The 144179-nt window shown below is 32.7% G+C and overlaps 1 protein-coding gene across 4 annotated transcripts; it reads left to right on the forward strand.

The window, feature by feature from the left end:
• Positions 1-4442: 4442 nt before the first annotated feature.
• On the forward strand, positions 4443-107398 carry LOC129231543 (ectonucleoside triphosphate diphosphohydrolase 1-like). Of its 4 annotated transcripts, none has more exons than XM_054865885.1 (13): positions 4443-4526; positions 9826-9922; positions 42226-42491; positions 48736-48860; positions 53074-53191; positions 57324-57456; positions 62911-63076; positions 63977-64177; positions 65241-65372; positions 69768-69917; positions 80852-80956; positions 88964-89104; positions 106976-107398. In XM_054865885.1, exons 2-13 carry the CDS (start codon positions 9828-9830, stop codon positions 107189-107191), a joined length of 1848 nt encoding a protein of 615 aa, XP_054721860.1. In that variant the 5' UTR covers positions 4443-4526; positions 9826-9827; the 3' UTR covers positions 107192-107398. The 4 variants fall into 4 exon arrangements, with proteins under 4 accessions (XP_054721860.1, XP_054721862.1, XP_054721863.1 ...); XM_054865887.1 differs by lacking the exon at positions 4443-4526 and adding an exon at positions 34068-34170 and having other exon boundaries at positions 9876-9922; XM_054865888.1 differs by lacking the exons at positions 4443-4526; positions 9826-9922 and adding exons at positions 33742-33886; positions 34068-34170.
• Positions 107399-144179: the final 36781 nt, after the last annotated feature.

Genomic DNA, 144179 nt, shown 5'->3' on the forward strand with positions numbered 1-144179 from the left:
AAAGAGGAATAGATGTTTTGTGTTTTTAATTTCATGCATCTGTGTACTTAAAAAGCAATAAAAAAAATACATTTTAGAGTATTTCGTCTGTTTTTTTATGTAGCATTGTGCTTAACACCGTGCCCTGATTTTAACGAATTGAAAGTATTTCTTGAATTTTCTCAACTTTATATGTACAGAAAAGTTCACTGGATCGTCGTACCGAAACAAATACGAAGATAAAAGGTAAACTGGTTCGCAGACAATGCAACTGGGTCACTTAACATCAAACATAAAGTTTGATTCTGCACAAATCATTAAAACATGCTTGCTCAGATGTTATTTTTCGTAAAAATTGCATTATGTAGCTGATCAACATTTTTGAGTAACTTTAATACTGAAAAGAGGAAACGGATCTTGCATCAAAAATAAATTATTCATTTGTTTACTATTATTTTTATTTATTTATTGGAAATATTCGCCTTTCACTTTTCCTATTTCTATGCTCTACAGATGATTATTTCATGCTTCTTAGAGACTTTGTCTAAATGTCAGGCTATCTTTTCAAATTTTTTATTTAAAATAAATATCATACTAAAAGATATAATTTAAATATTTGCTGAAGGAGCGTTATATGGTGAGGAATTGTGTCGATTCTCTTAAATCCTCGAAACAAGTTTATCAATTACATTTATTCATACAAGTTTAATGTAACAAGAAATTAATTTATTTTAACTAAAAACTAAAAAAATATTGAGAAGTATTTTTGTTTTTTACTTTCAGAAAAAGAAGATATTAAAAATTTTAAATTATAACATTGAGACAGCCCTTCACCATGAACGCTCATCAGTGGATATTAAAAGTATAGATTAAGTTAAACGGTATATCTTTCAAGGTTTTAATAATATTGAACTGCACTTATTACATACGTTGCTAAATATAGTTGCGCATTCAATCATCCCTTTTTTTAAATATTTTTTCTAGAGCTATGAAACTATCGCCGTTAGTATTTATTTATTTGAAACTACAGAATGTAATTTTAATCATGTATTCAAATGATTACTGAGAGTTTCATTCATTTTAGCTGAAAACTTTTGAAACTGTTTACAAAAAAGTATGAAAAATATACATATATTTTTTAAAGTATTTATATCCATAGAAATATGTTATATTTTTATGATAATACATAAAAATATCAGACAGAAAAACAAATATTTGAAAAAAAAAATCCATGCTCAAATCTGTATTTTTCGATACAGGGTGACCCTAGGAATGATCACAGGGCAAACCTCCCGCGCGGGAGAACTTCTTAATTAGCAAGTAAGACTTATCTTAAAAAGAGAATTTTTGCTTGTTATTTTTTACTGCCAAAGTTTAAAAGCGTTAGCAGAGTACATAAGTTATTTGATATGTTTTTGTATTGTAAATTGATTTTTAGTACGTTTAGTTAGTGAGCGAGACTTGACTAATGTAGCGCATAGAATTTTACGAAATACTTGCTCAAGATTTAAAAAGAAGAAAGGAAAACTAAAAAAAAAACATAACGAGAGTATGTAGTGTTTAATGACTAATTTTGATTTGAAAAAACTGTAGCTTGAAACACATTCACAGTCATACAAAAAAAAAAAAAAAAAAAAAAAAAACTCTCTCGACCAAGTAAAACTTCTGTGACGAAGTTTATTTTTGATGATAAAATGAGTTATCAACTAACTGTTAAATCCATAAGACTAGAAAATAAATTTTATCGTTAAGAAAGATAATTCCACTGTATCAGCTAATAGATGATAATTTCAATAACAATAACCCTCAATTTCGCATCCGAATCAAGAACATAAAAAGGTAAGAACGCTTGTTTATTTCTTTAATAGGGAAATTAATTTGAATTGATGCTGACTTGTGTTGGAAACTTTAACTATTAAATAAAAACTGATCCATTATTTAAAAAGTTATATTTTAGGAATTGTTTTAGGTTAATTAAGGTAATTGCATAAATAAGTGAAATATTTCTTTATTTATAAAAGAAAGTTTTACTTATTGGAATTACTTGAGATTACTAGAAAAATAATACAATGCATTTGGTTGGTTTTATTTTTTAGCGCGGAATATTTTAAGGAACAAAATTTAAAGCTTTTCATCATAAAACGTGTACCTCAAAACCAAACTAACGTAAGTCACAATATTACTTTCAGGAGAGCGAAAAATCGTGTGTCAAGGTTGGGACTCGAGTTTTTATAACCAGGATAGTCAGAAGAAGGGGCCAAACCGCTCCCGGTGCCAAAATATGAGAGGGCACCTTAAACTGAGCTTTTGCTGTATTTTAATCGTGTTTTTTTTTTCTTCAAGTAGCATTGAAAGCACTTAATTTAGCAAGGCTCTAATTTTCGCAAGCTCGTCGTAATGTGTAAAATTCAAGCCTCGCAAAATATTTTTTCTGTTTTTTCAATTCGATAAATCACCAAAACCTTAATGCTTGCTATAATTACGGCTCTCGAAAATAATTTCGTAATTAACAGATCTGGAGCTCGTCAATGTCAGAATGACAGTATCTCTCATTAATATTTATTTTAAGTTTTCTTTTCGGGAAGTAGCTGTAATTTATTCAAACACATGAGTGTAAATATACCGACAGCTTCAAAAGATAAATTTCATAACGTCTTCATCATTAACTAACAGTTTATTTTATTTTTTACATCTAGAGACATTTATCGTTTATGGAAAGTGTCTAATTGCATAAATGGTTTGTTTGAAACAATTTGCAGCGTAATTTAATTGAAGGAGATATTAAGTTCAGGTTAAAAAAACAAAATAGGTAAACGGGAAAGTAGACTGGTTTAGTGCAAGACAGAATTTCTTGTTTGTTATTTCTACAAGCTCTTAAATTTTAAGAACATAATTAGATTTTCAAATTTCAGAGCATTTTCAGATTCAAATTAGTGCGAAATCTTTAATAGTTTCATATTGCACTAAATCAGTAGATATTTTGATGACTGTAGGAATTTCTTCATTTGCTTAAGTTCAACTGTGTATTAAAAAAATTCTTTTACCTGTATACTAATTGTCGGTATAAGTGTTGTTATTTTCACTTATAACTGCATTTAAATTATTCGAAAGTTACAAAATACTTGCATGAAATATTCAATGCACATTTTACAATATAACTAACTGTTTGGGAATAAAATAAACGAACTATGTTTAAATAAACGTATTTAAACATTAGTCAAGTTAAAAAAGTATGTAGATTAGGGTGCTTTAGAAATATAAAGGAAAAAACGTACTTGATTTTTTTCTTGATCTTACCTTCTCATTTTTTGCCATTATATACAATGATAGTTTGAGTAAAATTTTAATAAAATATATTTATATTTAGAGGTGGCGCAGATCGCGCTTAAATTTCGTAATATAGGCAAAAATGTGAATAAAGGATATGCCTGGCCGTTACAATGCTTCCAGGTTGGATTTGTCCCAACTATATCAAAGTTATGACTTCTGAAATCGTTTCCAAAACAGTACAGTAGGTCTGCTAGACGTTGATGGTTTCGTGCATTGCATGAATACGACAGATAGCATAATTTCTAGACTGAATCTGGCCAACAAAATACAATAGTTGTTTTCCTAGATTTTGATTCATCGTCAAACATATACAGATTTTAGTACTAGTATTACTACGATTATATTTGCTGTATCCAAGCATATACACCGTATGAGCTTAGCAAGTGGCCATTTATTTAACAGTTCTGCAGTGGTATTTGCGATAGCAATTCGTCTTCCTGGACTAATTTAAAAGCACTCAACAGTTGTTCATCAATGTCCAGTCCTATAGCCGCTACTATCAACGTGGCTTTTTTGTCACTCACACTGACCCTATGGTGAGCGGGAAAATCTTATTTTTTTAACTGATTGGACTTTGTTAACCTTGTACAGTCGTTAAAAGTTTAAAATTACACGTTTTTGAATTTATTATTATTTTGAGTAATAGCATTAGAAACTATTCTTCATGTGTCCTACGAGCTAATTTTCCGCAAAATTCGATTCCTTTGCGCCATCTCTAAATATTATTGGATTGAACTGAAATTTCTCACGCATCATATTTATGAACAGTGTAAAAAAATTGCGGGGTAAGAACAAAACAATTCGAAAAAATTTTTTTTTTGAAGCACCCTTTGTGGATGTATGAAAGGTACAACAACCAAGTTTAAAATTTCTTCCCGAAACGCTACTCAAATATTATCCCATATCTGAAATGTTTGTACTGCATTGGACTCTTACTGACATGTATTCAAATATTTTCGGACAAAATAAAGCTTTCTCTGATTTTCGATTCTCCGGATTGAGTTTTAGAAAACATTGAGGGACATGTTTGCTCAGCTTCTTTTGTGCTCGTGTTTCAAATTGATGCCTCGAGAAGCCTGTTACTTGAAAATGGATTTTCACCTGAACAACTAAATGTAGCTCAAACTAACTTTTCCGAATCCAACCTTTCTAAATTAAAAGACAAAAAAAAAAAAAAAGGAACCACCGTGATTCAGATGTAAAGTGGATTTCCAAAAGTAAGTAAAATTATGAATTTGAAACGAATTATTTCTAACTATAATCAAATATTCATAATACATTTATTAACTATTTTTAAATTTACTTTTTAAAAGTACTTTATGTCATCTCAAAGGTAAATTCGTAAAAATTCAAATGACATTCCTGTCTTTAAAAGAGTTTTCTTCCAAGTATTATTGCTTGAACAAGTTTTCTTGGCTAACGAAACAAATTTTTCTGTACTGCCACTAAGTGGCACAATAATGTTTCAATCTCTCAAATAACCACACTAAATACTTGACTGCACCATAGTTGTACTAGAGGAATTGAATCAGCTAAAATAGCTCTACCGATTAACAGTGAAGAATTACAAATGAAAGAGCATTTGCGAGTAGTATTATTGAATTCTGTTTCTTGTTCATTCATCATGATGTACATATGCATGTATAATTTTTGTGCTCCTATTGCTGCGGAATCATAAATAGCCAAACTTAAAACACTTTTACTATCATGGGTATTTCCGTTGGGAGGCTGGCTATTCGATATGATAGCCCGTGTCCCAACGGTTCTCCCCCGGCGAACATTTGCAATTTCGGCTTGGCATTCAGCGTTAATTTAAACCTCATTTTAATCTATTCTCGTTTTATTGCTCATTGAAACTTAAAAGTAAGGTTTTTTTCCAGTTATTTAGCTAAACATCAGGATTTGAGCAGTCTTCTTAACTACAATTATATAACCAGCAAAAATGACACAAAAACTAAGCCTAGCAACTAAACTTGGTTTTTATCTCCATTATAAGGTGGTGAAATTTTAGTTAACACAAAACTGAAGAATTATCATAAACCTATGGAGTATTAAAGCACATTTTTGAACTTGTTGGCTATTTTTGAACTTGTACGTAAAAACGAGAGATTCTTCAAGTTCCGAAGTTAGCAATGAAATGCAAAATTCGATGAAAAGCCTTGTTATGGATATGGATGCTCCCCTCGTATTATTTACTGTTCAGATCGCAGAGTTAGATTTGTTTGCTAAGTTTCTTGACAATGACGTTGCGACGCTTTGAAGAAAAACAGAGTTAGGGGCTGTCCATAAATGATGTTACATTTTTTTAAACATTTCCCCCCCCTTTCCCCTTTATTGCCCTTAATAGCTATATTTATACACGTGGGTTGAATTAACAGATCATACTTCTAAAGTGAAGTTGGGGGAATACAGGGCAAAGTAGAAATACTTTAGATGACTCATCTTTTTCAAAATGAACAAATTGGAAATTTATTTTGAAAATTATAGTTCATAAAGTAAGAACACTGTATTTCATAACAAAACTTGCATTAAAACATTTTTGTTTACTTTTGGAAGTAAATTTGTACATTCAAAAAAAGTGGAAAACTTTCACTTTTTTTTTTTCATGTGGCAAAGTGAAAAATAAGATATTTTTTTCAATGAAGTAATTTCTATTATATTATTAAAAATATTCTTCATCAAATGAATGAATGAATAAAAGAATTAATGAATAGATAATGAAACAATAAACGAATAAGTAAACACGTAAATTAATATATGAGAAAATAAATGAGTAAATGAAATAGAGAGAGAGAGTGAATAAGTTATAAAATTAGTGAATGAATAAATAAATAAGTGAATTATTAAATGGGGAAACATAAATGAATGTGTAAGTGATTTAATAAATAAATTAATAAATATGAAAACGAAGTGCACTATTTCCCTTCGCCTCATCCACTTTGCCCCGCGTGCACTCAACTAATTCTTGCAAAAGATTCAAAATAAAGATAAGCTTAACGTTAAATAAATAAATACTGCACCAAATATTTTAGAAGGCCTCACTTTATATTTAAAATTTTACTAATAAGAACTTTATCATTTTAATAATAGCAAAAATATTTTAGGGCTCGCAACAAAATTAAAATATGAGTATCAATTTTTGAAAAGTTATTGCATTATCACGTGCTTTGATCTTCAGAGGCCATTTTTTTTTTGACTGGAATAGACTACATGTGTTACGACATAGTTAAAATATTACTGGATAGGTGGCTCGAAAAACGGAGTAAATATTTCTCCATTTTACTTTGCCCCACATTCCCTTACTTAACTTTACTACACTTTCACACACTGCGCAGACTTCTATCGCTTTGCTGTCAGCTTACTTCACCTATTTAAAGAAACTGTGACCTAACACACGTTCTCATAGAGTTGAGCTCCAGAATCAAATAAATCTTTGAAGGTTTTTTGCAAAGACGTAATCGGTACTTTTTTTTTTCCAAAGAACCTAAGCATTTTGTAATTTTTTTAAAATGTGTCGAGGCATATAAAATTAAAAAAAATAGGATAGTCTTTGGTTATGAGTTGGGTGAACCAAAAGTCAATAATTTAGAGCGTTCGTGCTCTAAAGAAACCTGAGACATATTAAGCAAAATGTCAGCCAAAAGTATGTAGGGTAGAATACGGGTAAAAAGCTTTAAAAATAGATCTTTCATAGATGCCGTCAGTGAAAGCCTCGAAGTTTTATACAGGGGTTCCCAAACTTTTCCGATTCGCAGCACCCTTGGAACGTTCTGACGGCACCCCTATTGTATCCATTTATACTGATAACATGGACACTTCGCGGCATCCCTCGCATGCATCTTCCTGCGGCACACAGTGGTTCAAAACGACAAAAAAGCGGAAAAAATTCAATAACTTTGAATATTCTCAAAAAATGCTTTGGAAAATTGTTAAAATTGTTGCATGGTAATATTTATCTTCATGCTTGCTGATCGTATTCATTGAAAAACCCCGATTTTACGTCCCTCGAATCTACGTTTTCCCCACATTTTACGTTTTTTATCATCAGGTCCTAGTTTTTCCGCACACAAATAATATTAATTTAACCCGGATGGAAAGTTTGTTATTTATGAATTTCCCGCATTTTACGTTTTCCCTCGGCAGTTAAAAAAAAAAGAGAAAAAATGTTTTAAAATTAAGAAAAGTGTTTCCCTCTGTGCATTTTTAAACATAATCCACTCTGTTGGAAGTTAATCCATGGAAACAGAAACGCTTCTGCTTCATCCGTAGCTGACCTTATGGACTGAAGATGAACAAGAAGAGGAAACACAACTTGTCTCTTCTTTCAATACTGCATTTAAGAGCTTAATAATAGTGAAAGACTATTTTCTTTATCATAAAGACCAGGAAAAAACTTTGCAAATCCTGGAAGATTCTGTATTTACTTTGGATTCAATGACTCATTATTACTGACTATTTTCAACCTAAACGCCCGGATTCGTTACTTAATGTGTTAGAATGATCTAAACTGGTGTGTACAAAAATGTTCTTTTCGTAAAATATCGCATTTTTACATTTTATAAGCGTCATCATAGCAACCGCTATTACTATTTTTGTTTTTTTATCTTATTTTTGCTTTTAATACATTTCTCGTATCTTACGTTTTCCCATATTTTATGTTTTTGGATTTGAATTGACGCTTTCCCACATTTTATGTATTTTATGTTTGATTTAGGCCTCTGAGAAACGTGAAATCGGGGTTTCTCTGTAGTTCAAATTCATTTCTGTTTTTAGTGAAAAATATAAATTAAATCAGTAGTATGCCACACGCAAGGTTTATTTATTGCAATTGATACATTCGAACAATATTTTCTGGCAATGTTAACAAGCTGAGAACAGCTTTATACTAGAATGATTTCGAAATATAAACGTTTCAAACGTTTAATGATTTTCTAATTTCATTGTTTTATGAACAGAATGCTTTTTAACTTTTATATAGAATTCTGTACGAGTTTTAAAAATTTCTTTCTCATATGTATCTTCTTTAAATCCAAACGGTTCCGAAAATTGTTACTTTCATGTTACTACTGCATTGCATGTAGAATAATGCGCCACATTTAAGCCATAACAACGTAAATCTGTTTTTAAAAAATCCTCTGTATTTATTGATGAATGTTTCAAAAGCCCCAAATTTCAGAAACAGTAAACAAACGTTTTTAGGCTCTCCTGCAAAGTAGTGAAACTGTGACATACGTTAGTCTGGAGCATGTCGAATTTGATGACCAATTTCTTTGATAAAAAGCAATTTACCCCCGTCATACCGTTACGAGTTATTTTCTAACTTACTAAATTGGTATTCGTAAATAGCGAAGATCAAACAAAAACATCTGCCACGACTGCAGTCGCAGGTGGTCGCAGCTAAAATGTTGTTGTTTATTTACAGGAAGGATAAAACTATTGATATATGTAAATTTTAGCCCACCGGAAGCCGCCGATAAAAGTATATTCCACAATACTTTTCATTATATTTTAAAGAAAATAATGTTTTTTTATTTTAGGTAGTTTTCAATTTTGATGAATTTTTAATTTTTAACTACGATGTAATATGCATCCTATAAGTGTGAAAAACCAATCAGAAATGACTTTTATTAAATTTTAGTTCTCCATATTGAACGAATGAATTAAAACTGAAGCATAAGTCGTACGTCCGAAAAAAGTAAAAACATAATTGTTCAACAATTTCGGCTTTTTTTTTTTTTTTTTTTTGTAAAAACGATTTTTTTTTTTTCAAAAAACTCTTATGGAGTAAGTTACTACAACTCAAGGGCTAAGTAATTACGGCATGAAATATTTTTTATCTTAAAACTTAAAAATGGCTATTTTTTCCGCCCTTGAACCACTGTGCGGCACTCAGTTTGGGAACCACTAGACTATAATATTCCTATAAGTCGGCTGCATATAAGTAATAAATGCTAAAAATAAGTGAAGTAATTTGAATTCTCGATTTCAAAACACTCATGCAAACAGACACAAGAACCCATAAAGTTACAGTAAAGTCCCGATTATCCGCGGAATAGGGTGGCATGGTAGCCGCGGATAACCGAAAACCGCGGATAATCCGAATAATAGTTACAATACGGTGCTACTGTATACAATAGCTAAAAAACATGAATAACACTTACACATAAATTTGAATTTTTACTAAAAACATTGCTACATTGCATCTACTATCATTGAATGTAAAAAATATACATATGTAATAGCTAAAAGCGAACAAAAACACAATCATAAGTTTAAAAAACATTTAATGACCGTTAAAAAAATTAGTGAAAAGACCCGCGGATAATCCGAGCCGCGGATAAACCGACCGCCGATAATCGGGAGTTTACTGTACTTCTAAAAGAAATGTGTTCTTTACTTTGCATTGAAGCACCAAATACGTTGCATCTATTTTCCACACTGGTATGAAATAGACCGCTAAGGTTGAAGTATAAAATATCACGTACAACTAATTTAATCTTAGGTCCTAAATTTCAGAAATGACAGTTTCATCATCACTAGGCACAAGTGAAGCTATTCATCATAACCTTTTGAGAGTTGTTGAAGATCTATGCCAACAAACATCAAATCAAAAGTAAGCTTTACATCCTATTGCATATTATTTTGAAAATAAATTGCATTTTGCCCCTTTTCAAAACAAACACCAACTGAATTTTGTATGAAGTGGCTGAATTTAACAAAATATTAATCGAAAGTTTTTTTTTTTTAATTCGTGAAATAAATACATAATACTAGTTTATCAAAAGTCATCGCTGTAAGTGGCTAATGAAATTAGACTCTTTAGGGTAAATATGGTCAAGTATTTTAAAGAAATAGATGGTGTTTCAAATAAGAATGCTGAAGGAAATGGAACGGAGGGGGACATCCTTTCAGTGGATATTTTTCAAGTTTCAAATTTTTTAAGCCATAATCGAAGAATATCGGCAACGTCTTAGGTTAATCAGAAGACGTTTCATTGGATTCCTGCGCTGCAAACAATACAATGTAAGTCGCTGAAATTGACAAGAAAGAGATTGTTTTCGCTTGATTGCCTTAAAAAGAATTTTAAAATGGCACACGGTTTGTAACCTTAGAGCAGGAATTAGTAAAAGGAGGGAACCAATTCAATCATTTGCTTAGCAAAAGCTTAGGCAAAGCCCCTCCCCCCCCCCAGTCACATGACTCAACAACGACGAATGGTTCACATGTTTTGCATGAAACTATCGAATAAACCCTTATTTCATCCAATGCTTTACTTTAAAATCTATCACGTGACTTGGAAACATTGCTTCACGAATGCAAGTGGCTTTATCTCGATTAACACTCAAAGATAAAAGGGGTTGTGATTAGAAAAAAGTATTTATTTTTAAATGAGTTGAAATAGTTTAATAAATTAATGATGAAGTAGTATGAGCAACTTCCTTAAACTCATCTCTTAACTGCACATACACTGGAACATTTTGAAGAATATGGGACAAAGTAAAGCAGTTAAGATAGCTTACATTTTTCAAAATTATCGAAATAATATTTTTTTTTTTTTTGAAAATTACAGTTCATAAAGAAAGAACAATGCATATGATAATACAACTAGTACATTATTATATATAGCATATTATTTTTCATTTTTCGCAGCACTGTATACCTTCAAATAAAAAATTGAGAAATTTATTTTTCTTCAAACAAATGAATTAATAAATGAATACATAGTGAAGAAATAAATGAATAATTAAATTAATTACTTAATAATATATGTACGAGGAAACCTATGCATATATATATAAAGTTTTTTTTTTTTTTTTTTTTTACGAATCCACTGTTTTCGTCGGATTTTTGCTAAATATGACACAGAGGTTCTTCGATACCCAAGAATTGTCAAAGGAGACAGGACACTAATATTACTTGCTTTAATATTAAAAGATGTTAATTACAAAACTTTATCATTGTATTTTATCTTTTTATTTTATTTATTCATTCATTCATTTTTTATTTATTTAAAGAAGTGTGTCTAACGTTTAAAATGGCTTGTAATGTTATATACGTTGATCGTTAGAGGTGCCCTTTTTTGGCTTTAATTAGCTATATGTTAAATAACATAGCCAAAATGTTGCTAGTTTGGTGGCGTTGCAAACCGTGCAAAATATTTTACCATTTCGCTTTACCCCGTTATGTCACCTTTCCCCATATTCATCTACAAATATCTATCTATCTATCTATCTATATATATATATATATATATATATATATATATATATATATATATATATATATATATATATATAAGTTTCTTTCTCTCTCTCTCTCTTTACAGAGGGTGTCCAAATTATTATACTCAAACAACTCTGTTTTGTATATTTATTGTTTTTTATTGATGTTACACAGTTTTATTATTTGAGCACATTTTAAAGTTTATTTAGAATAAGAATTAAATATATTAAACGTAAAGTACCTTCTGATCGATTCTATAAATGGGTAGAAAAGTAGTTATTTAATATTTAGTAACTCCGCCTTTTGCTGCTATCACGGCTTGGAAGCGCCGTTGCATGCTTTCAGTGCATGACATGGCTACTTCAGTTTCCTAGTATTATATATAAAATCGTTATTTTTTTCCAAAATTCACATTCACAAGAAGAAGTTTGTAACTTGAAATTTTAAAGGACATTTTGACACTGACGTCTATCGCATTCAAAATATTTTTAAACGAGTTGATGTGTGCATCACATGACTTCCTTTTACTCCAATTTAATGTCATTTTCTCATTATTGGCCGTTTTAATATGATTCAATAGTTTACTCTCTAAATATCACCAACAGTGGACAAATTGAAATCAAATTAAAAAAGAAGAAAAAAAAATCGCCAAATTTGTCGCCAATTTGGCGACCAAAAGACTTTCGGTATATCGCCAAGTGTCCGACAAATTATAACACAACTTGAGTTAACATCGAAATTAACAATGATTTCCCTCCAAAAAGGGGCAAAAGACCCCCCTAAGAACATCCGAATGCAGCCAAAAGGGAAGGTGCACAACTAAACCCCACTAGGAGGCTACGTACCAAATTTCAACTTTCTAGGACATACCGTTTTTGAGTTATGCGAGATACATACACACATACGCACATACATACGTATATACGGACGTCATGAGAAAATTCGTTGTAATTAACTCGGGGGTTATCAAAATGGATATTTCGGATGTCTGTACGTTCCTAGGCATATATCCACGTGCGATCGGGTCGAAAAAAAAACTCAACATTCATTCGGGGGTGAGAAAAATGGAAATTAAGGCCGATTTTTGAGTGAAATTTTTTTCGTGAATACAATACTTCCTTTTTTGTAAAAGGAAGTAAAAATACAAAACATAGTAAAGTGTTGCCAACAAAAAGTAAAGTGTTGCCAAAATAAACTTTAAACTTTTGAACTAACTGTAAAATGTGTTCATAAAACTATGTAACATCAATAAAAAACAATTAAAATACAGAAAAGTTTGAGTATAATAATTTGTTCACCTCTGTATGTATGTTATAAAAAAGGAGAAACAATCATTCAAATTTGGTATTCCATTTTCATAGTTTAGAATGGTGGTCGATAGGCCAAAAAAAAAAAAATCACTTTATTCAAATTTATGAGACTTATCGTTACAGCATTTTTTTAAAGCAATGTTGTAATTTCTGTCTGAAGAAACTTTTTTTTTATGATAATCAATTTGCGATTAAAGTTGCTACCATCTATCACTTACTTGAAAGATTTTTGTTGATTGGCAATCATGTATTTAGTCTGATCTTTGATACCAAGATTTGGCTTCGGCCTCACACGTACATTAGCTATTTTTTTTTTAATCTGCTATTGAGATAATTTGTTTGCGCTCATCTTAAATAATTGTTTTAAGATTTCAGTGTCAAAAGCATTTAACTCTTAAAATGATAAGATTGTACAACAATGTTTCATTTAGATTTGATTTTTTCCTTTGTGGTTTTGTTGTTTGAACTATGTGCAGAGTGATATTTTTTTTAAATGACTTTTGTTGATGAGAAAGGTGAGGATTTTACTATTCTGATATTAATTTTTGCATTGAATTTACGATACATAAAATTATAAAGCTATAAATTTCGATCATTTGATCGAAGGCTAGTTAGGTATATAATGTATTTCAAATCAAAGATACAGATCAAAATTATGATCAAATTATGTAAATTATATTGGAAGACTTAAAAGTGTGATAAAAACTATATTTCTATTCCAATATTATTTGAAGCAGTTTTTTATTTGAATTCAATTTGAAAGCAAATAACTTGATACTGCCACTTTTCATTTATTTTTTTAAATGCTTTAGTATTTTTTACGTCTTAAATTTGTTAATGAAAAGATAACACGTAGATTTCTGCTGCTGGTTATTACATAGTTTAAAAATAAGTTTTAATTAAATTTATATTGAAATTACTTAGTATAATGCATGAAACTAAAAAGGTTGTATCCCATTTATTATCGGTAGGGTCATTCCATACAGATTCAACGGATGAGTTCGCTCGACCATTTTTAATTTTTTTGAAACTCATATCCCAAAATCATGCATACAAATGATGTTTAAAACCACTTTTATTTTTTCTCTAACCTTAACCCATGATTTTTTAGGGGTCATCAAAAGTGATTTTTGCAGTCAAAAATGGGACTTTTAGACCTTTTCATTTTGGCCAAAATCTATTTGAATTACATTTATGGCAGTTAATTTTACGCTTTGATGTTAAAGTGCATAAGATGATAGTCTCACATGCTGAGTAACGTGGGTGTAACTTAGTAATTAAAATAATGGCAACAGGTTAAAGTTCAAGGTCAAATGTAAAATTTTTGCTCATTTCAAAGGGTCATAACTCGCTTAGGGAACGAAAACACAAAATGAAATATGGCAAAAACTAATCACTGGAGTCCCACTAATGAGAAAATATAGCTGTAATTGTGTGTTTGTTTACCCTTTACAAATAACAGCCCCTCAAAGATCAGAAAATTGAGAAAAATGGCATTTTTAGACCCCTGTAAACCAAAAGGGGATGGAATTAAAAATGAAATTTCTTGACCAATTGAATATTCCATTCAAATACTATACATTTTATATATACTGTTTTGTGTATTTGGTTTGTAAAAAAGATACAGGTCTTTGAAATTGAGCAATTTTGGTAGTTAATTTACGCACTAAAACAGAAATAAAAAGTGTGAAAACTTCATTGCACTTTCTTAAATGGCCTATATAATATATTATACTGAAAAAACATATTTTAAGTATTAAAAAAACTATTTTAATTTGATAACTTAGAAATATTTGGACATGAATGAGTAGTTCATACTTGATTGACAGCTTAAGTAGTTAATTTATAGACTATCTACACACACAAATTTTCAATACACACAATTATATGCTCTGTACATTAACATATCTAAATTGCCTTAAACATATGCAAACTTGTTTGAGTGTAGTTTTGAAAAAACGAACTCACTTAGTAGTCCTATAGTTGTAATGGTGACTCTAGTATATGGCGTTTTAAAATGCTTTACCAAGGCACATTCATGATTTGATACTTCGAAAATGTACTAGGAGCAAGACAATGACAGGGGTTCTAAATTTAGTGATCAACACAAGCTATGTAATAACTTTTTTGACAATAATGGGCATTTTCCTTTGATAGTCTTTTTAGTAACACACTATTATTCATACCTATTGCTAGGGGACAATAATTTTACAGTGATAATATTTAAATACGGTGGCATAAAGCAGTGATTAAATGTTGTATTGGGAATTTTATTTGCAGAGTCAAACCTTTCCTGCAGCATTTTTTCAGCTAGTTTAATATACTGAATGCTCACAAGGATACATGCAATGGTTAGAAGCAAAAATGCAGAAGGTATACATTTCTGTAGGAATTAAAATGTGTCTTGTAGTAGTTCTTTGCAAGCTAGTCTTAGTAGTATCAATTCTTTTTACGGTTCTTTTGATTCTGTTACAATGTCCACTACCGTGTGATATTGCATAGAAATGCCATTCAGCTCTCAAGTTGACATCCGTTTCGTGATTACATTAATTAAGAAAGTTCTTTCTATTTTTGTTGTGTATTTGAGTAAAGTATTTCAGTACGCCACATGCTGTGTCACCACCAGAACTATAGTACTACTGTGTGAGTTCATTTTCTTAAAACTACACTGAAGCAAGAAATGAAAAACTCACCTTTTTTTTCCTTTCAACTATGTAGATAATGCTTTTGCACGTGTTTAGGCAAGTTACATAAGTTAATGTACAGAGCGTATGTTTGTATGTATTGAAAATTTGTGTGTGTAGATAGTCTATAAATTAACTACTTAAGCTGTCAATCATGTATGAACTACTCATTTATGTCCAAATATTTCTAAGTTATCAAATTAAAATAGTTTTTTTTTATACTTAAAATATGTTTTTTCAGTATAATATATTATATAGGCCATTTAAGAAAGTGCAATGAAGTTTTCACACTTTTTATTTCTGTTTTAGTGCGTAAATTAACTAGCAAAATTGCTCAATTTCAAAGACCTGTATCTTTTTTACAAACCAAATACACAAAACAATACATAGAACATGTATAGTACTTGAATAGAATATTTAATTGGCCAAGAAATTTTATTTTTAATTTCATCCCCTTTTGGTCTACAGGGGTCTAAAAACGTCATTTTTGTCATTTTTCCGATTTTTGAGGAGCTGTAATCTGTAAAGGGTGAAAAAACACACAGAAAACAGTTACATATTCTTATTAGCATAGTTCCAATGATTATTTATTGCCGTATTTCATTTTATGTTTCCGTCCCCTACGCGAGTTATCCCCCTTTGAAATGAGTAAAATTTTTACATTTGACCTTGAACTTTAACCTGTTGCCATTATTTTAACTATTAAGTTACACCCACGTAACTCAGCATGTGAGACTATCATCTTATGCACTTTAACATCAAAGCGTAAAATTAACTGCCATAAATGTAATTCAAATAGATTTTGGCCAAAATGCAAAGGTCTAAAAGTAACATTTTTGACTGCAAAAATCACTTTTGGTGACCCCTAAAAAATCAAGGGTTAAGGTTAGAGAAAAAATAAAAGTGGTTTTAAACATCATTCATATGCATCATTTTGGGATATGAGTTTCAAAAAAATTAAAAATGGTCGAGCGAACTCATCCGTTGAATCTGTATGGAATGACCCGGTAGTTAACATTTATTATAAAAGCTGAACTGAGCACGGAAAACTGCAAAACGTCAAAAAGCTTCTAATTCTTTTTTCGTTTATTCATTTTTTTAAAATTAATTTTATTATGATAGTAACGTCAATAAAATTTCAGCGTTGTTTCATTTTGAAAAGTTCATATCGTCGTTAAACGCTAGGATTCAGCACATGAAAGTAAAAAAAAAAAGCCCTAATTGATATTCTATATAATTGTTTTTAAAAATTTGTATGAAGTTTTACGGTTTTGTCAGGTTTAGGAGGGGGGGGGGAGATAAAAACAGTACACCAAACCTGTAAATGAACACCCTAAGCCAGCGGGCAGAAATAGCTTTTTCTAGTTGTTTCCTTGCTAGAAATGCATTGAAGGATTCTACTGCCAGCTGAAAAAAACATTTTGAGAGCTTATTAAAAAAAGAAAAAAAGGAAAAAAAATAAATAAGCTGTTCTTTTAATTAAGTGTGTTCATTGGTGACTGGTCGATTTGGCCAATTTATGAGCAATTATGATTGCTTGTTGGTCTCACTTAAACGTAGCCTTGACTGCAGATCTATTCGTTTTGTGATTGATAGATAGCGAGTCACGCGATCCGCTGCAGATTGATCAATGAATTTCACTGAAACTAAATTATTGAGGGAAAGAAGGATCTCATCTAGGGAAACAAAAAAAAAAACTTCTGTTTTTTTTTTTCCTTTTTTTTTCCGATGGAAGAAAAATAGTGTTTATTTCTACTGTGTGTGTGTGTTTTGGAGGGGGTTTAAGGGGAGCGCAATTTCAGACTGAATTTCCTCTGTTTATTAGTATAATTCACAATTATACTGTCCTAGATGCTGTAGTATGAATAATTATTCTTTAAATCTTATGTAACAGTGGAATTTCATGTACCAAAAATATTTGAATGAAATCATTTAGAATACGTTTTTCATTTCCATTTCCTTTGCAGTGAAATTTTTCTTTTATTTTTTTATATTACAATTTTTTAACTAAATTTTTTTAACCTTTTATTTGAAATTATTGAATTTTAAATAAAAGGTTATAACCAATGAATTTCCCGAAAACTAAATTATTGAGGGAAAGAAGGATCTCGTCTTGGGGAACAAATGAAACAAATATATCTTCTGCTTTTTTTTCCTTTTCTTTTTTAATTTTTTTTTTTTTTCGGTTGGAAAAAAATAGTGTTTATTTCTACTGTGTGTGTGGTTTTTTTTGGAGGGGGGGGGGGTAAGGGGAGTACAATTTCAGACTGAATTTTCTCTGTTTATCAGTCTAATTCACAATTATACCGTCCTAGATCGGGACCACCGCGAATCTAAGAAAGAAGGGAAAAAAATCTTGTGGGCCTGGTCCTCGCAAAACGGGCGATTCGTTAAGCGACGGAACTGGACGTTTCGTTGAGCGGCGTTTCCATAAAGTTTCGTTGTTCTATGAATAATTTCTCCAGTTTCATGATAAGTAATCGTTTTTCTTGTAAACTTTATGTTCCTAAAATTAGATAAAAACTTTAATGTGTTATTTTGAATAGAAAACCTGCATTTCTTCGCCCTCTTCAACGTTTCGAATTGCGATTTTTTAATTAGGTTAATATTTGCCAGAGTCATGTTTGTCTACTACAAAAAGAATAATAATAATAGCGTTCCCGAGAGGCTCCAGAAAAGGAATGGTTGGTCTTTATCCCCCCACCCAGGCCCGTGCTGGGCCTCCGAAGAGGGGGTTGGAAAGACTAGTTGGGGGGCACCAATATTTTCAGGTACATGTTCACATATCTTGGGAGGGGGTGGGTACAATTTATTCCGGAAGAAAGATATCGCTTCTGGAAAAGTTCTTTTCACGTTTTTTTTTATATTCAACTCAAAAAAAAAAAATATATATATATATATATATATATATATATATATATAATATATATATATATATAATATATATATATATATAATATATATATATATATATATATATATATATATATATATATATATATATATATATATATATATATATATATATATATATATATATATAATTTTGTTTACCTCTTCAAGTTCTACTAGGGTTGTACTTCAAACTTTTGGGCTGACCTTAATAGGGGTAATGGTATCATGAGAGTGGTAATGGGCTCTTCTGTAGGTTTGGTATAGAATATCCACAAATTTCGGGGGTCCGGGGTTTTTTCCCCCGAACTTGACTTTCCCCTGGACTTGAAAAATAGATATAAAATTATGCATTTTGAAGCCATATAAGAAGTAATTGGAACTACAAAAATATGGGTGGAAAATAGGCAAACAAAACTTTTTTAAAGTTATGGTCGAACCCGCTTAGTAAAAATTCATTTTGCGACGGAAAAATATTCTAAACAAGAAGTTCTGTCTAGAACTAAACGAGCCTACTTTCCCGTATATCCATACTACTTTCTAGTACCTGATCAATATTCTCAAAAATAGCTAAAATCGCAAATTTTTTCAAACATATTTTTAAAATATTTTAAGCTGATTTCTAGGAATAAAATATTCCTTACTCATCTAAAAAAATTAGATGCGTAAAAAAAAAGAAAGAAAAAGAAAACGAACAAATAAAATAGCAGCACCTTTTAAACAAAGCAGCTAATACACTTTTTTCCATTAAAAAAATCTTTAACAGCTTTCAAAACGAAAAAATAATAATTAAAATTAATAAGCTCATTAAAATAAATACATCACATCAAAAAAAAAAAAAAATCGTTCCTTTTTCCTATTGCCAAAAATAATTTTTTAAATGAATTGATGCACGTACCAAAATAAATAAAAACAATAAAATGTCAACTTAAATAACTAATTTTCACTGTCAAAAAAAAAAATCGTCTGCGCATATCTTTATGTAGAAACATAAATGACTTCGAGTTGATTCGCCGAAAACTGAATACCTAAATTAATACTTTAGCGTAAAAATAAAAACAAGTCATATCAACAATAATTATTTCACAGTTAAAACCATAGCTGCGGAGTCGGAGTCAATCTCATTTTGAGATAAAGGAATCGGAATCAGTCATTTGTCCTCCGTGTATAAATTTTTGCCAAAGCTACGGAGTCGAAGTCGGGGAGTCGGAGTCCGATTAATTGTCGGGCACAGGAGTCGGAGTCAAGTGCCCCTAAATTCTCGGAGTCGAAGTTTGGAGTTTGGCTTCAAGTGCTATTTCCAACAATATTTGTTTGAAGTAAATCCGCCTTCAAGTACGGAATCTACATTGACTTTCAGTTTCCCCATAGGCGCTAATGTTAAGGGATTTGAACTGTTAAAAATTGAACGGAAAATTGTTCAAATCAAAAATATATTTTATATACAAGTTTTTCATCAAAAGCTTTTTCCTACAAATATTGTTTGAAGTAAATTCGCCTCACAGTTCGGAATTGCCTTGAATTTCCCCGTAGGCGCTAATGTTAAGTTATTTTGAACTGTTCAAAATTGAACAAAAAATAGTTCAAATAAAAAAGTGAAATATGGGAATGAGGTGTCCTCGCCGAGATCTTTCGAACGAAAAAAAGTTTGTTCAAATCGGACAATTCATTCAAAAGTTATTACGGGGGGGGGGGGGCAACAGACAGACCGACAGACATTTCCCCCCATCTCAATACCCTACTTTCCAATTTTTAATTTTTCGATATTTATTTAATTATTTTATTTATTTTTGACTTTTTTTTTGTTTTTTTTTTTGTTTTTCACGATATTTTTAAGATGCTTTAAGCCTTCTTTCATGCTTTTTTCTTCTTTTTCTGACTTTTACTGGGAAAGTAGGCTAAAAACGGGATATTCCTTTATCCGGGATCAAAATAACACATTACGTTGATTTGGTACATTGAAAATGTATTGTATTAAGCGGGATATTCTTTTAACCGATATTCTAGTAAGCGGGCTTAACTGTATATACTTTTAATACAAATTGAAAATTGTTTTGGTTGGCAAATCAATGGCAGCAGCCGAACGAGAGAAAGAGCGAGGGAGGAGAAAAGTTAATACATTATTACTTACTCACATCGGCTTTCGGTACAACTAGTTTTTGATCTCTGACCCCTGACCCCTCCAACTCCAACCCACCGACAAATACAACAATGAAATAAATATAGAATGATCAATAGTAAAAAATACTTTAAAATAAATGATGCACAGAATTAGAAAATATATAACTCGATACTGACATAATGATACGGCCCATTTGGACAGTTCATAATTTAAACACTTCATTGGAAATAAATTGAAACACTTTGCTTAAGAGCTTCAAAGACTTACCTAATTATTTTGAAGGATTCTAGAGCAATTAAAAGTAATTTAAGGACTTCATTTGCGCTTTCCAGTCTCTGATGTTTTAATACTTAGTCGTATAATTTAAGTTTTACAAACTTTGTAAGAAACAGCTATTTTAAAATTAAATTAAAAAATAAACTATAGATTTCTCATTGCAACATTTTTTTTTTTAAACTACAAGTAGTGCAGGCTGCAAAATTAAAAGGAGTAGAGATTGTGTATTTTTCCCCAGCTAGCTGAACAGATTGACAACACGCAGAAGTGAGATAAAAGTAAGCAAAACACGGAACTGATGCGATATACCCCACCCTTGGCGACTTTTTCCTGTTGGCGCCAAGAAAGCGTCGCCAAGAAAACGATATATGACGACATATGTCATACATCGTTCTTAGCGATGCTTTTTTTAGCGCCAACAGGAAAAAATCAGATAAGAAAACATGATCAAAGCACTGCAGAACATAATATATATAAAAACAACATAAAAGCACAACAAAAAGCATCACGAATATATGCTTCAAAAATGTACAGGGCCGGGGTTTTTTGTAAACATATTAAAATACAATGAAATAAATTATTGTATTAATTACAAGTCGAAATTAATGCATTAATTTTTTTTCATCATTTCTCCGGGATACGAGCCCTCGGTCTCATAGTACTTTCGTAATGAGACCTCGGCTCGCCGGCCCTGTCTCGGTCTCATTACGAAAGTACTATGAGACCTCTGGCTCGCCAGGACCTCGCTCCGCTCGGTCCGTTATCCCTCGACTGTTAATATACATTACAGTCGGAGTATGATCACAGTTATGTATACTACAAGAACCCCTCAAGGATTTGTAAAAACAAAGAATTTTGGAAGTGAGAGGTTTTTTTTTGAATTCTAAAATAAAGAACTTACCTTTTTATATGGTATAAATATTCACACTCAGTCTAAAACAATACATCATATGACAATGGCACGTTACAGATACACACCACGTTGGAGTTAACTTTTAATTAACCTTCAAGTTTGAAGAAACTGGCATTTTCTAATGTTTTTACTTCAAAACACAACTGCTGAATTTAAACTAACACAAAATAAGCATTCCTGTAAGGTATATTGCACGAAACAACACCACGTCGTAAAATCCCCCTAAGAGCGGAACATATGTGCACCTACCTCCACGGACACACGTGCGAAAAGAATTAGTTCACATCTGTACTTCCCAGGTATATTCTGCAGGGTTACTAGGGCTACCGGAAAAAGTTTTATCGCCAACGTTGGCGATTTTCGAAATGAGCTAAAAATTCTATCCTCGCCAAGGGGGGGGGGGGTATATCACATCTGTACCCAATACACAAATAGGACTAAAATTTAAATTTTTAAAAAACCCCGACTGAGTGACAAATGTAGATTCAAGAGGGAAAATTGAAAACTCTTTAAAAAGCCTTGTACTATTAAAAATAAATTACAAGTATACAAGTATATATGTATACTTGTAATTTATTTTATATACAAGTATATACAATGAATTCGGTTACCGATCACGTGAATAAAGCTTAGCCGTATTTAAAATCAGATTTAAAAAGCGTTATAATTCGAATTCTATGTAACATGGAAGTTCCAAACACATTCTATCAGACGCAGAAAAATATACTCGTTATTTCGGCACTAAATTTTTAAATATGTTTTCACTGCAAAAATCGCGAAAAGCCTTTGAGGTTTTTAATTAATGTCTTTGATAGTTAATGTCATCTAAAGATGCAACCTAGCTAAGAACACTCTCCGATATCAACTCTCCTCTCTCTCTCTCTTTCGAACATTTTTTTCCCCCCCAAAATCAATCTGTTTACCCGTTTAGCCGCTAGAGTGCCTCAGACAGATACACAGACACACACACAGACACATCAAACCTATAACCCCCTTCCTTTGTGTATCGGGGGTTAAAAAGAATTTCTAAAATACTGCATTTGCCCATTCTGGATGAAATAAATAGCAAGATAAGAAACACGTGTGTCACAAACTATTTTTCTCAAGTAATATGTAACAGAAACGTAAGAACCATGATTTTTACATTTTTGATGCAATGAGTAGCAATTAGATGAATTTAATATATTTTCTCCTTCGTCCCCTTTCCCCCTCCCATTTGATAGAAATTTTAAAATTTAAGGTTTGTAGTTTCTACTTTTCACTTTTTACCTTTCAATTTTTCGGGAGTTGGGAACCCCCTACAAAGCAAGGACTCTAAACTATAGCTTGTTTAGCTAATAGGTAAATTTGGCCCTGATTCATAGTAAAATAATATTGATGAGCATTTTTATAAGCATGATAATATGCAACTTTAATCACAATGTAATAAGTGGCCGCAAATTGAAAACGTATTTGAAAAATAACTTTTTAAACACTGAGACTTCGAATCTGGACTATACAACAACATAGGTATACCATTTAAAACATGAAAAAAAAAAAATAATAATAATAAAAATAACGAAACTAAGAAAGTTATTAACATCAGCCAAGTACATAAAAAAAAATCAATGAACTGGGAAATAATGACCATAGGTAAAATCCTTATATATTATTTCTGTAGCCTGTTTTTGGTTTCTACGCCAAATTTTCCTCAATTCTTGATCGATTTCTTTGATTTACGCCTTATTTTAAAGCTTATGGTGCTGGCTACTGACGAAAAATAGACCCACGGTCTAAAAATTGTTTTTTTAGCCGAAAAACCTGTTTAAAAGAACCAGAATAAGGTTTTCGGTTAAACTTATAACTTTAATTTGCGCTATGACCGCCAGAGCTGAATAGCTTGATCGACAGAGCGTTCTCTTCGTAACCAGGAGAATGCGTGTTCGGGCCCACGTCCGGACAATCTGCAACAAAAATTAGAGAAATATCCCGCATTACATGAACACTTAAGTAAGTGAATAGCAACTATGAAGAAATAGAATAAATGAGAAGGAAACGCTCCTTGCTGATATGAAAACTTGAAGTAACTTTGCTAAATTACTTCTCAAGTGTACTTTTTTTTTCTTTCTTTTTAAGCTTTGGCTCTGGTAAGAAAATTAAAGCATAATGTAAGCGAAAATATAAGTAACAGGTTTAAGATTTCAGACTACAATAGATGTTTTTTGTTCAGAAAAAAATAATAAATCGTATATTGAAATATATATTCTTCTAATGAGTTTTTGACTCTTTGTACAAATAAAAAAATATTTACCTCAATTTGAAGGGTAAAATATGTATTTTTTCTTCTTTTTGCAAAAAAACAAATAGCTTATCACATTTTTACTACATTCGAAAAGATACGCTTAAAAAAGAGCATAGTTCAATTTATTTTGTATTTTAAACGTGTTGTTACATGATGAACACGTGCTGCCATCTAAGTCATAACGGTTCAAGCAGCCTGCGGTAACAAATTGTAAAAATTTTAAAGAATAAAAAATGTTTCTTCAATATCTTATCTTATATATTATTCCCTTCTCATTTTAAAACTTATCAGGCTGGCTAATGAAGAAAAATAGACTTACGGTCGAAAAATCAAGTTTTCGAAATCGCCCCTTGCTGTTTCAAAATCTTGATGCTGCCTGTAGTTATTATGCATTTTTTAAAAGCAAAGTTCTAACGCACTTTTCCATTTTTTTACGTCGCTTTCGGCAAAAAAAAAAAAAAAAAAACAAAAAAATAGCTTGTGTGTGTGTTCATATTTTAATAAAGCTTAAAAGCACTGGACGTAGTTGTTCGGTTAAATTGATAAGTATTTTTCGGTAGAGCGTTCGGCTATAAACTATCTGAACTTCGGGCAAGTTTGGGCTGTCCGATATAATATCCTTATATATTATTTCTGTAGCCTGTTTTTGGTTTCTACGCGAGATCTTCCTCAATTCTTGATCGATTTCTTTGATTTGCACCTTAATTTAAAGCTTATCGTGCAGGCTACTGACGAAAAATAGACCCACGGTCTAAATTTTTTTTTCCTTAAAAAACCGGTTTTAAAGAACCAGAATGAGGTTTTCGGTTAAATTTATAACTTGAACTTGCAGTGAGACCGACGGAGCTGAATAGCTTGATTGGCAGAGCGTTCGACTGGTAACCAGGAGAGTGCGTGTTCGGGCCCGCGAGCGAACAATCTGCATCAAAAAATTAGATGAATATCGCGCATTACACGAACACTCAATATCAATGAATAACAAATATGAGGGAGTAGAATAAATGTTAGAAACGAGCGTTGCTGTTGTGAAAACTTGATGCCGTGGAGCTAAATCCTTATATATTATTTCTGTAGCCTGTTTTTGTTTTCTACGCGAGATTTTCCTCAATTCTTGATCGATTTCTTTGATTTATACCTTATTTTAAAGCTTATCGTGCAGACTACTGACGAAAAATAGACCCACGGTCTAAAAATTGTTTTTTTCGAGCAAAAAAACCTGTTTTAAAGAACCAGAATGAGGTTTTCGGTCAAATTTATAACTTTAACTTGCACTGTTACCGACAGAGCTGAATAGCTTGATCGGCAGAGCGTTCGACTGGTAACCAGGAGAAAGCAGTGTTCGGGCCCACGTCCGGACAATCTGCATCAAAAAATTAGAAAAATATCGCGCATTACATGAACAATGAATAACAAATATGAGGGAATACATGAGGTACAAACGCTCCTAGCTGTTATGAAAACTCGATGCAACACGGAGCTAAATGGATACTCAATTGCAAGGTTTTTTTTTAAGCTTTGGCTCCAGGAAGAAAAAGCATAATGTAAGCGAAAATATAAGTATCAGGTTTAAGATTTCAGACTACATTGGAATTGTTTTTTGTTCAGTAAAATATAATAAATTGAAATAAAGATTCTTCTAATGAGTTTTTGACTCTTTATACAAATAAAAAAATACTACCTCAATTTAAAGGGTAATATATATATTTTTCTTCTTTTTGCAAAAAAAGACAAATAGCGTATCACATTTTTACTACATTTGAAAAGCTACGCTTAAAAAAGAACTTAGTTCAAATTATTTTGTATTTTAACCGTGCTGTTAAATGATGAACACGTGCTGCCATCTAAGTCATAACGGTTCAAACAGCCTGCGATAACAAATTTTAAAAATTTTCAAAAATAAAAACACTTCTCGGCAAGAAAAAAAATTAAAATTACCTGTGGTTTTATTTTTTTCGGTAGAGTGTTCGGCTATAAACTGTTTGAACTTCGGGCCAGTTCGGGCTGTCCGACATAATAACAAATTTACAGTAATATTACGCATTACATGTACTCATAACATACAACAGATAACACACGTAATGAAATAAATGCAGTGGGAATGCTTTTTGGTGTTTCGACTCCTTTATGCAGGCTACTGTTATCATTCAGATAAGTTGACTGCTAATCGAAGGGTGTTCTTCCCTTTTTTTAAGCTTTGACTCCGTCCAGACCACTGAGCATAATGTAAGCATAAAAAAAAAGTAATAGATATACCTCAAGGGAATTCTTTTTGTGCAGAAAAACATTTTCATTGTATACTGAAATGTAGATTTTTCTAATAGCAATGTTCGAACTTTTGTACAAATGAAAAAATACTACACCAAATTAAAACTACGAGTTTCAACCAGTAAATCTTTAATTATTTATTCCAATACGATATAAAACATCAAAATTATTATCAACTTCATTAGTAAGAAATCATTTTCTATTCCTCTGCTTTCGGCTGAAAAATAAAAAAAAAAACATTTTGTCTACGTTCGAAAAATTACACTTAAAAAACGGACTCAGTTCAACTGGTTTTGGTTTTGAAATTTAAGTGTTTGACTAAAAGAAAAACAAGTGCGGGCTTTTAAGCCTTACAGGTTAAAGAAGCTTGCTATGGGAAATTGTTGAATATTCAAAAATAAAAACACTTATTTTTTCAACCGAATTAATTACTTCTCTAGAATGTTTGTTTCAATCGCTACGTGAGATCTTCCTCATTCTTTAATCAAATTCCATGTTTTGCGAATAATTTTAAATCGTATTATGCTGACTAATGACAAAACATAGACGCATGATCTTATTATATTTTTTTTCGGCGAAAAACTTTTTTACTGTGTTTTATTACGCATTCGTTCAATGAATAGCATTCGAAAAGGAAGGCACAGTTGCTAGGTTTGTTGGAGCGTCGTACTTTTAATCAGAATGGCTCCAGTTTGAATCCGTGTCACTAAATATCTCTTTTATGATTTTTTTTTCCGTCAGATGCTCACATGGGCAGGACTGTATTTGCCACAACCTGTTTTTTCACATGCAAAATTACTGATTTTTCACGTGTCACTCAGCCACACTTTTAATGATATTTATATTTGCATTGAAAATACGTACAAACAAAAGGGGAGCGATGATCAAATTATCACAACGTTGTATTTAACGAGGTTTTGTTTCTGATGTCTTCAAATTACATGCCTTCTCTTGTGCGCTTACTTTTTCCGTTTACTTTTTTCGGTTTTTCTTCATAATATTCTTTCTTTGAAATTTTTAAAGAGCGAAATGCCTTATGAAACGATTCGAAAAACAGTGCGGAGTTCCGCACGGGTCGACTAGTATTGTGTTATTACAAAGATTACTTTCACAAACTTCACAAAAATAAACTTAGTATTCTACCAAAACACTATCAGTAACATACCCGAAACGTTCATGAATCAATCTGTAATTACGTTTGACGTTTCGTTTCCGAGCTGGTTTCACAAATTCATCCTAAAATTTTATTAATTCTCATAATGACAGTATTAATGAACTTTTAAATAACTTAAAATAACTTTTTAACATTGAGACTTCGAAATCTGAAGAGTGTTAATTAAAGCTGAACTATACGATAACACAGGTAAACAATTTAAAACATGGAAATAAATAAATAAATAAATAAACAATTAAGAAAAACTTAGAAAGATATTAACATTAGCTAATTACATAACAAAACATCGACAAAATGGGGGGAAATGACCATATGTCAAATATTTTGTGTTATTTACTATTAAATTACTTCATAAAAACCTCAGAAATGATGGCTTCCTGTGGGTGAATATTTTATGGCGCCCCTTCACCTCACACAGAATAGAGAGAAAAGTACCGAACATTTTTATAAAAATTATTAGATAATTGAACACATGAAAGTCGAAATTTATGTGTACCATGAAAGACAGGAATTAAATCTAATTAATTAAATTGATCAATTTGCATTCTACATGGATGCACCACATGTTAGTTGTTGTTGTACCGAAAAGCTCACGTTTTCGTGGACAGATTTTTATCAAAAATTAAAGTTGGACAAAATGTGACATTGGTTTGCTTCAAGGTACAGATAAAACTCTTAAATAGTATAATAATGGTGTAGCATTCTGTTAATCCTAGACGTGGCTGTGAGATTTGAAAAAGAGGTTTTAAAATTTTAAGGCTTTTTTTTTCTTGAATTTATATTTTCTTGATATAGTGGGACTAGTCGACCCGTGCGGAACTCCGCACTGTGCTTCGAATCGTTTCATAAGGTATTTCGCTCTTTAAGAATTTCAAAGCAAGAACATTATGAAGAAGAACCGAAAAGAAAGTAAGCGCAGAAGAGAAGGCATGTAATTTAAAGACATCAGTAACAAAACTTCGTTAAATACAACGTTGCGATAATTTGATCATCGCTCACCTTTTGGTCGTACATATTTTCAGTTCAAACATAAATATCATTAAAAGTGGCTGAATAGTGACTCGTGAAAAAGCAATAATTGTGCATGTAAAAAATACAGGTTGTGGCAAATACAGTCGTGCCCATGTGAGCATCTGACGTTAAAAAAGAAATATTAAAGAGATATTTATAGGCACGGATTCGAATTGGCGCCATTCTGATTAACAGCCCGACTACCCAACAAACCTAGCAATTGCGCCTTCCTTTTCGAAAGCTATTCATTGAAGGAATGCGTAGTAAAAAACAGTAAAAAAGCTTTTTGCCAAAAGTAATAATAATAATAATAATAATTATAAGATTATGCTTCTATGTTTTGTCATTAACCAGCATGATACGATTTAAAATTATTCGAAAAGCATGGAATTTGATTAAAGAATGACGAAGATCTCACGTAGCGATTGAAACGAACATTCTAAAGAAGTAATAAATTAGATTGAAAATAAGTGTTTTTATCTTTGAATATTGAACTATTTCACATAGAAGGTTGCTTTATGAGTTACGGCTTAAATGCCCTCACATGTTTCTCTTTTAATCGAACATTTAAAATTCAAAACCAAAACCAGTTGAACTGAGTCCGTTCTTAAGTGTAATTTTTCGAACGTAGACAAAATGTTTTTTTTTTTTTTTCAGCAGAAAACAGAGGAGTAGAAAATAATTTCTTGCTAATGAAGTTGATAATACTTTTAATGCTTTATATCGTATTAGCGCGAATAAAAAATTAAAGGTTTACTGAGTGAAACTCGTAGTTTTAATTTGGCCGTAGTATTTTTTCATTTGTACAAAAGGTTGAACACTTTTATTAGATACATCTACATTTCAGCATACAATGAAACTGTTTTTCTGCACAAAAAGAACTTCCTTTAGGTAAATCTAATATTTTTTTATGCTTACATTATGCTGAGTGGTCTGAATGTAGTCAAAGCTTAACAAAAAAGGAAAAACACCCTTCGATTAGCAGTCAACTTATCCGAATTATAACTGTAATCCGCATAAAGGAGTCGAAACACCAAGTAGCATTCCCATTGCATTTATTTTATTACGTGTGTATGTTATGAGTACATGTAATGCGTAATACTAATATACATTTGATATTATGTCGGACAGCCCAAGCTTGCCCGAAGTTCAGATTGTTTATAGACGAAAGCTCTACCGAAAAAAACTTTTCAATTTAACCAAACAAGTAATTCCAGTGCTTTTAAGCTTTATTAAAATATGAACACACACACACACACACAGGCTATTTTTTTTTTTTGTCGAAAGCGACGTAAAAAACTGGAAAACTGAATTAGAACTTTACTTTAAAAAAAAATGCATAAGAACAACAGGCTGCATCAAGGTTTTGAAACAGCAAAGGGCGTTTTCGAAAACTTGATTTTTCTACCGTAAGTCTATTTTTCGTCATTAGCCAGCCTGATAAGTTTTAAAATGGGAGGGGAATAATATATAAGATAAGATATTAAAAAGAAATGTTTTACTTTTTGAAAATTTTTACAATTTGTTACCGCAGGCTGCTTGAACCGTTATGACTTTGATGGCAGCACGTGTTCATCATTTAACAGCACGGTTAAAATACAAAATAAATTGAACTATGCTCTATTTTAAGCGTAGCTTTTCGAATGTAGTAAAAATGTGATAAGCTATTTGTTTTTTAGCAAAAAGAAGAAAAAATATATATTTTACCCTTCAAATTGAGGTAGTATTTTATTTATTTGTACAAAGAGTCAAAAACTCATTAGAAGAATATATATTTCAATATACGATTTATTATTTTTTTTCTGAACAAAAAACAATTTTATTGTAGTCTGAAATCTTAAACCTGTTACTTATATTTTCGCTTACATTATGTTTTAATTTTCTTTCCAGAGCCAAAGCTTCAAAAAAAAAAAAAAAAAAAAAAACACGTGCCATTTCGAAGTAATTTAGCACAAAATCACTGAATGTTTTCAGATCAGCAAGGAGCATTTCCTTCTCATTTATTCTATTCCCTCATAGTTGTTATTCATTTACTTCAGTGTTCATGTAATGCGCGATATTTCTCTAATATTTTCTGTTGCAGATTGTACGGACGTGGGCCCGAACACGTAATCTTCTGGTTACGAAGAGAACGCTCTGCCGATCAAGCTACTCAGCTCTGTCGGTCATAGCGCAAATTAAAGTTTTAAGTTTGACCGAAAACCTTATTCTGGTTCTTTAAAACAGGTTTTTCGGCTAAAAGAAACAATTTTTAGACCTTGGGTCTATTTTTCGTCAGTAGCCAGCACCATAAGCTATAAAATTAGCCGTAAATCAAAGAAATCGATCAAGAATTGAGGGAAATTTGGCGTAGAAACCAAAAACAGGCTACAGAAATAATATATAAGGATTACGTTGAGTGGTCTGGATGTAGTCAAAGAACACAGTTCGATTGACAATTAACTTATCCGAATGATAACTGTAGCCTGCATAAAGGAGTCGAAACACCAAGTAGCATTCCCACTGCATTTATTTTATTAGGTGTGTATGTTATGAGCACATGTAATGCGTAATACTAATATAAATTTGATATTATGTCGGACAGCCCAAGCTTGCCCGAAGTTCAGATAGTTTATAGCCGAACGCTCTACCGAAAAAAACTTATCAATTAAACCAAACAACTAAGTCCAGTGCTGTTAAGCTTTATTAAAATATGAACACACACAAAGGCTATTTTTGTTTTTGCCGAAAGCGACGTAAAAAATGGAAAACTGCATTAGAACTTTGCTTTAAAAAATGCATAAGAACTACAGGCAACATCAAGGTTTTGAAACAGCAAGAGGCGATTTCGAAAACTTGAATTTTCGACCGTAAGTCTTTTTTTCGTCATTGGACAGTATGATAAGTTTTAAAATGAGAGGGGATTAATATATAAGATAAGATATTGAAGAAAAATGTTTTTATTTTTGAAAATTTTTACAATTTGTTATCGCAGGCTGCTTAAACCGTTATAACTTAGATGGCAGCACGTGTTCATCATTTAACAGCACGGTTAAAATACAAAATAAATTGAACTATGCTCTTTTTTAAGCGTAGCTTTTCGAATGTAGTAAAAATGTGATAAGCTATTTGTTTTTTAGCAAAAAGAAGAAAAAATATATATTTTACCCTTTAAATTGAGGTAGTATTTTATTTATTTGTACAAAGAGTCAAAAACTCATTAGAAGAATATACATTTCAATATACGATTTATTATTTTTTTTCTGAACAAAAAACAATTCTATTGTAGTCTGGAATATTAAACCTGTTACTTATATTTTCGCTTACATTATGCTTTAATTTTCTTTCCAGAGCCAAAGCATAAAAAAAAAAAAAAAAAAAAAAACCGTACAATTCCGAAGTAATTTAGCACAAAATCACTGAATGTTTTCATATCAGAAAGGAGCATTTCCTTTTTATTTATTCTATTCCCTCATAGTTGTTATTCATTTAATTCAGTGTTCATGTAATGCGCGATATTTCTCTAAATTTTTTGTTGCAGATTGTCCGGACGTGGGCCCGAACACGTAATCTCCTGGTTGCGAAGAGAACGCTCTGCCGATCAAGCTACTCAGCTCTGTCGGTCAGAGCGCAAATTAAAGTTATAAGTTTGACCGAAAACCTTATTCTGGTTCTTTAAAACAGGTTTTTCGGCTAAAAGAAATAATTTTTAGACCTTGGGTCTATTTTTCGTCAGTAGCCAGCACCATAAGCTATAAAATTAGCCGTTAATCAAAGAAATCGATCAAGAATTGAGGGAAATTTGACGTAGAAACCAAAAACAGGCTACAGAAATAATATATAAGGATGATTTTTTTTCAAACTTTAGATACAAATTTGGTGTTCCCTATTTGTTAATTAAAAGTAAGAGAAGGACAGCAATTCTCACAAACCCCATTAAAAAATAACGTATGCAAAAAGAGATAAAAAAAAAGGTGGAGGGGGGGGGGGAACGAATAGCTCATATTTAGAAATAAGAAAAAAATTGTTCAAGCTTTCTTAACTCTACTTCCCAACAAAATGTTTGCAAATATCGATTCCGAAAAAAAAAAAAAAAAGGAGACTGAATAAGCAATAGATGCGATCTAAAAAATAAATTAAAAAATGAAATAAAACAAATACCAGAATTAATCTATTAAAGATAGACAAAAAAAAAAAAAAAAAAAGAAGAAGAAGAACAGCCAATATGAGGGGAGGGGGATCCTCTGCTAAATAAATTATTAAATATAACGATAAACAAAAGATTCAATAAGTGATGAAAAGATTTAACAACTACAAAAAAGTCAATAATAACATTAATGAATAATTTAGCTTCTACGCATAAATTTATAGTATCAGTAGCTATCCACAACGAGTCAAAGTATGGCAAATCGAAATCAGTTAACAAACTTGATCGCCGAAAAAAGAAAGAAGATTAGAAGAGCAAGGCCGGTCATTTAAAGTCAGGGAGTTAATTACCCCGCCCCCTCAGCTTTCAAAAATTAATATTTCTGCATACAAGAGTGAGTGTTTTTTGTGGTTTTCCGATAAAAATTTGCATTGAGTAAAAACCCTTTGTCACTTCAACGGAAAAATTCGAAACGACACGAGCCTGAAGAAAAGATTCCACATACATACTAATCATATGTATTACCGTATGACTCTATGTTAATCACGTGATAAAAAAAAGAAAGGAAAAATACCCTTTGGTAATAAGTCACACAAAAAAAAAAAAATCCAATCGCTTTTGGGGGTGCATTCGGAAACGCGGATCGGTCGCCTCGGTGCAACCGTAAGCGTTCGGAAACGCTTGCGGTGGAACCGGTGACGTCACTTAACCGCGTTCGGAAACGCTGCGGTTGTTTTCTGGCGGTCGACTTGGTAGCAACCTGTGGCACCGCTGTCTGGAAGCGGTTAGCGAGATCACAAACGTCACAAAGTCTGTGTTGGCCAATCCGGTCGTGTTTCATGTTTTGATCGTAACGCACGTGACTTGCCTATTATGAAATTTACGCTTTGATTGGAGTGGCGTTTGCTGCTGAACTAGAACTACCGCGGTTTAACCACGAGCGTTCGGAAACACAGCTGTTCTACCGGAATTCCTAGAGAAATTTCAAATACGTCATAACCACACCGGACTAACCACGCGGTGTAACCGGTGGATCGTTTCCGAACGCAGCCTGGGAGTTTAGGGACTCGAGGAGTTTCTAATTCATACTCGTGTTCAGGGAAAGTATTTTTAAGAGTTGGCAACCCTGCGGTTAGCCTAGCGATACATTGTAAACAAAACAGCGAGACTGAAGATAGTTCTGCGTTGGTTGGCGGCAGATGTAAATTTGTGCGCATGTTTTAAGAAGGAAAATTATGTTTAATGACAGTACTTAATCGGAGTCCTAATTGTCTCAATACTAAAAACAAATGATTCAGTAGTAAGTATGTTGCAGAACATTATTTTCATTTTGTTCTTTGATGGCTATTTTCCTTTTCTTTTGCAGAAGGGAAATTTATCTAGACGATAATCCCAAAGTAACTGCGATTCTAGGTTATTTAAATAATTATTTTGATGATGTGTGATAAAATTCAATGTTCATGTTTCAATACTTTTTTCAGCATTTGAAGTCGAAACTACCGTTAGTTTATCTTCCTTTTTCATTTCAAAGTTCAAGTGTTAGCAGATCTTAGTTACCGTACATACAACATATAAATCAGTAAGGTAAGCAATGAACACAACCCGAATTTTATTTGGTCATGACAGTCCTAGCATGCAATATATATTAACATACTAGGATTGGCAACAGACCAGACATATGGAGGGCCCCCTCTCTCCCCCCTTTGCTTTTTAACAACATATATGTGTATTGATGTATTTTCCCCATGCAATATCACCTCCCCCCCTCCTGGAAAACTTGCTAAATTTAGGCTTAATTTGCAATATGGCTTAAAATATGGAAAGGAGGAATTGTACCCCTAAAGTCATCTGTAGGGATTGGTTTAGAAATGATGAATGGTTGAGTTTAATTGATCATGTGAGACAGATGCAGTATAAAATTCAACTATAGCACTTGGAAGCATAGTCATAAGCAGCTCATACAGGGGGGCTGCGAGACAAATGCAGTATAAAATTCGATGTGAGATAAATGCAGTATAAAATTCAACTATATCACTCGGAAGCATAGTCATAGGCAGCTCATACAGGGGGCCTGCAAGACAAATGCAGTATAAAATTTGATGTGAGAAAAATGCAGTATAAAATTCAACTGTAGCACTTGGAAGCATAGTCATAGGCAGCTCATACAGGGAGGCAAATGCCCTCACTTTTAAAAGTAAAGGGACTTTGCCTCTCCACTTTCCCAAGTTCAAAATAAACGATCAACCAAAAAATGATAAAATTGATTGATTCATGTGTTTAAAGAATGAAGACCTGACTTAATAAGTGGGTTTTATATTTTTCTCAAGTTATTATTTCATGAAAAGTAAAACTGAGCTTTAAATTAAGAAAAAAGTGTACTGTGGCCGTCCATCCCAATTTTTGAGGTCTCATCCATAATTTTTAGGAGTCATTTACTCAATAATAATTTTAAACTTCAACTCGTAGAAAAAGTCGGCTGTAGGGGCACCACAGACATAACCTGCTCCCCCCCCCCCACACTTCCTCTGATCGTACCCCCCCCCCCTATTTTTTTGATACACCAGAAGCCTATGAGCACAATGTTCACTGGCCAACTACTGTAGCAGTCAACAGTGATGAAAAGGTTAACAAGCTGAGATTGTTTTTCACGGAACTGATGTGATATACCCCACCCTTGGCGACTTTTTCCTGTTGGCGCCAAGAAAACGATGTATGACGACATATGTCATACATCGTTCTTAGCGATGCTTTTTTAGCGCCAACAGGAAAAAATCAGATTAAAAAACATGATCAAAGCACTTCAGAACACAATATAAAAACAACATAAAAGCACAACAAAAAACATCACGAATATATGCTTCAAAAATGTACAGGGCCGGAGTTTTTTGTAAACATATTAAAATACAATGAAATAAATTATTGTATTAATTACAAGTCGAAACTAATGCATTAATTTTTTTTTTCATCATTTCTCCGGGATACGAGCCCTCGGTCTCATAGTACTTTCGTAATGAGAGCTCGGCTCGCCGGCCCTGCTTCGGTCTCATTGCGAAAGTACTATGAGACCTCTGGCTCGCCAGGACCTCGCTCCGCTCGGTCCGTTATCCCTCCGACTGTCAATATACATTACAGTCGGAGTATGGTCACAGTTATGTATATTTTCATGGAGACACCCGAGGGTGGCTCCTTCCGTTCAGTGTACAATAATGACACAGTTTTAAGTGTGAAATATGCACCATTATTGTGCAGATTTATTAATAAAATTCAGCATTTTTAAGAGTACAACCGAGAGAACTTTCAATTGTTAACATAAAATTCAGTACCTAAAGGAGGCACGTTAATGTCTAAATAATTCGTGGCATCGATAAGAATTAACTTTTAGAACAAAATAACCGTACTATTTCTGTAAAATTAATTTACATACAGTAAAAATAAAGTTAAAAACTACAAGAACCCCTCAAGGATTTGTAAAAACAAAGAATTTTGGAAGTGAGAGGTTTTTTTTGAATTCTAAAATAAAAAACTTACCTTTTTATATGGTATAAATATTCACACTCAGTCTAAAACAATACATCATATGACAATGGCACGTTACAGATACACACCACGTTGGAGTTAACTTTTAATTAACCTTCAAGTTTGAAGAAACTGGCATTTTCTAATGTTTTTACTTCAAAACACCACTACTGAATTTAAACTAACACAAAATAAGCATTCCTGTAAGGTATATTGTACGAAACAACACCACGTATCTCTCCTGCGTGAAACCCAAACAACCCAAGTAAACAAGTTTGAACAGATCTGTAAGATTGCCTTCGGGTTGCTAAACACAGGTTAGTTTGGCCAGGGATGCCATGCATAAAAAATTATCGCCTCATTGGCGAGAAAAATATTTTAATTTTGTGCAAAAAAATCGAATGTCGCCAAATGGGGGGGTATATCACATCTGTACCTTTTTCACTTCTTTGTTGTTGCTCTTATAGTGATCACAGGCTTGCTCTAACTGCTATAGCAGCCAACAGCAATGAAAAGTTTAATTAGCATAAGTGCATTTGTTTTTTTCATTTCTATGTTATTTTTCTTATAAAAGTTATTCACTGTATCTGTTAAGTGAAGTGAACATTTAATTTACACTTTGAATTTTCATTACAAAATTAAGTGTATTTGCTTCTCTATTTCCCTGAAACTGTAAGTAATTATGTGTATGTAAGATTATTAGAAATATATTTAGTGTACATAAATTTCAATTTTCATGTGCATTAGAACCTGAGTTTTGTTGATCTGAAATGTCCTCAAGATCAAAGAATGCTTTTAAAAACATATATGGAAATTCTTGGATTTAAGAACTTGTAAATGTAGTTAGATATCTTGTAAATCATCCAGTTATATGTCCTTGTTCCTATATACTCTGATCTGATCATGTTTGGTGACAGAAAACTAGTTTTGTATGTTAATCAACTCCAGATAGGCTAAGTGCATCAGTGCTCAGCTAGTTAAGTCAGTCACAATGACATAAAACTCCTTAGAGTTTATCTAATTAATGAGTAGTTTACTATTTTTTCTAATAGTTAACTTAACTACTAAATATAACTAGTTCCTGAAAAAGTAGTAATCTGTTAGTTGAAACTGTATTATCTTTACTAGTAGATAGTCAACTATTTTTATAGTTGCCAAGCACCTATTTTAGGGAATTCTCAATAGAAAACAATGATAATGCAAGAGAAATCCGCAATCACATGCAGAGCAGGGTACAGAAATGTACCTTACACCTAATCACTTATTCAGGCAAAAGGAATCGCTCAATTACTAAAGCTCTAGAAACTTCTTGTGAAAGTAAGTCAATAGAGTGTTTTTAAAGGTGTTCTGTGCCTATGTGCCCCTGCTCACACACACTCTTCCCATTTTTGGTATTTCAGGCTTCTTTTTGAGCAATCACGAATTGCTTATAACTTTAGCTTGACCATTGAATGACGTCCCCCCTTCTTTGATTTTATTTTTCTGTGCCCATCATGGGTGTAAGACCTTCCGTCTCGGGATAGATTTCCATCTTGACGAAATTTCCATTCGATGACTTTCCTTCAGTTTTTACTTTAAAGAAATAAAAAAAAAATGGGTGTTTGAAAATTTGGTTTAATCATTATACCGTTCCATAACCATGAATTTACATTGATATTCTCTTGATTTTCTGCCATGAACTTGTTTTGTTTGCCACATGGCTGCTGGACTTTTTTTTTTTTTTGGCTTTTAGACTCTTGCCATTTAACTTTTTTTAGGTAGCTCTGTTACTGCCAGCTCACTGCATTGCAGAGACTGGAGTTGCTTGCTATTCTCGAAGATTTTTTAAAATAATTTCTTTTTGTCTCCATTTAAAATATTACACTTTTGTCTCTCCATTTTTGATTATCCTTTCGCTTTTCTTATTAATTTACATTTTGTTATCTGAACTTTACACGCTTAAACGAAAATCATGTGCTCTCTTAAATGTCTAAAGTTGAATCTGAATCACTGGTTGAGAGTGATTGCTGTGGGGACGGAATGTTTATGCTAACGTAATGCCAATACGCGTCCAGAGCAAAGAGTGTTCACATAGCTGGGAAAAACAGGAACTATCAGGGATTTTGAAAAATCAATAAAAATTGGAATTCTGAAATGAATGGGGAAAAATCAAAAGCTGGTTTGAAACACCGATGGGCAACTGTTCCTGCATTTTTGACATGTTACATTTAAATATCGACCAAAACTTGATGAATCGCCGTATTCTAATGTCTTTGAATTTAACACTTGCTAGAATGAAAATAGGGGAGGGGGGAGAGAAAGGAAAGGAGAGAAGAATAACAGCAGTGCGAACTTGTGAAAAAATGCTACTATTGCAAAGGGTGTGAGCCCCTGCAAATTTAACAACGTCTTAAAACGTTTATATCTCTGATAATCTAAAAGAGAAGGGGAAGGGGGGATCGAGGGTTCCAGAATAAAAAATCTAAAAACGCACTTGTAGGCCATTTTTGAAGTTAGGGGGGGGGGGGTTTCCCTCTCGAAACATTATCAATATTGAAGTTTTCAAACTTGGGGTTTTCTTTGGCAATGTGGGAAAGGAAGAGGGGTTGCTCTTTAAAAAGAAAAAATCTTAACTACAAACTTATTGCCTTTTATTAAACACGATGGGGGGGGGGGGGAGTTCCGCTGCCCCATCCTAAAAACTTCCCTTTTTCTGAAGTTTTAAGAACTCTGTTCTTGGCTATCTTTGGATGACTTAAGTAGGAAGTGAGTCGTAAGCTTCTTGCGAAAAGTTTCTGGAATTGAAGTCTTAAAACTTTAGATTCTCATTGGTCATGTATATAAGTAAGGGGTATATTGCTTCTTAAAAAAATTTAGAATTGGGAGCCTTAAAAATTCAAATTTAGGGCATTTGTGGGGAACTTAGGGGATCTCCATAACCTTCCCCCATCTTTCCTTCTTTTCTAGTTTGTTTGTACTACCTTAGTTAGAGCGTTCCGATCAGAACAGATTTATGTTGTAAACCTTATGTCCAAAGATTTATTTTATTGATGGAATAAAAATGTTTATAACCGACAAAAAACTAATAACAGAGAGCCCCAAACATCATCCAACAACGTCTAAAATTGTATTTTTGGAACTTCAATTTCGAAATATTGCCGAAAGGGAGTTCCTGAATTCCTATCCTTTGATAATTCATCCAAAAATGGATAAACATCATGAAAGATGGTGCACTATTTCGTTTTTAAGGAATTAATTGCAAAAAAATTCTGGGGAGAGTCAACAACCCCCCCCCCTCTCTCTGATGGTTTTGAAGATAACGGAATATTGCGATTTTGGAACTCCCAGTTTGAAAAAATTTGTGTAAGAGAGTGTTTGATCCCCATCCTTTCCCCGAATGTTACCAAAATGACTTACCATTGTGTTTTAGTACTTTAATTTAAAAAAAATTCCGTGTGAGAGCACCCAGAACCCCCCTCCCCATTATTGGCGGTTGACTACATTTACCTTTTCGGAACTGCGACACATGGGTGCAAAATATGTCCGATCCCGCGATCTAGGATCGAGGGAAATTTGAACCATCTGAGGAAGTTTTGCAGAGTCGATTTTTTTTTTTTTAAGTTTTAATTTTCCGATTTTTTTTGCAAGTGGCTTTTGAATGCATTTTCTTTTGCATCACCACTCTTAATATTTTCATTAACTATTTGATAGTAAATATTAGGTAGGACATTTGCATTTAATAATAAATATTAGATAGGAGATTTTAATTAAAACTTACATGTATTAATTTAATTTATTTTTTAGATACCTAGTTCTACAAGTTCATTCTATTAGTTTTTAAGATGCATTTTTTTTTCATAATTATCTATACCTATAGTAATAGGAATAAATTGTTATCTGAAACATAAAACATATTGTAAAATTTTGGGGAAATTTTCCTGTAGATTGGGGGAAAAGTTAGCAGTAATAACATTTTCTGCACCCCTGCTGCGACATAAAAAAAGTGGCGAAGAAACACAAGTAGGGACAAAAGAAAAAAAAAACGCTTGAATACTACACTTAAATTTAGTTTCATATTGATAGAAAAGTCAAAAGCTTACTCTTCAAATAGCCCAAATTCCAAAACTGGTGCAGTTAAAATCAACAACATTTACATATGTAGGATTTTCATTAACACTAGAACCGCGAATGGGGTCATTTTGACCCAAAAGCAATTTTGTTTCCGATTTCCTCAAAAAGTTACGGACTAAATTGAAAAAAAATTCGTGACTTTTCCTATTTTTATACCAATAATAATCTGTGAAACTATGATACGTTAAATACTTACCACTTTTTTGTTTTTAATACTTATACCTAAAACCGCGGAATGGGTCATTTTGACCCCATTATAATCACAAGCACCAAAGTTGCAGTTCAACGTTTCCTAGAATAGGAAAAGCTTTTTCAGTCTTCTCTCCATTTCCCAGATGAAGGCAAAACAATACTTCAAGGTCAGTACATTGTTACTGATAACAGAAGTGCGGGTGGGGGGAGGGCGTCTGCAGTAGTAGTAACAAGTGTTGCAGACGCCCCCCCCCCCCCCTCCCCTAACGTTATCGTTCCTTGTGGGAAAAATGCGTCTGGTTAGTGTATTCAAGGAATGTTTTCTTTCTGATGTTTTTTGTTTCGGCCTAGAAGGTAAAGTGGTGAAACTAGCGCACATCCGGTTCTTTATGGTCACAACTGGTTGTTCGCATTGCCTTGGATAGTTTGATTGTTCCAGTCTGTTTGATTTTTGGCGCTTTGTTTACACGGAGATAAAATTGATCTGATGTGGAAATGGCTGGAAGAAATAGGCGTAAATTAACAGTTAGCGAGGCCCTCAAATATATGCGACAATGATCGGAAAATGAATCCGAAAACGTTAATGATGGAGAAATTGTTTTCAACGATAATGAATATGGGCCCCCAGATGAGGAAAATATTTCCTCGGATGTAGATACCATATCTAATTTTTCTGGACAATGTACTAGCAGAAAACCTACTTCTGGGAGGAAAAGACAATAGTATATAAACGAAAAAAGTTGTCAAATTCAAATCCAGATGAAATAAAATCTGGAGCTTTTGTTACAAATGGCGAGGCCCTCGAATATATGCAACAATTATCCGAAAATGAATCCGAAAACGATAATGGTGAAGAAGTTGATTTCAGCGATGACGAATATGTGCCCCCAGATGAAGAAAATATTTCCTCGAATGAAGATACCGTATCTAATTTTTCTGGACAGTGTAATAGCAGAAAAACTACTTCTGGGAGGAAATTTGCACTACAAAGTGAAATGAATAAATGATTAAAGTTAATGGGAGAGAATTTTATATCTTACTATTATATTGTATAATCTTAGTATTACTGTTGTTCATCAAAAAATTTTTTTTACCTCTTTCTAAACATCAAAGAACCCATTTTAAGCTTTGGGTCAAATTGACCCCTGCCCGCTGTTTTAGGTATACGGAAATTTCTGCGGTTCTAGTGTTAAGCAATCATGCGTAAGTAGGGGTGGGGTGATGGGGCTCAAAATATTTTCCGTCATGAACACATCACCAAACTTTCATCTGTGATGCTTATAATGCAGGTGTCCACGTGCCTTGGAATCGAATTATTTATAAGCGACCTTATCAACTTTAGACAATCCTTTTTGCGCAAAAACTATCTATCACACAACATCCGTCATCCCCTGGCATTCATTTGAATTTTGCATCCAAATTTGAGTCTTGCATTCAAATTTGAGTTTTGCATTCAAATTATGGTTGAGATAAAAAGCATTAATAGAAACAAAAAACCGAAGGAGTACGGTCTTATCGCAATTTGTGATCGCAAAAAACATAATTTTGAATTCGAAATTCAAGCTATTTTTTAACTCTTACATGGAATTTGGAAAACTTGGCAAAGCAGATGTAATGTAAATGAAAAAAAATCTTTGGAAGGCAGGTTTCTGTATCTGAATCAAAATTTCAACCATCTATAATGTCTGTCTTAACTTGGCTCGAGTTCATAATGTAAATAATTTTGTTTCTGTAAGAACTTGATCTAAGTGTCTCATTTTGTTTATTTATTTTGTTTTGCTTGAAATTCGGAAATTAATTATATTTTCTCTTGTGTTTCAGTTCTCATTATGAGCAGTTATCCAACATGTATACTGTATTCGTTGAAAGCAATTTAGCAAAGCCATTATCAGGAGCTTTAACACTTGAAGTCAGTCCTACAGAAACCGCTCAAGATGTAGTTAACAATTTTCTACTTTCTTTACAAAGAGAAGATGGTATTCCAGGTTTAGCTATTTTTGATAAAAATCATCGTAAACTGGACTGGGACACAACATTAGAATCTCAAGGCATACTTGAAGGATCAAAATTATACATTAGTTATGATAGTAAGTTTTCATTTTCATCTGATGCCCAAAATCTGAAATTTTTTATCAGTATGATTTTATGTAATTGAAATTATCAATATTAATGTATCTTGTGATTCCACGTTATGTGTGGGACAAAGTGGATCAGATTTTTTAATTCATTTATGCATATACAGTCAAACCTCATTAAGGCGAAATTCGTAGAACCACAACAATTATTTCATGTTAACCGCATTCACCTTATCCAATAAATTAGTAAGTGGTTATTAACTTATAGGACTAAACAAGTAATTTATGTAAAGCTATCTTTCATGATTTGCAATTGCACTTAAATAAGTTTTGATGGTATGTACAAATTATTTCAGGTTAAAAGTTAAAATTTTCTGACCTTGTGAAAGTACTTTACTTGTCTGATTTGTTGAGTGACAAAATGTTTCCCAGCGTGGCTTTTGATTGTTATTTTTTTATATGAAGTTTTCCTGCCATGTGCAGGTCAAACTTGTGGCCATCAGTTTTAGACTTTGCTGTTGTAAGAAAATATCTTCTGAATCAAACTTTTGAAATAAATTAACATAACTCTGTAATAGACAAAATGGAACCCAAAAAGGCATTGCTACAGCTTCTTAAACCTGTAAATCTCTCACTATTGCTTGCTAAAACATCATGATAAAAGAAATGCATGGATTTTTATGTAAAAAACATTTTTTTTTGATAACATTTTTTTTCCTTGCCTTTAAAAAATTTAATAACAAAATAATAAAAAATTTCAAAGCTTTCTGCAAACTTGAAACATGTTCTGTGAATGACGTTGGCTTGTTTGTCTATATTATCTAGGTCTGGTGAGCATATGATTTTACTAAATCAGTTAGTTAAAAAAAATTTGATAAATTGTTAAAATAGAAAAAGTTGTTGAGTATTCTGTACTTGGTATATAATATTATCCATGATGCTTTGAATTTTAACTTTGATTGGAGTCATGCATTTAGATTCAAATTGGTTTATCTATGCTAGTAGATGTATCGTTGCCTCAGAGTAACAGTAGGATATCTTAGTGTTAGTCCTGGGATTAGAGGTCTTTGCGTTGCTCTGAGGCGACGATATTATTGAATAACCCACTGCTCTGAAAAGAGTGTACTGTTTTTGCATATTGTTCAAATATCATACTTTTTTCAATTCGTGAATATCAAGTAAGTAATACTTCAAATCCTCAAAAGTTTGTTTGAAAGAAATTACTCTATCCGATTTAAAAAGGAAAAAAAAGGAACTAATATCATATATCCCACCCTTGGTGACTTTTTCCTGTTGGCGCCAAGAAAGCCTCGCCAAGAAACCGATGTATGATGACATATGTCATACATCGTTCTTAGCGATGCTTTTTTAGCGCCAACAGGAAAAATTCAGATAAAAAACGTAATCAAAGCACTTCAAACCACAATACATACAAAACAGCATAAAACATAGTGAATATTTGTTTCAAAAACACCAGAAACTAGAAAGTTTTTGTACACAAAGAAAAATTACTAGAAGGTATTTAAAATGCTTAAATGAACAAATTACTATCACAGCTCCCCAAGAAATATGTACCAATAGAAAGAAAATCTATTTTCCAACACGCATTCCACATACTTGCCAACTCTACTGTTTTTAACGGGAGACTCCGGTTTTTTGCTTCCATCTCCCGATTTCCTGTTTTTGGAGTTTTTTAGTCATTCAATCAAAAAAGTTCTTAATAGATGGCACCCTTTTCTAGTCTATCAATTTCAGGGAATAAGAATTTTTCCAACTAATAACTAATTTAGTAAAAATTAATTTTTTGGAAGCTTTCCACATTGCATGTTCAACAGAGCCCATGCTTTGCCGAAAATTGCAGCAGATTTCAATCCTTTTGCATCTTGAAAATATTTCAATGATTTTGAAAGTTTGAAGTTATTTCAACATATGCTACCCTATACCTACGTATTTTATATTTTATTTTCATTTTATAATTCTTTTTTTCCGGATTTTAGTAATTAATTTTTTTGTACCTACTTTTTTGGTAGAGACTGGGAAATGTACGAAACTTTAAGCAAATTCTCTTCTTATTATTTGGTTTTTCCTTTGCAGTATATTTTTCTAGCTGCTACCAGTTAGCTTACATCTGCAAAAAATCCCTATTTTACTTTAAATTTAGTATTTAAAAAAAAATTTAAAAGCATAATTTGATTATTCTGTTGGGAAGAAATGTCATTGGTGAATCACCTGTCTATGTATCTCTAGTAGAATCTCCTGTTTTTTTTTCTTCGAAGGTTGGCAAGTATGATTTCATCAAACAAAAACTTTTCTCCATACTCTACTAAAAAAAAGCAAAGCGATTCAATATGCGATGTTGAAAGCGGAAAACATCCCTAAAATATGACTATTTCAGCCAAAAAAATGCTTAGTTATTCAAATTTTGATGTTTGGAAAGTAAAAATGTCTCGACAGAACATCCCAAACATAAACAATACAAAAATACCATACATTAATTTGCTATCCAGAAATGCTTTCAAAATACCTACCAAAAATATCTACTATATTTTACACAAAATAACACTTCATATTTTTATAAAACGCTAGAGTCAACTTATTTTCAGAAATTCAGTATATAAAGGAGGCACGTTTATAGAATATGCCTGAATAAAACTTGACATCGATGAAAATTAATTTTTAGTGTAAAATAACCATACTATTTTTGTAAAATAAATTTACATGCAGTAAAAATAAAGTTAAAAACTAGAAGAAACCCTCAAGATTTTCCAAAAATAAGGAATTTTGGAAGTGAGAGGTTTTTTTGAATTCTAAAAAGAGGAACTTACCTTTTTATTGTATAAATTCTCACACTCAGTCTGAAACACAACAACATATTAAATGATGGCGCCTTACAGAGACACACCCCAAGTTGAATTTTATTTTTAATTAAGTGTCAAGTTTGAAGAAACTGGCATTCCTAATATTTATTCATCAAAACACAACTACTGAATTCAAACCAACACAAAATAAGCTTTCCTATAAGGTATATTGCATGAAAAAACAAGAATTTATCCAATGTGAAAGGGCTACAAGTAAACAAGATTGAACAGATCTAAGATTACCTTCTGGTTGCCAAACACAGGTTAGTTCCTCCAGGGATGCTATGCTTAAAAAATTATCGTCTCATTGGGGAGAAAAATAATTCAATTTTGTGCAAAAAATCGGATGTCGCCAAATGTGGGGGGGGGGGGGATATTACATCATCTCGGGATTAGGAGGATTCGGTACATCTGTACCGAAAAAAATAGAAGTGAAATTTAAAAATAATAATAGTAATACTTTTTAAAAATAAATGAAAAAGTCATGAACTTCGTTATTGACTTTTTTCCCAGTTTTTTTTTTTTTTACAGTAAGTTTCTTTGTTTTGTATTTTTTTACACGCTCAAACATATATTTTTTTTGCATAGTATTAACCAAGTTCTCTTTTCAATGAAGTATTTTGTGTGAATTTCTTTTGAAAGCAATGAATTTGATAGCTATTTAATTTTTCAGCTTCAGTAAAAATAAGTATGCGTTTGCTATTATACAGTCTCTATCCAACACAAAAATGGATTATGCCTGAAAAACTCAAATGAAATTTACAAACCTTTGTCAAAAATACATTTATACTAGTACTATAATAACATAAAAAGCCATGAATTATAGCTAGGTAAGGGACTTTTGTACTGTTATGCATAAATTGTGGGTAAAATCTTTATAAGAACGAAATGTCTTGGCTTAGAAGGAAAAACCGTTTTGTATTTCTACTTTTACTAGTTTTGAATTGTTGTATTTTTCGTACAACTTGTAATATATATGTTACGGCTACAGTAAGAATAACGGGTAAACCTAGCTCTAACTGGTTAAAGCGGGGATTAGAAACGCCTTACGGCTAAAGCCCGAAGAGCTCCTAATGTTTTCCACTTTAACCGGGTAAAACTGGGTCTAACCAACCCCAGTCGGTTAAAGTTCGAAGTTACACTGTAAATTTTTATGAAGCAATTTTTTTATAGGTGTAAGTATAGGTGGTACACAAATAAAAGTAACCGTAAAACCGTAAATAAAGATGTTAAGTTATCAATAAAATATAAATCAAAAGTAATCAATGAATAAGGACATTATATTATTATATTTTAAGTTTTTTATAGGTATAGGTAGTACACAAATAAAAGTAAACCAAGTTACCAATAAAAATGCAAGTTAAAAGTAATCAAGGAATAAGGACATTAAGTTATTAATAAAAATACAAATTAAAATAATCAGAGGTATTTTTAACTTCTATTTGTTATTGCAAGATTAAGTTGAATGACATTTAGAGTTATATAATATATTTGCTGCTTTGCAAAGACATTTTTTTGGTTCCATATTTTGTTTTACAGTGGCATTTTTTGAATCCTTGACCACCAGAAGTTGATTGTAGGTTTGAAAGTTATCGTAAAGACTTGTTCTCATCTGAAACATCCTCAATGTTTACAAATTGAGACTCACATACAGTAAATTGATTTCTTGAGAACACTTCAGGAGTTGTTCCTTTCTCATTACCCAATTTATACAATCCATTCTCATTACATTCAAGAACTGTTAAAATAATATTTCTAAAGTCACCCCTACCTCTATCTATGTCAGGAGTTTTAACTCCTACGTTATCACCAACTTTGCAAGGTAGATACTTAGTATTGGACAAATATATCATTTTTTTAGCCTGTTCTGCTAAGTTTGCTTTCGCTTTGTTTCTATTATTAATTATGTTATCTTTTTCGAGCATAAATCACATAATCCATTTCTGTTTTCGCAACACACACTCAGCACTAAATATCATTTCTTCTCCACTTTCAGTTTCTTTGAGGCATTGTTCTTGCTCTTTTTGGTTCTTAATTAGTTCCTCTAAGTGCTCTTCATTAAGGGCAGTACCAATTATTTCATTCAGGCGACCAGATAACATTAAACCAACTTTCATATCACAGCCGAACATTGCTTTATATGGTGAATGTTTTATGCCAGCAGGTAGGCTCTGTTTTTCATTAGCTGAACAAATCTAAGTCCTTCAGACCATTTTTTACAATTTTCGTCCTTCATCCAGGTCATGAGCATATTCTGAACATCCTGGTTTGCTCTTTCCATGCTACCTTGGCTTTGACTGTGACGTGGTTTCCCATGCATTTTTTTTAATCCTGTCCACAGAGATCTTAAATTTTCAACCACTTTGTTGGAAAACTCCCTCCCATTATCGGACTGCAAAATTGACGGAGATCCAAATATGCAAAAAGTGTCCAACAGCACTTAAGCGACCTCTTCAGCAGTTTTACTGCTCAAGGGTCTAAGCTGCACAAACTTTGTCAGATGATCTTGGTATACGAAAATAAATTTATAATTGCTATCAGGATTAGTCTGCATGTCAATCAAATCTACTTGGCATCCGACTATTCATTTCATTTGATAAAATCGGTTTCATCACTACACCTTTTTTACCAGATTTTAACTTCATTTGGCACTACTTGCATAGCTGAAGGTATAACATCATAGCTTCCTGAGTGATTTTTTTTTTGAGCTTCATTCACCATTCTATTTCTACCACCATGTCCGATGAACACATGTATTTCATGAAGGATGTTGAACATATTTTCATTTCGCACGTAATATTTAATTACAGGGTCCTTTGTAAAAACAGGAGCTATTAGTTTATCAATGCCTCCAACATTATATATGTCGAAGTGCTTCAAACGACGATAATGCGTCATTGTTCTTTTAGCAGATTGTTTAACTTCTTTCATGTCTTCAATAAACTGATCATATTGTACACTATTCATATAAAAAGTATTATTACCTTCCTTAGAAGATAGAATGTTTTCGAACTTTTCATAGAAACTTGATTTAAACATACTTTCGATCTCCATTTTTAACTCCGTCTGCAGAGACAAATACACATATGTATTACGAACGAACTGCGTAGCAAAAATGTTATGAGTTTGCTCACAAATTGGTAAGACCCGGTATTAGCCGGCTAAAAGTGGAAGCATTGAGGACATTTTGAGCTTTAACCAACTCGGGTTGGTTAGACCCAGTTTTAGCCGGTTGAAGGGGGGAAAATTAGGAGCTCTTCATGTTTTAGCCACAAAGCATTGCTAATTCCCACTTTAACCGGTTAAAGCTAGGTTTACCCGCTATTCTTACTTTAGCCGTAATATATATATATATATATATATTTATATATTTACTCAAATATCTATCTTGGAATTAGGTCAGTTGCATATCCGACCAGTTCATATTGCTGTTGTTGGAATCATCACTGTGATAATTTCTTCTATTCTACTGATAGCTGCATCTGTGTTATTTGGAGCAACTGGTGGTGACATTCCATTTGATGTAAGGTACTTTTGATTACGTAGACTAACCTGAATAAGGGACATTTTTTTAAAAATGAACTCTTGGTTAGGCATTTGAGCTCAAAATTAAGTGGTCCGCTGATCCGAAACCACAAAAACCTCCCCTGCACCAGCAGAATACAACTTTTAGTTGAACTTGGGACTGGTGAAATTTTATTAATTTTTTTGAAATTGTTGGCAGAAAATTTTACACCTTTATTTACAATGTTTATATATATATATATATACAGTAAAACCTCTCCTAACGGACACTCCACTTGTGTGGATAATTTGTAATTCCCCGATTCCAAGGAAAATAACATTATTAAACCCTCGTCCTCCTGTACCCCTCTATTGCGGACAAAAAACTTGTCCCATTAGTGTCGGCAGGAGGTTTTACTGTATATATGTGTATACTGTTTGTTTTCTTTTGCTGATACTCCGATGAATTTGTGTATGCTTCAGGTCTGCTCTGATTTTATCAAAATAGGGATAGAGATCCGGAAGTAAAAAAATGCAAAATAACATGTTCAGCAGTTCTTCCAAAGAAATAATATCGAAAAGGACAACAATCACAACCTGTCTCCTCTTTTTAAAATGGAACCTATCCCGAGTGCTAGTCTTCGCTTTTGAGAACATACAGTATATTATATATCATTCTTCAAAAAGTGTAACTTTTTTGTCACACACCTTTTACAGTAAAAACTTTAAGGAACAATTCATTTAACAATGATTTTTAATTTCATCAAAAATATATCTATTTAAACCTGCCAACAATTTTTTAAAAATCATTTTTTTTAGTATATTTTTGGTTCACAACATGTAAATTCTCACCTCCGTGGCATGTCACACACCTTGTGTGACTGTTTATGTTGCTTAATAAGTTGTTTAATTAAAAGTATATACTTATTTATTTATTATTCCTTTCATAAGTGTCTCAAATACTGATTGTTTAAGTACATTTAATTTTTTAATATTGTGTTTTAGTTCGTTTTAGAAGGACATGGAGTCATGTCACACAATAAATTTTCACCTCCGTTACTTAAAAAAAAAAAAAAACGCCATTCCTCATTAACATGTGGCAGTAAAGACATCAAGTTTTATTTTCCATGATACAAGGGAGCCCCCGTATTTATTTTCAACCATAGTTGAAGTTGTGGGATTTTTGTCGAAATACAAAAAGATAGATTTTGCTTTTAAAACTAAGTGTGGTTATTGTGACTTCTCACCTCCGTGAACCTGAATTTCAGGGATTTAAATTAATGTTAAAAAGAAGTGAACATGTTTTCATATGCTTAACATGTGCAGATTGTAGCAACAAAGAAAAAAAAATTTCATCAAAAATGTACAGGGTTGGCAAAAACCCGGGGTTTTTTAAAAAAGCCCATGGACCCAGGGTTTTTTGGGTTTTTTTAAATAAAACCCAAAAAAACCCAACTAAAGCTGGGTTTTTTAAAAGAAATGTGGGTTTTTTTCTTTTTTTTTGTCTTTTTTAGGGAAAATGTGGGTACTTGTAGCATATTGTAGCGTAAGTATATGGACAAAGCGCAAAAATTGTCTTGGGGTAAAAAAACTGGAAAACTAGTTAAAATTCAGCGTTTTCTGAAGAAAAGTATAAAAGACGACAAAACCCAAGAATGGTGAAGTTTCAGATTTTTTAGTTTTCATGATTATCAACAGTTAATGCAAAGTTACTTCTCGAGTGAGAAAATCTATTGTTCGTTTTTAATTGCTACTACTTTTTTTTTTTTGCATTTTATTTTCCTGTATTTTATTTTGTTATGCAAAACTACTGTAGAACCTCAAGTAGTTTTTACTCTCTTTTTACTGAATTCCAGCTTAATCAAGATATTTCTTTCAATTTTATGTTGCCAGTTTTTCTATTTCTGTGTACAAAATAAGAAATATTAAACTTTTTCGTAAGATAATGAAAATACTGTACATCCTGTTCTGTTTTCTGCCCGACCGTTTGAAAAACCTGTTAATTTCTAAAAAATATACCTTGTGTTTATTCGAGATTTGCGAAGTGTTTGTTTGCAGGAAATAATTCACATGAAAGCCTTTTAGCTAGAGTAGTATCCTCTGTACAATCTGCAAATATTGGAAAAATCAGATGTGACAGGACTTAGTCAAAATAATTTGAGTCCATTTATTTATCAGTTAAAGAAAAAAGTTAAATATATTTATTTAAAATCTTTGAAACATTTTTTTAATGCTGTTAAAAGAGTTGAGAAATACTATTTCAAAAAATTCATTTTTTATGTCCAATGTCTGTGGTGAAGAAGAAATGAAAAAGAAGTTTAAATTGTGAAAGTATTTAAATTAATTGTTTTAAAACTTCCCAAAAAATTTAAAAAACCCAAAAGTGGGCTAAATAATGGGTTTTTTTAAATGGTTTTTTCAAAAAAACCCATTGGGTCCGACCCAATTGGGTCCAATCCGGCCAACCCTGAAAATGTATCTATTAGGCCTATATTAATGCTAAGATCCTCACTTCCGTGAATCTCACCTCGGTGACAGTCCTTATCATTATCATTATTTCCGAGGTGAAAATAAATGATGGAGGAGAAATACACCAATAATAGGCATTCTACCAAAATTATAAATTGCCAGTATATCCTCAAATTTACTAAATACTATTTTTTAAAATACATTTGAAACTACTAATTAAGTCGTACTTTAATTAAGAGAGCTTAATATTATATTCCCACTAATCATTAAAATAGCTGATTGTTTGCACAATTAACAAATTACTTCTTTGACATTAAATTGGCCTTAATTTTCAAATACAGTTGGCTCTATGTTTAACGACTTTCAAGGGACCACAAAAATCGTCCTTAAGTAGAAATCGTCCTTAAATAGAATGCTTTTAACACTACAGTGGACCATCTGGGACCGTGAAAAGCCGTCGTTAAACAGAAAGCCAACTGTATTAAAAGTTTTTTTAATTTTTTTTTCCTTTATTTCCTTGAACAAGGCATTATTTTATTTTTTTATTTATGAGTAAAATAATTGGAACTTAGGTGGACCATTGTTTATGGTTACTTCTAGTAGGTAGCACTTTCATGTAAGAATGAAAAAAAGAGAAAACAAAAGATTTCAAAATTGAAAAATATTTGCATTCAAAAGTTACATTTTTCTATATGTATATATATAATACTGCAAGAAAAGGTGGATTAGGAACTTTTTATAGCTTTATAACATTGCTTTTGCCACCCTATTTATTTCCCTCCTCCCAAAACAAACACAGATCAAGTTTTGTTTGCTTAACTCCTTGACTAGTTTTGGTGAACTGAAAGATGCAAGCAGCATTTGGCTTCCAATAACAGAGATGAAACCCCCAGCTATAATGTTTGGTTTAAGTTCCTGTTTATTTTCCCACAGTTTAGCAGTTGGTGCATTGGCCCAATGCAATTCAAAGAAGCTCATACTCAGGATTTAAACATGTTTAATTTCGTCTGTAGTTTTAATTCTTAGATTTTCTTCAACTATAGGATAATTTCCACTGCACAGAAGAGACTAAGTCCATCAGTTTAGTTTTAGATTTTAGTTTACATTTGTATTACGGTCCATCTTGGGTGATACCTTTCTGGAGGATGACATCCAAAATGTATTAATTTGTTTTAAAAAAATGCAAAAATTTCATTTTTTATATTTACTTCAGTGTTTAAAATTATGTATAATCTTTCAAACTCAATAGCGTCCGTTGGAGAGTTGATGCATCGGGGGACATGCTTCTGGGGGTAACATACAAAATGAATTTGCAAGCTAATGAAATATATAAATACTTCAGTTCTAAAACTTTTCCTCAATGTTTTAATTTATATTTAAACTCTCAAAGGCAGTAACATCTCTACGAAGGTTGGGGAGCATTTGCACGGTATTTTTTTCCTTTTTGAGGTCTGCACCAATATGTATCTAAGTGCTTTCCAAAAATACAAATACTTCAGTTTTGAAAATTTACTCCAATAATTCATTTTTATCCCGTAATTTGCAAATTTCTGTCATTTGCTACAAGATGAAGTTTTTATATGGAATAGTAAACCTCTGTTAAGTAGACTTGATGCTTTCTTTATGTATAGTTTTTTTATTTAATTAATGTATTTGTTATTAGCTTAAGATTTTATCACAGGGTACATATTATTAATTTTGTTTTTGAAATATCTAATGTTTCTAAAATTTACTAATCTTCCATTTTCCTTTTTGGATTATAGTATGGAATTGTTATTGATGCTGGATCAACACACACTGAAATTTTTCTATATCAGTGGTCTGGTAGCAAGCAGTTAGGTACTGGTAAGGTTCACCAGAAAAGTTTCTGCAAAAATGATGGTTAGTGTTTTCCTTATTTCTAAACAAAAATTATGAATCTAAATTTTCATTCATATTTGTCTCTCAATCTTTTAAGAATATTTATAGTGTGTTCTATGCTTTGCATAATTGCATTTTAGTTCTTTGTAAATTTTAGTGTTAATATGATTGTTATTATAATTATATGATTTCTCTTATTTATTAATTTATTGGTAATGTTTGTAATTATATAACACTAACACCTGAGCACTAAAGCCATTTTGGCAAAGAAAACAACATAAACTTGTGTATAGTTCGTCGCATAGTGTTATTAAAATATTTTATGTTACTGAGTGTTTTCAATACTCATTGTGTTACTGTACTTCAATGTTATTTTCTTATAAGAATGTTTATTTTGTGGGTGTGTTATGGTAATTGATGAGTAGTTCCTGGCAATGCATAAGATAATGCATGAAGCTGCTCGGTTTCAATTTACATTGCACTGAAAAAAAAATTATCATTTAAAAATATTTTGTTGTGTGACTTAAAATTGAGAATCACTCCAGTAGAAGATAGCACTATCTGTTTTTGTGTAGTTATGAGGTTAAACATTTTAAGACTACATTTAGAATCTTATATAATTAAAAACCGAGGGTATGTACCTATGTATCTATGTTCGAGTTTCTTCTTCCGAACGACAGTGAACTGACCATCAAACCAGGTATTGATGGATTCAAAATCTTCCGGTGTTTATGTTTGGCTACTTTATATAATCCTCCGATAACACAGGGCAACAATGATTTTGGTGCTGGGGTTTTTGGAATGGATTTCATATGAATTTGGTACCCTGAGTTCAAATATGACATCAGTTTTTGCCCAGAAGCTCTAATTTCTAAGATAAAACATATAAATATAGATAAAAACAGGTTTAAGTTACATCTATAGATCAAATGTAACACAAAACAGGGATTTTTTTATTCCTATTTTATTGTACAAATAATAAGAGATTGATTACCAAACAGTCCAATTACGCTCTTGGACATGGGTCCCTAATTTTTAAAACCCTCCAAATGACCAAAATTGTAGCAGTCTTACTTAAGAAAACTTTACCTTATTTTTCTTTCATTTAATTAAGTTTTCTCTTACATTTATTTACCTTTTTTACGTGTACTAAGTATGGGATACTCTGCCTCCCAAGAAATATTTTGACATTAATATATTTTGGTAAAACACCTCAACAACCCTGAAATGGTGGTTCCCCATTAATGTTTATGTTTATAAGGTTTGACTCCAGAGGACAACCCAAAAAATGTTTATTTCGGGTCACCCTCTATAGTAATTAGGCCCAGAGTTATTGTATACACAGATCCAGCTCATCACACATCGGGCGAAGCGAATATATGCAAGCCAAGAACTTACAAATTGACCTTAACTTGTGACGCATTATTACTAAACTTGTCAAACTTTTACTGCATCTGGTGAATTTTTCTTTAAGTTACTAGACTGCAGGCTGACAAGGGAGTAAATAGGCCAGAAGCAATCCTTGTTTAAGAAGCCTACACTTGCTTTAGAAATGCGCAAAATGTAGTTAAAACTCCACATTTTGGGTAAAACAGCAACACTTATCTAAAAAGCTGCTAGAGAAAAACTAATTTCATGTTTCGATTCAGAGCCTCAAACATATCTAAAATCAGTTCTCAAACTCTGGGCACCAAAGAATTTTTTTTTTTTTTTGTTGCTCTGTGTAATAATTACCAGAGACATCAATTAAAAACTATTAATTATGACTCTTATATTCTGTCATAAAATTCTTATTTTTCTCCATTCAAATTATTATTCAGTGCTTCATCTCAACTTTCAGCAAAAATGCTTTTACTAAAATTTACAGCAATGAAGAAAATCATTGAGACGAAAGATCTGTTGTCATTTTTTTTCTCGAATATGAATTTAAAAAATTTTTTTTAAGGCTTTTCCTGTAATCGGGAGGTTTAAAATGCTTCTTTTTTTTGTTATTTTTCCGGAATCTGCGGCAAAAGTTTACTGATTTTTTTTTCTTTTGTCCAGGCGTGATTGTTGAACACGCATCACTTGGCATTACTTTTATTTTTGAGGTAGACCGTGCAAAGCCGGGCGACGCGGCTAGTGTTAGTAATAAATGTTGAAATCAATTTTATCTAATGAATATTAAAGCATTTCATATTTTAGTCTTTTGGTCTGCAAAAAGGTATGTCTTTTATTATAATTACACTGCAATTTTTTAAAATAGTACAAAAAGGGTGTTATGTAGGTTGATTTTATAACATGTTATTTTTATGATTTGTTTGTTCAAAGGAAATTTATAGCTTCATTATTGTTATGCTTGTTCAGTTTTTGAATAAGTCAGGGTACTCACTGGTCATTGAAATCCTGGAAAACCTGGAGTTGTCAGGGAATTTCATTTTTACAAAATAAAATAAAAGTTTGTGAATAGTCTGGGAAAATCATTGTGTGAAAAACCTGGAAAATTTGAAAAATGGATTGTATTTTTTTCTTGTATCGTAAAATTCTGCAGCCTATAGAGTTTGTTCTATTTGCTAATGAACGAATCCAGAATGGACTTGTATATTGGCATGTGAAGGACGTATGTGCTTAAAAACTTTTGGATTTATATAGGAAGCTACAAATTCAAAAATAAAGTCTGGAATTTTATGGATTTTTTGATAAAGCACCCTGATTTGTAAAATGTGTTTTGAGGTTTATTTTGAAAACAACATAAATTGGTTTTGCATGCAGGGCTGCAAAAAAGCCGGCCTTTTTAAAAAAGGCCAGGCCAGCCAGCTTTTATTAAAAAAGCAGGTCTTTTTTTTGGCCTTTTTTCAGAAAAAGCCTTTTTTTTTTGGCTTTTATTAATCATGTACTATATTCTTCATAATGATCTCTATATATTTTGATAATCTAGCAAATGTCAATTTAAGCAATATGTTTGCTGAAAGTAAAATGATAAAAATAATATATACTCAAAAACTGCAAATCCTTGCACTGTTGTTGGATGATCCGCCAACTAAGCTGATGTCTTTAACACTGAAAACAGCATCCTTGTAACCTTAAAACACCTGTATGCAGTAATTTGCCCCTTTTCATGCCTTATTAATTGTTGTTGTTTTTTTTTATCAATCTTGATGTATTTGTAAAACAGAACTAAATTCTACATTCATTAAGCGTCATATTTTAAATTTCTCCTGCTATAGATTAGCATCTTAATGTGAAAACGATAACGGAATGTCATAATAAGTGTTTTAAACCAAACAAATCAGTCTTGTTTTTTTCCTTCAGGTTAAAATCAGACAGACCTGTTTCAAGTACTTTCTTCTTCCCTTAAACAAGTACTGCCAAAACCCAGAAAATATTAAACTACCAGTCCCCGATACTATACTGCCCAGAGTAAAAATTTTTAAGACTTATTGCTGTGATCAGTTGGCTCAGTTTTTAGCAAAGAGGCAACTATTTATGTTATGTACCTATTAACAATTGTATATCTAGATCATTCAGGCAGAATTTAAATTCATTCACCAATATGGTCTTGTTGGTTTTTTTATATAGGAAACTATTTTTTCTAAAAAGTGCTTTACTTTTCTTCAGCAAATAAGAAACGGATTTGGTGATTAAAGGAAAAGGTATAAGTGCATTGTTATTTAAAGTCTGAACCAAATGATTATTAGGACAGCAGCATTGTTGTATGATCTTTTGAACTTAACTAAAATTTATTTATAATCATTTAATTTCTATTGAACTAGACTAATTTCTTTCAATACAGAACAAGTTTTTTTTTTTTATTGAATGACATTATTTAAACTACCAAATTTTTATTCTTGTTTCATGGAATTTAATTTAATACATTAGTAATTGCATTAAAGATACAAAGATAATTTTCATTTTGATTAAACTACAATAAAAACAACCAAAAAAAAATATTTTTCTTAAAAAAGCCTGCCTTTTTTAATCGGCATAAACCAAAAAAAGCCGGCTGGCCTTTTTTGGCCCAGCTAAAACAGAACAGCCCTGTTTGCATGTGACATCATTATATTTTACTGAAATGAAGTTTTTATTAAACTAAGTGGAATAAAAAAAAATCTTACTTTGTAGAAGTAAGATTATTTATTAGAAGTTCTAATAAATGTATATGTTATTATTACAGAGGGCATTGCAGATGTTCCAGATCCTGATACTATTGTAGCCTGTGTGAGGAATGTTACAAATTCTTTACCAAGTGATAAGTCGATTTCACCTGTCCTCTATCTAGGAGCTACAGGAGGCATGAGACTTTTGAAGTAAGTGTAAGCATCCCTTGTATAACATGGTAATTGTACTACACAGTACCAAATTTTCTATTATTTTAACATGGTTTCAATATAACACAGTTCAAAACTTGAATTAAATACTGCACAGTTTGAATATAACACTAATTTGAAAAGATTTAATTATGTGTTTGTTTAATAAATCAAACTCAGTGGCATGACAGCCCATAGGGACCAAAACTTACTGTGTCCATCTAAGTCTTCCTGACCAAGGGCTCTGGGGTGCAAGGCAGATGTTCTGGTAAGGGAGTCAGCCTAACGCGGAACACCCAGGGTTTAGTTCCCAATTACGCTTGGTACTAATTTTATCAACCCACTGAAAGGATGAACGGCCAAGTTTTTTTTTTTTTTTTCGGTTAATACGCTGCTTAAAAAAAAATGTATGATATTAATTATAATAAATATTTACTTTGTTTTTATGAAACTCATATGTCAAAAGTTTTGTTTCTCGATATAACAGTAACATTTAACTTTTAAATACTTTATTTTTCTTATCAGTGTTCTAAAAACGAAAAATGGAAATTATTTTGCTTCCAATACATTGTAAGAAAATAACATTAGGTTTTAGGATTAACATAAGGATTAAGCATAAGCTGAATGATAAATTTAAAAATGTAGCTGAAACAAAACATACAAATAGGGGAGAGTGGTTATGAATGGGCCATGGGGATGAATGAGCCACTAACAAAACATGAAAAAGTATTTGCATGAAATTATTTAAGATGCCACTAATAGATAGAGCTATTTCTTCTATTAAACTCATCAAATTTTCAGTTGTTTGAGAGAAGCCATTTTTCCATTACAGTAGGATGGTCAAGAATCTGATTGAAAAGTTATTTTTTCCCTTTTCAGGAAAATAAATACTTGCTAAAAAGTATCTATTAGTTCACTTCATATATGAGTATTGGCAAGTCTTTCCACATGAGCAAAAGGATTTTAAGATACATTTCGATGTTGTTTGAATTTCGTACATTAAAAAACCCTGAATATATTCCAGAAGTATAGGTGGGGCTGAATGGGCCAGTATATCATGTGGTTATTTATAGGTTACCAAAATATGGGTTTTCTTTCTTTTTTTTTTTTGTGATTTTCTCTTTAATATTAAACAGAACTGAGTGTCATAGGTTTAGATTACTTACTGTCTTGTTAGAAGAGATTTATTGTAGGTTCTAAAATTTGCAAGTTTTACCCTAAGAAATATTAGATATTTATTAGAAAATTATTAAGTAAAATTCTATAAATGATTAAGATGAACTTTCCAGTTATTGACCATGCCTACCAGTATTTCACCAATTGGATTTGATATGAGTGATTCCATCCAGTGTTTATCAAATAGGTTCGAGTGGAATAGTGTGCTTTTGCTTTGTTGATTTTATGATTTTTCGAAAATGTCCTAATCTTTGCTTTTGTAGGCTAGTGTATATTTAAATAATGCTTAAAAATAAAAAATACTTGTCTATTTGAAAACCTAAATAATACTTCTTATTTATTATTAACACTTTGTCAATGATATTATTGAATTTTACCAAAAGGGGGGGGGGATTACATTTTTAATTATTGAAAAAATAAAATTTATAAATAAGTGTAACGAAATTGATAAGCATTTTTTCTTGTATTTTTATTTATTTATTTATGAGACTTTTTTAAAATATCAATTCCACATGTTTTCATTGAATTCATTTAGTGGCCCATTCATTGCCTTCAATGGCCCATTCAACCCCATGATGAGTATGAATGAGCCAAGTTTCTACATTTTTATTTTCTATTATCATTCATTATAGACATTTTCTAATCTAACTTTTATGACTTTTTTTATGTAATCAAATAAGGAAAGTAACTAAAGAGGCAATTTTAAGCTAAAAAAAGTATTAGAAAAAATTACAAAAATTAAAAACCAAAAATTTGGCCATTCATTTCCACTCTCCTCTAAATAGAATAATTCTATTTATTGTATTTTATATTTTGTTTCAATGTTGTTGCTCAAGACGAACTTAATTGCCACAGAAATGCTCATATTTCCTTTCTGATGGAATGTATTTCGCTCTTAGCAATGAAAGTTGATAAAGTTTTTTCACGTTGTGCATAATAGGTTTAATTTGAAGTACGTAAAATAATTAGTTATTAATTTTGGTTCAGTGGGCTGTAGTATGTTTTAATTCAAAGTTTTCATTTGTATGTTTTAATGAACCGAAATTTTTAGGAACACAATACATATTGACATATTTATGTTTTGTACATGATTAATTAGTTTTAAAAATAAGTATAAAGAATTTATAAAAAAGCTTCATATAACGCGATTTTGATACCACAGAGTATGAATTAACCGTGTTATACAAAGGACAACTGTTGTCATGGATTAAAGACCCTTTTTTATGAATGTCTTGAGCTTTTCTAGCAGTTCAACTCTGTTTAGCTGCTGTCACTCTTCATTTTTAGCTTTCTGTTAATGATAATTTTCCCTATGTTGCAAACTGATTTCTAATACACATAAATATTCATTAAATATCGGTTTACAGATATTTTATGGGTTAGGAGAATGCTTTCATTAATTAAGAAATATTTTTAATTTGAATCAAATTGCAATTTTTGCAAATGATTCTTATCTTTCCTTTTAGTAGGCTACAAGTGCTTTTCCTTATTTGAACTAAATACACCTATTTTTGTACTAGTTTCTGTATCACATGGAAGTTGAGAAAAGGAATTTTTTCTTAAATATTTCAAGTTTCTTTCTTTTCCCCTCCTTCTATTAAAGCTTAAGTAATCATTTTATTTTACCTTGTTTAATTCCTATACTGTTGCATAAAATTTCAAAAAATGTTTACCTGAATGTTTACACTAAGCATAGTTCCTTTAGAATTCAAGTAATAAATTCAAAATATTGTGTGCAGAACAAAGTTCTTTGCCACAAAAATAAGTCGAAATTATTATGTGCAAACTTAATTTTCAGATCATCAGGTTATTATCATATATATTATTTCTCAAAAGCGTTTTTTGTAGGAGCACCATAACTTTTTCAATATGTCATCAAATTTCATAAGTAAGGTATCATTTTAAAGATATTCCTTCCTCTACTTTTGGCGAAATTGACAAACAGTCCACAATTTGCCTATTTAATTGTGCTTACAAAAACTGGATGTATTTGTTCAGTTAAAATTGCCAACTTCTGCTTTCATGGTTTAAAAGGTGATCCAGATAGCTCAGTCAATTTAGCATTCAGCTTTCAACCTGTTCAAGTGGTCCACTTTTATAGTATCTTTAACACAAGCATTTTATGTATAACACCTTAGGCATTAAAATTAATGCTGTGGGAATGCTTTTCACTTTTTTTTTAAATTCCTTGGTGCAATCTACACAATTCTTATTCAGTTGAATTCACTGTTAATCAAGCAGTTTTTTAAAGCTTTTTTTTTTTGTCAGTCCTCAAGAACCCATAGCTCAGTTAGTAAAGTGTTAGGCTTTTAACCTAAATGATCCATGGTTTCAGTCTGTCTGTATAGCATTTTTAAAGCAAGCATTTTGTGTGTGACAACTTAAGCATTAAAAATAATGCAGCATTAATATTCTCTACTCAAAGAAGCTATGTGTAATGTAAGCATAAAAAGAAGCATAATCTTTAAAAATTCTTTGTATGTTGTGGTGTAAATTTTCCTAATATGTTTTTGACCTTTACTATAAATAAAAAATAAGTATTCCTAATGGAAATGAAGCTTTTTACTTATTGAACATGTAAGTATGTTTTAGAAAACTGGAAAACATATTTTTAAAAATATTAAGCATTTATTTTTGAAGTAAACATAACTCTTATTTTCTTTTGCTTTTGATTTCCCCCAAAAAAATCAGTATGGATAAGCAACCATTCTACTGCAACTTAATAATGCAGCCTACAGCTCTTATTGTTGTTTAATTCACTAATAATTAAGGCACAATCATTACATTAATTTATGTTTTACATCACAATTGAGGGAGCCCAGATTGCACAGACAGAAGAACGTTATACTTTTATCCTCATGGTCCAGGGTGCGAGTTCTTATTTGGAGTGTGTATTTTCAGGTGATTTTTAAATGTCCTCATTTTATGATTAATATCTAAAAGTTCTATTTAGTATCCAAAATTTACTCTTTTTTCATGAAAAGTTTTCAAATATTATGAATATTTAAAGGTACCTTATTGAATGTTCTCTAACTTGGCCTAATGTATCATGCCTCTTTTAAAGTAAATAAATTGTTTCTTTTTTAAATTTCAATTAGTTCTATTTATTTTTTGGAAGTTTTATTTGTCTATAAAACTTATTCAAAATAAATTTACTAAATTTACATGATATTTTAAACCTGGTGCTACACAACACCATATCTTAAAACCAGTATTATTTTTTCCATTTTGTCTGATATGTATAACTAGTAGTTAAAATAAATTACCAGTTTGCTGGCACTCTTAGCTTCATTGAGATGACATCTGCCTCTAGCTCTGTTATTGTCTGTTTGAAACTGATGAACCTGTAACGTGGTTAAAATTACAGTCTGGATGGAATAACCTGGCTATTGGTATATTGTGTGTAGTTCTTTATACTTTAGCTCTGTCTTAGGGTAGTAATTTACTGCTTAATAACCAAGCTTTGCTGATTAGTTGAACTGCTCGATTGCTGCGGACACCTGCTGGTGTGCTGAACTTAGTTACTCTCAGAATAAATGAGATGACATCTGCCTCCAATTTGATTAATTTTATTCTAGACTGATGAGTCAATAACAAAGAAAAAACTGTCTCTGGATAGCATAACCAGGCTGTTGGTAGTTTACATGTAGTTCTTCCTTAGCCCTCCTGTCTTTAGGGTGGTAACTTACTGCTTAATACTTAAACCTTACCTTCAATTGATGAGATGAACTTCACCATTGCTATGGACTTTTGCTGGTGTGCTGAATTTGTTATCGCTCCCAGTTTGTTGGCGCTCTCGAGATCAATCAGACAACATCTTTTTTCTGCTCGGATGGAGTTTCTATTCCAGACGGATGAGTTCATAACAGAGATGAAACTGCAGTCTCTGGATGACATAAACAAGCTGTCAGTATATTGTATGTTGTACTGCCTTAGTCCTATTTTAAAAACAGTAACTTACTGCTTTTTGTCCAAGCTTTACCTTCAATTGAGGAGTTAAACTGCACCATTTCTGTGAACTCTCACTGGTGAGCTAAATTTATTTTACTTATCAGTTTGCTGCCACTCTCAGCTTCAATGAGATGAAATCTGCCTCCAGCTCTGTTATTGTCTATTCCAGAATGATGAGTCCATAACAAGGACAAAACTGCAATCTCTGTGTGGCATAACTGGACTGTTGATGTATTACATTAATTGTTTGTATTATTTCTTGCTAAGTATTGATTTTGTTTTCAGTTGTAATGATTTAGTAAATGGTTAATTTCATTTATTTCTTAGCATGTCAAGCTCAATGGATTCTGACCTTATTTTAATGGCTTTAAAATATGCTTTAAGCACTACACCTGTTGATGTAAGATCTGTTGGAATTATTCCAGGAAAAATTGAAGGCTTATATTCTTGGATAACTACAAATTTCCTTACCGAAACTATTCAACAGGAAAAGGTAAGATTACTTTTAAGAAAAGTAATAAAGTAACTAATATATTTTATTTAAGCTTGACAAGGCTCTGTGACTTTTCTTACATCACAAGAATGGTATGTGCTGCTGGGGTAGTTACTGAAGAAATTAATGTAAAATAAAAATCAGGAAAAATATCTTGATTATGGTTTAAATTTTCTAACTGTATTAAACTTTGCTATTCATTTAATTGGAAACAATTGAATTATCTGTTTCAATGTAAAACATTCATTAGGATAGTCAATTTAACGATTTTCAATCTAATTTATCATTTGAATACTGTCCTACTAAATTTGATAATAGAATAGATTGTTTTACACTTATCTTGGAAATGAAAATTTTATCTCTGTACAGTCCAAATACTTGCTACAAGCAGGGGTGATTGTGTTCCGGTATTTTAACGAATTTCCGGTATTTTCGGACGTATTTCCGGTATTTTTATGTCCGAAAATACCGGAATTATGTTTTTTTTGTTGTTTTTTTTTTGTTATGCTTTTATCTCCCTACTTCCGCATTTTTTTTTAAATTATATAATACTCATCAAATATACCTGCAAGAGCCTTAAGATGGACACCTATCCCTTAAGATGAACAAATAAATGTCAAGATAATTTGTATAACACCAGCTCAAAAGTAACTTTGTAACCCATTAAAAAATTTAATCACATGTACACACAATATTTTGACTCAGAACTATTTAACACTATGGCAAAGGTGCACTTAAGTAATAAGGGTCAAAGATTACCCCCCCCCCCCCCGGTCTCGCTTTGAAACTTTCAGGTATTTTTTGATGAACTCACAATCACCCCTGTACAAGTAACAACATTAATTTCATTGCATATCCTTGTTGAAATTTATGCATTTTGAGTCAGGTTTATTGTTTCAGATTTTGGATACGTATGGTGCACTTGATCTAGGCGGTGCATCAACACAATATGCATATGCTTTGGATATCAACTCAACAAAGAATTATTCTGATGCTACACTTCTGAAACTTTATGGTCATGAATATTATGTTCGTTCAGAAAGTTTCCTTTGTTTTGGTTTATCCAAAGCCATGGATCGAAATCAAGCATTAATTTTCATGGTAAGGATATTGTTTTTAGTCTGAAATTTGTCTTATGTAATCAAATAATGAACTATGTTTTATAACTTCATTATTGCAATTTTAAAGTAGAATAATATTGTAGATACTTTACAACTAGGGAACAAGTAAGTCTCCAATAGCATAGTAGATAAGCTCCTATAAAACTCTGTATTAGGTGAAACATATGATATACAGAGACAGTACAAAAAATGGGGTTACTGAAAACATACAATTATATTTTTTGATATTCTGCTTAAGGATCACAATTCGTAGTGAAAATATAAAAGTAGATTTTACAGTAAGTGAAAAAGATAATTAATTTAATATTTATTTAATGTGACCTAAATTAAATTATGATTTGATTGCTCATTATAGCAAAACAAGGACACGTTTTTAGTTGAATGGTATTTTCGTAACTTTTTAAGTATTTTCTTCATTTATATATTTTTTAACCTTCTGTCTTTTTTTGGAAGAAATGTTAGCTTTGATTTAGTTGCTGCTGCTTACAGGATCATTGTAGATATCATTATATGTAATACAAGAGGGGATAATTTTAGAGTTGTTTATTATTTTTGACTTCTATGCATTTCAATAGAAGGGTTTGCCCCCAAGAAAAATGACTTTTCACTAAGCTTAGGTTTTCTTGAATTTCTTTCACTATAAAATTGTTTCTTTCTCTTCAACAGCAGGCCCGTCATTTTGAATTTTTCCAGGAAAGGGCAAAGGGTACTTAATGCAAGTTATTTCGAAACCAAAACAAAAACCTCACCCACTTATATATTGGTGCGTTAATTTCTCATAGCCAGGAGAGGGGGCAATTTCCCTTTCCTGAACCCCTGAATGATCATCCTGTTCATCAGTACAGTATATATGCTCATTTGATGGCTTGCATGATGCAAAAAAAAAAAAAAAAAACTGTTACTGCATGTGCATTTTTTTTTACAGTAACACTTAATGACAGAAATTAGTGATAAAATGTTTGAAAAATGTTTATGGTGACATGACTAGCAAATTTAGACTTTACAGAAGTGAAGAAACCTCTTATTATGCTTTTTATTAATAGGATCAAAATGAAATATTGGATCCTTGTTTACCGCTTGGTTATTCTGCTAAGAAAAAAGCTAAGAGCTTCTTTCAGAATCCTTGTGTTTATAATGAATATTTTGCAAAATGGCTTCGTGAACATCCAAAAGAAGTATGTATTAAACTTTTGAATTTTTTTTTCAGTGTAATCATGCTTTTTTTTGGCATGCTATACAGCTATGATTTCCTTTACTCCATGATTTATGTGAAATATGAAATTTCTTGTGCAATGTACAAGGGAAATGTAAATAATTTAAAAAAAGATAAGTGCTACTGAAAATTGAAATTTATGTCTAATTACAAATTTAATGAACATAATGAAGTAGTTTCAATGTAAACAACTATGACTTGCACCGAGCAAGGACACATTTCACGTAACTGGTATTCTTCCGGAAAAAGAATACTGAAAAACCATTCCAATGCATTTGCACACCAATTCGCCTCTGCCGTGAGTGTGTCTTTTATACTCTGATAAAAAGAGGAGTTTTTATCCTCCAAGCAACTGTTTAAACGATTTTTTTTTTTTTTTGTGTGTGTGTGTGCTTTTATTTATATTTTTATTTACATTGCCTCATTTCACTCATACCGGGTAACATATTAATTATAATGCATTTTGTGGCGAACTTTTTTTACATGTTTTTGCCTTTCTGCAGTACCAAACATGAACATTTTGGTACTGAAGAATTATTAAGAAGTGAGAAAATAATCGTAAACTTGCTACATGGGTGTCAATGTTCACATGCTACGTGAAGATTTTGAGGGTTTAAAAAAGTAAAGTAACAAGCTCTGCAGCATAAAAATTCATTCATAAATCACAAAAATGTATAAATTGTAAGGAGGCTAAGGTACTCTTCTCTCTATAGTCACCAGAATTATTGCGTCATTTGTTCTAGTGATACCCCGAACTATCAAAACCAACATGGAAGAAATCATCCTCAATGAAACTTCATCAACACGACTTGCTGGACTGCATCAATTCTAAAATGCTAATATCCCAAATGTTTCTTTAAAGATTCAAAGAGATGGAAATCACTTGGTGCTTGGTCGAAACTATAAGGAGGTTGGTCCAATACCTCCGAGTGCAAAATTTTCATCACACTTATTATTTCAATGTTAGACTATATTTCTCTCATCACAGCTAGCTTCTGACTGACATTTTGACCTGTTAGTGGACACGCATTGATATGGTTTGAGACTCTAATCATCTTCATTATCTTCAGCATGATTTTATTCATACAGCGAATCTGCACACCCTTCAAAGCTCTTGTAATCCAATTTTTTTAAACACCTACGTAATTCAAAGAACCTGCATATAGATTTCATTTCATATTATACTCATCGGTTAAATATTTGATCTTATGTATCGTATTGATATTTCTGTTTGTTTCATACAGCAAATAAACAAGTTGAGTGCATAAAAACAATAAAAACCTGTCCAGCTAGAAAAGAAATGTGCAAATTTCAGATAAATACTGGTGCTTAATGTTAGTTAAATAGTCCTAGGTTACTACAGGGTCTGTATAAAAAGTAATGAGACTCAATTTTTCTTGAAGCAACTGTACCTTCCCAGGACACACAAATTGGTTAAGTCGGTGGTTGGAGTTACTGGTGGGACCCACTTCGGTCTGCAATCGCTTGGGAGACCTCTGTTGCTAACGTCGGTTCCAACTCCAAAATGCAGAGAATATTTGAGCAGCGTTCTGCGATTAAGTTTTGTGTGGAACTTGGTAGATTGGCCTCAGATACTTTAGACCTGTGTAAGCAAGTGTTTGGAGATAATTTTCTGTCGAAGGCGCATGTATTTCGGCGACACAATTCTTTCAAAGATGACTGGCAGAGCGCCGAGGATGAATCTCAAACAGGGTGTCCGTCAACCAGCAGAACAGACGCAAATGTGGAAGATGTGCGTGTTGCATAAATTCGGACCGACTGTTAAGTGTGAGAATGATTGCAGATGAAGTTGGACTTGATAGAATGACAGTTCACTTCATCTTCACTGAAAACTTGAGAAATGCTGAAAATACCTGCTTCATCTTCTAACACTTCCTGGTCCATAATGGTATCTTTACGCTTTCTCAGCTCGCCAACAGCCACTATTTAGTTTAGCCCCAGCAGACTTCTTTCTATTTCCAAAGATGAAAACATCATTAAAATGGCATCACTATGGAACTCTGGATGCCTTGAAAGTGGTAGTCCAAGACTTTTAAAGGACATTCTGAAAGCAGACTACAGAGCAGCCTTCAAAGCTTAGAAGACTCGCTGGGATAAGTGTGTGCTAGGCCAAGGGTCTTATTTTGAAGAATTTTAGGTGTGAGTACTAATATTTACAATATGTTCTTGGAATACAGCTTAGTCTTTTTATACAGACTCTGAATGATTTATAATACTTTGCTGTTACATTTTATAATCTATTTGAGTTTACTAGGAAGGAAAAACTTTAAAAAAAAATATCAGCTCTAAATATTAAGATTTTGTTACTGTGTTTTGCTCTATCAGTTCTATTGAATGAATTTAGAGATATTAAATGAAACAAGCTGAATTTTGTAGCATTTAGGAATTTTGTTTCAAAGCTGAGTGAGTATTTAAAATAACTAAAGCCCTTTTATTATTAAATATGTATCAATTCTCTCTGGAATTTAAGATTTTGAAGCTATTTTAAAATTTTTCTTTCTCGTAATATCAATTTTATTGAAAAAACTAAGATAATGTTATGTGAAACAAGTTACATTTTGTCACATTTGAAAATTTCTGCCTAAAGTTGAATGAGTAGTTATAACTAAAGCCCTTTTATTGATACACCCAAACCTGTTTTTGCACTGTCATTTTTTGTGCGAATTTTTTTGTGTGTGTGGTATATGAAAATTATTTATAAAACAAGCAGAAATTATTTATAAAACGAGTGTGAGGTAGTATCTTCAAGTGGCCACAGGAGCATCCCGATAGGAAGTCATTGTGACCTCCCAAAAATTTCCTTATTCGGGAAATTTTTTGGGAGTCGGCAAAAATATCATCACTTGGTTTATTTTTAAATACAGTCAAACCCCTTTAACACGAACTCCCTTAACGCTAATTTTTGCTTAGGGCGAAAAAACGCCATTTCCTATCAGATAAAGCTACAAATTAGTGTTGAATCAATCGCTTAACACGAAGAGGATTTAGAGGAAATCCTGCATAAGACGAAGAATATTTTAAGGTCTTGAAGAAAAAAGAAAATCCCCATACTTTTACATGAAATTACTTTTAAAAGTTGAAAGATCTACACTTGAACACAAGTGACATGAATGACAGAGAAAAAATTCCTCTCTTTGTGTAGGAAAATCAGGAAATCCACCTTATTCAAGAAAGTATGAACAAGCTGGGAGGAATAGTGAAATCTTCAACAAGTGGACAAACCTAGATGTAAAATTTCATCGTAAAAAGAAGTCTAATTCTGAACACCTGTTCTGCCCATGTAGAGGTTTAAAGTTTAAAAGCGATAAAGTGTTTTTTTACCCGTCAACACTGCAGCAAAAATATAGTCTTGAGATCAAGGAAACATCAGATGTTTGAAAATGTACTGGCATCGCGAAATGGTCCGAATAGCCATTGCCTCTGTTTTGAATTTTTCATCTTTCTTACTTAAATTACAAATATGAATGCTTGGGTGTAAATTTTTGTACTAAGGTACTTTGGTTCCTTTATTTTCTGAGCCACAAAAATAAAAAAAAAATTGTTTGCTTACACGAAATCCAGTAACCCTGGAATTTGGTTAACGCAAAATTTGGATAACACGAAATATTTTGGTCTCCCCATTGAGTTTGTGTTAATGAGGTTTGACTGTATAACATTTTGTGTTATTTTCTACCTGAAACTTTTTTTATGCGGTTCTTATCCACTGCGTAAAAAGATATTTTTTAACTGTGTTGCAAAAACAACTTTTTATAGTTACTCAAGAAGTTTCGTACAATTGTTTTTATGTGGTCCCTATCCACTGCATAAAGACAGGTTTGGATATATTATAAATAAGTTACAAAAGTAGTGGTTTATTATTTTATAAAATCAATGTATAAGAGCATATTTCTTTTTTTCTGCTATTATTGGCTTTTTCTTTCCTTCTATATTTACAATAATTTGTTAAAATATTCAATTTGAATTATATTATAATAATTTTATGCTCCAGTAAACCAAATTTACCATTTCCCCAATGTTTGGTTGAAGTTTAGTTATCCAATTTATTTTTCAAATGTACAAGTGGAAAATTTTGCAAAAGTTCATTTTTTTAAAAATGCAAGAATTCATGTGAAAGAACTTGGTGGTTTTTTTTAAACCACTAAGTGTTGGTGTGGTGTGGAAAGAATTTATTTTTACTGAGTTTCCTCAATGTTGAACAATTGCAAGGTTTTACCTATCAATATAATCCAAAACATCTTACAGGTACAATTTTTGCTGTGCAGTTCATTTGGATTTAAATTATTGCATTTTCACTCATTTAAACTTCAAGATTCAAAAAATTTGCGTTTGTTTCCAGGATGAAAAAATTGTTATTACAGGCGATGGAAACTATCCAAGATGTCAAAAATATGTTCAGAAATTAATTGATGAAGAAAATTGTAAGATTTCAGGTTTTCCTGAGTGTCTACATAAGGCAAACATAACACATCACAATGACAGATACATGGTAAGCTCTTTTTTTCATTGTTAGCATTATTAGTCCAAGCAATATATGGTTGAACCCGGACAAAATTGCAACAGAAGCTTTTTCAATGGTTTTCAGGTTTTTATTCAATACTGAATAACATATCCAAAATTGGACAAAATTCTGTCACGCTGACACCCCCAAAATCAGATTTGAAAATAGGGGTCTAGTGGTAATTATCTTCAAAATAGGTAAAGCTAGTATTCTTAAAAAGCATTGTAAAACATATTTAGCATTCTCAACTGTAATATTTATAGGTTAACAGCCTCGTTGTTTAGGCTTACGTTCCAAAAATTTAGATTGAAACTTCATAACTCCAAACATGGATAGCTTGACCATCCCGGTAACCCAACATATTTTTTCCCCTCTCTAGTACAGTGCTATATTTATATTAATTGAAAAAAAGATTGCTCTGCACATGTTAACAGAAATTCAATTGGTCAACTACTATTTAAACCAGAGTTTACAACTTAAGGCCCTCGATCCATATTTGGCCAACATTGTGATTTCATCTGACCTTCAAAAAGGGATTTATTTCAAAATGATGTAAATTCTTAGCTTGAAATCCGACTAATACAAATCATTTTATGCTTTTCATGGCATAATTATACTTTATTTTCCAAACATAAAAATTTAGATACCATTAAATAGTATTAAATCTTCTATTATTTATAAAACAATTACTGATTGCTAATTTTCATCACCCTCATTCTCATCATACTCATAGAATTTAATGCTTTGATTTTTCAGTCATTGCTTTGAAATGTCCCACAAGTTGTAGAGCAGTGCCATTACGCTTGCATCCACATCGTAATGTAGCACATTGTTTTGCAGGAACAGCGAATTATGTTTAATAGATAGCTTGGAGCTGGTGGTAAGTCGCAAAGTATTGGATAATACGAGTTATTTTTAACATACCGGTCCCAATGTTCTCGTTTGAGCCTGTCTTAAAAGCTTTATCTGTAAGTATGTTTTGTAGCTATGGTATTTTGTGGGCAAATCTGTTGGAGGTAAATGTTCAGGTGTTATAACAGATTTTGCTGTAGCTACCTTCGCTTCCAACATTCTATGACATAGTATCTCTATAGATTCCAAGGCTTGGAATTCATATAGTTGAAGCATTGATTTTCTCCTAGCAACTAATTTTTTTAGTGCGAGCATGAGTCAGTGGAAAAACCTTTGCAAAAGAATGAAGCTCTGCATTTTTCATCAGTTTGACAAGCGCTGAACATTTTTTGATTGGAAAAAAATCTAGATATACTGTTACAGCCTATAAGCATGATAAAAAAATAAATAAGTTGCAGTTTTCGCTACCTATAGTGAAGATGACATGTTCAGAATATCGTAGACAGGATTGGGAGTTGATTCTCTTCTTATATTGCTGCGGTAATATAGTTTAAACCCATTATTTTTCTCTTTATACAGAAGCAAAATCATCAAAACAGTGTCTTCATCTATTTCCCTGGGGGGCACATGTGCAGAGGAGAATACTGGCAGCATGCACGATTTTCCCATCAGCATCACCATCACTGTTTAGAACCCTGGTTTCCGCAATAAATCACTTATAAGGAAAATCATTGCTTGCTTGTTTTTTCCATTAGCGAAAAACTTTTTTTTTCCCGAAGAAATGCATGCATGAGCTAAAATTAATTTCTCAACTGGATTTTGTATAGCGTTGTCTGTGAGAGGCATCTTTGATTGTTGGGGACCCTCTGTAGCCATCAAAAACAGCAGTAGGTTTCCTGTGTGTTTTAAGAACAAAATTTACATAAGAAAGAGCAGTATGCTCATAAGTATTGTTACTGCACCAAGGAAAGTGATGTAAGAGAGATCCTTCATCTCACACATACCTGTCTGCCGGTACCATGTTTTCAGATTCTTCACTACAAAAATTTTTAATGCATTTGACTACTGCTTGAGCCAATCAGATTTTGCTTCCTTTCTCATCATAGCTTCAAATAATGCTGCAGGGTATGCACAAAGTTTAGAATGCCAAACATCTGCAAGAATCATTTCACCACTAAAGACAACAGTTATCCTTCTTTGAAAAAAGATTGCTAGATCTATCTGTATATCTGGATCATCATTCCTATAAATAGCAGCATGTGATCCTAAAGATTTTGCTTTGTCCGATCTTCCAATAATGTACCTTAACACTTCCTATCCTATCATTTTAGAAATTGTTAGTACAAAAATAAGTGGAATTCATCAGTATTGACACCATTTTTGACTGCATGGAGACCTGTAACAATATTGTACAAAATGGGAGATGCAAGAGTGGGACTCTAATAAAGAGGGAAAGAGATCTTGGCCGAATAGGATTTCACGAAAGATTAAAATTATTTTTTCAAAATTTTGTACTTGGCTAACATTGTTTTCCACTTGTATCAACTAAATTATTTAATAAAGCAATTATAATTTTCACATAGTTCATAAATGAAAAGTCTCAAGCCATATACATTTCATTTGAACAAATGAAAAACTGGCATTATAAGTTGTACCTCTTGTTAAATGCAGCCAAAGTTTACATGGAAAACAATGTAATTTATGGAGTAAAAAAGATTTTTTTTTCGAATTAAAAAAGCATTTGAATGTTTCCTTTTTTAAAGCAAATTTCTTTTTTTTTTTTTGTCAGCAGAATGGATCAGCATGCAATATGGGCCATATACGACCCGGAGGCCTCAGTTTTTTTTTTCAACCTTTAGTTTATATAGTAGTCGACTAAGAAGAATTACCTCTTCACATATGTGGCATTTTTTCAACCTATATGAACATAACATTGAACTAGACAGGGAAACAAATGTGTCGAGTTATCGGGATGGTCAAATTATCCAAGTGGCGGGTTATCGAGGTTCTACCTAATTTTTGTGACATAAAACATTAACCAAGACGCTTTGCCTATGATTATTCCAGTTGAGAAGGCTGAATGTGTTTGTTTATGTGTTTTAAAGAAGAATACTTAATTACATATATTGAAGATAATTGCCACTAGCCCCCCATTTTCAAATATGATTTTAGGGGTGTTCCTCTGAATCAATTTTGTCCAAGTTTGGATATGTTATTTTAGTCTAGTTACTGATATAAAAATAATTGAAAAACCTTCTGTTGCAATATTGCCCATGTTAAGGGTATTTTTTCCTTAGTTTGACTGGAACTACACAGTCCAGTCACATTAATGTGACCATCTGTCAAAAGCCAGAATAACCACCTTTTGCAAAGCGGACTGTTGCGAGACGTGCAGGAAGAGAGTCACTTAGGTCCCTGAAGGTGTTCTCTGGGATGTTGAGCCATGCCGATTCTAATGCCGTAGCCAGCTGCGCTAGATTATGCTGTTGAGTATCCATGGCGCGAACAACTCGATCAAGATGGTCCCACAGATGCTCGATTGGGTTTAAGTCAGGTGAGTTTGCAGGCCAGGGGAGGATGGTAAACTCATCCTGGTGCTCTTCGAACCACGCACGTTCACTGGCATCTGTATGGCACCTCACATTTTCCTGCTGGAAGATGCCATCATCCTGAGGAAAAACAATGCGTATGTAGGGATGGACATGGTCCGCAAGGACAGATGCGTACTTGTATTGATCTATCGTGCCTTCCACAATGATCAGTGAGCAAAGAGAAGGCCAGGAAAACATTCCCTAGACCATAATGCTCCTGCCTCCAGCTTGGACCTGTTGGATATAATTAGATGTTATAGAGTTTATAGCCTACAGCTAAGCTGAAAATTAGGCAACTCATTTCCAACTGAATTTTGAGGGAGTGGTCTGCCCGAAGAAAATAAAACATGAATCACTTTTTAACATTGAAAACATTTATTTAACATGTATTATAAAATAGTTACATTACAATAGTTCAGTCCTCAAAAATATTAAATTATGCTAGGTCAAAAAGATCTTACAATAAGTCCGTGCAGATGTCAAAAGTTCCGTCGGCGTTCCACAGTGAATTCCCCACAGGTAGAAGGACGGCATCGCAATTTCCCCATAATTGCACGCAGGTCAGTTCATACCTCAGGAGTCAAATTCACCATATCCAGGAAAATATCGAAGATGGACTCGATCCTTTTCTTTGCATTGAAGACCAAACAACCCACTTAAGTTGGACTATAACTTTTCATTTTTATTAACCTCATTACAGCACTCGCTTCCAAAAACTGGGGCATCTATGACGAATCATTCGGAAAAAATCCGACCTCTCCTAAGAGGCCAGTAGCAAAAACTTAATGAGGACATGGACGAACACATACACAAACAACACAAAACGAGAAGACAAGTGAGAGAGAGAGCATCGAGCTATGGTCGGTCCGAGTATTTATGGCCAGATTCGACCGTGCTCGTAACAATGTGACGTTACCTTATTTGCATATTGCAAGAACAGCTCAACCCCGGAAAACACAGCTTGCAGGTTGCACAACTCTTATTTAATTCGACATTCAGCACCCAACACCTCAACATGGTAATCTTATGTAATCGACATGTGCTTTGTCGGAAGTTTACCGACTTCTGCTGAATGACGGCAACCAATCATAGCGTGCCACAAATTTTCCGAACACTTCCGATTCAAACTCAAACATTTGAGTGTCAGTGGCAGGTGGATGGGATTTCCCGTGCAAGGTTTTTCCCGGAATGGCAAAAGGTAAGTTACAATTTTTTTTTTAAACAATATTGGTGAAATCCTTCAAGAAACAAAAATAAAGGCATTTAGCCCAACAAGTTCCCCCCTCTTGAAGGAATTTCATCAAAAAACCACATTATATACATTAAAAACACTTAACTACATTCACATTATATTTACAAAAGATACATTTGAAAAATAGTTCAAAAATTTGATACGCCCCCCCCCCCCCCTTTTAAGTTAATCCCAATTAAATATAATTTTACAAAGCTTATTTAAACAATTCTTAGATAGGGGTTTAGTGAAAATGTCCGCGATGTTTACATTTGTCCTCACATATTTAATCAAAAAAATCTTTTGCTCAATTAAATTTCTTAAAAAATGGTACCTTACATCAATGTGTTTTGTACGGGAATTCTCAATGGGAGACTTAGAAAAATCAATTGTTGCAGTGTTATCACAATAAATGACTGTATCCCTAAGCTGGAGGTTTTCAATATTTAATTCACTTATTTCTGCAATTATCCTCTTCAGCCAGACCATTTCTTTTGCAGTTTCACCAAGTGAAATATATTCTGCTTCCATTGTGGATAACGCAACACATTTATGTTTAAATGTCCTCCAATTAATTGGGACCCCGATCAATACACAAGATTGATCCCCCATTGAGACTCTATCTTCCCGATTAGCGGCGTAATCGGAGTCGGGAAAATCCCCGTAGATCTACACTACTGATAGAGCTTAAATTTAGTTTGTATGATATTGTATACTTTAAATATCCTAGCAATCTTAATAGAAAATCCCAATGCTTCCTTCCGGGATTTGCTTGAAATTGGGAAAAAATATTCACCGCATAAGAGATGTCAGGCCGGGTCTTTCCCGCTATGTATGCCACACAACCCAACAAATTTCTATATGGGAGCTTTTCTGCTTCCCTTTTTTCTTCCTCAGTTTTCGGGCAGTCGTCTTTCGACAAAACTGTACCCTTTGAGATTTGGAGGGTTGAATTTGGCACATAGTAATCGGAGAATAACCCCAAGACCTTCGAAATATAAGAGCTTTGGTGAATAAAAAGATTATTTTTATCTTCCACAAATTCAATCCCCAGTAGCTTTCTGGTTTTCCCCCATTTCTTTAATATCATACATACTTTTAATTTCATTAATTACCTTTTTAATTAAATTTTCATTTTTTGCTAGAATTATTATATCATCTACATAAATAAGAAGAAAAGTGTCTTTGTCTCTGTGATATACACAATTACATCCTTTTAATTTTTGAAAACCAAAACCACAAAGAACACTGTCTATTTCTAAAATCCAGTTTCTTCCGGACTGGTGTAGTCCATAGAGAGACTTCTTCAATTTACGGACAAAATTAGGGTGGCTTTTACTGACAAAACCCTCTGGTTGTCTCATGTAGATTTGTTCCTCTAAGTCAGCATATAGGTAAGCATTTTTTACATCAATTTGTGAGTGACACCATTTTAAAAGACATATAAAAATAGAAAAGAAAACTCTCACAAGCGAAAACTCAATTACTGGGCTAAAAACTTCAGAATATGATTCAATCGACTGACGGTCCCCCCCGCACAACCAATCTGGCCTTGTATCTTACAATTTCACCCCTGTCATTTACCTTGAGGTCGTAGACCCACCTATTTCCCAAAATTGGTTTCCCCTCTGGTGGAGGTACAAGGTCCCACACCTCTCTTTGCTTAATGACATCTAATTCAGACTCCATGGCCAGTTTCCAGTTGTCCACCTTGGGGGTAGCGATACATTGCCTATACGAATTCGGTATAGAAATTTCCACTAAACTTGCTTCTTCACCTTCTCCCGAACTTTCACTCTCGTCACAGATTTCCCCTACTGTTGGATTTTTAGTTGAAAAGTCAAAAAGTTTTGGTTTATATTCTATTTTATTTTCACTACAATATTTTAAAACCTGTTTTAGTGAATTTAATCTTACTTTATTTTTACCGGCAATTGTATAATAAATATCAGTCCTATCCCCGATCTTTCTCTTTTTGGCTTTCTCTAACCCATTTAATTTTTTCACAGGGAGTCTCCTCAATGCTCTCCTGGATTTCCTGTTCAAGTTGAACTTCACTCATAGGCCTGATAAAGTTAAATTTTCTCTCATTTTTATTTTGGACTTTTAATTCCCCCCATTTTTCATTTTCATTGAAATTTACGTTAATAGTCTCTGTGACTGTTCTGGTTTCAGGATCCCAGATTCTGTACCCTTTGATACGTAAGGCGTATCCGACCATGATCCCCTTGGTAGCCCTCATATCTAACTTTTTTAGTTTAGACTTAGGCTGACCTACATAGGCAGGACACCCAAAAATACGTAGGTGTCTCACTGAAGGTTTACGCCCCGAAAACAGTTCAAAAGGGGTTTTGTCCATATTTCCTATTACTGTCCGATTCCTTATATAATTAAAACAAAGATCGGCTTCAGCCCAAAACTCATCCCCCAATCCAGAATCATTGAGCATAGACCTCACACCATTCATTATGGTTAAATTGTATCTTTCTACAACCCCGTTCATTTGTGAGGTGTAGGAGTTGGTCCGCTCTATCTTTATTCCCTGATTGGTGAGATAGTTCTCAAAATCTTTGTTAACAAATTCTGTTCCGTTATCGGAACGGATAGCCAAAATCTTTGAGTTCAGGAATCTTTCAGTCCTTTTTTGAAAGTTGACAAAAACATTAAAGGCCTCACTTTTTGCTCTTAAAAAGAAAACATATGATTTTCTTGAGAAATCATCTATAATTATAAAAATATATTTCTTTCCCCCCAAGGACTCGGTCTAAAGGGGTCCCATCAGGTCCATGTAGAGCAATTGAAGTGCAGAATTAGTACGTCTTCCTGGCATAGATTTAAACGAGCACTTCCTCATTTTTCCCAATTGACAAGGGTCACAATTGGGTTTTTGCCCCTTCTTAATCTCTAGTCCCTGGACTGCACCAAGTTTACTCGTTTTGGTGATACTTTCCATATTTATATGGCAAAACCTCCTATGCCATTTTCCCATATCAACACTGACCATATTGGCCCCTTCAGACGGGTCCTTGGTCTTAAAAACTTTTGTATAATTAACATTTTCACAATCAATATAAAAATTTGGTTTAACATGATAAAGTTTATTTATTAAATTTGCTGTAAATAGTTTAACATTTTCTTGATTAAAAACACAGATCTTTCCGGGCAACCATTTAAGCTTATAGCCCTGTCTGTCTATACAAGAACCAGAAATTAGGTTGCGTCGCAGTGTTGGAGCATAGAAAACATTATTGAGGGTGATGGTAACTAATTTTCCATCTGGTTCAATTTTAAAAATTACTTTCCCAATGCCCTCTACTTGGCTCTTCACGTTTCCTACCGCTACCCTCCATTTTTGTGTTTTGTACAGGCTCTAGTTCGGCAAACAATGACTTATCTCGACAAAAATGAGATGTACTGCCGCTATCCAATAGCCATGTATCCTCACATTTTGGGTAGGTAGTGTTTGCAGAAATTTCGTTTTCATCTACGGAACAAAACATTCCTGCCTGAGGGTCTTCTTTGGTTTTGAATTTAAAATTCTTATCCTGTTTTACTTTGTTACGGCTCCAACACTTCGACGCAATATGCCCTTTCTTTTTACAAATGTAACAAACTTTATTTTTAACAAGAAATTTACTCCTACCATTTGCCATTCCGGAGTTTCCGGGTTTTGAAAACATTGCCGAATTTTCTACATTAGGCTCTTCGGCCAAATACCTAATCCTGCCTTCCTCAGCCAGTAGTTCGTCTTTTACTTTAGAGAAAGTAAATCTCTCCCCTTCCCATCTGTAGATGGCTTGAACAATACTGCTGAAACTTTGAGGTAAATGCCGTATCAATTGAAAAGTTCTGAGTTTTTCTTCTATAATATATCCATTTTTGACTAATTGGTTAAAAGTTCCCCCCAACCTTGCAGCGAATAATCCCACCGTTTCACCTTCTTGCATTTTGCAAGAGAAGTAGGATTCCCATAGTGCGGCTACTCTGGCCAAAGATGGGGGTTCAAAATTTGTCTTAAGGGCTTTCCAAGCTTCACTAGGATCTTCCAAATTATCAATTAGTCTTTTTATGTCTTTTCCTAAGTTTAAATAGATGATGGCTAAAGCTTTTGGCCACATCTTTTTCTGTCAGCACTAGTTAATTCCCCTTCTGGTTTCTTTTGGGTAACCTCCCATAAATCCCTTTCTATGAGCACCATTTTTATATCTTTGGACCAGGTAGCCCAATTATGGGAGCCCAACTTCTCGACATTTCTATAATCTTTCTCCATAATAAAAAAATGATTCAATTTTCTCCGGGCAGGTCAACCACACGTCTCTGCTACCACTTGTTGGATATAATTAGATGTTATAGAGTTAATAGCCTACAGCTAAGCTGAAAATTAGGCAACTCATTTCCAACTGAATTTTGAGGGAGTGGTCTGCCCGAAGAAAATAAAACATGAATCACTTTTTAACATTGAAAACATTTATTTAACATGTATTATAAAATAGTTACATTACAATAGTTCAGTCCTCAAAAATATTAAATTATGCTAGGTCAAAAAGATCTTACAATAACTCCATGCAGATGTCAAAAGTTCCGTCGGCGTTCCACAGTGAATTCCCCACAGGTAGAAGGACGGCATCACAATTTCCCCCATAATTGCACACAGGTCAGTTCATACCTGAGGAGTCAAATTCACCATATCCAGGAAAATATCAAAGATGGACTCGATCCTTTTCTTTGCATTGAAGACCAAACAACCCACTTAAGTTGGACTATAACTTTTCATTTTATTAACCTCATTACAGCACTCGCTTCCAAAAACTGGGGGCATCTATGACGAATCATTCGGAAAAATCCGACCTCCCCTGAGAGGCCAGTAGCAAAAACTTTATGAGGACATGGACGAACACATACACAAACAACACAAAACGAGAAGACAAGCGAGAGAGAGAGAGAGAGAGCATCGAGCTATGGTCGGTCCGAGTATTTATGGCCAGATTCGACCGTGCTCTTAACAATGTGACGTTACCTTATTTGCATATTGCAAGAACAGCTCAACCCAGGAAAACACAGCTTGCAGGTTGCACAACTCTTATTTAATTCGACATTCAGCGCCCAACACCTCAACATGGTTATCTTATGTGATCGACATGTGCTTTGTCGGAAGTTTACCGACTTCTGCCGAATGACGGCAACCAATCATAGCGTGCCACAAATTTTCCGAACACTTCCGATTCAAACTCAAACATTTGAGTGTTAGTGGCAGGTGGATGGGATTTCTCGTGCAAGGTTTTTCCCGGAATGGCAAAAGGTAAGTTACAATTTTTTTTTTTAAAACAATATTGGTGAAATCCTTCAAGAAACAAAAATAAAGGCATTTAGCCCGACAGGACCGTTCCGGCAATGGTTGCTGGGTGGTTCCTTTCAGAGGTTTCACTCCTTATACACCAACGTCCATCTGTCCGATGGAGCATAAAACGCGATTCATCTGAAAACGCTACCTGTCGCTACTCAGTGGACATCCAGCTGCTGTACTGGCGTGCAAATTCTAGCCTTTGTCGTCGATGAACAGCAGTCAGCATAGGTGCACGAACCAGGCGTCTGCTTCGGAGGCCCAGACGCAGCCATGTTCGCTGAATAGTAGTTTGGGAGACACTTTTGGTAGCCCCTTGGTTTATTTTGGTGGTCAGTTGCTCAACGGTAGCCCATCTATCTGCCCAAACGCATCTCCACAGCCGTCGTTCGCCTCTGTCATCTATGGCCTGTAGTGCACCATATTTGCCACGTCGCTGATTTTGGACGGTCCCATTTTGCCATGCACAGTACACTTTTACCACGGCGGCACACGAACAGTTCACAAACTCAGCTGTTTCGGAAATGCTTCCACCCTTGAACCGAAAGCCAGTGATCATGCCCTTTTGGACATCGGATAAATCACTTCCTTTCTGCATTACGCCAACGATTGAAATGTTTTACAAAGCCCTCACACACCCTTTATATACGCTCAACTGCACTGTGCTGCCACCTGCCTTCTGTGATTGGTTATTTAACTCTGACGTGGAAAGTGCGTGGTGATCACATTAATGTGACTGGACTGTGTATATGTGTAGTACTTTTCTTATAAATATTTGTAGTAGAAAGTACACAAACAATGTAATAAAGTTGTCTTTAATTAGAGTTTAGTATTAAAAGATTTTTAGTTAAATAGATATGTTTCTGTCAGAAATTAATTGTTTATATTAATTTATTTTTGTACTTAGGCATTTGCAAGCTTTTATCATATAGTGACCTATTTGAATGGATCTGGGAGTCTGGAAAAATTCATAGCAGAAACTAAAGAATTCTGTAATCTCACATGGGATCAGGTGTGTATCTTAAACATAAAAAATATTGTAAGAATGTCCTCTAAAGTTGTTTTTTTCCCCTTTTATGACGTGATTCTACAATATCAATTATTAATGATATCCAACGATACTATGAACAGCACATCACCAATGGGTTTTTATTGTTCCTGTGTTGAAGTCATCATAAGCTTTTTACAAGTAAAATTATATTCTTAGAAAAATAAAATCATCCTTAGCTTAACTAGTTATTTCTGTACTTAATTCAAAGCTTATTACTGATTTTTAAATACTTGATTAAATTTGAGGGATTTATGTGTTTTCCAAAAAAGTAGAGTACTTTTTAAAAAAAGTGAAGCAGTGAGTAGTGCAAGTAGTGCAATACAAAATGATAGTAGTTTGTAGCAATTTCTGGAAATTATTTTTTAATGAAGTTTTTGAAAAAGGGAAGCAAGGTTCTCAAACAAATCTGATTGGGGCAAGTCATCAGCGGATGCAATGTAGAGATGGGCAATGTTGTTCTTTTTAATTACCTGTTCATAAGAGCATCATTCATTTTTTTACCCTTTTATTAGGCTCAGTCATTTGAATGATGTCATCCTTTTTAAACATTTTCTTTTGACGTATCAGTAAGAGTTACTCACATACATTTTAAATGTTGCATTCTAGCACTAATATTGTTTAAAGAAAAATCAACTAAAATTAGTAAGAAAATATGCCGATAAAAATTTAGTAAAAAAATATTTTATTTAGGTTCAGATGTATAAAGAAATTCGGCCATAGGAAGGTAAAGAGCGGTATCTGCACAAATCAGTTTTTGAGCTATTTGAAGAAACAATTTTTGAGTTCCATACCAACAAATGGGAAATGTTGAAATTTGAAATAATTTTTCATACTTTACGTTCAACGGAAAACAAATCAACAAGCTTGTACATTAAAGGTAAAGTACAATAGATGACAAAAATGCAAAAAGAAAAAAGAAAAATTTGTAGTTACTGCCTTTTACCTTCCCACGGCAGTATAGTTCATTTTGTAAAATATTTTCCAGTGATCGAGTGGTAAATTATGTGTTTTCCGTTCGAAAAGTGGCAGTTTGATTCAAATTTGGTAAACATGATTTAAATAGATTTTTTTTATAAATGAAATAAGTAAGTTAAATTCACACATGACGTCAAAAAATTAGCAGAATTCATCTTCAGAAAAAACTATGGAATACTCTCCTAAAATATTTTTAATGCTACAAAAATAGATAAATATAAAGAACTTAGGTGAAATAGTGCATTAATTCTAAATCAAAATATCATTTCTCCAAGTGTAGTATGGTCACAGGTGAAAACAAAACGAAAATGATTTCGATGTGTAAAAAATGAAAGTAATATCAGAAGAGTTTTAAAATTTAATAAATTAAGGAATAAAATGAGAAAGAGAGAGAACTATATAAAATAAATGTAAGCTTTTAGAAAATAATGGTTCTTCTTATTTTAAGAAGATGGTATTGCTCCATTGATTTTTAAAAAGTCAGTCATTTAGACCCGTCCGTTCTTGAACAACACATCTCTAATGCAATGAGAAATAAAATTCGTAAAAACACGAGCTGAATTCAGTCATTTCATTTTGACGCCATATGTTCTATCTGTTTGACCCTATTAGTTTGGCATCATGAATTCGATGTTTTGCCAATATTGGCGTTGAATAGAGTGTGGCTTAGAAAGAAAAGAATAAGCAATAACTGCGAATTTAGTAGCAGGTTTGGGTTTTCTGACAGCCGAGAATGTCCCGTGGATGAACATTTTAGATTTCAATGGGGTTTCAATAAACCAAATTTGGGGGCTACTGTAATATTAATAGAAGAGGATAAAAATGAACTGCCCTTGGAGACTTACAATAAATGTTAATGTTATAAAGTATAAAAATAGAACTTTTTCCATTTCATGCAAACTTTTCCTACTGAGCAAAAAGCTTTTGTTAACAATGTAATTTGCAATTACAGTCGGCTCCCACTACAACGCGATCCAACTTACGGGAAATGGTTATTATGCGATTTTTTTCACCAGCAAAGACTTTTAGGTCTAACGCGAATTCCTCACCCGCAACACGGAAATTTTTGGTGTGGAATCGTGGTGTGGAAGTATTGGCTTTGTAATGGGGTCCTTTTCAAAATTTTAAAAGTACTTTTTTCTGAAAGAGCATGCTTAAAAACATAGTATCTGACCATTTTTTATATAATTTGTTCAAATTTAATATTTTTGAAAAATTACTTAAATCACTTTCTCTTTCATTATTTACCGCTTCTGCCGATGACATGACAAATGATGAAATGCCATTCTCTGGTACCATTCACAGAGCAAAATATTTATTTCGCATCTTTATTCACTTGTATTGGCAACGATATGTTTCATAGCAAGCGTAGAGCGCAATTTTAATTTGCTTTTTGATTATCATAACATGGAAACGTGGAAGAAAGATGCGCCAAATATAATGTAACCAGATTTTTCAAAACATCAGGACACATGACGGGAGGGGGGGGGGGTAGAGTAGTTTTTTTCCACAGGCTTAATAGTTTACGTAACAGTTTTATGCCGAGAAATAACTCAAATGTACCAATAAAAAACTCAAGTTGAAAATAATTTAATAGTATTGATGTAAAGAATATTGAAACACACAATTTTCACTCAAAACATGCTTGGACAATTTTGGTCGAACAATCGATTAGACCTAAAACTTTGGTTTTCTTTAACGGTATGATACACCCAAACGCCTTCAGCAGCGCGACTTCAAGATCGGTTGTAGAAGGATTAGCTGACATGAAAAAATTACTAAACTTTGCTGGAAGAGACGGCAGAAAACTCGGCATCCTTGTGTTTTTTTGTATTAATATGTTTTGTTATATCCGACACTCTTCCGTGGAATATACTGAATGAATGCCCTTGACATTTTTCACAAAAGATTTCACCTTTGTCGCCCTTTTTGAGAAATGGAAATTTATTTTTCAAGTTGTCGTTCAAAATGCATTTACGTGTACCCATCTCGTAAAATTATGATAATCATACAACGTGTAACAGTTACAATCACAATGAATAAAAATAATTTATTTCCCCCTGTTCCCGGCCAACACCTGACGCTTAACAGCTCCTCGTCTTCAATCCAAATCATGGTGGAGGTAGTTCAGCGCATTAAACATTAAAGAATAACATTTTACATGACGTTCTTACGTTTACTGACAGCGAAAAATCGAAAAAGCGTTTAAAAAATCTAGATTGTATGTTATATTTCTTGTGTGACGGAATTTAAACAAAAAAAGCGGCACTTTTTCGACAAAGTGGGACACTTTGGCGGGACATTCCCACAGCGGGACAGTAAGACAAAAAGCGGCACTGTCCCGCCAAAAGCGGGAAGTCTGGTCGTATTTGCCAAATAGCATCATTTGTTACGTCATCAAGACCACGCCTTGTTTGAAAAATTGAACATTTAAATAATTTAATTAAAAAATAGCTGTTGGGAAAATAAAAGTACTTTCTGGGTCCATGTTATTTTTTTTTTGTTTATTCTATCAATTTCAGTGACAAAGAGTACTACTTTTGACTGAAGGAAACAACCCCATTGGCTACTATATATATTTGTTTATTCGTGAATAGACCTTCCTCCCTTTCGCATCACTGAGAGCGGAAGTTCCCACACCTTACTAGTCTAAACATCACTTACACAAATAACCACTCCTTATTTTCCATTTATTTTTTTTCATTCCAAATGAGGAAGTTGATGAAATATAATGACACCATAGAGCTCTGTTTCATCTGAAGTTTGTGTAGATAGAAAGAAAAAGAGAAAGTTTTTGACAATTAAAGGAAAGCTAAAGCTTCTTGAAAAGCTGAATCTGAACTTTAAAAATGCGTCGAAGGTAGCATGACAGTTAGGCAGTGGTGTTCCCTACGCCGTATACTCTCAAACATTTTTTAGGCATATAGCGTATACCCTCAAGCTTCAAAAATGTTCATATTATGACATATTATGTACATGATCAATACACATATTGTGCACAGCTGATTACTGGGAGTGTACCCTCAGAAAATTTGATAGGAACATCACTGCAATTAGGTATGAGTGAATCTTCCATATTCCATACATAAAATTAAAAGTCAAGAAAAGGAAACACATAAAAGTTTACCGAGTAATTGCTTAGTAAAATGGAAAAATTTATGAAAATGGAAGCTACTGTGGTATTGCGAATTAAAGAAACCAGGAAGAGGGGTGTTGCCACAGATGGAAACTTTTAAAAAGAATTAGTGAAGCAACTGCTTAAAAATATATTAGAATAACGGTTTGATTACACAGCATAAATCATTATCATCTTCACTTTTTTAAGTTAAAAATATCATTACTGGATCTACTTTACCGTAAAACTATAGTGCGTTTGCTTTTCTTACTGTATACTGTACGCATCATGTAATGGTTTATTTTATGTCTTTCTTTCCCATTGATCATTGATTTTGTGTGCATCTTAGCAGTATTTAATGTTGAATAAAACTTTTTTTAAAATGGAAGTAAGCATTCAGTTCTTTATGTAAGAAACAGTAATGTATAGCTAGGAAATGGTTTTTAACAGTTGAGGGGGTGTTTACAAGTGTCTAAAATAATTGAATATGTTAATGAAAGGTTTTACACATACCCTTTTCCACAATGCGAAATTTCGACTTACGTGAGGGGTCTCGGAATGCATCCCTCATGCAAGTCGGGACTCAACTGTAGTTCAAAATTGCACATTAAAGTAAGTTCAGCATTTTTAGTTTCGTTTTCTGTTTCGGATAGCTTAATTATTAGTATATTTAAAAATGAATACTAGTACCCATAGAATATTTTTCATATTTCTTTATTTTTACCATGGTTTTATTAACTTGGTTTGGTGGCTATCTGTTTGGGCGGAATCTTAGGACTCAATTTTTACCCACTTCCTGTGACCATATTCTTTTAAAATTTGGTATGCAACTTCAGAACAGATGACAATGCATTGTTCTATGATCTTATAAATAAGTTAACTATTAATTGTTAGTTTATTCTAATTTTAATTAACATTTTGGCATAAATCCTCTAATATGAGAATGAAAAAATGCTCTCTTAAATTAGAATTAAATATCCAAAAAAAAAAAATGTATCAAAGAAATTTTTCATCAAGTAAAATTTCTTCCATGTTCCAAGGTAATTTGAACGTGAATTATAATTAATTTTAACTAATTTCATGCTAAAATGTTAGTGAGGTTTCACTTGAAAATTCATTGTAGAACAATTCTTTTATTAAAAGTAAAATGTACAGTCGAATCCCAACTTAGGCGAGGGATGCGGTCCAAGACTCCTCGCGTAAGTCGAAATTTCGCGTTGTGGAAAGGATATGTGTTAATATTTTTATAAACATACCTAATTATTTAAGACACATGTTAACACCGCCTTAAACTGTTTTAAATCATTCCTTAATTATACATTACTATTTCTTGCAAAAAGAACTGAATTATCATTGGTATTTCTAAAAAAACCGTTTTAATCAACATAAAATACTGTTATGATGCACAAAATCAGTTATCAACAGGAAGGAGAGACATAAAAAAAACCAGCACTGTACGCACAGTATGGTGTAATAGTAAAATGACGAACTATAATAACACCGTACAGCTGATCCAGTAATGATATTTGTATCTTTAAAGAATCAGGATGTTGGGGATTTATGTTGTGTGATTAAATCATTATATTCTAATATATTTTTAAATACAGTTGCTTCATTAGTTCTTTTATAACATTTCCATCTATGGCAACATCCCTCTTCCTGGTTTCTTTAATTCTCAATACAAGAGCAGCTTCCATGTACTACATAACCATAAGTATAATAGATAGCTATCAAGGAGAAAACTTATACCTCAGTTTATACTATTTGCAGAGGGATAAAATTGTTAAATTATAATAAATAGATCAATTTCCTGTTGTGTGCATCACATATTTTTCCTTTTGAAGCTTGCAAGTATTTTTATAGCTATTTAAAATTTACAATCGCTAATTTTCCAGACAATCTGTAAGAAATTCTGAAACTGCATTGGACTTTTATGGTGCATGATTTTATTTCTATTTCTCAAATGCCGGGCCAATTACCATTAAGTCATTGGACCACGGGCTCTCCAATATCAACAACACAATTAAAAGCAGAGCAGTCATCCTGATGAGCAGTGCCCATGACTTGTCCAGAGTTATAATACAGGTTGGAGAATTCGTTAGTTAAAAATGGTACAAATAGGCAATTAGACAATTGTGTCCTGTTAAAAAAGTCTTAAAACAGCCACAGCAGCCGCTCAAGAAGAACTCAGGTGGAACATTTCACAGTTTTTTTCTTTTTCAGTTTTTACCCTCAGCAGCCTGAGAAGCAACATGACAAAACGAATTTCTGTAAATTCTTTTTATCTCCAATTTAGCAGAGTGAAGTGGCATGGCTTCTCAAGACCTTTTTAAAATACTAGTTCCTTTTTTGGCCAAGAAGTTTAATTGTACCTGAAGCTTAAAGAAATTATTTTATCCTTTTTAGTTCATTTTTAGAACATGGTACATTACAACTTTTTTATTTCAGTAATTATTGTTTTTTTAGTAATTCAGTGTTGATAGTTCAACCTAATAAAAGTTGATTAATAAATATCTTTAAGTTTTTGAGATTATTTGGTTGAATAGAAAAACGTTTTTATTTCATTTTATCTGTGACGTAAAAAATGGGATGTTGTCCAGTCCAGAATCCTAGCTTAAAGCATAACAATAATTGATTAGTTCCTATAAAATTAATTCATATAATGAAAATTAAAATTTTTCTCTTCTGTTGAAAAGCTGTTTTTCACCATCTAATCAATTTTATATCAGTGTAAAATTTAAATCAAATTATTGCTGCTTCTATTTACATTTTCAAGTAGTCAAGTTGCACTTCTTGTATAAAATATTTGCTGGCAAGAAAGGATTAAAAATTTGCAGGTTGAATTCACTCAACTTTTAAATCCTCTTATGAAGCAAATATTTACATAAATCGTAAAAAGTGATTTAGAATAACAAAGTTGCTCAAAAATAAACAATTCTTAGTAATATTCCATGTTCAAATGAGCTAATTTATTAATCAAAACAGCTTTTCAAATGTTTTCGTCGAAGCCTCAAACAGTGTGATTGTGCTTTTTATTAATTTTTTTTTTTTAAAGTAGCAAAGTTGCGACTACATTTCAAAAGTAGTTTCTTGTTGATACATTTAAATAAAAAGTTGTAGTTAGCTACATTTGTAAGAAAATTAGTTGTTGTTCACTACAAAAAAAAAAGTTTTTCCAAACACTGATGTCAAAACTCACTTGTAAATTGTCTCAATAAAAATCAATCTGTATATATCGCTGTAAGAACATATTTTCTATACATGTTGTTCTCTTGAAAGGTGCAATTTTTTGTTCTATGCTCATAGCTACCTTAAGAAGGTATTTTCCATTCTTTTTTATCATTATTTTTTACTTTTTAACAAACAAAATAACAGGCATTTAACAGTGCTAAATAATATAAAATTGATTTATTCCATAAATTTAATTAGAATTAACGAGAAAAATTTTTTGATGGGTATTTGAAAAATTTGAATACTTAAGCATTTTTAGCATATTTGTTTTGATTAAAGATGATAAATTTAATGAAGAATTAATTGATTTATGCATAAAAGTTCAAGAAAGCTAAGAAAAAATTTGTGTAATGTCACTTTTTGTCAAATTTACTAATTTTACCCTCAATATCTCTAAAATAAATGAAGATGTTTTATGAACTTTTGCAGCTTAACGAAAATACATATCTTGTCTTTCAAGAAAAAATGCCGTAATGCTCTCCTTCTGAAAAGTTGAAAAGTTTGAGATGCAAACTAACACCTATCTAGAGAATTGCCATGTGTCTGCAGAAATTCTATTTGTATTTTTTTTTCTTTTACTGTGCATTCTTTTAAAACTAAAAATTGCTTAATCGCATTTACTAATAATTTTTGTATTTGTGTTATAGGTCAAGGAAAGATCTCATTCTAAAGGTGAATTGTCACATCTTCTCACGTATTGCTTTGGTGCTGTATATGTGACAGAACTTTTAGTGTCAAATTATGGATTTAATTATGTTAGCTGGAGGAGCATTTCGTTTAAAAACCGAGTAATTATCAATTTCTTAGCAACTTACATGTTTAAAGTGTTTTTTTAATATTTAATGTTTTTTTTATCACACATGCTTTCATCAGTTTTCTGACATATAGATATAATATTTGACTTTAACTATATTATTTTTTTTCTCTTTATAAAAATACTATAGAAATATGTATCTTCGTGGCACATTTTTAAAAAAAATAGAAATAACTTACTTAGAAAACTTTTGTGCATGCAGTAATGAAATTCTTTTAAAAAAATTGTGGTATGTGTGTTTTATTTTTCTCAATCTCTAACAGACCGTTCAATCTTACCTGTCATTTTTAAAAATCTTTTTAAAAGTTGTGATTTCAAGAAAGGACTAAAATTTTTAACCATTGTTTTAGCTTTTAAAATATGATAATATGATACCATATAAAATATTATATGGCATATACACATAGAGATCTTGACTAACAGTGACAAGAGTAAATGGCTAGATATAGGCACCCAAACAGTAATGAGCAGGTTTGTCTTTTAATGTCAATATCAATTTTGTAATTGATATTTCAGGAACACCAAACAGATTCTCAAAATAGCATCTTTCGAGACATCACCAGTACATTTTTTCCAAACATAAGTTTTTATCTAGCGTTGTCTACAGTTAGCATGTTTATAGCATCTCAGTCACCAATAGTGGATTTCTTTAAGGTTTTGAAGGGTTTCTTTCTTAAAAACCTAACAATGCTGTTTTTCATCAGATTGCAGTTTCAATGGTGCATACCCTTTCCTCAGCTTATTTTCAATAATTAGATACTTAAGATTCTTAAAAGCTATTGTGCTTAATTATGTGCTTACTTTTAATTAACCAATTAGAAACAAGTATTTTAGTTTTGGGTACTTATGCTCCTATTTAATTCCTTGGCCATTTTTACTCAATGTTTTTTAGGATTGCTGATTAAACATAAGGGTCATTCCATGTCAGGTGATCCAAAATTCAAATTTTTTTCACTCACATTTTTGTATTTCTTAGAAATTTGGCTCACCAATTGTAGCCTTCAAGTTAATCAAAAGTTCAAATTTTTAGATTTTTATCTCTTTTATTTTTTGATTTTGAGATTGATTTGTAGAAAAACCCTCTTTTTTTCATGGATGCTTGAACATAAAATGGACGATAACGCAGCACCAAATATAGATAGGAAGATTCAGAAAAAAGCACTTTAAAGTACATTAGATGCTGCTCAATATGATATGCAACATGACTAATTTTGTAAAAAATTTCATTTTTAAAAATTTAATTTAAATTTAAAATTTTAATTTCTCAGAAAACATATGATTTTTATGAAAAAAAAACTCCCAAAAATGTTTGTGTATTTTATCTTCATTTGTGCCAAATTTGAAGTTGGGACTCAGTGAAATCATATTTTTATGAATTTTTGAATAAAATTTGCTTTAAGAAATAATGATATTTTTCAGATTCTATTTAGTAAAATATGGGATTATCTTACTGCTGATGGTCAAATGAGTAGTAAGTGAACATTACTATGCTTGAAATGAACTGGCATGAACTTGCAAATTGGGAATTCCCCCCCCCCCTTGCAACAACCACTTTTAATCCTTTTTTTTTTCATAAAAATTCAGAAAAATATGATACCATTGAGATCCCAATTTTAAATTTTGCACAAATAAAGATGAAATACACAAAAATGTTTAGGATTTTTTTTTAAAATTCATTATATGTTTTTCTGAGAAATTTAAATTTAAATTTTAAAAATAAAATTTTTTACAAAATTTGTCATGTTGCATATCATATTAAACAGCAACTAATGTACTTTAAAATGCTTTTTACTAAATCTTTCTATATATATTTGGTGCTGAGTTACCGTCCATTTTATGTTCAGGCATCCATGAAAAAAAGAGGGTTTTTCTAAAAATCAAAGTCTCATAAATAAAAAATAAAAGAGATAAAAATCCAAAAATTTGGACTTTTAATTACTTTGAAGGGTACAATCAATGAGCCAAAGTGCAAAGAAATACAAAAATGTGATGAAAAATCTTTGGATCACTTGACATGGAATGACTCATAAGCTAAATTTTGCAAAGGATAAATGAAAATGCACTAGTAAAATGGTTCTATTATTTTTTTTGGGGGGGGGGGGGGGTTGTTTAGAGGAACCTTTCAAAAGACTTTTGTTGGATGTCTTTTCATCCATAAGCTCATTTCTTTTGCATTGAAAAATGCAAAAGAAAAGTGAACAATGCATTGATCCTTGTAGCGCCGAAACACGTGTCTGCAGTAATCTGTAATGTGTGCTCTTTGACGTTGCTTCTGTTTTTACTTTCAAAATTGTTTTGTCAGCTATCATTTTTTAAATTTTAATGTTACTCTAGTTGGTAAGTCATCAGCATTAAATTTGAATATTGTAAAAAAAGTAAGTTCAGGGTTCGTACGCCCTTGAAAAACCTTGAAAAGTGCTTGAAAATAAAAAGTTCATTTTTAAGTGCTTGAAAACCTTGAAAAAGTTTTAAAACCTTGAAAAAGTTTCTTAGTGCTTAAATTCTCTCAAAAATCAACGAATTGTGCTTGAAGTTTTAAAAAAGTATTTCACCAATGCAATTTTCTGAACATGTGTTCAGTATGCAACATCGCGAAAAATTGCTTCCGTGTTTGGGATTTCAATCCTTTTGCTTCTTGTAAATATTTTGATGTTTTTTACAACCGAAAGATATTTTGACATATGGTACCTTAGATTAGTTTATTTTTTTGTTTAATTTCATTAATTAACAAAGATATTAATTTGGAAACCATGACAACATTGAACTTACTCGGGTTTCGCGGAAAATTGCTCTTGTGTTTGAAATTTCAATCTTTTTGCATCCTGCAAATATTTAAATATTTTGGCTAATCAAATGTTAGTTTCGCATATGCTATCTTAGATTAGTATATTTTTTGTTTAATTTTAATAAAAAACAAATAAATTTATTTCATGGGAAACATGCCACGTCGAACGAACTCAGACTTTGCGAAAAATTGCTTCTCGTGTTTGAAATTTCAATCTTTTTGCATCTTGCAAATATTTAAATATATTCTCTAATCGGATGTTATTTTCATATTTGCTACCGTAGATTAGCATATTTTATGTTTAATTTCAGTAAAATATAAGTTTATTTTATGGGAAACATGACAACATTAAACTTAATTCGCGAAAATTTGCTTCCCTTGTTTGAGATTTCAATCCTTTTGTATTTGTAAATATTTGATTATTCACTTGAAATCGTGTAGTGTTCGTTTTTATAGTTTTACCTCCCTATATCTCCAATTTTCCCCCTTTTCCTCAAATGTTCAAAATTACTACTTTATTAAGGTTGTAGGTACTTGGAGCTTACTGAAAGAGGCTTTAATCAGCAAAGGGGTAGATATTTTAAGGAGGGTCATTCATCTTCATTTGGATCTAATAAATTGACCAGTACCAGCCTAGCTAGGCCCAGTGCCTGTTGCTGGTTATCAACAGGCACTGGGCATGGTATTTCTATGCAGAATATTTTGACTTAATAGACTATTTTATGAATTGTATGCATAGCAAAAGTTATTGTTGTACATATGTATATTCAAGTAATAGGGGTCTTAGTTTTAAAAATTATCCCCCCCCCCTCGCCCCATTTTGCTCTTTGAAACTTTCAGTTAATTTTTTATGAACTCACAAATCACAATTACACCTGAATATTATTGCCTTTCTAAATTTAAATTCTAATTTCAACAATAACCCATTTTTTCCCAAAATAAAACTACTTTTGTCATAATATATGTCAACTTCTTGTGAATCTTTTCAATTTCGAAATATGGCTCTATAAATCTGAACTTGCACATTTATTGTCTATTGCAAGTTAATCAATGAAAGCTGAATAGGCTCAAGTTTGCATTCAGAGTATTTATCACTGCTTAAGCTGTTTTTGTATATTTTGAGGTGTAGAGACTGGACTGTGGACTTCGATAAACTTTTCTTACTTCCTAATTTTTAAATTTAATCGAGGACAGTTGAAATGCCTTATTGACTGAACAGCTAATAAATACATACGAATAACTGATTTGCATACTTATGAATGATTTGCAAACCTAATATTTTTAGAACTTAATAGTGCAAACTGAAATAACTTTCTGGGTAGTGTTTTTGTCCTAACCGCCCTTATATTGTAATAAACCACTGTATAGATATCGGAAATAAATGTTGAAACCGGGGGGGGGGGGGGGGGGGGAGTGGCTTCAAAAACTCCTCTCTGGCAATGCCATTGAGCTTAGGTATTTAAGTTTCTTCCCATAAAAGTTAAAAGCACTTATGAAAGGTTTTTTTTTAAGTATTAATTTGCTGATTCTAGAAAATATACAAACCTCTGACTGCTGCAACCTTTGAAAAACCTCAAAATTAAACCTCTTGGTATCTGCTTCTATTTATGATCAAACTTTTCAAACATTTTCAGAAAAACTTTCAACGCAGTAGATCTTTCATCAAAGCATCTCTCGTTGTAGAAAAAGCAATTTTGTTTTCCTATACTTTTTTGTATTATTGCCTTATTTCTATGTGTTTGTAGTAAATGAAATCTGCATACAATATTTTTAGTACAAATTTATGATATTGCCTTGAAAACAAAATTTTTTACCTTGAAAAGTACTTGAAAAGTGCTTGAATTTTTTTCTGCCTAAAGGGTATGAACCCTGAAGTTGTTTAATATATATTTTCCTGAAAATATTGAAATTCAGCTAACATGACCATTACTGGTAAAACCAGTGTGTTCAGTTTATTGTTATATATATATATATGTAATATGAAAAATCCTTTGCTAGGCCTTTTCCATATTAAGTTCTGTTCACTTATATGTCAGCGCGTATGAGTCACAGACATTATTTATTACACACTTGAATGCTTCTCACACCATATATGGCTATGTTCTGGGCTCAGATGAGATTCCCCTTAAAGTACCTACCAGACACTTTTTTTCCCTCCAGACTTAAGCCAGCCTTTGTCTGCGGTGCAAAGCCCAATAATTTTTTGTTATTGCAATCTGCTCCTCCTATATAGACTCACGTGATCTATATAGGAGGAGCAGATTGCAATAACGAAAAATTATTGGGCTTTGCACCGCAGACAGAGGCTGGCTTAAGTCTGGAGGGAAAAAAGTGTCTGGTAGGTACTTTAAGGGGAATCTCATCTGAGCCCAGAACATAGCCATATATGGTGTGAGAAGCATTCAAGTGTGTAATAAATAATGTCTGTGACTCATACGCGCTGACATATAAGTGAACAGAACTTAATATGGAAAAGGCCTAGCAAAGGATTTTTCATATTACATATATATATATATATATATATATATATATATAATGATGTGAAATGTGTAGCTCTCTGACGCACGTGAAGTAAGATATAAGGGAAGGAACTTGCAGAATGGGCAATATTCATGTTGTTATTTCTGACACGAGAGAATGCCAGACCGCCGTCAACGAAGGCACTTCCAGCAGATAGACGATTTTACTAGGGGTATGGTGATCAGACTGAGAAGGGGAGGTTGGTCCATATATCAAATTGCAGCTGATACCCACAAGGATGTGAGCACGGTGCATCGGCTGTGCCAAAGATGTTTGGAACAATGAAATGTGGCAAGCTTGAGGGGTGTAGGGGCAGCCAGGGTGACTTCAGAACGCGTGGATTAACGCATCCACCGACAAGCTGTAGCAGACCCACAAGTCACTTGTTCCTCAATGCTGCAGCAGGTGCTAGATATCCTGAATGTTCCCGTGTCAACCAGAACCATTTCCCGTCGTTTGGTCGCATGTGGTCTGCAATCACTGCGTTCGCTAAGAAGACTGCCATTGACCCCACAACATAGACAGCAACGTCTAGTATGGTGCCAGACTAGAGCGAAGTGGATTAAAGAATGGTGACATGTCATGTTCTCAGATGAATCCTGCTTCTGTTTGTCCAATGATAGTCGCTGCATACGTGTGTGGCGTCGACATTTAGATCTAATCCGGCAGTAACTGGAATGTCCCACCGCACAACTATGTGGCAAAATGGTTTGGGGCGCAATTGCGTACGATTCCATATCACCTCTAGTTCGTATTGAGGGCACTATGACGGCCCAACAATACTTGGATAATGTGCTGTGTCCGGTGGCAATCCCTTACCTTCAAAGGCTACTTAATGCAATTTTTCAGCAGGATAACGCCCGACCACACAGTGCTCGTATCTGCAAACTTGCTCTCCAAGGCACACAGATGCTTCCCTGGCCACCATACTCTCCTGACCTGTCACCAATCAAACATGTGTGGGTTGTGATTGGACGCCGTTTTCAGACTGTCCCTGCCTCGTTCAGAAGACGAACTGTGGCAAATGGTTGAAAGGGAATGGAGAGCCATCCCTCTGGACACCATCCGCATCCTTATTGACTGTATGCCTCGACGTCTTTCTTCGTGTATCGCTGTCTGCCGTAGTCCTACATCCTACTGAGCCGATGCCGTTCTCTCTCTGCATTCTTCCTATCATTTTGAAATTAAGATCATTTATTATTCCTTACTGTCTCCGTCTTTTTTCAAAATTTTATCACTTTTTGATCACTCCTACTTGGTGTTGCATTTTCAGTGTCTAGCAGTGTATATATATATAAAATAATAAAAGTGAAAAAAATATTGAAAAGACCACACCAAAAGCCCATAGATGCGCAACACAGCAAAACTAAAAAGCCAAGTAAATATAAAATATGCAAGCCAAATACCAAATATTAAACAGATTATATAAAAAACTAGAGGACCCGACAGACGTTGTTCTGTTCAAACTTTGTAAATTGAAAAGTTAAAAAATTTCATTAAGCTATAAAGTGTTTGAACCGTTCTGTTGAAAAAAATAAGTAAAAAAAAAATGTTTTAAGCTACTATGGTGTCAGAATGCGTATATTTATTACAACTTGATTTATCTAATGCCCACTGAGCAGTTGTTTCATTAACTATTTTTACTCCTGTACTTGATGGTTTTTTCCTTCAGCCATACTCAAAGGATAAAAAGCATCCTCAGATATTAAGTGTAAAAATCTAACTACCCATCTAGAACAAACGGGAAATCCCGCTGCAACATCCCCATATGAAAAAGAATAAAACAATCGAAAGGATATCGTTTAGAAAAATGATAAGGGTAAAAACAGTTCTCTGAATAAGCGAAAATTACTTATCCCTCCCCCCCCCTCCCGATGTAAAATGACTAAAAACGCTTTAAAAACGAAAAGCAATTCTTTGCAATTTGAAATATTTCGCCAAATAAACAAAAAATACAATAAATTACATTAACAGTAGCTTTAAAATGTAAACAAATAATCACGCAACTCTATTGTTTGTAGCCAAAGTCGCCAAGCCACCACGTTACTGTAATCCAGTCGATCAGTGAACGAAGCCAACTCCGACCGATTAGCAGTCTGATCTTTTGAACGAAAACTTTTAAAACTTCATATATTGCTTAATTTGTTCTTTCCACCAAAGATAAAGATCTTCCACTGCACTGATCTTTTGTGTATAGAACCAGCCTGTTGTAATTTATCTGGATGAAAAACAAATTTTGTCTTTAAATTTCATCATCTTTTCCTTTAATAATGTACTGATTAGTTAGATAATCCTTAAAGTATTCTTGACATTGGTGCCAAAACTCATTTGGATTTCAGCCGAGAAACAAATGTTGCTAGGTACGGTACTTTCTAATCCTTTGGTTAGGAAAACCTACAGCACCGATCCGGTCACATGGTTCAACTACGATGACAGAACACACATTCTGCGTGAACCTTCCAGTACTCTACCTTAAAATGTATCACGGGGCCTAAAATCATTGCTTTCGAGAGAGAGAGAGATATACGAAGGCTTCTCTCTCTCTCTACGTTTTATCTGTTCTCAATTGACATATCACAGTAGGAAATTTCATCACAAAAAGCAGAGCTGGCTTTCTTTTTGTCCTTTGGCAACGGGTTAAATATTTATTTCAGTTCTCGCTCAACAATAGGTTTAAAATAAATATTAATCATTTGGGAGATATAGCCATCCAATGTTTAAATTAATTAAATAAGAAAAACGTTTCCGATTCGATCTATCGCGCTTCGAAACCATGCTTGCCACAATTTAATTACACACAAAAAATTTGATCAAAATCGGTCCAGCCATTTAAAAGCCTTATGGTGACAAACGTCCGCACAGAAGATTTTTATATATTAAGATAATGATTAGAAAAAGGAAAATTGCAAACAGATATTTAATAGGAAAAGAGAAACTATGAACTTAGCAAAACTGTATATCATAATTCATTAACGCTCAAAAAGACTAGTTTTAATCGAAATAACTTCAATTTCCTGAATATTAAGATACAAATTGATTCAAATAGTTACACTATAATCTATACTAATATTATAAAGAGAGAGGACGAATTTTTGTGTGTTTATATGTTCGAGGTAATCTCCGGAACTATTGCAACTATTTGAAAAATTCTTTCACTGTATGAAAAGTACCTTCTTACTGAGTAACATAGGCTACAATTCGAAAAAATTCGATAAATAGTTCTTTTTTTACTCCAATTTAGGCCCAATTTTCACGTAAATTGCCTATTATTGGCTATTAAAGGGGTGAAAAATTACTTGCACATATTATTTTATATCGTTGAAAGGGTAGAATTTTCCGCGTTCTAAGCAATTTGTTTCAATGCTCTAACTTCATTACGATGGGAGCAATTTGCATTTTTGTCTCAAACTTTTTTAGGCTTAGCTGAAATTTTGACAATACTTTCTTCATTAAATCTATCAATAAAAAGTGAAGGAATTGTCCCACAGTTTTCTTTTTGACACCGTTCGTTTTGACACATTTTTTACTCCAGAAATAACTCGACCTATGGTCGAAAAAATAACCTTCTATCTCTAAAGAAAAAAAAGTTACAAGTCGTTAAAAATAAAGTTCAAATAAATCTAATCTCCATTAAAATTACTGATGTTTTGTTTCGCATTGCCATGGTTACATCTGTTAGCTTCGCTTCATTTTAATTTCTTAAAGGCCCACAAACTTGGCGCCACGGAATTATAAGCAGTGGGGAAATGTTTTCGCCAATTCTGCATATTTTATGATCTACATTATGATAATTCCCCCAGACAATGTAGAAATTGCAGGAAGAGTTTGAAAACTAGGAGTCTTAGCAATTTTCCCAATTGTTGCCAAATTTGTGGACGCCAAAGACCAAGGGCTAATGTACTTCGGCCATGGCCTTGCTGATAGTGACAGAAGCAACAATTATAGCCCATAATTGACGATAGCGGCAAACCCTCCAGTTGTCGAAATATCATCGAACTTACTAATGAAAAGAAACCAGTGCATCGTAAAAGCAGGGGGGATGGAAGATGTATTTGTACGTGCTTTTACATTTAATCTAACAATAAGGAACTGTTAATTTAAATAATTTTTCATGCACTAGGTTGACAAATTCAAGTTTTTGCATTTTTACGGAATGAGTGCGGTGGAGTGGCTTTTAAAGTCCATTTATTACTATAAAAAGGACCATATTTTTAATTAAATTGAAAATTTTTGCCTTTAACTTATATGACAGTACTGTTGTTGTTTATGTGTCCATAGTTAATAATCATTGAAGGATTGAGGGCCATTGCCTTGAGATTTTGGACTTTTTTTTATTTATTTACACCTAAGATATTATGAGAAAGATTTTCATTGTAAAGAAATGAAATACACCACTGAGAGCATCCGAGGTTATTGAACCCACGTTTACCGGCATTTGAAGCGAAGTTTCTACCACAAAGCCACGAAGGACCACAGCGCATAATGAATGAGGCATAATGAGTGATATAGTTTACATTTTTCTTTGCCAAAGAAAAAATATCCACTTCACTTGCAAAAGGGCTGGGATCCAGTAGCGTGGTCGCTTGGCACGTTAGGCGCTGAGCAGTTCAGTCTAGGATTATTGCTTTAAAGCAACCGTAAATGTTATTCATTGTTTTGGCGATTTGTTTTGGAAGAAAAGAAACCTTTGATTTGTTTTTATCCGAGTGAAATGTGCGACATTTTCTTCTTTTTTTTTCTGACGATTTTTAAATGTTCCACTGGATTTTTTTTCGTCAGACCGATGGATTATGAGAGCGTGGTTGCTAGGTGAGTTTGGCAATAAATAATAGAGTTGCGGAACTATTTTTACATTTGAAAGATATTATTTGATGTTTTTTTTTGTTTATTTGCCAAAATATTTTAAATTGCAGTAAAAACTACTTCACTCGCTAAATAGAGTTTTAAAGCAACTGTAAATCTAATTCAATGATTTGACGAAAAGTTTTAAATTCAAAGAAAATTTAATAGTTTCCTTTGAAAAGGTGTGTATGCATTTTATACAAAGAAAAATGACCATTTTACATCAGAGGGGGAGGGGGCGTCAATTATTTTTGTTATTATTCAATGGACTTCCATTAAATTTTTAGCCTGGGCATCGCTGTGCAGGTACTGCTAGTCTATGATAAAAGGCATGAATTTAATTTCAAAGTTAACATCGTACAAGATTTTTCCTCCTGCTTAAGTAAAAAGGTTTTTATTGGCGTCATTGTTTCGCAAGCTATCAGAATAAAAAGAATTTGCAATACCATTTCCGCATTCAATCCAGAAATTTCTATGCTCAAAAATATACTTCTTAATAATAACTTTCCTAAAAATCTGGTTGAAAACATTTGCTTAAGTATAGCCTTCGATGAACATTTCGCTTCTTTTGAAACCGTTTAACTGTGTAAATGTATGATACAACCGTGACAAACCATTTTTTTTTGGATCTCTGGGGTGGAAGGATTTTAAACATGGGAAACAGATGACTGGCATGTTTTTTGATTAATCTCTTTGGATATGGACTTATTTTTTACTTTTACCTTGAAAACTGGAATGAATTCTGTCAAGTTGAATATCCGATGGGTTTATTATAAATGGATCTCAAGGTAAGATAATTTTGGTTATCGGCAGGTACTGTCCCGTGGATGGCTAATTATTTCAGAATTTGTTTTCCTAATTAGTAGAGGCGAAACCCCCTGCTTTTAATTTTAGGTTTGAGCTCTTGTTTATTGTTTATAGTTTAACATGTGGTGCGTTTGCCCAATGTTACTCTATATTGCATGTACTCTAGCTTAAACACTCTTTTAGTTCATAGTTAAATTTTTTTGGTCTTTTGACCATATTTATAGAATCCTCCATGGCTGATAAGCTCTGGATTTGCCTTGGGTCAGGTCATACCACTATTCTGTGCTTGTTTCAAACGAAGTAGCAGGAGAACATTTCTTTCCACCAAGATGGACACAAGGGATTCTAAAGGCCATTAATGAATGGCCTATGCCATTAATGAATGATCTTTGACAACAACAAATTGCCTCCTCCAGGCTTTGGGGGTGTTGATTTACAAAATATCCTGTGTATGTAATAGGTGTGGCAAATAGGGTCGCTTGCTTTCAATGCTATAAATATAAGTAATGGCAATTATATTTTAATTTGCTGTTCTTTAGTTATAAATATACTTAAATGTTTATGCAAGTTTTAATTCTGAAAATATAAATTTTGAAAAATCCTTGATTACTCTGACATGAAAATAAACTATTTTCCATATCTAAAGTATAAATTTAAAAAAATTCCAGATTGGAATAATGTAAAAATCTATACTTTAAATTAGTTTTCCTCTATTTCAGTACATAGTCCTTTATTATCATCAAGTTCTTCGTGCAATTCACAAAATTTAGAAACTGAAATGAGTATTTATCCTAACACGTTGAACCTTTTTTCTATATCTGGTCTACCACAACACAAAAAAGCTTGACAACTATTGATATCTGCTCGCCTTTCATCACTGTTAGACATATGCCATATTAGGGACAAAGATGCTGTTCATTTATTAATAGCCTATGTAGATGCAGTAAATTTGAATCCAAATTACCTTATAATCAATCGTACATCCATTAAGGGAGCAAGAGAAAATCTTCGAGAGGTAAAATCAAATTTCATGAATTTAAGTTTAGATTTTTTAGTTATTCACTGTGATACAAAGCTATATCCAGGTGTAACTCAGGGTTGTCACGCCACAGGGAAACCCGAAGAAACAGGGAAAGTCCAGGGAATTCAATAATCAACAAAAGAAGGGGGAAAAACCAGGGAATTATGAAAAATTCTTTAAAAACCTGGAAAATCCAGGGAATTTTATATATTTTTTTGTTATTGAAGTTGTTAAAAGCAATGCCCAAACTACCAAATAATAATAGTAATAATAATTTTTAAAAAATCAGAAACAAAATAAAAAATGGTAATTTTTACTGTTTTTTGTTTTAAGTAAATATTAAAATGTCTATCATGAAAGCAAAAATAATTAAATTGTTTTATTTGACATGAGGCTTGAATTTTATGTTAATTTAATTTAGAAAGCATGCAATTAGCAATCAATATTTATTGTTCTGCTTACTTTCACATTTCTTATAAAATCCCAAGTCTTTTTTCTTTAAATAAATGTTCAATAAATTAAATCGCCATGCTATTATTTCAGTTAAAATAAATTCTTCTTATTTTCTGATATTTTAATTTGTTTTTCCCCTGTGATGAACTATCGGGATATTAATTTTTTTTTTTTTTTTTTTCAAATATCGGGGCTTGCTTGTATACAATGCTGCAGATTCATACAGGGAAAACACAGGGAATTTTTTTTTTCCTCAGAATGGAGTGGCAACCCTGTAAACTGGGAAAAAAACGCCAATAGGCTTACCGTGATAACATCAGGTCCCAATGTTGAATAGCCACTCAGAATTCCTGAGATATTTCTTCCGTTGTATACGCGATATCTTAGTCCATAGTTTCTTAATATTTTTAATTAGTCGAACCCTTTTAAATAACCTCTTTTTTTCGTTTAGCCACTGTTTTTTTAGTATGTAGTATAGTTTGAAGCAACATTCTTAAAATGTTTTATTTACAGTCAAAGTGAAAAATATTTCAATAAAAACTTTTAAAGCTAAAACGTAATTTAAAAAATTAACAAAAAGTAAAATCTGTAAACAACTTTGAAAAAAAATGCAGACACAAAAAAGTTTTAAAGTTTAATAAAAAGTTGAAGGTTTGAAAATTCACTATTTTAATAGATTTTTTTTCCCAAAAAGCAAGGTAAATAAAGATTGAGAATTTCGTTTAACCCTTGATTGATCTTCATGGATCCCCTGGGTTCCGCCTAACACAATTTGAGAAACATTGTCTTAGATGATTGCTCTTTATTGCTAACTGTTCAATCTGTTGCAATACTGGCGGTATAAATTGTGCATGCAATTTTTTAGAGCAAAAACTGAACGGTGATGTATTACATGTAGATTGCTATCATCATGCACTTGAAATCATACTGCAGAGTGTCTTTAAAGAAGTTCATGCCTCTCTTAGTACTAGACTACTAAACACGATATTCCATTATTTAAGCACTTCAAAATTTTGTAGAAAGCTCTCCATCTTTCAGAACTTATAACATTTCAATCAAGTACACATACCACTTAAATTCTAAAATACAAAGTATATGACATATTATTGTTTGTAAAAAGTGGAATTGAGAAAGATTACAGAGAATTATCATAACTAGTAATAATATTTCCTGATGAAGTCCCTCCTACAGGGATATGTTTTCAGCAACCTGGAGCTTATCCCTGAGCCAGATGGGTGGCAAAAGGAATTTATTGTTTGAAAATTTATATATTTAGGAAACAATTTAAATTGACCCTACATGAAGAGAAAGCCCTAAATGCTGTTTTACAGTTAAATGCTGTTATAAAATGTGATTTTTTGCAATAAGCCCAATCTAGGATTCTTTAAATGATATAATGTGTCAAAAAAAAAAAAAACTAGTAGCATACAAAATGAAGACAAATATGCAGCAGAAGCAGTGATTTGAAAATTCATGAATCACTTATGGTATTTAGGGGATTAACTAGTAGCTTTGTTTATATTGGATGAAGGAATTAACTTTGAAGATAGGAAAAGACTACTGCAAAAAATGCTTGCTAATAAGGAAGACGTCTCTGATAACTGTATAAAAAATTTCAGATAACAGTAGATGATTTGGAATACTTTCTTAGTAAAGGTCTTCCTCTTTATAGAATGAATTAAAAGTCAATAAAACTGTTTGATAAGTTACAAACACCAAAAGATGTTTTCCTATTTGATCCTGATTCATTGCAAAATGAAGGAAGCTATAAAGGGAAGAGATAGCGTTAAAATGCTGAATGTTGTGAATGGTACAAATAAAAGATTTCAATTAATCGAAGAATTTCAATCAATTTACCAAATATGAGTCACAAAAGCAATTTATTTTACAGACAGTTCAAAAGACTATCGGAAAAATAGCACACTATTGAGATTCATTAGAAAAACACACGATTAAGATAAAGTTTCTTAAGCACTATTTCATTCTTATTCAATGTAAAATCTTAAGATGATATGAGGTAATTAAAAAGAATTATTTTAGTGCTACCTTACTGTAAAACTATTTTGCAAACCTAGGAGAAACGATGTACGTGGTGTGAAGTAAAAATTGGAAGATTTGTGAGAAAATTATCAAAAGTGTTAAAGTTCCACCTCCTAGGGGCACATGTAATTATTGACTGATTGAGTTCAAATTTTGTGCAGATTACTTTTTATTATAGTTTCACAAAACTAGGGGGCGTCACTTGTTAAATTCTGTAAAATATAAATCACGACTACATAGAGCTAAACGCACCACATGTGAAAAATGAATGCAAGATTTTTGGAACTAAGACCTAAAACTAAGCACTGGGGTTTTGTCTCTGTTATTAGAAGACAAGGCTATCAATAAAATCCCTCCACCGTACGGCTAGCAAAAAATCTAAAGTCTTACCTAGGTGTCCGGATGCAAATTCAAATCCGTGATCATCAAGTCAGTTTTTTGCCAGTTGATAAAAATAAATTTAAAACAAAACCATTCAAATGATTAAAAATGAAAAAAGGATCATCCATTGAATCAGGTCCAAAAAGCATTCCAAGTCGACCAAAAAACAAATTTCAAAAAACATCATCAACGAAGTCCAAACACATGGTTTCCTCTAGAAAATTCATACTAGTGAACAGTTAGACGGTTACAGTGAAGCGAAGTGTTAATTAAAGGCTACGCTAGACAAAATATTATTTACGAGATTATTTAGTTGTGAAACAATGATGCTAATAAAAACTTTTTTACTGAGACAAGAAGAAAACCTTGCAGACAGTTAACTTTGAATTGAAATTTGCATCATTTATCATAAATTGTGGTTTCACAACAAGTCAATATTAATATTAATGTCAATAAAATGAAAAGTTTTACAATTAGAACTAGTCTTTTTTAAGGGGCCACAGTACCTCAAAAATGATCAAACGATCAAAAAATATTTTATTGCTTTTTTCAAAACTACAAATTATTCCAAACACAGGGAAAAAGTTTCATCGCTTTAGGTCAAATATTTAAAAAGTTATGAGTAGTTTTAGGTCATGCTCTCTATGTGTTCTTATGCAAAAGAAAAATTTCAAATTGCTTTTTCTCGGTGATTGTTTTTTTGTGTTTTCATGTCATTAGAATCCCTAAGGATTTTTTTCTATTAAAGATACAGCTTTAAAGTAATACTTTTTGCAGTCAGAATAATATATTTAACAAAACTGTGCATTTTATAAGCATTTTATAAATTACTCAAATGTTTAGAGCAATTTATACCCTTAAAAACAAAATTAAAAAAATATATATACAATTTTTTACATAATTAACCACAGAAAATGTTCCAATACATATATAAACAAATGAATGCACAGATTTTTAGAGATGAATATTGTGATTGCTTAGCAAAAATATTTATTTAAATAAGTGCAAAAACAAAATGCCTTAGGGATTTTAAAAAATTGAAATTTCCCTAAATTTTTTGAATTTTTTAAAAATGTGGGCAATATTTTAAGATTTTGAAAATAAATTATTGGTTGCAAAATGAGTGTGTATGTTATGGTTTCAAAGAAAAACACAATATTCATAAATTAAAAAAAAAATGTTCATAAGGTACTGTGACCCCTTAATGTAAGGGAGTTATGATAAATATTTTTGCTGAGTTACATACTTAGCCACTTTTGGGTTCAGCTCTTACTTTATCACCTAACTTAGCAACCAAAATAAAATGGACAATGGTTAATGACTACAGTAACACATCATTTTTTACTTAAGTGTTATTTTACCATGATAAGAGGGAGGAAGCTCACTGTCATTATTCAAGCTTTTTGTAGGAGCTTAAGAACAATACTGATTTCACACAATACACATGCAAAAGTAGACAGGAAATTTTACACAGCTCAGCAGGTGTTTCTTTTTTAAATTTTCTTGTTTAGTCTTGAGTTTACAAGTTTAAAACTTGCACTTACTGCCAAGTACATGAGAAAATGTATGGGCTAGAAGTACTCTAGCTAGAAATAAATCTATGAGTAAAATAATGTTATACTGTCTTTAAGTGTAAATTATATGGCGTTTAAATACAGTGGAACCCTGCCATTTGTCCGCTGCTCTGTTCTTACTACTCGTTATTGGTCCAACTTTTTCAATTACAATTGAACTTGTCATTCTTCGCTATTCGGAAAGCGTCACTTGAAGGAGTTGGTTGAGAACCATAGAAATTAACGGACAATGGAAGAACTCTAACAATTGTTCAGGAAGAAGCAAGAAGTAGTTAGAGAACTTCCTTCAGGGGAAGAAGTAGGTAAGGCAGCAGAAATTGAAGAATTGTATTATCATTTGGAGAAGGCACAGAAAATGGTGGAAAACTGGCATTGTAACATTGCAGCATCAACTAGTCCAACAACAATGTTATTGGTCAAAGGCAGACAAACATTGGATATGCAATGTACCAGACAGCCCGGTTATCCCATCCTGAGACTGTAGTTTCATTCTTATTAGAACTCCTCAGTCAGAAAAAGTGAACAACCGAGCTAGAGGCAGATGTCATCTCATTGAAGCTAACCCCGCTTTGCCTTAACCTTCGTTTAGGAGTGATAACTTATTGCTAAACATTGGGTATGTTTTTTGAGAAGGAATCCCAAGATTTATCCAGTGCAAAATGACATATGAAAAAAATAATACCTGAAAGAGGGAAAACACTTAAAAGCTGTTGCTTGATTTATGGAAGAAGACTCCCTTTCCCAATGGTTACACAAACATCTTTCTTCCTTCTCTCCACATTCCACTTATGACATCAGCTCATGTTAGTATAAGCAAAGTGCAGTACACTTTTTCTTTATGTATTTCTTGTACAGTGCTGCATATTTATTCTGTCACAGGAAGATAAAAGGAGAATCTGTGGAAGTAAGTTTTTGAAGTATTTGAAGAAACCTTTTATGTATTCCATACTAACAATAAGGAAATATAGAATTTGATATTTTTTCTGTGCGTAATTTTCAGCGGATACTAGTAAGCAGTCTTGTGCTCAAGTACAACAAATGACAAAAATGAAAAAAAAAAAAAAATTAAAAATTTGCAGATACTGCCATTTACCTTCCCATAGTAGTATTGTTTTTCATAGGTATAAATAAGCAATCACCTGTTGCATAGAGTTCATTAATCCGATTCACATTTGATCTTACATGTAAAAATGATTCACCATTCAAACCACCTTCTGAACTGAATTGTAATCGAATAGGGAAATTCCAGCGAATAGCGAAAGCTTTGTTAAACCTATTTTATTGACTTAAGTTATTAATAATATGAGAAAAACTTCATTTATAACCTAAAGCTGCTTTCAAGCATGTGTTTTTGAAAAACATTTGTTGCAAAACGTCTTTGTAAATCAATGGTTAACTGTTTTAATCTATTCTTTTCTTTAGATTAAAGGTGCTGATGTTGGTTGGTCGTTAGGCTACATGATTAATGCAACTAATGCTATACCTGAGGAATCACCTACACCTCCTGTGATATCTTTGACTGTGTTTGTTCCTCTTTGTATTTTATGTAGTATTTTGATATTAGCAGCAGTGATGTTACTTCGTAAAACTTTAAGGTTTATTACACATAAAAAGTATTACGTGCTTGCTGACTTCTAAAAACTAAAGTGTTGCCTGTTTTCTGGAAAATTTTATGTTTTTACATTATTATTCATTACCTTCAATGTGTCATTTCTTACTATTTTTATTTCCGACTTGCTTACATTAATTATATATGTGTTATCAGTTTGGTTTCCACATGTAGTTTTTACAGTATGTTGATAATTAATGTGTACATTTTTTAAGAAACTATTTTTTTTTCTTCATGTTGACATATATATATATATATATATATATATATATATATATATATATATATATATATATATATATATATATATATACATATGTTTTTTTCTCTTCTCAGTGAGATAGATACGTCATGAAATTTTCTTACTGTTGTTAAATTCTTCTTTTGAAAATCTCATTTTAATTCTTTCCATGACATTTTTTGATGTTTTAAAATGTATTTTGTTTCTATCTTTCTCATACTTATTCAAATTATTTTGACTTGGGGGAAAAAAATATGCTAGTCAAATTACAGCAGGATTTATGTATCTGAAGAATGTATGACAATTGCAATTATTCATTCATATGAATCTCAGAAATAAATGCTTTTTACACATTGGCAGTTTTATTTGTATTTTAGTAAAATATTACTAAATTCCTTACCAGAATGCACTTTTAAGAGCCCTGTGAGATCCTGTGCCCGAGGATGACCACTGACAAGAAGACTGGATAATACCAAAACCAATCTCATAATTTTAAAAATTAAAAACTGGCAGAAATGTGCTTTGTATCATTTGAGTTGGAAGAAGTATGCTGTTGAAGCTGCTAAGACCTGCAACAGTTAGTTACACTCTTAAAGAAGTAAAATATACTAAATCTTTTTAACTGACAATCATATTGTCTGTGACATTTTGTCTGCGGCTTCAGACCAAAAAAGAAATAAAGCAAATATAAAACAGAGAATATATGTGTATATACAGGGTGTTTCAAAAAGAATGACCCAATTTGAAATGCTTATGCTATGAAAACTATTAAAAACATGCACTTCAGATTAATTTTATATTACATGGATAATGATAAAGTTTTTTACATACAAAATTAAAGGTGCTCAATATGTTTACCTTTGGATGCACAGCATTTATTTACACGTTAGTCAAATTTGTCCCAAATTTTAGCAAGCATATCTACATTGACTGCTTAAACAAGCAACCCGTGTCTTTGAATTGTTTATATTATCTTCAAATGCTCTTCGGGGAAGGAGGTTCAATACCCAGGTATTCTCGCCGGAAATCGTGCTGAACAGCCTGTTATGGATTCTCACTTCCCGGTGAATAGAGCACAATACGATTTTTGTCAAGCAGTCGCCATTTTCACAAACACTGAAATTGTGGGCGAAGAAAGAGAGCGCTACTTATCGGCAACTCCGTGAAACTCGAGCTTTTCCCCATTCTATCAATACCTTTATTTAATGAAACTGATTAAAACCTTTTTTTTTTTTTTTTTTTTGAAGTCGGGACATTCTTTTTGAAACACCCTGTGTATATGTGTGTGCATATACACTGCTTGACAATTGCTAAGAAGCAAGTGATTTATGCAAGTTTGTGCCTCAGACAGCTGGCCAATGGAAATAAAGTTAAGATGGGGTTGTAGATCAAGACTCGTTATCTGTATGAAAGACAGTGCGTACAAGCTCAAGATTCCAGTGTTTGTACAGGTCATGGAAATCCCGGAAAGTCATTGTAAAAAAAATAAGCAAATTTTTTTTTCAAACTTGGGAAAAGTCATGGAAAATTGAAATTTTCATTCTAAGTCATGGAAAGTTATTTAAAGTCATTGAAAAATGTCCTGAGCAAAGAGAAAGTATCAGTAGCTGCAAGAGCATTAGAAATCTTGAGTGATATTACAGTATTGCACATAAAAGCTATTCAAATTGGAAAATTGAACAATTTTAAAACTGAATCTGAAGTTTAAAATATTATTACATCCACTTTTTTAGCAGCCGTTCGTCTTTTTTTGCATTGTGATTTTACTGCTTGGACATCACTCATTTTGAATTTAGCATTATTTTCAACACTTCATATATTTTTAAATTCTGTAGTAGCAAACTTGTACGTTCGTGATTTGCCATGCCTACTTAAAAAATGAAATTCATTTTCATCCAAGTTCTTTTCCATCACTCCTAAAAACTTTTTTCTTAGATTTATCCGAGTTTACCTTAATTTGTTGAAGGTTTCTAAAAATAAAGACCTTTAGTCAGGCAATAGAATACAGAAATAAGGGAATTCTAATACTCTAAAACAGTAGTGCCCAACATATGGCCACAAAATTAATCCATGCCACCCACTGACTGCAACGTTTAATGTCGGGAACTCAACATTATGTTCTGGAATTTCTGAATAAATTATATGCATTTCAAAAATTTGCAAACAAGTACATATTAATCTGATTTATACACTTGAGATTTATTTATTTATTTTTATAAATATCTGGTTTAGAAACATGAATTTTCTAAAGAATGTGGCTTTACTTTAAAGAACCAAAATACTGTGAAGTTATGTAAATGCTTAAAAGCTCTGTTGACAATATAAGGCAGCTTTTCAGCCAATTTATTGAAACTTAATAATGACTCATTCAACTTTTGTCCCAATCATTATCATTCTGCCTGTTTGTAAAAAAGGAGAAAAAAATAGACATTTAAGCATTATTATATTCCATTCATTGTATTTTTACTTTATTTAAATTCATATGATGAAGACAAATAAGGGAATAGTTTACACACAATATACCAGACAGCCGGTTATCACATCTAAAAAAAATTCATGTAGTTCTGCCTTAGCAATGGCTTAGGGGCAGTAGCTTACTGCTAAGAATAGTGTAGTTTTTTAGGTGTACACTGATATTTTTTTCAATCACAAGTAAGTGCTTAGATGAAGTAATGGCATTCTCGTAAAAGTTTTGCTAATGCTCATTTCCAAAAATTGGCAAGTTTGATACTAAATAGTAATATTCTCTTGGTATAACAAGGTCATGAAAATTTTTATGAAATCATGAAAAAGTCTAAATAATGTTGGTTTGTATACATGAGAGCCCGGACGTTGTATCCCGTTTAAGCCACGCTGTCGTCAAGAGAGATTAAGTAGAGAGGAAAATGTTGGTTGGGATCGTCAAAAGTAGTCAACAGTGATGTTCTCCGATGAATCTTGTTTCAGTGTGACAAGTGATTCTAGTTACCAATTACTGTGGAGAGAGTGTGGAACACATTATGCACAAAAGTTTGAGCGTGATCGGCAGGCTTGATGGTGTGGGCAGGCACAATGCGCAATGGCAGAACACCGCTTCACATTTTTGAACAAGGAAGCATTACGTCGCAAAGGTATTACAGAGAAGTTATACTGGATCATGTTCGTCTTTTTAGGGGCTCTGTAGGTCCAGACTCTTTGAGGACGACAATACACGGCCACACAGGAGCTTTGAAGTATCAGACAAACTGCATAGTGAAAACATTCTCCTTATGCAGTGACCTGCTTACTCTACGGATTTAAATCCAATTGTACATGCCTGGGATGCTCCAGGGAGATGTGTTGCACAAAGAGCCGTGCCTCCCAGAACAGTACAAGAGCTCAAATCTGCCTTGAAAGAGGAATGGGAAAATATCCCCCAAGCACTTCTCGATAGTTTAGTGGGGAGTATGGAAAACATATGCAAAATGTGCATTAGTGCCCGTAGTAATCAAACATCATACTTAGGTACTCAAGCCTCCATCATTCTGACCTTGATCAATTTCTTTGTGGTCTTTGAAAATCATCTAAGTAGAATCTTTTTTATTGCTTAAGTTTTTACTTCATCGATGCAGTAATTTCTGTACTATTTTGTGCTACTTAGTTCTGTTCCTTTAAATCATTGTCCATTCTTAACTATTCTAAGAAACGTAACTGTTCCTTAGCAATTGTCAAGCAGTGTATGTATGTTCCCTATACAAATCCAGTTTTCGTCGGATCTCGACCAGATTTGGCAGGTAGGTACTTGGGCACCCAAGAAGGAACGTGTGGGGGGTTTTTCCAGCCCCAAAAAAGTTCAGAACCATTCAAATTTTAATTTTAGGTCCCAAAAGTGGCATTAAATGGATCTTTCCACCTGAAATAATTATCCGATCAGTTCAAGTTTAGCGCCATTCCAAAGCCTGCGAAAAATATGCCTGAAATTGAATTAGGATCATTCCACGTCAAATCACCTAAATTAAATAGTCGGCCGTGCCGTCATGGACTCCGATTTTTTCCTTTTTTTTACGAATAGATATCTATGAGAAAACCCCAAATTATTATTTTTTTTTAGGTTTTTTGAATGAAAATTACGCTTTGGAGAATTTTTTCAAAAATTTGATTTTTGATTTTTTTTTGGAGTCACCGTTTTGGCATGAATTCAGAAAATCTTTCTAATTTTTTTGTTTTTCAACCAATTAAGCTGAATTTGGTATCAATTTCAAGCTAATATTATTCTCTTTCAGTGTGAACGAAGAAAGTATTCTATAAACAGTTGGGTGTTGCCACTCTTTATCTAAAGTCAGTTTTTATGTTTTTTCAATTGGAAGATTAAATAAGTCATATCTCCGGAGTACCTACTACGATCAGCATCAAATTTTTTTTGTAGCATATTTAAATCATTCTCTTGCTACGTAGAAAAAAGTAAAAGGGTGTATTTTGTTGTTTTGAAATAAAAAAATAAAGTTTGTTTTGCAGAAAATACAAATTTTCTATTACTTTAAATCCCCTTTAAGCTTAAAAAAGGCCAAAAACTTTTCAGAAGAATTAATACAGGTCTCTCAAAGGATTTGTATCAATAGTTAATCGCTAAAAAGTTGTTTACTTTTGAAAAGAATTGTGCAAAAACCTCAGTTTCAGACTTCGCAAAAATAGATAAATAAAAACATTGAAAGTATACTAAATATTAAGAATAATAATTTTAAAAATAGTAAAAAAATATTTTTAATGGAATTATTTTGATTTTTTTTTTTTTTTTTGACATTAAAGGATAGGAAAAAAAAATTACTGTTGAAAACTTTTCTTAGCATAATCTTGTTTGGATTACGTTACACCTGACAATGAACTTCCACGCTTCCAGTAATTACTCCACAACTCTAGATTTCTATGAAGAAGATTATTTTTGCTGATTAAAGTATATTTTAAAACCTCTTTGAAACTTATTGATAGAAATTCTGACTTTTTCATCTTCTGATACAAAGGAAATGGTAAACTTAAAAACAAAATGCGTCCGCATAAGCATGCCTTTCATTTCACATTTTATATTCGAGAAAGCTATGTGTCGATAAACTTTCAAAGCGAAAGAAGAAGGATGCGTATTGCATGAGTATTGTAAGAGTGGAAGATCATTGTCAGGTGTTACGTAATCCAAACGAATTTAGGCTATGAAAACTTTTCAGTAGTAATTATTCTTTTTCCCCTATGTTTTATTGTCAAAAAAAAAAAGCTAAATAATGCCATTAGAAATATTTTTTATACTATTATTCAAATTATTGTTCTTAATATTTAGTACACTTTCAATCAAAAGTGTTTTTTATTTATTTATTTATTTATTTTTGCGAAGTCTGAAACGGAGATTTTTGCACAATTCTTTTCAAAAGTAAACAACGTTTTAGCGATGAACTATTGATACAAATCCTTTGAGAGTCCAGTATTAATTGTTCTGAAAAGTTGTTGGCCTTTTTTAAGCTTAAAAGGGATTTAAAGTAATAGAAAACTTGTATTTTCTGCAAAACAAACTTGATTATTATTTTTTTTTTTTTCCAAAACAACAAAAAACACCCTTCTACTTTTTTCTACATAGCAAGAGAATGATTTAAATATGCTACAAAAAAAAAAAAAAAAAAATTGATGCAGATCGTAGTAGGTACTCCGGAGATATAACTTATTTAATCTCCCAATCGAAAAAACATAAAAACTGACTTTGGATAAAGAGTGGCAACACCCAACTGTTCATAGAATACTTTCTGTCGTTCATACTGAAAGAGAAAAGTATTAGCTTGAAATTGATACCAAATTCAGCTTAATTGGTTGAAAAATCAAGAAATTAGAGAGATTTTCTGAATTTATGCCAAAACGGCGACTCCGAAAAATGATCAAAAATCGAATTTTTTAAAAAAATTCTCCAAAAAGCGTAGCTTTTATTCAAAAAATCTAAAAAAAATTAATTTTTGCTTTTCTCATTGATATCTGTTCGTAAAAAAAATAATGGACAAAATCTGTGACATGGCATTGGGCGATTCGACGTGAAATGACCCATTAATAATTTCGAATTTCCAAAAGAACCAAGGCTGTAAAATCACCGGGAAAAATTTTAAAAGCATTATGAACCCTATTGTAACAATTTCATATCGGAAAATTATCGTTTGCGCCATCTCATTTTAAATAGAGTGAATAAAATCATTCATCAGAAGGTTGCCACTTTTATTTCTCGACTGTGACTAAATAAAATTTTGTTTTTGGTTTGAGATAAAAATTTCTCCTTTTGATGATTATTTGGCGATTTATCTTCTTTCTTTTTTTTGTACTGCCAGCAGTAGATAAGGGAGGTTGCATTTAATTTATTCGGGAATTTTTGATTTACCGTTTTCTTTCTTTAAGAATGAATATTTTGACGGGAAATTTTACAGTATTTGTTTTTCTCTAATTGAAGCCTAATTGTTGAACATGCGTCACTTGAAATAACTTTTTATTTCTGAGGTAGGCCGGGCAATGCAGCTAGTACTTAAATAAAAGCATTTGCATAAAAGCAAACATTTAATTTGACTTCCTATTAAACATTTTTTTTCCGATATCGTTACTGATATGCATTAAACAATGCACAATAAATTGTGTAAGGGGATTGAAGCTATTACGCCATAGGCATAAGTTTTCTACATTGGGCTTTTGCTGCATAAATAGACACGACTGTATCTTTTTAAAATGTCAAAAAGTGATCAGATAGCACAAAGATTGTTGCAAAAAATTAACAAGCATCCTGAATAAGATTTTTAAATTTGAAAAAAAAAATCTCCTTGGAAATTTTGCTTGTGTGCTATAGTGTTATAGTAGTAGTCTACTGTGCCGTGTGCAGGTAAAGGGCAATAACTGCACATTTTTCTTTTTTTTTTCTTTTGCATTTTTGTCATCTATTGTACGTTATCTTTATTGTACAAGCTCGCATATTTGGTTTCCGCTGAAAAACAGGTGCGAAAAGAACATCTAAATCCAAGATTTGCCTATTGTTAATATTGAATCCAACACACATTTCTTCAAGTATCTCCAAAACTCATTTCTGCAGATACTGCCTGCACACGGCAGTATAGTGTATTATAATAGTTATATAGATCCGGGCCCGAGCAGAACCCAGGTTTTGATTGAAGACTTTTGTATCCAGGAATGGGCGCATTCAAAGGGAGGTAAGGGATTGAAACTGTCCCCGTTTGAGAACAGAAAATATTTTAAATTTATAAAGAACAAGAAATTTGAAAATATTGATTATTTGACGCTTGCTTCAATTTCTGAACTTATCGATAAGTTCAACTCGTGTAACGTCATGATGATTTTGAAAGTGTTCATTTCTTCTTCGGGAGCTCACTAAAAAAGGAAAGTTATTGGTAATTAAAAACCCTAATACCGCTGTGAAGGTAACGCAAGGTAGGTAATATAGTACCAAAAACACTTCCATTTTCCACAAACTATCCACAAAAAAGTGTTACTTCTTTTGTAAAAGTGTTATGAAAACTGCCCCCCCCCCAATACAAGGCAAAAAAACTTTAATTAAAAAAAAAAGCATCCCGTAGCGGATACAGCCGGCGGGCATTTGTCTGGTGGGCCTGTTATGCTTTGGGCTGATCACCTAACAGCAAAGTCTTTCGGCCTGTCTACAAATAGCAAAATGTAAATTTTACGCGCATGTGTTTTGAATAAAGCAAATTCGCAAAACACAGCCTCAGCTCCTCTTTGCGCATGGGCCTTGCGGTTGGAGGGAGGCAGGGCCGTCACCAACAGGAAGGAGGGAGAATTTCTGAAATGGGGCTGCTCAGGGCCAGATGACCGTACAGGCTGACTAGGCCTAGGCCCCCATATTCCTAAGGGGCCCCACATTTTTTATGCATAGCATTGCAACGATATGAAAAATACATTTTTTTTTAAATAAAAAACTATGACTTATTAATTCGAAAAAACTTCTTTAGGGGTATTTTTAATCACACTGCGAGTAACGAATTTAATTGGTCACGATTATGAGGGGGCCCAAAGGGGATTCATAAATGTACATAAGTGATTTCTACATAGTTGTGTGATTAGACAAAGATGCCTCCAAAAGTGCATTCGTGCCTTAAAAATGTAAATCAAACACTGCATAGTCTTCAGGGGGCCTCCAAATTAATGTGGGCCTAGGGCCTCACTTTAGTTGGGCTCTGGGGCTGCCAATATATTTTTAGTGGTATAATAAAAAATAAATGAATAATAAAAAAATAAATAAATAAAAAAAAAACGTGGGAACCTTAGCGGTCGTAAAAGGTTAAAATAATTTTGGCCTCTTTGACGCTTTTATTTATAAATGACAATTCACAATTGCTATAAAATGCAACTTACAGCAAGGGCTGACGTGAGGTCATATCAACTTAGTTGGAAAATAAGGGCCCGGATCGGAATTGAATTCGTGCATAGAGTAAAATATTCTAATGGTGAAAGGTGTAGAAGGAGGCTTGTGAAAAAATTGACCTCTTGTCATTTCCTTCCCGGATCCTCTTTTGCTCTCAGCGACCCTGTTTATAACAATTGGAATAAAAGTGACAAAATATTTTTTCCCGTAAAATTATTTTTAAAAATGCAATCTTAAAATGCCATTGAGGAGCATTAAGGACTCTACAATATTAAGATTATCAAATCAAAGGCCAAAGGCCGCCGAAAAGTGAGTTTCAAACATTTTTTGACGAAACATTAAGTATTCTGTACGCCGTACAAACTCACGGTTTCGGGCCCCTCAGTTTAAAAAGAAAATAAGTTGATAAAACTAATGTCGGAAGAATTCCGTTGGTTTTCAGAACCTTTCCTCCACCTCCTAACATCATCGAAGATCGTGTAAAATTCAAATTTTTGGACTTCAATTTTGAATAACTTCATAAGAGAACAGCCGAATCCACTCCCGCCATAATATGGAATTCAAGTTTCGAAAATTTGCTGAAGGAAAGTACTCGAACCTCTCCCATTTTTTTAACATTCCCAAAGATGGTTTAAAGTGTTTTTAAATTAACAGCATCAAAAAATTTTTCTAGGAAAGTGCCACGTCCCCTCCTTTCTCTCGGCATCATCAATGAAGAACGTTTTAAATCTCGTTTTTAGTGCTTCAATTTCGAAAACTTTCCGGGCTGAGCTCCCTGAAAACTCCTTTTCCTAACATCACTGAAGGTCAGCAAAAGTTTCGTTTTTAGAACTTAATTTTCGAGTAACTGCCGGTGTCCCAGTCTTTACCAAAAAAAAAGGCTTTTAAGACTTCAATTTGAAAATTTTCTGGTGGATGGCCTCGGAATCTATCTCTACTTAAAATCACCAAAGATCTTCTAGAACTGCGTTTTCAGAGCTAATATTTTTAAAAAAAATTCAGAGGAAAGCCCCCGGAACCGCTCTTTATACCATTTACTCGAAGATAATTTAAAATTATGTTTTTGGATTTCCACTTCCGAAAAATTGTAGCAGGAGAAACCCTGAACCTACGCTCCCTTAAAAATCACCAAATATTGTCTAAAATTGAGTTTTTAAGACTACAATTTCGAAATTTTTTCGGGTGAGAGGCCCTCCTATTTCAGATTCAATGTTAATCTTTCCATTAAGTTTATATTGCTAATACTTTAATGACTCCCAGAAGACAGAAAGCTAAATCCACTCTCTCTCTCTCTCTTTGTATTTATACATGCGTTTTGAAAAAAAAAATAAGGAGCTGCCAAACTCGTACCCGATCCCTCCCACCAGGTTTTTGACGTCGCATCGAGTCTGGGGGTTGTCAAGGAATGGCAATATAAAAAAGGGAATGTTTATGACAGGGCCCAGTAATGTATGTTTGTGTCGAGGGACCCATCACGATCTAAGACGGCCCTAGTCTTTCACCCATGAACATCGCTGGATCAGTTTCATGTAACAGGACAATTAAGTTACTTGTTATGACTGCTGAAAAGGACATACTAGCCAAGCAGTGTTATCATTACAGAAATATTCAATCAAGTTCCGGACATTATAAAAATACTTAAATACACAATTACAATCACAATTTTCCCCCAAAATAAAGTTTAGCTAATACTGTATCAATTTGTTCACCATTAAACCGCAGAAGTGTTCTATCTGTTAAATTGCGTTTAAATAAAACATATATTTAGTTGTTAAGAATAATTTCTTTATGTTTAAGTGATATCCCAATCGTTACGTAAAATTTAACATCTATAAAAGCTATGGGGCCGCTACATCTCCTAATGCCAGGGTCGATTTTTTTCAACCAATCCGCCACTGAGTGCATCTTCCACCATATCAGGATTTTCTACGAGGAGAGGGGGGGGGGAGGTATACTCAATGCAATGTTTTTTCTTGTAGCAATGAGAAAATGTGTCATTCCATTGTTTCAAATCTGGAGATGATCCCGTTCCCGCTGATTGCCCAGAGGACGGGCCTGCCCCTCCCCCTCCATTTGGAGCTGGATACGTCCTTGTATCGAGGGCATAATTTCTACCAAAAGGAAGTGCCCACAGCTTTTTTTACGTGTATTTGTAAAAATATCATAGCGTACCTGGAACGCAAATATTGGTTTTGGTCTGGATTTTAAATTATTTTCATCAACCGGAAGGGTGTGCCAATCCGATGTAATACTTTTAGAGCGTGTATAGGAACTAGGATTTCTCGAATAGTTATTTCTGGATTATTTTTCACGTGTATTTATTCAAAGTTAAAGGTATAATGTTAACGAAAAAAGTTTGAAAGAACTACTTAGTAGAGAGGGTCGATTTTAACTTTTTTTTAAAAATCGAAAACTCCTGTGGTGGGAAAAGTTGTATATAGGCAATGTTCGTGTAATTTTTTTTTCTTTTTTTGGAAATAAAAATATATTTAAATCCACCGCAGCCCCTTGAAATTTCGCCAAAAATATAAAAACTGACATTAAAAAAAAATAATAATAAATTTTCTTATGTATAATTCTTTAATCTCCTGTGGTGGGGAAAGTTGTGTATTGACATCTAATGTTCGTGTAAAAAAATTTTTGGCAATCAAAACTTTTTTACACCCCCGATCAGACCCTTGAAGTTTCATCAAATGTGTAAAAATTAACATTTATTTCTCATTTTTGAAATTTCCTACGCATATTTTTTTTAAAAGTCATCTCTAGTGTAAATGGTTGCCTAGTTAGATTCTTTGCTCATGTATATTATATATATATTGATGTCGTACGATATTTGCCCCCCCCCCCTCGATCGGCGAATGTTGAAATATTTGCAGCGTTATTAATATTTAGATATTTTGGAGCAATATTTTTACTAAACATTTTTTTTTTCATTAAAACCATTTTTACTTTCTTTTCCCTACTGCATAATTCTTTCGAATTAAAACTAAAGTGTAAAAGATGAAGGCACCAAATGACCGATGACGTTCCACATGCGTCGCTGTCAGGGCCTGATTAACGCACGGTCCGGCGGGTCCGCGGACCTGGGCACCACAAATTTAGGGGCACCAAAATAGCCTAGCCTAAATTCAGTTACTTACTTCCTTTTTTTTTTAAAGATCATTTTACTTTCTCTCAACTTTAAGGGAGAGGAGGCTCATTTTTTTTTTTTTTAAATCAGCTCAAAACCTCATAAAGTTAAAAACATTTCGCTTAAAGAAGTCGTTGTCCTGAGCTCTGGAATTTCAAAATAATTACTCGGATGACATAGATGAACATTTTCCAGAAGAATTAACACACTTTCAAATTTTTGCAAAAGGTAACCTTCTCCTGGAGAATGTTTTAAAAAGATAAGATCATTAAACATTACACATACATTTCCGAATGTGGATTCACCCCTGCAACTTCTTCTCTTACCTTGCCTATCAGCAGCTGTTCCAGTGAACGTTCCTTTTCATTTTTGAAAAGAACAAAAAATCATTTGAGAAGCTGCGTTTCTCAGGATAATTTACAGGCGTTTTCCTCATTGACCATTGAAAATTCTGTGACATCAAACATAGACTTCAACTATTTGATCGACACATTTGCTTCTGTTAAAGCCAGAAAGAAGCTTTTTTAAAGCTTGATGTCAGAATTAGTAAGATTTTTTTTTTCAGTTTTAAATTGTTTTTTAATTCTTTTTTTGCCTTAAGAGGCAATTTTAACTGTGATTAGTTTGGTGACTATCAAGTGTTTGGTATTCAAATCCCAGATTTCCTGTCAAATGTAGTAATATTCTTTTAAAATGTAGTTTCTAATAATTATGTTTCTAGTATGAAACATTGACTTCAAAATTGCGCAGATTTTCTCATGTGGGGTGGGGGGGGGGGGGGACCAACATCTTCTTAGGACCTGGGCACCAGTTTGGCTTGATCGAGCCCTGGTCGCTGTTTTACAGCCTCAGCTCTTCGCTTGGCTTACTGAAATTAGGGGAAAATAACTTAGAATTCCCCTCGAGGAGGTGGCTGCATTCGAACTCTACTATAGCGCCCCCCCCCCCCAAATTTAGGCATAGTTTTTTTTTTTTGTAAAATACAAATTTTACACCGTTAATTTCTTTGCTTTGGTTTCGAATTTCGGTATTATTTTTCGAGACGCCAATGTTGTGTGTATAAAGCCATCACGACTTCTTTCTCCACGAAAAGAGGAAAGACGCTTCTGCCACTAACCTAACTACTACTCTTTCGTCCTCTTGAGTAAATTCCAACACTCACTTTCAATAACGTCACTCGTTTTATCCATTTTCTCAAGTTCCCCATTCAGATATCTGTTTTGCTAGTTGATCAATTCTTATATAGTCTTTTGCTTGAAAATTGAGAGGTGAAATGACAAAATCACCGACAGTTTCATTAGTAAAAGTTTGGGTCTCTAGGATTGTTCTGGTGGCCTATTTTCTTCAGAGGATAGTGTGTTCTTGCTCATGGTGATCAGCAGGTTTTTTGGATGACCATAAAAAATATTCCTTTTGAATAACAGGATCAATTACTAATTTCAGATAATCGCTGAGATATCTTGATTAGCGAACTACTTCCCAAAGATGCTGTGCATGAAGACTCAGTTTAGTGAGAAGTCAAACTTTTACGTCACACTTTTACACAATAGTCCAGTCTCTCTTTCATATAATGGTTCTTCCGTACCAATATTTAAACGAAGTACTCTGTTTGCTGTTATAAGCAGCATGCGATAGCGTACCTGGTGGTAAGCTATTGGTAGAGTAGACAAAGATTTTGAACCATTTTCAGAACATAACGCTTGAATCCAGAACATATCGATATCTGTACGGTTCATATTTGCTTGGATAAAGGCCAAGAACAGGCAGATTTGTGAGACAGGGGTGGGTGATGAAAATAGTTTCATTATATCATAGAATAAATAGAACAAATATATTTTGAGCAATCGCAACATCTGTCACCGACAGTCAAAACTAAGCAGAAAGAGTTAAGAAAAATAGCAAATTATGCAAATTTCAAAGGCTGGTGGGGGACTTAAATATAATATGATATAATTATTATTTTGTTCACAACCAAAGGGTCTTACATTTCATTTATTTACACTACAAGCGATTAAAAAAATAATACGTAAGAAATGAAAAAACTTTTTACAAAATAGTCCATTTTAACATATTTGGCGAAATTTCAGTGACCAAGGCGGGGGATTAAAATACAGTGAAACCTCCGAATAGCGGACAGTCAAGGGACCAGAAGTTTTGTCCGTTATTGGGAGGTGTCCGCTATTAGGAGGAACTGCTTAATTTACCTTTTTCAAAATGGGCTGTTGTTCCCTTTGTAGAACACAATCGAAACAATTGCAAAAGGTTTACTACATTTTACGTCAAGTGTAATTAATCTGTTTTTTCTTAATAAAGGTATACTGACAGTACACACTTGTCTCAAAAAGCATTTAATCAATTAAAGTAATCGGTTAAAACAGTTTGACATCTCTTTTTTGCATTACAAGCCTGTTTCTCAATATAAATATTTAAATCATTTACCTTAGCAAGTCCTTCAGTGTCCCCTTTTCTCAGAAAAAAGTTTTTCAATTCTTTACTGTATTTCAGTGCTTCCGAAAAGTCTAATTGTGCAAACATCATTTCCAACCATAGGAAGTTCATCATCGTCAGAAAGAACACATAGTTCAGTTGTGTTGTGAGAAATGAAATTTGAAACGTTCAAGTGCTCTTCCTCAATCCACAAGTCTTCATCAATTTGAACGTAGTCTTCAGCACTGACTTTTGAATCCAAAGGAACCAGTAGCTCATTAAGTTCTTTTTCCTCTTCTGCTCCTCCTAATGCACTGTCAGGTATCATTTCACTCCTGAACGAAAATCCTGCCTTTTTAAAAACATTTTGAAACGCTACCAGGTTCCACTTTTTTGAGAACTGACGTGATCCACGAAACAGCATCCAAAACTGTTACAGATTTTGCTAATTCTTCACTAGATTTACACGAAGAAATCTGTGAAAGAATGTGCCTGAGTAAAAGCTTTCTATAACCTACTTTAAAACTCCGAATAATACCCTGATCCAAGGGTTGTAATACAGAGGTGGTGTTCGGTGGCAAAAATTCTAACTTAACATTTTGCAATTTTAAGTCATCAGGATGAGATGTGGCGTTATCCAGAAAGAGAATTATTTTTCTAGCTTTCTTCTTCATTCTTTTATCCAAATTCACTAACCAATCTTTCATTATTTCAGTCGTCATCCACGCTTTCTTATTTGATTTCCAGGACACCTAAGTTTATCTACATCAATGTTTTTGAAACATCTCGGTTTTCTCGCTTTTCCGACAACAAGAAGAGTTTCAAACTCGCGGATCATATTGCAACATAGCAAAACAGTGAGATGTTCTTTAGATATCTTTCCTCCTCTACATTTGTCTCCCTTTAAGCATAAGGTTTTGTTTGGAAGAATGCGATAAAAAAGACCAGTTTCATCTGCATTGAAAATATTTTCTCATCATATCCTTTGCACACCGATTTCAATTTCTCTATCCAATCCATGACATGAGCTGGGTCTACGGACTTCCCTTCGCCACAAATGGATTTAAAAAAAATGTTGTGCCGTGTTCGGAATTTTTCAAGCCATCCATTTGACACCTTAAAAGAGTCTATCCCCAAAGTTGTCCCGACTTCTCTGGATCTCTGGCTTTCTCTTGGAGTAATACCCCGCTTATTGGGACGTTCTTTGCACGAGCAGCTCTGAACCATTTCATTACAACCCCGTCAATTTCACTGGTTTCTGTTTTGCGAAACTTTACATTTTTTAAATTTTCATTCGAACTCACAATCCACAATTTTCTAATTTCGTCTTTATCTTTTAAAATTTCGCTGATTTGAGTTTTCCCAACTTGAAAACGATCGGCAAGACAACGCACACTTATTTTTTCTTTTTCAGCAACATCCAAAACATTAATTTTTTCTTTCAATGTCAGTCTCTTTCTTTTAGTTGCCATTTTAAAGTCAAATAATATTGTCACACAAAAAAATCAACTAAATCAACACGCCTTTAGGAAAGTTTGCAACTGCAAAGCTACGATTGCTGCATGAAAAGCAGGTTCGCTTGCCTCTCAATTCATCTCAGGGTATGAATATCCCATCACCAACGACGGCGATTCGGCGGAGAACCCCCCCCCCCCCCCCTGCACACTTTTTATGGTTAATTTATTTATTTTATATCGGGTATCACTATTGCATGATTGACAGTTGGCAATATGACCTTGAATATGGGCAAATCTTTTTCATATTTAAAAATTAAACAACCCAACGAAACCACAGCGCCATAAAGCCGACTACTACCGGCGCCGGTCTGCTCTATTGCATCTCCCGAGAGCCCCAGTTAGAAAAAGCGCCCAGTTTCCTCTTTTTTATCTTTACTTTTGAATAGTTATTGTGTACAAAATTCATTAAAATTTTAAGAAAAACGTACGTTAATTGTTAGACTGACATCAGTTTTCACTTATCTGCTTCAATACTCTCAAAACTAGCCGTAACAAAATTATGACTTTTTTTTCTTTTTCATTTTTTGCTGCCCGCAAAAAGTACCATGTCTTTTTGTTCTTTTTTTTCTGCCCCCAACTTTTAAGCTCCAATCGTTGCCTCTGCCCATTACCACCCTTTTAATTCTAAGAAACAGTGATAAGGAAATGACGGGGGGGGGATATCAGTTGTGGAGGATGAAAAGCTTTGTAAGGCAAGCAGTTACTAAGATATTCTGTGAAAAGAAAAAAAAAAACCGGAAGTGCTACGATTGCAAGTTAATTTTTTTGTGAAATAACTGTCCGTTATTCGGAGTGTCCGTTATTCAGAGTGAATTACATGGAATGGCCTATATTGAGGGACTGGGACTTGCAAAAATGTCCGTTAATTAGAGATGTCCGTTATTTGGGAGTGTCCGTTAAGGGAGGTTTCACTGTATATTTTAATTACCAAAAACATTTTTTTAACGAAAATGAGATACACAACTTTGATAATGATGAATACACAACTTTTACTGCCACATGCGATTAAAAAAAATTAAATAAGAACTTTTAACCAAATTTCAAAATTTCAATTTTTACAAATTTGGCGAAATTTAAAGGGGGTGGCGGGGGATCTAAATATATTTTGATTTAAAATAAAATTTTTGCACTAACAATTGATGCCAATATACAACTTTTTCTACCACAGACGTTTTCGATATTGAAAAAAAGTTAAAATCGACCCACCCTACAACTTAGTGCCCAATTTAAGGAAAGTACGCCAACGGGATCAAATGAATTCAGTGTTATATTATTAGTGCTGTTCTGTGCGCAGAGCTACGCATAATTTCTTTTTTATTTGTAATTTTTATCACAAGGTGACGCCACTAAAAGTAAAGGGGAGATCCCGGTGAAAGCGAACGAGGAAGCTTAATAAGGGGCCTTCTACAAATGATGTCAAACTTTGAATGGGAGGAGGTTTGTGAAATTGTGATAGTTTGAGAGACAAGGAGGAGGGAGGGGGAAACAAGAAGTGTGACATCACGCATTCTTAAAATAAAAATATGCTTTTCAAAAACTACGTGAGTGTGACGAGGAACGGAAGAGGACAATGCGTAATCCCCACACTATTGCATTTTATCGCCAAATATGACTGTAAAACTTTGTGCTTACGCCTTAACATTTCCATTTAATTGTGTTTTTTGAAGAGATTGAAAAAATTGGTAGGGGAATGTTGGGTAAAGTGAAGTACGTAGTTCAGATGACTGAGCTTTTTCAAAATAAACAAATTGGAAATTTGTTTTGATTATTACTGTATATGAAGAAAAACCATTGAATTTTATAATAAAACTTGCATTTGAGCATTATTTTTAGTTTTTGGCAGTAAAAATGTGTCTACAAAAAAAAAAGGAAAAATTTCATTTTTTTTGATGGGGAGAAGTGAAAAATGAAATATTTTTTGAATGAAATCTTTTCTATTCGATTGTGAAAAATATTTTTGAACAAATTAATGAGTAAATAAAATGATAAATGAGTTAACGAAAAGATAATGAAACAATAAACTAATAAATAAAAAAAATTAATTAATGCGTGAGGAAAAATAAATGAGTGAATAAAAGGGGGTGAAGTGAAAAGGAAAATAAGTGAAAAATGAACAAATATGTGATTTATTAAATGAAGGAATGTTAACAAACTAGTTAATAAATAAATACGTATGTGACTTAGTAAATAATTGAGTAAACGAAACGAACTATTTCACTTTGCCCCGCATGCACTTGAATAATTCTAAAAAATATTAAAAATACAAATAAGCTAAATATTTACTAAATAAATACTGCACCGTATATTAGAAGGTCCCAATTAATATTTAAAATGTTAGTAAGAACTTTCTCATTTGATAACTATCGAAATAATTTTTGACTTGCAAAAAAATCTTACAATTTGACTATCATTTTTTGAAAAACGTTTGTATTATCATATGCTTTGATTCTCAGAGGTAAATTTTTCATGACTGTGCCAGAAGAGGAGTAAATATTTCACCATTTCACTTCGCTCCGCTATTTCACTTTGCCCCACATTCCCCTACTCGCTAAATAAGAATGTTTCAGAAATTTAAATAATTATAGAAAATGAGGACACATTTGATAAAATGTGGCCACAAGCTATATTTTTAAATGTAAGCTTTGATTCAACTCTGTTACAATGTACTTTTATGATATTTAATTTCCTTTGAAAAGTATCAAATATGCTCATATTTGCTGAGAATTCAAGTGCAACATATGTAATAAAATTTTTTTCCATCAGTCGGTACGGTGGAATAAACTTAAATCTGCATTTTGCTGGTCCACTTAGCATTAGTCAGTGTTGCATCAATGTACAAAGAATATTTAGAAAAAATTTCCCAAACAAAAAGTAGGGCGAGGGGGGGGGGAGCAAAATGAGACTAAGCTTCCTCTAATTTCAGAGGTTAATCGAGCTTTGCAACTCCCCTAGCAAATGAGATGTTAATTTATGTGGCGGAGAAGCCCCAGTAACAATCATAATTGAATGAAAAAATACATAATTTCAGATAGCGCTACTTGTTGCAAAAAGCCAACTTAATTTCAAATAAGAAGTCAACTAGCTTAGAACGTTACCCTTTAAAGTTGAACTTGTAATATATACAGTAAAAATTATTTTCATCAGTGAAATGAGACGTCAGCTATTATGGCAGGTAACACTTGTATAAAACTTAAAGGTTTAGATAAAACGAATTACTGCTAAATGCACATGAAACATCAAATAAGATGTCAATTTGTGTTGCGGAGAAGCCCCAATAGTAATCTCATTTGAATGAAAAAATATTGTTGCGCGTTCGATGCAACTTCAAACTTTCTTTGAATGACGACACAGTTCTTGAGAAAAGCACAGGAGATTTATTTACAGCTATGTACAGGAAATGTAGTTACAACTGCTAAATCAACCATAGCAATTAGACAAATATCAATTAACACCGTAAACTCAACGGTTACACACGTATTTACATCCAAATACGCGAAAACATAGCGCAAAGGCACAATAAGAGAGCTAACGGTTCAGACAGTTTAAAAATCAAAACTAACTCTTTATCACGCGCGGAGGCTATTTATAAATCAAAGAGAAGTAATTTCGACAAAAATCGAAATGCTTCTCGATGTTTTCTTTTTATTCCATTTACAAATGTTATCCGGGGACAATATACATCAAACGAATGTTGGGGGGTTGTATATTTATAACAAGAAACTCTTTACAGGTTACGTTACTAAGATAATTTTAGATGAAAAATAATGGAATAAACGCCAAATGTAGCCAGATTACAACAAATTAATCACAAACATAATTACCATTTACAGAATTTGTGACAATATAAAATTATAGATAGTAAGGGAACGTGGGGCAAATTGAAATGGTGAAATATTCACTCTACTTTTAGCACGACCAATATGTTAATATTTTGACATTGTAGTGTGTAGTCTTTTCCAGTCAGGAAAAAAAAAAATGCCACCAATAATTAAATTTTGGATTCAATGCTGGTGATGGTTAAATCCATTAGAGGCTTTATTGTGTCATATCATTTCTCAAGTAATTTTTAAGGACTTTTTATTTACGAAACTCTTTTCATCTAAAGTCACATAAACAGGTAAGATTAAATATCTTAATGCTAGCGCAAAATTTGGAAAATATGTAATGAAATCTATTTTGTTTTTCTAAATTGTACTATTAAATTGAAAACATTTAATTTCCTTAAATGCAAATTAAATTTGAGGAGGTGCTAAGTAATTTTAAACAAACTAATACTTTCGTAAAACAACTTTTGCAAAAATCACGTCTGAAACGTCTTTAGCAATATTGCACAGTTCACCGCCAGCGCCGCTGATGATGAAAAAACAAAAAAAAATCTGATGCGGTACTGTTCCTTCTGCCACAAATTTAGCTATGAAATGCAGGATACTACGAAACCACAACTAAGCATCACGTGACATCAGTAAAGAAGAAAAAAGCATCAGCTTTTGAGACCTCCCACAGAGATAATGAATGCTTTTCCGAAACTTCTCAAATTGAAGAAAAATATTAATAGCAACCGTAATGTGTTTATCTTCAAGCAACTGTTGTTTATTTTTCTTACGAAGATTTCCATTGTGAAAGAGTGAAAAATTCGATTAAATGCTAAAACAATAGCGCATCCATTTTGACCGTGAAACGAACTGGTTCAAATATTAGTCACGTTTCGACAAAACAAAAATGATCACTAAAAAGAGGAGAGTCGACGTAATTTTTTTAATGTAGTTTAAATGAAATTTGTTTGCATAAATTTGGTGCTGATTTTAAATAAAAATGAAATTATTGACAGAATTTCAAAAAATTTATTTTTAAAATCAGCAATGCTTTTAGAACTGTTGATTGAAACCAGGGGAACCCACCTGGGGGTGGGAGGTCATGGCGCAGACTGCACCATTGAAATTTTAAGGGGGGGAGGTTGTTTTAAGGGGTATTTTTCTCAATTTTTGGCGGGGGCTCTGGCTCCTGGGGGGGGGTCTTTGTGATATTTAGGGGGTGAGCCCTTGATCTTTGGGGGTGAGGAGGAAATCCTGATTGAAACAGTGCTTTATCGCTGGTCCAGTTGTTAGTCGTAAGCGAAGATATCCTTTTATGAGTGCACTAGGCCCGGGCAAACATGAAATATATTGAATAATCATGCACTTTATTGGTAGGAAAAAACTTAAACATCTCCACTCACAGTGACTTTTAGTTGAAGCATTCAGTGTTCAGTCTCTAAGAAAACAAAGGGACATTTCAGTATGTGTGTGGACCATGGGACAGGATACCTGGTCACCTTACTAATGACTCAAAGAAATGTCTTTCCCAGAACAGTAGATTTGTTTACTGGTATTTTTCATACCTTCCTGTACTTGAATGATACTTAATAAACGTGTCATCTTTAATCTTTCCCACTGGCAAGACATTAAGAAATTTAACGGACTTCAACGTTATGATTTTGTAGAATTATAGACAATCATGTCAAAAAAGCATAAAGTTTGCGGGAAATACTGTATACAAATGTTTCGGGTTCACGACATTCTTCTCAAAACAAGTACTACAGTCAAATGTCCATGGAACAGTACCCTAATTTGGAACATTTTGACCAAATTTGTCTTGAGGACTCTATTACACCTGTCAGTATTCCACTAGTAAGAAATGAATGGTGTTACAGGATAAATGAATAGTTGTCATTTGAGGTAATATGAGTTAAACTTCAATGCTTCAGCTTCATGGGTAAGATTAATTACTTTGAAAGTTTCGGCAAAATATGCTATTTTTTAGTATGGAAATTAACTTCGGTTACCAACAATAACTGAGCAGCAGTAGTTTGAATTTTGTTTCTCACTTCATCTCGGTTATGTACTTGTGCCTTATTTGTATAGGGTTTCATTTTCACTTAACTATTTCAGTCTAGCTTATTTATTCATAAATTTAAGAAATCGCAAATACGCTCCAAATTTGGGACACTGTTCCAAGTTTGTGTACAAAGATATAAAAAGTGTCTACGGGTAATATTGAATAAATGCATTACATAATTGTACTGAGAAAAGAATAGTTTAAAGGGGTTCGAGACACATTTTGAAAAAAAAAAAAAATTATAAACAGTAAGCCTTTGAAATTTTTTGAACTGATTCACCATCTATTTAATAAGCAAAATCATGACATAAATATCTAAAAAAATATCTTTCTTTAAATTTAATTTGTTTAAAAAAATGGGGCTGCTTTAAATCGTTACTATAACTCAAAATATTATTGTTCAATTTTCAAATTTTTTTTTCAAAAAATATGCACAAATACATAAGTTTTAACTTTTAATCGGCGATTTAAAAAATATTAATTCAATAAAAAATAGAAAATGTTTGAAGAAAAATTTCGAAAAATTCGATGATACTTTAAAAAAAGAAAATTGATCTTTTTTTTTTTTTTTTTTTGCAGTTTGCGTTTCTTTCACATTTGACGAGTAAAAATTAAAGTAAACTGTTTGAAAAAAATATGTCCCGAATTTTATTACTTTATTTTTATTAGTTCTCGACTTATAAGAGTTTGAATGCAAGAAATTGGAATAAATTGCATCATGCAGAAAAAAGCGTTCGAAGTTTTAAAGTTGAATATAATATTAGTTAAATGCATGCAACAAAAATAATTATATCTTTCGTTCTAATTAAGATAGAAACAAGATTCAAACGTCCTTTTAAGCAGAAAAACACGGAAAAGTTTTTTAAATGATTTTAAAAAAAAATTGCAAAATTTGGCGTTTTTGTGTCTCGGACCCCTTAAAAAAATTAAAAAAATTATGACTATTCAGATGACAATGTGTCAATATCAGATAAACTTTGTCACCGTTAAAAAATCATGAATCTATCTATGAACAAAAGACATGTTGCCAAAGTATTAGAAATGTGTTAGTTCTACTAATGGAAATGAGTCATAAAATATAGATGAGACCAACTTATGTGTTGTGAATTTCACGCATAATGAAGGAATGAGAATGGATGTAAAAAGATGAGAATGAGGAACGCAGAAATCTAAAAATCAGCTGTAAGAGGATATATTGAGGCTTACAAAATACATTTATGCTTCCAAATACAGAGGCTTACACGGAAACATTACATTCAAAAGAATTAGGAAGGCTGGGGAATACAATCAATGCTTTCAAGGGCAAGTATACAATCTGAAATTTGTAAAACTTGAAAACACTATTGTACCTGATTAAATGATTCTGAACGAATTAATTTAAATCGATAGAATTAATACTTTTAAAAAATAACAAGGAAAAAAGTAAAAGGAAGAAGAAAAAACCCTATACACCTGTTGATTGACAGTTGAACAAAAATTGACTTTACATTCTTTTCTTGAATAAAAATTTAATATTTTGGTCATATACACTCATGGGTACATAAAAATAACGGTAAAATCTTTTAACTGGTTCTTTTTTTTCTTTTTCGAATGAAGAATATTTACGAATTATTACAGTACCAGTTCTAGAGATTATGCACTAAAATTTTTAATTTACCTCAGTGTGTTGGTATACATTTCACACAGCTGAACACATTTGAAGTCTATTAAATCAAGTATATTAGCACCTGTTTCTGTTCATATTTTCGTTTAGGAAGTTCTCTCGGGATGAGCGAATAGTAGTCATCAGTCGTTGTTTTCCAGAAGAATAGAAATTACTTTTCGTTGTCGTCAGCACGAGTATTACCATTTTAAATCAACCAATGCAAGTAATAGTTTTTTCAAGGTATCATAAGTTTATTTTCCCCTAGAGCGAGAAGGTCATGATCCTCCGTCTCTTAAGGGGGTCCGGGACACAAAATCCTCAAATTTTGCAATTTTTTTTTTATAATTTGAAAAATTGCTCCGTTTTTTTCTGCTTAAGAGGACGTTTGAATCTTGTTTCTACCTTAAATATAACGAAAGTTATAGTTATTTTTGTTGCATGCATCTAACGAATGTGTACATAAGTTTAAAACTTTAAACGCGTTTTTCTCCATGATGCAATTTTTCCCGATTTCTTGCATTCAAACTCTTATAAGTCAGGAACCGATAGAGATAAAGTAATGAAACTTGGAGCATATCTTTTTCAAGCAATTTACTTTAACTTTTATTCGGCGAATTTGAAAAAAACGTTTACTTCAAAAATTATGATTTTTTTAAAAAAAAGTATCTTCGAATTTTTCGAAATTTTTCTTCAAATATTTTTTATTTTTTATTGAATCAATATTTTTAAAATCGCCGAATAAAAATTAAAGCTTAGATATATGTGCATACTTTTTTGAAAAAAAATTGAAAATTGACCAACAATATTTTGAGTTATAGCAATTTAAAGCAACCCCACTTTTTTGAAAAAAACTAATTAAATTTAAAGAAAAAAATATTTTTTTTTTCATATTTATGTTATGATTTTGTTTATTAAATAAATGATGAATCAGTTCAAAAAATTTCAAAACTCTAAAGTACATAATAAAAAAAATTTCAAAATGTGTCCCGGACCCCCTTAATCAGACTAATAAAGCCTAAAACTGCATTTTGGAGACTAGTTCACCGATTTGAAGCTAAAATAATCTAAATACTATCAAAACTAATGTTTATTGGGCAATTTTAATTAACATCGTCATATTTATTCTATGAGTGCTCACGAATTTGCCTCAAATATACCTACATTTTAGAAAGATACCTTTTTCAGGTTATGAAATGCTAAGTAAATTAATTGTTTGTTTTGAGTTCGCGATAAAGTTCACTTTGTGAAATAATGTCAGAGCAAACCAATCGAGATGGCAGCTGCCACTAACTATCATAATCCTTTTTCTGCAAAACAAAAAAGAAAATTGTTGTAAAAGCAAAATAATAATAATAATAATAATAATTTTAAAAACCAAAAAATATATATATATTTCAAAAGCCAATAATAATAACAATAATAATAATAATTTTCAAAGCAATAAAAAGAAAAAAAATAATTTTAAAAGTGAAGAAAAAAAAAAAAAGCTTTTTTGATCAATTGAAGCGAGAATCTCTCTGAAGTGAGAACCAACATCACTTTTAATAGATATTTTTTGTATTTCTTCAGGTAGGGCTACTTATTTTTTTTTCAAAACATTTGCAAGAAAAACTTTCTTGTCTATCAGTATTATTAACGTAAATTAAAAGCATCGTGAAAAATAAACATTCCACACCTTCACGCTATTCATATGCAGTATGCAGTGACGCAACAAGCATGTAACGACTGGTTGCATAGATTTAACTGGATGTATTCAAAAAAAAAAAAAAAAAAAAAACAACAGAATATTGGACTAGTAAATCCTATTATCACTGTAGTTTATTTTGAAATTACTTTTATTTTTCAGACTCGTTTAACGTTGATCTGTTATAGATATGGTTGACTGAAATTGAAGTATTCTGGTGAAAAATGTACTGTCTTACCCGTTTTCGATGTAATAAACAAAGGCGTTCAGTGCAGCTTTCAAATTAAAGACATGGCAAGAAATTTATCAAACCCGGGAGCGTTGAAGTTAAACGTAATGAATCCTGGTGCTTTGGATATTGTACGGAACAGTGAGAGTAAGAAAAGCAATCGGTAGTTTATTTAAATGTCACATAGACGGTCATGCATAGTACAAATTACCAGAGTGATGGCGGAAGAAGTATGAGGAAATGTTTGTGAACTATTTTAAGAGAAAATTCTAATAAAAGGGATATGGGAGAGAGTGGGGTCTGACGTTGTGACTCATGCCTTGTGAACTACATCGTTCAAAACATGCGTCAGCTAACTACTTAACGTTGTATTTACTTCCTTGATGAATTTTAGCAGTTTATTCCGGTTGCTGATCAGAGAGCGTGTGTTTGAAGCATGATTTGTTTTCATTGTTTGTATCTAGTTTGAAATTAGTTTCTTCAGTGAGGTAAAAATATTTTTTAACGTTGGGAATTTTATGACTGGTTGTTGTTGTCGTGTACCAACTAGGCTGGCAATTTGGAGTGCGCTGCTTCACCTTTCCAACTGCACCGTAATTAGGTGTGAAATCCGAGTTCTACAGTACACACTGCCATAAGGATCCGTTCATAGGGTAAGCAAACATTCACAGCATAACAACACATTCACACACAGACAGGACAAGGACATGAGAGAGAAAGTACGTCCATGCCCGAGCCGGGATTCGAAATCGGACCTTCCTGTCGCAGTCAGACTTCTCTGACCACTAGACAAGGCATGCGGCTTATGACTGGTTAAACCTTAAAAAAAGATGGTAAAAGGTACTTTTATTTCAAGACACTGAAAAGAATTCCTGCAAAGCTTCAAGTAACAAATCTAGAACTTGCATACAACATTCTTACTTTGTTCTTTGTGGCGCATCATCATCGCTAGCTTAACAACCAAATGTAGATCTCTTGAAGATTTTTAGCAGAGAATATAGATTTACCATCGACTTTTTATTGATATACGACAGTTGTTATCTTAAATTGAAAAAAAAAAAATCAAAATGGAACTAAAAGCTTGACTTTTTAAAGACATAACGCTAGATCGCAACGGGACAGGGTGCTATGACGTCACATGTGCATGCTCTGGACAAAGTTACGATGTCTGGCGTTCGTCCACCCTAGTGTCACGGCATAAATCTGTGACAGCAGGCTCTGTCTTCTGGACTACACTGTAAAAAAATTCAGAAACATTACTGCCTATTTCGATGTCACCTTTCGGAATTTCAATGGTTTTTATCCCCTTCTTGGAAATATCAAGTATCATTCACAAAAAGTTTCCTGAATTGCTACAAGTTGCACAAATGCAGACTTCTCTCAGTTGTAAAAAATATTTTCGCTCCCAGTTTAAAGATTAATTGAAAGTATTTATAAGGTGTATCGGCTTCAGTTCGTTTACGGCTCGTCCATGCTGTTTAAACTCCCAAAGGGAGCGAATAAGAATGGACTTCGTAGCTTTGCCAAACTTGCAAGCAAGTGAGATGCTTGATACTTACTTGCAATTCTGGCTTAGCTTTGGCCATGCTTGCAGTACTGCTTTTGGCACTGTCTTGATAAATCAGGAAGGTGCCAAACTGTAATATTATCCCTACCAGAAATGACTTTGATCTTCCAGTGACACGAAGGCTTTAAACGGGAAGATTTCTGGATTTTTCAGGAAGATTACTGAGTTTTAGCGGAAAACTTTCCTGATTTTTGCGAGCTATATTACTGGCAGAAAGTGGGCACATCAGTTGCCTATTATTTTCCAGGAACGTTTCTGAATCGTTTTTACAGTGTAGGCCTTGTCCATAAGACAGCACGCAGCGGGGCACATTACGCGTTTTATCCTATAAGCCAATTAAATCTTATCATGTTCCTTAAATCCTTTTTTTTTTAGATAGTACAAACATGTCTCGATTCTGCGATGAAAGCTTGAAATTGTACCTCTTATGTTTAAACAGGAACTTGACTTATTTTGATAAAATACATTCTGTCCCAATGAACCCTGGGGTTCATTGGGCCTTTCCGAAGACGATAGGACGAATGAATTAAACTGCTGTATATGAAATCAATGACGCATTTATCATTCCACAGAATGGGAATAATTTCAAAAACCACTATTCTACAGTATATTCTGAAAGATTTTCTAAAAAATTAATGCTCCTCTGTGACATGGTCAACGTTAGATGGTGTTAGCATAGTTTCAACATCATTTGCTTCATGAATTCGTTCAACCTGTCCGGTCGAGCCTGACAGTCTTCATTCCAATTGTTAGGCATGGGCAGGGATGCCCAACCTTCACTGTAAAAACGATTCAGAAACGTTCCTGGAAAATAATGAGCAGCTGATGTGCCCAATTTTTGCTAGTAACATATCTTGCAAAAACCAGGAACGTTTTCTCCAAATATTCAGTAACTTTCCTGAAAATATCCTGGAAACCTCCTGAAAAATTCAGAAATCTTCCCGTTTAAAGCCAGTCGTGTCTCTGGAACTTTAGAGTAAACTTAGAGTAAACTGGGAGCTAAAAATATTTTTCACTACGGTGAGAAGTCTGTATTCGTGCGACTTGTAGCAATACAGGAAACTTTTTGACAACGATACTTGATTTTTCCAGAAAGTGCACAAAAACCATTAAAATCCCGAAACGTTACACGGAAATGCTCAGAAATGTTTCGAAATTTTTTTACAGTGTTAATTTACACGTTTGCCAACACATTACAAGAATGAATTTCGTGGGCCAGAACACATATAAAATTAAAATTGCACTTAAATATTTTTAAGTAGCTTAGGAAAACATAGAATAGGGAAAGAATACAAAAAAAAAAAAAAAAAAAATAATAATAATAATTGTTGTCATCGTCACTTTATGCTTATTTTAATAATCTAAAGGTTCCATCCCTTTTTGTAAAAACCAATTTTTGACTATTTGACTTCAAATTTGCTACAATCGTTCGTAATACAGGAAGAAGATGATCGAAATGATGATGAAACATATCTTGTTCTGGTAGCAGACAGATACAAGACAGAAGAAGATATTTTTCTGTTTCTCTCATATTTAACTTACATACCAACTTTTGAAAAGAAGAATAAAGAGCTATTTATGAGTAATAACAGTTGTGAAACTGCTGCAAACTGGTTCTCTTAGTAATCCCTTAGAGCAGGAATTATAAATGAAGGGAGCAAGTTCAACCATTGGCTTAGAAAAAGCTTTTGCAAAGATCTCAAGTCACGTGACTTAACAACGACGAATGGTTGACACGTTTTGCGTGAAATTAGCGAAATAAACCTGATTTCTTTCAATGCTTCGCTTTAAAACCTATCACGTGACTTGGTGCCTTTGTGTCACGAATGAAAGTCTTCGCTCCCTCCATTTTATCTCTTCTCGAAGGTCAATACCCTTCCGTTACACATTGTAGAACGAGCTTTTCTCGTGACCGACCGACTGTATTTCAAGCTCCTTTTTTAATGCTTATCTGAAAGAACACCATCAAAACAAATAAATAAATAAATAAATAAATAATAATACTAATAGGAAAAAAAAATGTTTTATTTTTCAAATGGTACTAACGAAAAGAAGATAAGGTGACAAACTTGAGCTACAGCGCAATGAAAAGACGCTATTTTTCACGTGAAAGATTTTGATGGTCACTTTGGGTGACAATGCCTTTTAGAAAATCAATATTTACGCTCTGCAATTATAATCTATTGAAAACAAGTATTTTTACAATAGAATTACGAAATTAGAGCCTTTATACTTATGTTCAGGATTGTTTTTGTTCATTACTGATGACAAACTAAAATGCAGGAAAAAATTTCCCCACGCGCTTTTTCACAAGTTTACATGCGTGCTTCACAAAATCTAATGTGCTCTAACTCAGAAAAATATACGAGCGTATTAACAGCCAAACGTTCTTTAAGCTCCCTACGTTTCAGGTTTTCAGTGGGATAAAAGTGTTTGCAACCTTAGCCTAAGTATAACATTTCGTTTCACAAAACTGATCCGCCAATTTGGAGTATTCTTTTGGGAGATCCTAGATCCTCAGGCTTTGGATCTCGGACGCATCTCTGCACCTCTAAAAAATGTCATCCAAATTGGAGCTGGTCGAACTACGACCACAATGTCACTTGAAATGAAATGAATCATATAGTTTTTAAACCCCGATTTGTTTCAGTATTTTTTTTTTCCAAACTTTTGAAATTACTTTTTATACATTGTGGAACTCTTGCACACCCCTATTGAATTCAAATAGATCCAAGTCACTTATATCCTAAACTTTTAATGATAAACATGTTTTAAATATTTTAAACAGATCGTTTATTTATCCTTATATATTATTTCTGTAGCCTGTTTTTGGTTTCTACGCCAAATTTTCCTCAATTCTTGATCGATTTCTTTGATTTACGGATAATTTTATAGCTTATGGTGCTGGCTACTGACGAAAAATAGACCCAAGGTCTAAAAATTGTTTCTTTTAGCCGAAAAACCTGTTTTAAAGAACCAGAATAAGGTTTTCGGTCAAACTTATAACTTTAATTTGCGCTTTGACCGACAGAGCTGAGTAGCTTGATCGGCAGAGCGTTCTCTTCGTAACCAGGAGATTACGTGTTCGGGCCCACGTCCGGACGATCTGCAACAAAAAAAATTAGAGAAATACCGCGCATTACATGAACACTGAATTAAATGAATAACAACTGTGAGGGAATAGAATAAATGAGAAGGAAATGTTCCTTGCTGATACGAAAACATTCCATGATTTTGTGCTAAATTACTTCGAAACTGCACGTGTTTTTTTTTTTTTTTTTTTTTAAGCTTTGGCTCTGGAAACAAAATTAAAGCATAATGTAAGCGAAAATATAAGTAACAGGTTTAAGATTTCAGACTATATACAATAGAATTGTTTTTTGTTCAGAAAAAAATAATAAATCATATATTGAAATATATATTCTTCTAATGAGTTTTTGACTCTTTGTACAAATAAAAAATATACTACCTCAATTTAAAGGGTAAAATATATATTTTTTCTACTTTTTGCAAAAAAAAAAATAGCTTATCACATTTTTACTACATTCGAAAAGCTACGCTTAAAATAGAGCATAGTTCAATTTATTTTGTATTTTAACCGTGCTGTTAAATGATGAACATGTGCTGCCATCTAAGTCATAACGGTTCAAGCTGCCTGCGGTAACGAATTGTAAAAATTTTCAACAATAAAAACATTTCTCTTCAATATCTTATCTTCTATATTGTTCCCTTCTCATTTTAAAACTTATCAGGCTGGCTAATGATGAAAAATAGACTTACGGTCGAAAAATCAAGTTTTCGAAAACACCCCTTGCTGTTTGAAAACCTTGATGCAGCCTGTAGTTCTTATGCATTTTTTTTTTTTTTTTGCAAAGTTCTAATGCAGTTTTCCAATTTTTTACGTCGCTTTCGGCAAAAAAAAAAAAAAAAAAAACTGTGTGTGTGTGTGTTCATATTTTAATAAAGTTTCAAAGCACCGGAATTAGTTGTTTGGTTAAATTGATAAGTTTTTTTCAGTAGAGCGTTCGGCTATAAACTATATGAACTTCGGGCAAGCTTGGGCTCTTCGACATAATATCAAATTTATATTAGTATTACGCATTACATGTACTCATAACATACACACGTAAAAAAAATAAATGAAATGGGAATGCTACTTGGTGTTTCGACTCCATTATGCAAGCTACAGTTATCATTAAGATAAGTTGACTGTTAATCGAAGGGTATTCTTCCTTTTTTTAAAGCTCTGACTACATTCAGATCACTCAGCATAATATAAGCATAAAAAAAGTATTAGATTTACCTAATAGAAGTCATTTTTGTACAGAGAAACATTTTCATTGTATGCTGAAATGTAGATGTTTCTAATAGCAGTCTTCAACCTTTTGTACAAATGAAAAAATACTACGCCAAATTAAAACTACGAGTTTCAACCAGTAAATCTTTAATTATTCATTCGAATGCGATATAAAACATTAAAATTATTATCAACTTCATTAGTAAGAAGTCATTTTCTACTCCTCTGCTTTCGGCTCAAAAAAAAAAAAAAACATTTTGTCTACGTTCGAAAAATCCTGATATATTATTTCTGTAGCCTGTTTTTGGTTTCTACGCCAAATTTTCCTCAATTCTTGATCGATTTCTTTGATTTACGGCTTATTTTATAGCTTATGATGCTGGCTACTGACGAAAAATAGACCCAAGGTCTGAAAATTGTTTCTTTTAGCCGAAAAACCTGTTTTAATGAACCAGAATGAGGTTTTCGGTCAAACTTATAACTTTAATTTGCGCTATGACCGACAGAGCTGAGTAGCTTGATCGGCAGAGCGTTTTCTTCGTAACCAGGAGATTACGTGTTCGGGCCCACGTCCGAACAATCTGCAACAAAAAAATTAGAGAAATATCACGCATTACATGAACACTGAATTAAATGAATAACAACTATGAGGGAATAGAATAAATGAGAAGGAAATGCTCCTTGCTGATATGAAAACATTCAGTGATTTTGTGTTAAATTACTTCGAAATTGCACGTTTTTTTTTTTTTTTTTTTTTTGAAGCTTTGGCTCTGGAAAGAAAATTAAAGCATAATGTAAGCGAAAATATAAGTAACAGGTTTAACCCATTCATGCCGGTTGGTACAAAAATATACCAACCGGGAAAAAAATTATAATTCGTCCTCACATGATGCTATCTCCCCAATAGCTGTACATTTTACATCCTTATATATTATTTCTGTAGCCTGCTTTTGGTTTCTACGCCAAATTTCCCTCAATTCTTGATCGATTTCTTTGATTTACGGCTAATTTTATAGCTTATGGTGCTGGCTACTGACGAAAAATAGACCCAAGGTCTAAAAATTGTTTCTTTTAGCCGAAAAACCTGTTTTAAAGAACAAGAATAAGGTTTTCGGTCAAACTTATAACTTTAATTTGCGCTATGACCGACAGAGCTGAGTAGCTTGATCGGCAGAGCGTGCTCTTCGTAACCAGGAGATTACGTGTTCGGGCCCACGTCCGGACAATCTGCAACAAAAAAATTAGAGAAATATCGTGCATTACATGAACACTGAATTAAATAAATAACAACTATGAGGGAATAGAATAAATGAGAATGAAATGCTCCTTGCTGATATGAAAACATTCAGTGATTTTGTGCTAAATTACTTCGAAATTGCACGTGTTTTTTTTTTTTTTTGAAGCTTTGGCTCTGGAAAGAAAATTAAAGCATAATGTAAGCGAAAATATAAGTAACAGGTTTTAAGATTTCAGACTACAATAGAATTGTTTTTTGTTCAGAAAAAAATAACAAATCGTATATTGAAATATATATTCTTTTAATGAGTTTTTGACTCTTTGTACAAATAAATAAAATACTACCTCAATTTGAAGGGTAAAATATATATTTTTTCTTCTTTTTGCTAAAAAACAAATAGCTCATCACATTTTTACTACATTTGAAAAGCTACGCTTAAAAAAGAGCATAGTTCAATTTATTTTGTATTTTAACCGTGCTGTTAAATGATGAACACGTGCTGCCATCTAAGTTATAACGGTTTAAGCAGCCTGCGATAACAAATTGTAAAAATTTTAAAAAATAAAAACATTTTTCTTCGATATCTTATCTTATATATTAATCCCCTCTCATTTTAAAACTTATCAGGCTGGCCAATGACGAAAAAAAGACTTACGGTCGAAAATTCAAGTTTTCGAAATCGCCTCTTGCTGTTTCAAAACCTTGATGCTGCCTGTAGTTCTTATGCATTTTTTAAAGCAAGGTTCTAATGCAGTTTTCCATTTTTTACGTCGCTTTCGGCAAAAAAAAAAAAAAAAAAAAAAATAGCCTTTGTGTGTGTTCATATTTTAATAAAGCTAAACAGCACTAGACTTAGTTGTTCGGTTTAATTGATAAGTTTTTTTCGGTAGAGCGTTCGGCTATAAACTATCTGAACTTCGGGCAAGCTTGGGCTGTCCGACATAATATCAAATCTATATTAGTACATGTGCTCATACATACACACCTAATAAAATAAATGCAGTGGGAATGCTACTTGGTGTTTCGACTCCTTTATGCAGGCTACAGTTATCATTCGGATAAGTTGATTGTTAATCGAACTGTGTTCTTTGACTACATCCAGACCACTCAACATAATGTAAGCATAAAAAAGTATTAGATTTACCTAAAGAAATCCTTTTTGTGCAGAAAAACATTTTTATTGTATGCTAAAATGTAGATGTTTCTAATAGCAGTGTTCGACCTTTTGTACAAATCAAAAAATACTACGCCCGATTAAAACTACGAGTTTTACTCAGTAAACCTTTAATTTTTTATTCGCGCGAATACGATATAAAGCTTTAAAAGTATTATCAACTTCATTAGCAAGAAATTATTTTCTACTCCTCTGCTTTCTGCTGAAAAAAAAATACATTTCGTCTACGTTCGAAAAATTACACTTAAAAAACGGACTCAGTTCAACTGGTTTTGGTTTTGAATTTTAAGTGTTCGATTAAAAGAGAAACATGTGCGGGCATTTAAGCCGTAACGGTTAAAGCAACCTTCTATGTGAAATAGTTCAATATTGAAACATAAAAACACTTATTTTCAATCTAATTTATTACTTCTCTAGAATGTTCGTTTCAATCGCTACGTGAGATCTTCGTCATTCTTTAATCAAATTCCATGCTTTGCGAATAATTTTAAATCGTATCATGCTGGTTAATGACAAAACACAGATGCATGATCTTATTATTATTTTTTTTTTTTGGCAAAAAGCTTTTTTGCTGTTTTTTACTACGCATTCCTTCAATGAATAGCTTTCGAAAAGGAAGGCGCAATTGCTAGGTTTGTTGGGGTGTCGGGCTGTTAGTCAGAATGGCGCCAATTCGAATACGTGCCAATAAATATCTCTTTAATGTTTCTTTTTTTCCCGTCAGATGCTGACATGTGCAGGAATGTATTTGCCACAACCTGTTTTTTCACATGCACAATTATTGCTTTTTCACGAGTCACCACTCAGCCACACTTTTAATGACATTTATGTTTGCATTGAAAATATGTACGATTAAAAGGGGGAGCTATGATCAAATTATCACAACGTTGTATTTAACGAGGTTTTGTTACTGAGGTCTTTAAATTACATGCCTTCTCTTCTACGCTTACTTTTTTTTCGGTTCTTCTTCATAATGTTCTTCCTTTGAAATTCTTAAAGAGCGAAATGCCTTATGAAACGATTTGAAGCACAGTGCGGAGTTCCGCACGGGTCGACTAGTTGCACTTATTACGTTTTGAATCAAATGGTATGCTTCAAAAATATCAGAGTCGTGTATTGTGTTTGGCACATTTTTAAAACCTGCAAATGGAAAATTACCGAATAAAATTTTATCGATTTCAAATTTATGATAACGAAGTGAAAAAAAAAAAAAATCTTTCAAATACATAATTTCCTTTTTCTGATGAAAAATGCTTCTAATAATTCATCTCACTTGTTCACGCAAAATGTTCCGGATGTTAAACGTAGTCGAAGGAAAATGTTTTGGAGTTCAAGTAATGTCATCAGTAAACGTGAGTTTTTTGAATTTGTAAAAGGTGATGCATCTGACCCTACGTTTTCAATAGTTCATTCCCCTGCCGCTGCTGTTCACTGAATATGGAGTTATTCATCATTCGTAAAAGTAGTAAAACAAAACCACGTCATGGCTCTTTTAGTAATAACTTATAAAGATCTCTATTTGTTATTCTTAGTCCTTAAGGGTATGTTTCCATTGATCACTAAATCGTAGACTCCAATGCGAGATCTATGGGGATATGTGAAAATATTTTTCAAGGAAACAAACTTCGTGAGGTTCCACGGTTGCTAATGATGATTTGCTTCAGCTTGTAAGTTTCTTTTGATCTTTAAGCATTTATCATCATCGGAATGAGTGATTGTTGTGCGATGATAACAATTTGCAAGAGAGAGAGAAAGATTCGGATTTATTTTAGGAAGTACAATTTTCCAATGTATTCCTAATATTGGTAGTTCAGGAAGATCATTATGTCTTGACTTGATTCGGTCATTAGCATTGAAATATAATGGATGAAATTTTTACTTCAGCCTTTTGCTTCACAGTTCACAAAGATACAAAATGTGAAAAAGGTAATATAAATATTTCATCTTGTATTTCTTTTAGGGGTCATTCCATGTCAAATCATCCAGGATTCTCAAAAACTCACTCACTATCGCTGATTTTATCGAAAGTCACTATACTTGAAGTAGTTTTAGGACTGATTATGATACTATAAATTGTACTGAGATTGATGAAGGGGTTGAAACGTTATGAGCTTTCAAATGCCAGGCAAGGTTATTTATTTGCCGCCATTTCGAATAGTGTAAAAAAAACCGCTGTAACTCCCTTAAAATTTGACATACAGCTTTTATTTTTTTTAAATTATGTACAGAGTGATGTAGACTTCAATGTAAGCTAGGTTTAACTAGTTTAATTTTCTTACATTTTTTTCTGCGAGTATTTATTTCTAATTTTTTGACTCAAAAAAGTATTAACTTTAACAGAAGTCGATTTCAACAAAATTACATACACAGGTACTTCTAAATGTATTTGAACTCTTGATAACCACCCGTCGCAGGCGGCATTGAGCCGTCACAGGAGGCGAACAGGAGGTTGGAGAGCGTAACGAGCAGGGGGCAGAGCCCCCAAGCTTTGTATCAAACACTGTATAAAATTATTCAAAATCGAAAAAAGCCAAACGATTTCTTTCACAAATCATTGGGCGCCCAAAAGACCTTGCGCCCAATCAAAGGTGCCCAATGTTCTTCCCCCAATTGACGGCATCTAATTTGCAGCTCCCAAACTTCCCATTCTGGTCTTGATTTGGTTCAGCTTTCTTTTACAAGCACACATTTTTTGTGTGCGTCAAACCCATTGAGAAGAGTAGAAATGGAGGGAGTGAAGACTTTCATTCATGAAACCAAGAGCCCAAGCCATGTGACAGATTTTAAAGCAAATCATTGGAAGAAAGCAGGTGTCTTTCGCTAGTTTTACGGAAAACGTGCCAACCATTCGTCGTTGTTGAGCCACGTGACTTGGAGTCGTAACCTCAGTTTTTTCTAAGGCAATGATTGGACTTGCTCCCTCAATTTACATTCCTGCTCTAAGGTCAAACCCGTAATTTAATTTTACAATAAATATTCCGATAGAAGTTAAACTCTCATCAAGACTCTCATGAATATCTCTAAGGGTGATTTCTGATGTGAAAATCATCTGCAGGTCCTTTTCTTCAGCAGGCAAATTGCAAGACTGTTGTGAATAGCTTTTTTGTTTGTCATTTCACTCCATTAGTTTTAGAGGTGGTGTTTCCTAGGGTAAAGCACAACTTCAGGGAATAACAGATATATGTAGTTTAGTTGGTAACTGTAAGCTTTAGCTTGATACATATAATCATATGACGTATAAGGGTCATTCTGCAGAAGATGTAACTTTTAAGCTCAAATATTTTTCAATTTCGAAACCTTTTGTTTTCTTTTTTTCATGCTTACATGAAAGTTATACCTACTAGAAGTAACCATAAACAATGGCTCAGTTAAGATCCAATTATTTTACTCATAAATAAAAATAATAATAAAAAAAAAATAATCAAATGCCTTGTTCAAAGAAACAAAAATATAAAAAAACTTTTAATGTTTTAAAATCGAGGCAAATTCAATACCAACGTAGTAATTTTGTTAAATTGTGCAAACAATGAGCTGTTTTAATGATTATTGGGAGTCTAATATTAAGCTCTCTTAATTAAAGTATGGCGTAATTAGTAGGTACCCTTTTAGTTCAAATGTGTGTTTGAAGTAGTA

This window comes from Uloborus diversus, chromosome 10 (genome assembly GCF_026930045.1).
Source record: "Uloborus diversus isolate 005 chromosome 10, Udiv.v.3.1, whole genome shotgun sequence".
In the NCBI taxonomy this organism is placed as follows: domain Eukaryota; kingdom Metazoa; phylum Arthropoda; class Arachnida; order Araneae; family Uloboridae; genus Uloborus; species Uloborus diversus.

What these genes read in the sequence shown, in the direction of transcription:
- LOC129231543 (XM_054865885.1), top strand. Translation starts at nt 9,828, where the DNA reads ATGACAGTTTCATCATCACTAGGCACAAGTGAAGCTATTCATCATAAC. An exon ending in CAACAAACATCAAATCAAAA is followed by an intron (nt 9,923 to 42,225) that starts GTAAGCTTTACA and finishes CTTGTGTTTCAG; the next exon opens with TTCTCATTATGAGCAGTTAT. An exon ending in AAGTTTCTGCAAAAATGATG is followed by an intron (nt 53,192 to 57,323) that starts GTTAGTGTTTTC and finishes TTATTATTACAG; the next exon opens with AGGGCATTGCAGATGTTCCA.